Source organism: Oncorhynchus gorbuscha, linkage group LG01, assembly GCF_021184085.1.
Source record: "Oncorhynchus gorbuscha isolate QuinsamMale2020 ecotype Even-year linkage group LG01, OgorEven_v1.0, whole genome shotgun sequence".
Taxonomy (NCBI): Eukaryota; Metazoa; Chordata; class Actinopteri; order Salmoniformes; family Salmonidae; genus Oncorhynchus; species Oncorhynchus gorbuscha.
Window position 1 is genome coordinate 119,538,637 of NC_060173.1, and position 144,179 is coordinate 119,682,815.

Below are 144,179 nucleotides of genomic sequence, written 5' to 3' on the forward strand. Positions count from 1 at the left end.
GTTTCAGACAATGATGAGTGATGAGAGGTGTTTCAGACATAATGATTAGTGATGAGGTGTTTCAGACATAATGATTAGTGATGAGAGGTGTTTCAGACATAATGATTAGTGATGAGGTGTTTCAGACATGATTAGTGATGAGGTGTTTCAGACATAATGATGAGTGATGAGAGGTGTTTCAGACATAATGATGAGTGATGAGAGGTGTTTCAGACATAATGATTAGTGATGAGAGGTGTTTCAGACATAATGATTAGTGATGAGAGGTGTTTCAGACATAATGATGAGTGATGAGGTGTTTCAGACATAATGATGAGTGATGAGGTGTTTCAGACATAATGATTAGTGATGAGAGGTGTTTCAGACATAATGATTAGTGATGAGGTGTTTCAGACATAATGATTAGTGATGAGAGGTGTTTCAGACATAATGATTAGTGATGAGAGGTGTTTCAGACATAATGATGAGTGATGAGGTGTTTCAGACATAATGATTAGTGATGAGGTGTTTCAGACATAATGATTAGTGATGAGAGGTGTTTCAGTAAGAAAATATGCACTCACATAAGTCGCACTGGATAAGAGCGCCTGCTAAATTATTTGATTTGATAAGAGTGTCTGCTACATTACTAAAAAGCTAGCTAGTTGTGTTTGCTATACCAACAATGTACTGTAGTCTAACATTACAGCTAGATAGCTAGTTGTGTTTGCTATACCAACAATGTACTGTAGTCTAACGTCACAACTAGATAGCTAGTTGTGTTTGCTATACCAAAAATGTACTGTAGTCTAACATTACAGCTAGATAGCTAGTTGTGTTTGCTATACCAAAAATGTACTGTAGTCTAACGTCACAACTAGATAGCTAATTAGCTTAGCTAGACTCAGTGCCTCTCATTAGGAGCAAAACTGGAGAGATGTTTTGACGATGATGACAAAGAGTAAAGGAATGACTTTGGCTTGATGACTCAAATTACTTTGAGTAACTATACATGTGTGTTTTAGGTAGCTAGCTAACGTGTGTCTGTGAGATGACTCATATTAGTCTGGGAGTAACTATACCTGTTTAGGAGAGGTGCTGGCTAGCAGAGTGGAACACCTGTTTAGGAGAGGTGCTGGCTAGCAGAGTAGAACACCTGTTTAGGAGAGGTGCTGGCTAGCAGAGTAGAACACCTGTTTAGGAGAGGTGCTGGCTAGCAGAGTAGAACACCTGTTTCGGAGAGGTGCTGGCTAGCAGAGTAGAACACCTGTTTAGGAGATGGCTAGCAGATATACTGTATTCTAGTCATGGTTCATCCTGCTGTCCACTTCATATGTATATACTGTATTCTAGTCATGGTTCATCCTGCTGTCCACTTCATATGTATATACTGTATTCTAGTCATGGTTCATCCTGCTGTCCACTTCATATGTATATACTGTATTCTAGTTCATCCTATATAACTACTGCTGTCCACACATTTTCTATTTGTATACTGTCCCTAATGTTTATACATTCCACCATATGCACTGAGTGTATAAAACATTAAGAACACCTTCCTAATATTGAGTTGCACAAACCATTTTTAATAGAGTCCATCAACACACTGTATAGCCTATATAAATGTTGCGCAACATGAGCTCTCATGAAGTGTTTGATTAGATTTTCTAATCCATTTGTATTGACGTAAAAGGGATTAGTGAGACAATAGAGTGCTGAGTACCAGGCAGGTAGCCAGTTTGGTGGGCTACTAATGACCATCAGCAGCATCAGAGCTGGGAGAAGACGAATTACCGTGACTAAACGGCCACGTGGAATTTGACTGGGGGTGTAGCCACTGGCCACATGTTTAGCAAAAATAAATAAAAATACAAATATTTTTTGGGGGACTTGCCTGTTTTGCATGTTATTTTGGAAGTAATACGTGTCACATATCAGTTTGCAAACAATGTCAAAAATATATATATATATATATCATTAAGTTAATAAAGCCGCATACAAACATTCTTTGTTTTCTTGAGTAAAGCAGCTCCAAAATGCAGGTGATTCAGCCTGACTCAGTGGTTTCTGTGGTGGTGGGGCGAACCAGCAGAAAGTAGTAGCATTGCGCCGTGATTGGCTCAGTGTTCTGTCACTCATGAGGACAGTACGTCATCGCCAAGTTTCAGTGCTTAGTAAAGGTAAACATCCAAAATGTCAGCCCTTTGGGTCCTGCCATTGAGTTATGCTACAAGTGGCCTTCCAAGAAGGCTCAAGGTCATTGGCCACAGATAAAATGACCTCAAATCACGTTATATCTACAGTAGCTTTGATTGGACTGATCATGTCAACATCTTACATTCAAAATCTCAGCTAGCGGTCATCATCATGAATCAAGTCGACAATCTACTGGCAAATCCATTTATAAATCCATTTGATTTGATACTAAGTAGATGTAGACAGGGCTTTATAAATATACATGGGATTGATTGATGCATCCATCCACAGGATGTGTCCCAAATGGCTTCCTGTTCCCTGAGGGCTTCCTGTTCCCTGAGGGCTTCCTGTTCCCTGAGGGCTTCCTTTTCCCTAAGGGCTTCCTGTTCCCTGAGGGCTTCCTGTTCCCTGAGGGCTTCCTGTTCCCTAAGGGCTTCCTGTTCCCTGAGGGCTTCCTGTTCCCTGAGGGCTTCCTGTTCCCTGAGGGCTTCCTGTTCCCTAAGGGCTTCCTGTTCCCTGAGGGCTTCCTGTTCCCTGAGGGCTTCCTGTTCCCTGAGGGCTTCCTGTTCCCTGAGGGCTTCCTGTTCCCTGAGGGCTTCCTGTTCCCTGAGGGCTTCCTGTTCCCTAAGGGCTTCCTGTTCCTTAAGGGCTTCCTGTTCCCAGAGGGCTTCCTGTTCCCAGAGGGCTTCCTGTTCCCAGAGGGCTTCCTGTTCCCAGAGGGCTTCCTGTTCCTTAAGGGCTTCCTGTTCCTTAAGGGCTTCCTGTTCCCAGAGGGCTTCCTGTTCCCTAAGGGCTTCCTGTTCCTTAAGGGCTTCCTGTTCCCAGAGGGCTTCCTGTTCCCTCAGGGCTTCCTGTTCCCTCAGGGATTCCTGTTCCCTGAGGGCTTCCTGTTCCCTAAGAGCTTCCTGTTCCCTCAGGGCTTCCTGTCCCCTCAGGGCTTCCTGTTCCCTCAGGGCTTCCTGTCCCCTCAGGGCTTCCTGTCCCCTCAGGGACCTGGTAAATAATATAGCACTATATAAAGAATACAGTGACATGGTGAACAGACACCCAGCAGTCCATCAGCATGGTAAACAGACACCCATCAGTCCATCAGAATGGTGAACAGACACCCAGCAGTCCATCAGCATGGTGAACAGACACCCATCAGTCCATCAGCATGGTGAACAGACACCCAGCAGTCCATCAGCATGGTGAACAGACACCCATCAGTCCATCAGCATGGTGAACAGACACCCAGCAGTCCATCAGCATGGTGAACAGACACCCAGCTAACAGGCCTCTAAGCGGTTGACTGTCACACGATCTCACCACATTTAGGCCTATTGCATACTTTCACACAGCACATACCGTAACTTCCTCCGTGCTGAGGCATTGGGTTTGCATCCCAAATGTCATCCCTGTGTAGTGCACTACTTTAGACCAGGAACCATGGTAACACTACATAGGGTTCCATTTGGGACGGAGCCACCAGGAACCATTAGGACCAGTCATCCTCTTATTCTCTTCCCATGGTCTGTCCCTCATCAAGGCAACATCCTGTTTACTAAGACCACATATTCTCTCCCACACAGACAGCACAGCCCCCTCAGTCTAATCATAGCCTTTGTAGCATTGTTTTCATCGTACCATGGTAACCAGGAATGAGAGGAAACAGTCATGTACAGGAAATATAAACAACTTTAAACACGTTAAGACTGACCTTATAACCTACAGGATATCCATTCAAGTAGGTCTGAATCATGAGCCACCTGGCTGTGTTATAGGCATTGTTGTGTCTCCCAGAGCTAACTGAGGATCATGAACACAACACTGTGACTACCCTGAGGTCCTGAGAGTCGCCTGTCTGACTGGTAGTTTATAGCTCAGCCAATAAGCTGGGATCATCTCTGAGTCACTGGCCGGTGACCACTCAGTGACTGAGAAGACCACGTCCACCTAACCTGCCTTGTACTGCCCTGCCCTGTACTGCCCTGACCTGTACTGCCTTGACCTGCCCTGTACTGCCTTGACCTGCCCTGCCCTGTACTGCCCTGATCTGCCCTGTACTGCCCTGACCTGACCTGACCTGCCCTGACCTGCCCTGACCTGACCTGACCTGCCCTGACCTGCCCTGTACTGCCTTGACCTGCCCTGCCCTGTACTGCCCTGATCTGCCCTGTACTGCCCTGACCTGCCCTGCCCTGTACTGCTCTGACCTACCCTGCCCTGTACTGCCCTGTACTGCCTTGACCTGCCCTGCCCTGTACTGCCCTGACCTGTCCTGCCCTGTACTGCCCTGTACTGCCCTGACCTACCCTGCCCTGCCCTGCCCTGCCCTGCCCTGCCCTGCCCTGCCCTGCCCTGACCTGCCCTGCCCTGCCCTGCCCTGACCTGCCCTGCCCTGTACTGCCCTGCCCTGCCCTATGCTGCCCTGCCCTGCCCTGTACTGCCCTGTACTGCCCTGCCCTGCCCTGTACTGCCCTGCCCTGACCTGTACTGCCCTGACCTGTCCTGCCCTGTACTGCCCTGCCCTGTACTGCCCTGACCTGCCCTGTACTGCCCTGACCTGCCCTGACCTGCCCTGACCTGCCCTGTACTGCCCTGACCTGCCCTGTACTGCCCTGACCTGCCCTGCCCTGCCCTGCCCTGCCCTGCCCTGCCCTGTACTGCCCTGCCCTGCCCTGCCCTGCCCTGCCCTGCCCTGCCCTGCCCTGCCCTGTACTGCCCTGCCCTGCCCTGCCCTACCCTGCCCTGCCCTGCCCTGACCTGTACTGCCCTGACCTGCCCTGTACTGCCCTGACCTGACCTGTACCACCCTAACCTGTACTGTACTGCCCTAACCTGCCCTGTACTGCCCTAACCTGCCCTGTACTGCCCTAACCTGCCCTGTACTGCCCTGACCTGCCCTGTACTGCCCTAACCTGCCCTGCACTGCCCTGCCCTGACCTGCCCTGTACTGCCCTGACCTGACCTGACCTGCCCTGACCTGTACTGTACCACCCTAACCTGTACTGTACTGCCCTGACCTGCCCTGCACTGCCCTGACCTGCCCTGTACTGCCCTGCCCTGCACTGCCCTGACCTGCCCTGCACTGCCCTGACCTGCCCTGTACTGCCCTGCCCTGACCTGCCCTGTACGTCTGCTAACCATGTGACCAATAACATCTGCTAACCATGTGACCAATAACACCTGCTAACCCTAACACCAACCCTAACCATGTGACCAATAACACCTGCTAACCATGTGACCAATAACACCTGCTAACCATGTGACCAATAACACCTGCTAACCATGTGACCAATAACATCTGCTAACCATGTGACCAATAACATCTGCTAACCATGTGACCAATAACATCTGCTAACCATGTGACCAATAACATCTGCTGACCATGCGACCAATAACATCTACTAACCATGCGACCAATAACACCTGCTAACCATGTGACCAATAACACCTGCTAACCATGTGACCAATAACACCTGCTAACCATGTGACCAATAACATCTGCTGACCATGTGACCAATAACACCTGCTAACCATGTGACCAATAACATCTGCTGACCATGTGACCAATAAAATGTTATTTCATTTGACCTATATATTAGTAGGTGACATGTTAGTCATCTGAGCCGTCCTCCTCTCAGCAGCCTCCATCTTAGTCATCTGAGCCGTCCTCCTCTCAGCAGCCTCCATCTTAGTCATCTGAGCCGTCCTCCTCTCAGCAGCCTCCATCTTAGTCATCTGAGCCGTCCTCCTCTCAGCAGCCTCCATCTTAGTCATCTGAGCCGTCCTCCTCTCAGCAGCCTCCATGTTAGTCATTTAGCAGACATTCTTTTCCAGAACGACTTACAGGAACAGCTAGAGTTCACTGCCTTGCTCAAGGGCACTTCGGCAGATTGTTCACCTACTCGGATCGGGGATTCGAAACCAGCGCCCTTTCGCTGGTACAACGCTCACAACCACTAGGCTACCTGCCGCCTGAACTGCCCCAAACAGCCCTGAACTGCCCCAAACAGCCCTGAACTGCCCCAAACAGCCCTGAACTGCCCCAAACACCCTCTCTGTTTGTCCTGTCTGAGCTTTGAAGTTATTAGAGTATAGCTCTGGTTCATGTTGGAGGTCAGACAGTAATCTGGTCTCTCAGTCACTACTTGGCCAGTAAGATGGATTCAGCTCATCTGACTCACTGGCCAGTGACCATCCAGAGAAGAAAAACATGCTCTATGGTTAGCATAGCATTCCTCTGTAGTACCACTGGGTTCATGATGTTAGCATAGCATTCCTCTGTAGTACCACTGGGTTCATGATGTTAGCATAGCATTCCTCTGTAGTACCACTGGGTTCATGATGTTAGCATAGCACTCCTCTGTAGTACCACTGGGTTCACAGCCCCACAGCCACACAGCCCCACAACCCCACAACCCCACAGCCCAGGCCACACAGCCACACAGCCCAGGCCACACAGCCCAGGCCACACAGCCACACAGCCCAGGCCACACAGCCCAGGCCACACAGCCACACAGGCACACAGCCCCACAGCCCAGGCCACACAGCCCAGGCCACACAGCCCAGGCCCCACAGCCCAGGCCACACAGCCCAGGCCACACAGCCCAGGCCACACAGCCCAGGCCCCACAGCCCAGGCCACACAGCCCAGGCCACACAGCCCAGGCCACACAGCCACACAGCCCAGGCCACACAGCCACACAGCCCAGGCCACACAGCCCAGGCCACACAGCCCAGGCCACACAGCCACACAGCCCAGGCCACACAGCCCAGGCCACACAGCCCAGGCCACACAGCCCAGGCCACACAGCCCAGGCCACACAGCCACACAGCCCAGGCCACACAGCCCAGGCCACACAGCCCAGGCCACACAGCCACACAGCCCAGGCCACACACACTTTATTGACATGGGAAACATATGTTAACATTGTCAAAGCAAGTGAGGTAGATAATATACAAAAGTGAAATAAACAATAAAAATTAACAGTAAACATTACACTCACAGAAGTTCCAAAAGCATAAAGACATTACAAATATCATATTATGTACAGTGCCTTGCGAAAGTATTCGGCCCCCTTGAACTTTGCGACCTTTTGCCACATTTCAGGCTTCAAACATAAAGATATAAAACTGTAGTTTTTTGTGAAGAATCAACAACAAGTGGGACACAATCATGAAGTGGAACGACATTTATTGGATATTTCAAACTTTTTTAACAAATTAAAAACTGAAAAATTGGGCGTGCAAAATTATTCAGCCCCCTTAAGTTAATACTTTGTAGCGCCACCTTTTGCTGCGATTACAGCTGTAAGTCACTTGGGGTATGTCTCTATCAGTTTTGCACATCGAGAGACTGAATTTTTTTCCCATTCCTCCTTGCAAAACAGCTCGAGCTCAGTGAGGTTGGAAGGAGAGCATTTGTGAACAGCAGTTTTCAGTTCTTTCTACAGATTCTCGATTGGATTCAGGCTTGGACTTTGACTTGGCCATTCTAACACCTGGATATGCTTATTTTTGAACCATTCCATTGTAGATTTTGCTTTATGTTTTGGATCATAGTCTTGTTGGAAGACAAATCTCCGTCCCAGTCTCAGGTCTTTTGTACGATAATTTGGTAAAAAGTCCATTAGACATTTGCTCAGTACATTGTTTTCATTGAGAAAATGTACGAGTCTGCTGTTAATGATAATGCGGAGGATTTTCCCAAGGTTGCTGTTGACGCATATTCCATGGTAGTTATTGGGGTCAAATTTGTCTCCAATTTGGTGGATTGGGGTGATCAGTCCTTGGTTACAAATATTGGGGAAGATTCCAGAGCTGAGGATGATGTTAAAGAGTTGAAGCATAGCCAATTGGAATTTGTGGTCTGTGTATTTTATCATTTCATTTACCATAATGAAATGATACCATCAACCCCATAGGTGTTTCTGGGTTGTAGGGTTTGTATTTTGTCCTGTAGTTCATTCAATGTAATTGGAGAATCCAGTGGGTTCTGGTAGTCTTTTATAGTTGATTCTAAGGGTTGTATTTGATCATATATACAGTACTAGTCACACGTTTGGACACACCTACTCAGGGTTTGGACACACCTACTCATTCCAGGGTTTTTCTTTATTTGGACTATTTTCTACATTGTAGAATAATAGTGAAGACATCAAAGTAACTAGTATGGAATCATTTAGTAACCAAAAAAGTGTTAAACAAATCAAAATATTTTTCTTGATGACAGCGTTGCACACTCTTGGTATTCTCTCATCCAGCTTCATGAGGTAGTCACCTGGAATGCATTTCACTTAGCAGGTGTGCCTTGTGAAAAGTTAATTTGTGGAATTTCTGAACCAATCAGTTGTGTTGTGACAAGGTAGGGATGGTATAGGTTTTGAGGAACAGTCTCACAAAATGCTTGCATTCACCCGTAGTATGATGGCAGCATGAAAGTCTTTGACTGATGGCTCTCTGACTGCTTGAGAGTTCTTTATACTTCAGTGTTACATCGCCATCTAGTGATCAATAGGACAAAATACAGTTGTAATTCTTCTGGGGAAGTTCACGTCCCGTCCTGGAGGGTAGAAACACATCTGTTTTTTGTGTCCCACCTGGTCTCCAGGTTAAAGTCCCTGATTAGAAGGAGAGGATGGAAATCGAAAGTGTTTTGGCACCTCAGGACCGACATTGAACAGCCCTGTTCTGCGGTCTCCACCGGGTTGCGAAATTCTGGGAACATTCAATAAATTCCCTGGTTTTCCAGAAATCCTTATTCCAGAAAACCTCCAACCAGGATTTCAGAAAAAAAACTGGGAATTTATGGAAGGAAACCCAGAATTGTACGACCCTAAGTCTACAACACTCATGGGTTTATTATACAGATAGTAGTAGGCCTAATTGTGAAGGGAGACCTTCATGGTGTGCCTGCCATCTCCGTTCAGACAGGAGGAGTATGAGGGTTTCTGTTGATCTTTCATTATACTGGAAACTGTCATTAATCACTTCATCAATTTACAGTTATATGCTTTCATCACTACGCCCTGACCCGGTATTCTTCAGTAGTTGATTGAATGAGAGTAATTGATATCATTTTGTGGTATTATCATTTTTTTCCCTCAATCTCTGATCACAGGTGATGAGCTATACCTGTAACTGAGGGGTGGAGCTTCAGGTATTCTGGGTTTCACAGGTGATGAGCTGTACCTGTAACTGAGGGGTGGAGCTTCAGGTCTTCTGGGTTTCACAGGTGATGAGCTGTACCTGTAACTGAGGGGTGGAGCTTCAGGTCTTCTGGGTTTCACAGGTGATGAGCTGTACCTGTAACTGAGGGGTGGAGCTTCAGGTCTTCTGGGTTTCACAGGTGATGAGCTGTACCTGTAACTGAGGGGTGGAGCTTCAGGTCTCCTGGGTTTCTGGGAGGAGCTGTACCTGTAACTGAGGGGTGGAGCTTCAGGTCTCCTAGGTTTCTGGGAGGAGCTGTACCTGTAAATGCGGGGTGGAGCTTCAGGTCTCCTGGGTTTCTGGGAGGAGCTGTACCTGTAACTGAGGGGTGGAGCTTCAGGTCTCCTAGGTTTCTGGGAGGAGCTGTACCTGTAACTGAGGGGTGGAGCTTCAGGTCTCCTGGGTTTCTGGGAGGAGCTGTACCTGTAACTGAGGGGTGGAGCTTCAGGTCTCCTAGGTTTCTGGGAGGAGCTGTACCTGTAACTGAGGGGTGGAGCTTCAGGTCTCCTGGGTTTCTGGGAGGAGCTGTACCTGTAACTGAGGGGTGGAGCTTCAGGTCTCCTGGGTTTCTGGGAGGAGCTGTACCTGTAACTGAGGGGTGGAGCTTCAGGTCTCCTGGGTTTCTGGGAGGAGCTGTACCTGTAACTGAGGGGTGGAGCTTCAGGTCTCCTAGGTTTCTGGGAGGAGCTGTACCTGTAACTGAGGGGTGGAGCTTCAGGTCTCCTGGGTTTCTGGGAGGAGCTGTACCTGTAACTGAGGGGTGGAGCTTCAGGTCTCCTGGGTTTCTGGGAGGAGCTGTACCTGTAACTGAGGGGTGGAGCTTCAGGTCTCCTAGGTTTCTGGGAGGAGCTGTACCTGTAACTGAGGGGTGGAGCTTCAGGTCTCCTGGGTTTCTGGGAGGAGCCCTCCTTAATGCCACCCATTCTATGATTTCTTAGCTATTTCCAGCCTGAGGACCATGTAAGAACCTATATTAAATCTCCCTTTACTTTAGCCATGATACAATGTGGTTCTGAGATTCATGCAATACAGTCCAGGCAACGGTCTACCTGTGGCACCAAATCTATCAATTGACTTGTTATTTCATGAAAACTAGAGACCTCTATCTAAAAGCTGCAATATGTCACTTTTTGGGTCGACCCCGCCCAAATTCACATAGAAATGTGTGTTGTAGATCTGTCCTTCTCATTGAAAGCAAGTCTAAGAAGCGGTAGATATGTTCTATGTTTGCTATTTCTATTGCTCCCCGTTCTTCATTTTGGGGTCTTTTGTACACCAGCTTCAAACTGTTGAAAATACAAAATGTGTGGTTTTGGAAAAGATATTTCACAGTGGTTTAGATGGTACGATGATTCTGTACATTATACTTGCTTGTTTAGTCACAAACTGACAATTAGGTCGAACGATTACAATTTTAGCAACCAGGAAATAGTGGTTTTCAACATGGTGCATCTTTAACTAATTCACATCTTTAAAACAGATATGTAAATACAATCAGGATGAAATCTCGTATCTGCAAAAATAAAAAAGACAGGCCTTGTACATGTGTTTCCTCAAGCCTAAAGAAAGTCCTTTCATACAAGCGTCATTCCAAAAGCACACAAACCCAGAACAAAACAGCATGTTGACCTGGTGCCATAGTCTCTCCGGGCCATAATACTGTTCCTGAACAGCCTGCTTTGTTCACAGGCCATGTTAACCACAATAGTGATTGTTGCCTTTTACCCTGATTCTCATTTTACACAAGAGTCTGTCCTGTTAGCCGCGACTGCATCAGATGTGATTTCGAGTCACTGTGTTAGAGTTAGGGAGAATAGGAGCAGCTACAATCTCTCAAATGTAGTAAAGTTAGGCCTGCTATAGAGGCATGCTATAGGTATGCTATAGAGGCATGCTATAGGCCTGCTATAGAGGCATGCTATAGAGGCATGCTATAGAGGCATGCTATAGGCCTGCAATAGGTCTGCTATAGAGGCATGCTATAGGCCTGCAATAGAAGCATGCTATAGGTCTGCTATAGAGGCATGCTATAGGCCTGCAATAGAGGCATGCTATAGGTCTGCTATAGAGGCATGCTATAGGCCTGCAATAGAGGCATGCTATAGGTCTGCTATAGAGGCATGCTATAGGCCTGCTATAGAGGCATGCTATAGGCCTGCTATAGAGGCATGCTATAGGCCTGCTATAGAGGCATGCTATAGGTCTGCTATAGAGGCATGCTATAGGCCTGCTATAGAGGCATGCTATAGGCCTGCTATAGAGGCATGCTATAGGCCTGCAATAGAGGCATGCTATTAGCCTGCTATAGAGGCATGCTATAGGCCTGCTATAGAGGCATGCTATAGGCCTGCTATAGAGCCTAAAAATAGTGTAGAACAATGTAGGTTATTATTTAGGTTACTGTTAAATCAATGTATGAAAAATATCTGTGAAATGTAATTAATTATATACAATAAAAATGTAATCCTAATCCATCGGAATTTCAATGAATATTTTCATCGTCAGGTGAGTAGACATGCTGGATTTATAACGTGGTAAAGTATGCCACCGGAGAAGGAGCGGGCGGTGTTTAGGACCCAGCAGAGAGGCAAAGCAATGTGAACATCACATGATAGTGATTTTGGGAGCGGGGACGACTCACGATGCTTGTTTCTCTGGTGTAACGTTTCAAGTGATATAGAAAGTAGGCTAAACCAGGCAAATGGCAAGTTTATATTGTATTTAAATCCACACAGGAAACAATGTATACGAAGACTGTTTTCTCTCTACTCTACTTTGCCTTTTTAGCCGCGAATAGAACTGTGGTAAGTTTGATTCTGTATCTATTATTTCATATTAAATACTACTTCCTCTGTCTACCAGGTGATTATACCAGTTGACTGGATCAGCTCTATCGCCACTCATATTTGCAACTTGTCTATTTTCTTTTAGGGTATAATATAGTAAATACATACATTATATTGACATGATATTGTTATAATCAAGTATAAAGTTACATGGATAAAATCGGACCTTGGAAATGAAAATGCATAGCCCTCCATTCAGAAAATTATATTTGAACTAAACACTCGAACGCGTGAAAGAAAAAAAAAGTGACGCTCCACTAAACCCATAATAATAATAATAATAATAATAATTTAAACAAAGTGGATAACAGAGAAACTTCCTACCATTTACCATCACGTCGAGCCTTAAATATGCAGTTTTAGAAGCTGTTCTTCGTCCTGTCAGCATTACATGGCAATGCAGGGTTGTTGACAGCGCTCTGGGCCAGATGGTTGTGGGTTCACAGACCACCGTGGACAGGAGTAGGGCTGGAAAGATCTCATGTATAGTAAAAACATGGTATGAATCGATCATCTTATCTGCAGGTACGAGGAAGAAAAATAGCCTTTTATAAACATTTCATGCAATTCTACGTTATTTTACATATTCGCAGAAGTGGTGGTTCTAGCTCATAAGGCTCCCTTCAGTCCCCCCCCCCCTAAAGACAAATAGAAACAAATGTGTTGATTTGTCACTCGAGCATCAATACATTACCCATCCCCCAACACTGTCCACCAAGAGTCAAGACTACATTACCCATCCCTCAACACTGTCCACCAAGAGTCAAGACTACATTACCCATGCCCCAACACTGTCCACCAAGAGTCAAGACTACATTACCCATCCCCCAACACTGTCCACCAAGAGTCAAGACTACATTACCCATCCCCCAACACTGTCCACCAAGAGTCAAGACTACATTACCCATCCCCCAACACTGTCCACCAAGAGTCAAGACTACATTACCCATCCCCCAACACTGTCCACCAAGAGTCAAGACTACATTACCCATGCCCCAACACTGTCCACCAAGAGTCAAGACTACATTACCCATCCCCCAACACTGTCAACCAAGAGTCAAGACTACATTACCCATCCCTCAACACTGTCCACCAAGAGTCAAGACTACATTACCCATCCCCCAACACTGTCCACCAAGAGTCAAGACTACATTACCCATCCCCCAACACTGTCCACCAAGAGTCAAGACTACATTACCCATCCCCCAACACTGTCCACCAAGAGTCAAGACTACATTACCCATCCCCCAACACTGTCCACTAAGACTACATTACCCATCCCCCAACACTGTCAACCAAGAGTCAAGACTACATTACCCATCCCCCAACACTGTCAACCAAGAGTCAAGACTACATTACCCATCCCCCAACACTGTCCACCAAGAGTCAAGACTACATTACCCATCCCCCAACACTGTCCACCAAGAGTCAAGACTACATTACCCATCCCCCAACACTGTCAACCAAGAGTCAAGACTACATTACCCGTCCCCCAACACTGTCAACCAAGAGTCAAAACTACATTACCCGTCCCCCAACACTGTCCACCAAGAGTCAAGACTACATTACCCATCCCCCAACACTGTCCACCAAGAGTCAAGACTAAACCAATTCACCTTGGTGCTGTGCAGACTAGTTTTATATTATTTTTAGCCATTTCACACAAACCAGAAACTATATATTCACATTATTGTGAATTCATTTTTATAAATTTTTATTTAACCAGGTAGGCTAGTTGAGAACAAGTTCTCATTTACAACTGCGACCTGGCCAAGATAAAGCAAAGCAATTAGACACATACAACACAGAGTTACACACGGAATAAACAAACACACAGAGTTACACATGGAATAAACAAAACAGAATCAATAACACAATAGAAAAATATATATACAGTGTGTGTAAATGGCATGAGGAGGTAAGGCAATAATAGGCAGTAGTAGTGAATGAATTACAATTTAGTAAATTAACACTGGAGTGATAGATGTGCAGATGATGTGCAAGTAGAAATACTGGTGTGCAAAAGAGTAAATAAAAACAATAAGGGGATGAGGTAGTTGGATGGGCTATTTACAGATGGGCTGTGTACAGGTGCAGCGATCAGTGAGCTGCTCTGACAGCTGGTGCTTAAAGTTAGTGAGGGAGATAAGTGTCCAACTTAAGTTGATTTTTGCAATTCGTTCCAGTCATTGGCAGCAGAGAACTGGAAGGAAAGGTGGCCAAAGGGGGTGTTGGCTTTGGGGATGACCAGTGAGATACACCTGCTGGAGCGCGTGCTACGGATGGGTGTTGCCATCGTGACCAGTGAACTGAGATAAGGCGGAGCTTTACCTAGCAAAGACTTATCGATGACCTGGAGCCAGTGGGTTTGGCGATGAATATGTAGCGAGGGCCAGCCAACGAGAGCATACAGTTTGCAGTGGTGGATGGTATATGGTGCTTTGGTGACAAAATGGATGGCACTGTGATAGACTGCATCCAATTTGCTGAGTAGAGTGTTGGAGGCTATTTTGTAAATTACATCGCCGAAATCGAGGATCGGTAGGATCGTCAGTTTTACGAGGGTATGTTTGGCAGCATGAGTGAAGGATGCTATGTTGCGAGGTAGGAAGCCGATTCTAGATTTAATTTTGGATTGGAGATGCTTAATGTGAGTCTGAAAGGAGAGTTTACAGTCTAACCAGACACCCATGTATTTGTAGTTGTCCACGTATTCTAAGTCAGAACCGTCCAGAGTAGTGATGCTGGACGGTCGAGCAGGTGGGGCTGCGATTGGTTGAAGAGCAGGCATTTAGTTTTACTTGCGTTTAAGAGCAGTTGGAGGCCACGGAAGGAGTGTTGTATGGCATTGAAGCTCGTCTGGGGGAAAGGTGTTCATCATATTTCTCCAATACCAAATCCGTGTCTTCTTTGCAACTAAACTGTTCCTGTTTGCAAATGATTCAATATGAGACTTTATTTGCAATCTGATGGTACTTTCAAAAGGTAGGCCTACCTTTCAACCCCAGACAGAGTAGGCCCTACCTTTCCACCCCAGACAGAGTAGGCCCTACCTTTCCACCCCAGACAGAGTAGTCCTACCTTTCCACCCCAGACAGAGTAGGACCTACCTTTCCACCCCAGACAGAGTAGGGCCTACCTTTCCACCCCAGACAGAGTAGGACCTACCTTTCCACCCCAGACAGAGTAGGCCTACCTTTCCACCCCAGACAGAGTAGGACCTACCTTTCCACCCCAGACAGAGTAGGCCTACCTTTCCAACCCCCTACCTTTCCACCCCAGACAGAGTAGGACCTACCTTTCCACCCCAGACAGAGTAGGCCTACCTTTCCACCCCAGACAGAGTAGGCCTACCTTTCCACCCCCCTACCTTTCCACCCCAGACAGAGTAGGACCTACCTTTCCACCCCAGACAGAGTAGGACCTACCTTTCCACCCCAGACAGAGTAGGCCTACCTTTCCACCCCAGACCGAGTAGGACCTACCTTTCCACCCCAGACAGAGTAGGACCTACCTTTCCACCCCAGACAGCCCCTAGGCCTACCTTTCCACCCCAGACAGCCCCTAGGGCCTACCTTTCCACCCCAGACAGAGTAGGGCCTACCTTTCCACCCCAGACAGAGTAGGGCCTACCTTTCCACCCCAGACAGAGTAGTCCTACCTTTCCACCCCAGACAGAGTAGGGCCTACCTTTCCACCCCCCCTACCTTTCCACCCCAGACAGAGTAGTCCTACCTTTACACCCCAGACAGAGTAGGGCCTACCTTTCCACCCCAGACAGAGAAGTCCTACCTTTCCACCCCAGACAGAGAAGTCCTACCTTTCCACCCCAGACATGCCCCTGCCTACCTTTCCACCCCAGACATGCCCCTGCCTACCTTTCCACCCCAGACAGAGTAGTCCTACCTTTCCATCCCAGACAGAGTAGGGCCTACCTTTCCACCCCAGACAGAGTAGGGCCTACCTTTCCACCCCAGACACAGTAGGGCCTACCTTTCCACCCCAGACAGAGTAGGGCCTACCTTTTTACCTTTCCACCCCAGACAGAGTAGGACCTACCTTTCCACCCCAGACAGAGTAGGCCTACCTTTCCACCCCAGACAGAGTAGGCCTACCTTTCCTCCCCAGACAGAGTAGTCCTACCTTTCCACCCCAGACAGAGTAGGGTCTACCTTTCCACCCCAGACAGAGTGGGCCCTACCTTTCCACCCCAGACAGAGTAGGCCTACCTTTCCACCCCCTACCTTTCCACCCCAGACAGAGTAGGCCTACCTTTCCTCCCCAGACAGAGTAGTCCTACCTTTCCACCCCAGACAGAGTAGGGTCTACCTTTCCACCCCAGACAAAGTGGGCCCTACCTTTCCACCCCAGACAGAGTAGGCCCTACCTTTCCACCCCCTACCTTTCCACCCCAGACAGAGTAGTCCTACCTTGCCACCCCAGACAGAGTAGGGCCTACCTTTCCACCCCAGACAGAGTAGGGCCTACCTTTCCACCCCAGACAGAGTAGGGCCTACCTTTCCACCCCAGACAAAGTAGGGCCTACCTTTCCACCCCAGACAAAGTAGGGCCTCCCTTTCCACCCCAGACAAAGTAGGGCCTACCTTTCCACCCCAGACAGAGTAGGGCCTACCTTTCCATCCCAGACAGAGTAGTCCTACCTTTCCACCCCAGACAGAGTAGGGCCTACCTTTCCACCCCCCTACCTTTCCACCCCAGACAGAGTAGTCCTACCTTTACACCCCAGACAGAGTAGGGCCACCTAATTTTCCACCCCAGACAGAGTAGGGCCTACCTTTCCGGGACCCCCAGACAGAAGTATGGGCCATCCCTTTCACCCCAGACAAAGTGCTAAAGGGCATATATTATTATTATATTAATTTCACCCCAAGACAGAGTAGGGCCTATATTTCCAGGAATCCCAGACAGTATGTTCAGGTGTTTTACCAATTTCCCCCCCTAGATACCTTTCCACCCCAGACAGACTAAACCCTACCTTTCCACCCCAGACAGAGTACACAATACTCCTACCTTTCCACCCCAGACAGAGTACACAATACTTTAAACCCCCCTAGACCTTTACACCCCAGACAGACACAGGGCCTAAACCCTTTCCACCCCAGACAGATAGTCCTAAACCTTTACCCCCCAGACAGACTAGATACCTACTTTCCACCCCAGATACACATACTAAAGGGCCTAGACTAGATTCCACCCCAGACAGACTAAGGCCTCCCTTCCACCCCAGACACAGTAGTCCTACCCCTTTCCACCCCAGACAGATAGGCCTACCTACTAAACCCACCCCAGACAGATAGGACCTACCCTCCCCTAGATTCCACCCCAGACAGAGTAGGACCTAAACCTCGACTAGATACACAATACTAAACCCCAGACAGATAGGCCTACCTTCCCTAAACCCCCAGACAGAGTAGGGCCTAAACCCTCCCTAGACCCCAGACAGAAACCCTCCCCGAAGACAGATACAAAATACTAAATGTAGATAACAATACTAAACCCTTTCCTGGTTGATAAAACCCTTCGAACAAGCCATACTAAATTTCAGTTTGTGACAAGACAAGTGTAAACAACGGTGAAATATATTTTCAGGAACCCCCATAGTATGTACACAGGTGTTTTACACAATACTAAACCCTCCCCTAGATACACAATACTAAACCCTCCCCTACACTAGATACACAATACTAAACCCTCCCCTAAATACACAATACTAAACCCCCCTAGACTAGATACACAATACTAAACCCTCCCCTAGATACACAATACTAAACCCTCCCCTAGACTAGATACACAATACTAAACCCTCCCTAGATACACAATACTAAACCCCCTAGATACACTAGATACACAATACTAAACCCTCCCCTAGATACACAATACTAAACCCTCCCCTAGACTAGATACACAATACTAAACCCTCTCCTAGATACACAATACTAAACCCTCCCCTAGATACACAATACTAACCCTCGACTAGATACACAATACTAAACCCTCGCCTAGATACACAATATTAAACCCTCCCCTAGACTAGATACACAATACTAAACCCTACCCTAGATACACAATACTAAACCCTCCTCTAGATACACAATACTAAACCCTCCCCTAGATACACAATACTAAACCCTCCCCTAGATACACAATACTAAACCCTCCCCTAGACTAGATACACAATACTAAACCCTCGACTAGATACACAATACTAAACCCTCCCCTAGACTAGATACACAATACTAAACCCTCCCCTAGATACACAATACTAAACCCTCCCCTAGACTAGATACACAATACTAAACCCTCCCCTAGATACACAATACTAAACCCTCCCCTAGACTAGATACACAATACTAAACCCTCCCCTAGATACACAATACTAAACCCTCCCTAGACTAGATACACAATACTAAACCCTCCCCTAGATACACAATACTAAACCCTCTCCTAGATACACAATACTAAACCCTCTCCTAGATACACAATACTAAACCCTCCCCTAGATACACAATACTAAACCCTCCCTGGACTAGATACACAATACTAAACCCTCCCCTAGACTAGATACACAATACTAAACCCTCCCCTAGACTAGATACACAATACTAAACCCTCCCCTAGATACACAATACTAAACCCTCCCTAGATACACAATACTAAACCCTCCCCTAGATACACAATACTAAACCCTCCCCTAGATACACAATACTAAACCCTAGACTAGATACACAATACTAAACCCTCCCCTAGATACACAATACTAAACCCTAAACCCCCTAGACTAGATACACAATACTAAACCCTCCCTAGATACACAATACTAAACCCTCCCCTAGACTAGATACACAATACTAAACCCTCCCCTAGATACACAATACTAAACCCTCCCTAGATACACAATACTAAACCCTCCCCTAGATACACAATACTAAACCCTCCCTAGATTGACTGAAATTGAAAAATACTAAACCCTCCCCTAGATTTTAAACCCTCCAGGTACCATTCCATCTTTACTGATGGTTTTGTATACCTGCAGTTCTCAGTGGGCGCTAAACGTCTCCCTGGATACACAATGGCCTTGATGTCCCCCTAGCATAAAACATTCTAAAGCTGATTGACTAGAACACAATACTAAACATCCCTAGATACTAGCATTCCTAGGCATTAGCAACTCTAACATGTTGGTGGAAAATGGAGCTGAGATTGACCAATATGCCTTTCAGAAAGTCAAACCTTAGATACACAAAAAAAGAAGGAAACAATACTAAACCCTCCCCTAGATACCAAAAGGAACTACCTAGACTAGCAACCCAGGCTTTGATAGGAATATATTACTGTCATGATAAATCCATAACAACAGTACTAAACTACCTGGCAACCCAGGCTTTGATACACAATATATTACTGTCATGATAAATCCATAACAACAGTAGGAACTACCTAGGCTAAACCCAGGCTTTAGGAACACAATACTAAACCCTCCCTTTGATAGGAATATATTACTGTCATGATAAATCCATAACAATACTAAACTACCTGGCAACCCAGGCTTTAGGAACTACCTACTAAACCCAGGCTTTGATAGGAATATAAACCCTGTCATGATAAATCCAAACACCTAGTAGGAACTACTAAACCCCAGGCTTTGATAGGAATATATTACTAGTCATGATAAATCCATAACAACAGTAGGAACTCACCTGGCAACCCAGGCTTTGATCAGAATATATTACTGTCATGATAAATCCATAACTCCCAGTAGGATAACTACCTGGCAACCCAGGCTTTAGGAACTACTGGCAACCCAGGCTTTGATAGGAATATATTACTGTCATGATAAATCCATAACAACAGTAGGAACTACCTGGCAACCCAGGCTTTGATAGGAATATATTACTGTCATGATAAATCCATAACAACATTAGGAACTGATTGGCAACCCAGGCTTTAGGAACTACCTGGCAACCTAACATGCTTTGGAAAATGGAGCTGAGATTGACCAATATGCCTTTCATGATAAACCATAAAGGTTACGAGGTCCAAAAGGAACTACCTGGCAACCCAGGCTTTGATAGGAATATATTACTGTCATGATAAATCCATAACAACAGTAGGAACTACCTGGCAACCCAGGCTTTGATAGGAATATATTACTGTCATGATAAATCCATAACAACAGTAGGAACTACCTGGCAACCCAGGCTTTGATAGGAATATATTACTGTCATGATAAATCCATAACAACAGTAGGAACTACCTGGCAACCCAGGCTTTGGGAACTACCTGGCAACCCAGGCTTTAGGAACTACCTGGCAACCCACTTTGATAGGAATATATTACTGTCACAGTAGGAACTACCTGGCAACCCAGGCTTTGATAGGAATATATTACTGTCATGATAAATCCATAACAACAGTAGGAACTACCTGGCAACCCAGGCTTTGATAGGAATATATTACTGTCATGATAAATCCATAACAACAGTAGGAACTACCTGGCAACCCAGGCTTTAGGAACTACCTGGCAACTACCTGGCAACCCCAGGCTTTGATAGGAATATATTACTGTCATGATAAATCCATAACAACAGTAGGAACTACCTGGCAACCCAGGCTTTGATAGGAATATATTACTGTCATGATAAATCCATAACAACAGTAGGAACTACCTGGCAACCCCTTTAGGAACTACCTGGCAACCCAGGCTTTGATAGGAATATATTACTGTCATGATAAATCCATAACAACAGTAGGAACTACCTGGCAACCCAGGCTTTGATAGGAATATATTACTGTCATGATAAATCCATAACAACAGTAGGAACTACCTGGCAACCCAGGCTTTGATAGGTCATGATAAATCCATAACAGTAGGAACTACCTGGCAACCCAGGCTTTGATAGGAATATATTACTGTCATGATAAATCCATAACAACAGTAGGAACTACCTGGCAACCCAGGCTTTGATAGGAATATATTACTGTCATGATAAATCCATAACAACAGTAGGAACTACCTGGCAACCAGGCTTTAGGAACTTTGGGAACTTTAGGAACTACCTGGCAACCCAGGCTTTGATAGGAATATATTACTGTCATGATAAATCCATAACAACAGTAGGAACTACCTGGCAACCCAGGCTTTGATAGGAATATATTACTGTCATGATAAATCCATAACAACAGTAGGAACTACCTGGCAACCCAGGCTTTGATAGGAATATATTACTGTCATGATAAATCCATAACAACAGTAGGAACTACCTGGCAACCCAGGCTTTGAGGAATATATTACTGGCATAACAACAGTAGGAACAGGCTTTAGGAACTACCTGGCAACCCAGGCTTTGATAGGAATATATTACTGTCATGATAAATCCATAACAACAGCTTTAGGAACTACCTGGCAACCCAGGCTTTGATAGGAATATATTACTGTCATGATAAATCCATAACAACAGTAGGAACTACCTGGCAACCCAGGCTTTGATAGGAATATATTACTGTCATGATAAATCCATAACAGTAGGAACTACCTGGCAACCCAGGCTTTAGGAACTACCTGGCAACCCAGGCTTTAGGAACTACCTGGCAACCCAGGCTTTGATAGGAATATATTACTGTAGCATGCAGGCCGAACAGCTGTCTGACAGAGGTCCTGGCTTTCTCACAGCTTTCCATACATTATTACTCATATCAAATATACCTTGAAATGATCTATGCCAGAGCCAGTTCTAGACCTTGATAAGAGCATATTCTTCATACACTATAAGCTTACTGTATATCACGGTATGACTCCTGTCTTCTGTTGTCAGGTTTCCGGGGCCCCTTCCTTCTCCATAGACTACAAGAACAACTGTTTCGAGAAAGATGGGAAGCCTTTCCAGTATGTCTCCGGCAGTATCCACTACTCCCGCATCCCTCACTACTACTGGAAAGACAGACTGCTCAAGATGTACATGGCTGGACTCAACGCTGTACAGATGTAAGTTCAACAGGAGACATAATGGGGAGAGATTATTATTATATAATTAAATGTATCACCTGAAGATTCCCCAATACAACAGCAGTAGGGTTGTACCTGTATCCCATGATTCTCATGGTCTGAGAGTCCTTTAGGTGCCTTTTGGCAAACTCCAAGCGGGCTGTCATGTGCCTTTTACTGAGGAGTGGCTTCCATCTGGTCACTCTATCATAAAGACCTGATTGATGGAGTGCTGCAGAGATGATTGTCCTTCTGGAAGGTTCTCCCATCTCCACAGAGGAACTCTGGAGTTCTGTCAGAGTGACCATCAGGTTCTTAGTCACCTCCCTGACCAAGTCCCTTCTCCCCCGATTGCTCAGTTTGGCCGGGCGGCCAGCTCTAGGAAGAGTCTTGGTGGTTCCAAACCTCTTCCATTGGAGAATGATGGAGGCCACTGTGTTCTTGGGGACCTTCAATGCTGCAGAAATGTTTTGGTAGCCTTCTCCAGATCTGTACCTCGACACAATCCTGTCTCTGAGCTCAACGGACAATTCCTTCGACCTCATGACTTGGCTTTTGCTCTGATATGCACTGTCAACTGTGGGACCTTTCTATAGACAGGTGTGTGCCTTTTTGATAGAGGAATTCTAAATTCCTTTAATGTTTTAATTGCCAATACCAATTAGCACTCATTTCTAATTCATTTAATGAGTTGTAAGTTCATTAATTATGCATGAAGTAGATTGAGACCAGTCTTAAAAGCCAGGTTAAAGAGCGTTTTAATTCCAGAGAGTACTAACCACATACACAGATTTCCACAGGTTATAAACTCAAAATGACATCATCAGTTTCGATAGCCCCGTTGTTTTTTTGTTTAGGTCCGGAGATGCTTTCTACTCCCCTCATAAACCAGACATTACAACCTGTCTAAAAGATACAGATTTCTCTCAACAATGGAATAAAACCCAAACATTCTTATCTTGTCTGAAAAGCTTTTTCTCCCCCTTGACCTTCCCAAGAGGCACAGACAATCAAATTAGTTCTGCTTACATTTTCAGTAACAGCTTAACCAATAACCTTTACTTTTCATATCATAACATAATAGTATTAGAATAAATGGTTTCTAATCATTAACGAATACATAATTGATCATCTAAACTATATTTTCCTCTATCACTTTTCCAAATCATGTCCAATCAATTAAATTCACCACAGGACACACTTAAGCTCAATTTCGAGTCTCATAGCAAAGGGTCGGAATACTTATGTAAATAAGGTATTTCTGTTTATTAATTAGCTTGACGAGGAAAAAAAGCTGTAACGTAAAAAGATGTGGAGTTGTCTGAATCCTTTCAGAATCTCCTTCCTGTCAGTAGTCACCAGTACTCTTCTCCTTCCTGTCAGATGTCACCAGTACTCTTCTCCTTCCTGTCAGTAGTCACCAGTACTCTTCTCCTTCTTGTCAGTAGTCACCAGTACTCTTCTCCTTCCTGTCAGTGATGTCACCAGTACTCTTCTCCTTCCTGTCAGTGATGTCACCAGTACTCTTCTCCTTCCTGTCAGTGATGTCACCAGTACTCTTCTCCTTCCTGTCAGTGATGTCACCAGTACTCTTCTCCTTCCTGTCAGTGATGTCACCAGTACTCTTCTCTTTCCTGTCAGTGATGTCACCAGTACTCTTCTCCTTCCTGTCAGTGATGTCACCAGTACTCTCCTCCTTCCTGTCAGTGATGTCACCAGTACTCTTCTCCTTCCTGTCAGTGATGTCACCAGTACTCTTCTCCTTCCTGTCAGTGATGTCACCAGTACTCTTCTCCTTCCTGTCAGTTGTCACCAGTACTCTTCTCCTTCCTGTCAGTGATGTCACCAGTACTCTTCTCCTTCCTGTCAGTTATGTCACCAATACTCTCCTCCTTCCTGTCAGTTATGTCACCAGTACTCTTCTCCTTCTTGTCAGTGATGTCACCAGTACTCTCCTCCTTCCTGTCAGTGATGTCACCAGTACTCTCCTCCTTCCTGTCAGTAGTCACCAGTACTCTTCTCCTTCCTGTCAGTAGTCACCAGTACTCTTCTCCTTCCTGTCAGTAGTCACCAGTACTCTTCTCCTTCCTGTCAGTGATGTCACCAGTACTCTTCTCCTTCCTGTCAGTGATGTCACCAGTACTCTTCTCCTTCCTGTCAGTAGTCACCAGTACTCTTCTCCTTCCTGTCAGTGATGTCACCAGTACTCTTCTCCTTCCTGTCAGTAGTCACCAGTACTCTTCTCCTTCCTGTCAGTGATGTCACCAGTACTCTTCTCCTTCCTGTCACTCTTCTCCTTCCTATGTCACCAGTACTCTTCTCCTTCCTGTCAGTAGTCACCAGTACTCTTCTCCTTCCTGTCAGTGATGTCACTCTTCTCCTTCCTGTCAGTGATGTCACCAGTACTCTTCTCCTTCCTGTCAGTGATGTCACCAGTACTCTTCTCCTTCCTGTCAGTGATGTCACCAGTACTCTTCTCCTTCCTGTCAGTAGTCACCAGTACTCTTCTCCTTCCTGTCAGTAGTCACCAGTACTCTTCTCCTTCCTGTCAGTATGTCACCAGTACTCTTCTCCTTCCTGTCAGTGATGTCACCAGTACTCTTCTCCTTCCTGTCAGTGATGTCACCAGTACTCTTCTCCTTCCTGTCAGTGATGTCACCAGTACTCTTCTCCTTCCTGTCAGTGATGTCACCAGTACTCTTCTCCTTCCTGTCAGTGATGTCACCAGTACTCTTCTCCTTCCTGTCAGTGATGTCACCAGTACTCTCCTCCTTCCTGTCAGTGATGTCACCAGTACTCTTCTCCTTCCTGTCAGTGATGTCACCAGTACTCTTCTCCTTCCTGTCAGTGATGTCACCAGTACTCTCCTCCTTCCTGTCAGTGATGTCACCAGTACTCTTCTCCTTCCTGTCAGTGATGTCACCAGTACTCTTCTCCTTCCTGTCAGTGATGTCACCAGTACTCTTCTCCTTCTTGTCAGTGATGTCACCAGTACTCTTCTCCTTCTTGTCAGTGATGTCACCAGTACTCTTCTCCTTCTTGTCAGTAGTCACCAGTACTCTTCTCCTTCCTGTCTGTCAGTACTCTTCCTTCCTGTCAGTGATGTCACCAGTACTCTTCTCCTTCCTGTCAGTGATGTCACCAGTACTCTTCTCCTTCCTGTCAGTGATGTCACCAGTACTCTTCTCCTTCCTGTCAGTGATGTCACCAGTACTCTTCTCCTTCTTGTCAGTGATGTCACCAGTACTCTTCTCCTTCCTGTCAGTGATGTCACCAGTACTCTTCTCCTTCCTGTCAGTGATGTCACCAGTACTCTTCTCCTTCCTGTCAGTGATGTCACCAGTACTCTTCTCCTTCCTGTCAGTGATGTCACCAGTACTCTTCTCCTTCCTGTCAGTGATGTCACCAGTACTCTTCTCCTTCCTGTCAGTAGTCACCAGTACTCTTCTCCTTCCTGTCAGTAGTCACCAGTACTCTTCTCCTTCCTGTCAGTAGTCACCAGTACTCTTCTCCTTCCTGTCAGTGATGTCACCAGTACTCTTCTCCTTCCTGTCAGTAGTCACCAGTACTCTTCTCCTTCCTGTCAGTAGTCACCAGTACTCTTCTCCTTCCTGTCAGTGATGTCACCAGTACTCTTCTCCTTCCTGTCAGTGATGTCACCAGTACTCTTCTCCTTCCTGTCAGTAGTCACCAGTACTCTTCTCCTTCCTGTCAGTAGTCACCAGTACTCTTCTCCTTCCTGTCAGTGATGTCACCAGTACTCTCCTCCTTCCTGTCAGTAGTCAGTACTCTCTCCTTCCTGTCAGTAGTCACCAGTACTCTCCTCCTTCCTGTCAGTAGTCACCAGTACTCTTCTCCTTCCTGTCAGTAGTCACCAGTACTCTTCTCCTTCCTGTCAGTAGTCACCAGTACTCTTCTCCTTCCTGTCAGTAGTCACCAGTACTCTTCTCCTTCCTGTCAGTGATGTCACCAGTACTCTTCTCCTTCCTGTCAGTAGTCACCAGTACTCTTCTCCTTCCTGTCAGTGATGTCACCAGTACTCTTCTCCTTCCTGTCAGTAGTCACCAGTACTCTTCTCCTTCCTGTCAGTAGTCACCAGTACTCTTCTCCTTCCTGTCAGTAGTCACCAGTACTCTTCTCCTTCCTGTCAGTGATGTCACCAGTACTCTTCTCCTTCCTGTCAGTGATGTCACCAGTACTCTTCTCCTTCCTGTCAGTGATGTCACCAGTACTCTTCTCCTTCCTGTCAGTGATGTCACCAGTACTCTTCTCCTTCCTGTCAGTGATGTCACCAGTACTCTTCTCCTTCCTGTCAGTGATGTCACCAGTACTCTTCTCCTTCCCAGTGATGTCAGTGATGTCACCAGTACTCTTCTCCTTCCTGTCAGTGATGTCACCAGTACTCTTCTCCTTCCTGTCAGTGATGTCACCAGTACTCTTCTCCTTCCTGTCAGTGATGTCACCAGTACTCTTCTCCTTCCTGTCAGTGATGTCACCAGTACTCTTCTCCTTCCTGTCAGTGATGTCACCAGTACTCTTCTCCTTCTTGTCAGTGATGTCACCAGTACTCTTCTCCTTCTTGTCAGTGATGTCACCAGTACTCTTCTCCTCCTTCAGTACTCTTCTCCTTCCTGTCAGTGATGTCACCAGTACTCTTCTCCTTCCTGTCAGTGATGTCACCAGTACTCTTCTCCTTCCTGTCAGTGATGTCACCAGTACTCTTCTCCTTCCTGTCAGTGATGTCACCAGTACTCTTCTCCTTCTTGTCAGTGATGTCACCAGTACTCTTCTCCTTCCTGTCAGTTGTCACCAGTACTCTTCTCCTTCCTGTCAGTGATGTCACCAGTACTCTTCTCCTTCCTGTCAGTGATGTCACCAGTACTCTTCTCCTTCCTGTCAGTGATGTCACCAGTACTCTTCTCCTTCTTGTCAGTGATGTCACCAGTACTCTTCTCCTTCTTGTCAGTGATGTCACCAGTACTCTTCTCCTTCTTGTCAGTGATGTCACCAGTACTCTCCTCCTTCCTGTCAGTGATGTCACCAGTACTCTCCTCCTTCCTGTCAGTGATGTCACCAGTACTCTTCTCCTTCCTGTCAGTGATGTCACCAGTACTCTTCTCCTTCCTGTCAGTAGTCACCAGTACTCTTCTCCTTCCTGTCAGTAGTCACCAGTACTCTTCTCCTTCCTGTCAGTAGTCACCAGTACTCTTCTCCTTCCTGTCAGTGATGTCACCAGTACTCTCCTCCTTCCTGTCAGTAGTCACCAGTACTCTTCTCCTTCCTGTCAGTAGTCACCAGTACTCTTCTCCTTCCTGTCAGTTGTCACCAGTACTCTTCTCCTTCTTGTCAGTGATGTCACCAGTACTCTTCTCCTTCCTGTCAGTGATGTCACCAGTACTCTTCTCCTTCCTGTCAGTAGTCACCAGTACTCTCCTCCTTCCTGTCAGTAGTCACCAGTACTCTTCTCCTTCCTGTCAGTGATGTCACCAGTACTCTCCTCCTTCCTGTCAGTAGTCACCAGTACTCTCCTCCTTCCTGTCAGTAGTCACCAGTACTCTCCTCCTTCCTGTCAGTAGTCACCAGTACTCTTCTCCTTCCTGTCAGTAGTCACCAGTACTCTTCTCCTTCCTGTCAGTTATGTCACCAGTACTCTTCTCCTTCCTGTCAGTGATGTCACCAGTACTCTTCTCCTTCCTGTCAGTGATGTCACCAGTACTCTTCTCCTTCCTGTCAGTGATGTCACCAGTACTCTTCTCCTTCCTGTCAGTGATGTCACCAGTACTCTTCTCCTTCCTGTCAGTTATGTTCCCTGGAACTTCCATGAGGAAAAGCGGGGTGTTTACAACTTCACTGGGGATCGAGACCTGGAGAACTTCCTGGATCTGGCCAATCAGACTGGCCTCCTGGTGATCCTCCGTCCCGGACCCTACATCTGTGCAGAGTGGGAGATGGTAAGCACTACAGTACATAGAGGTATCTTCCTGTCAGGGGAGACTGATGAGTGGAAGACAGGTTCATAGTAAGGAATGGACTCAAAGTGCTGAATTCAATCCGTTCCAGTCATTACTATGAGTCTAAGGGCTGAATTCAATCCGTTCCAGTCATTACTATGAGCCTAAGGGCTGAATTCAATCCGTTCCAGTCATTACTATGAGCCTAAGGGCTGAATTCAATCCGTTCCAGTCATTACTATGAGCCTAAGGGCTGAATTCAATCCGTTCCAGTCATTACTATGAGCCTAAGGGCTGAATTCAATCCGTTCCAGTCATTACTATGAGCCTAAGGGCTGAATTCAATCCGTTCCAGTCATTACTATGAGCCTAAGGGCTGAATTCAATCCGTTCCAGTCATTACTATGAGCCTAAGGGCTGAATTCAATCCGTTCCAGTCATTACTATGAGCCTAAGGGCTGAATTCAATCCGTTCCAGTCATTACTATGAGCCTAAGGGCTGAATTCAATCCGTTCCAGTCATTACTATGAGCCTAAGGGCTGAATTCAATCCGTTCCAGTCATTACTATGAGCCTAAGGGCTGAATTCAATCCGTTCCAGTCATTACTATGAGCCTAAGGGCTGAATTCAATCCGTTCCAGTCATTACTATGAGCCTAAGGGCTGAATTCAATCCGTTCCAGTCATTACTATGAGCCTAAGGGCTGAATTTATTCCGTTCCAGTCATTACTATGAGCCTAAGGGCTGAATTCAATCCGTTCCAGGCATTACTATGAGCCCGTCCTCCGATTTTAAAGGGCCACCATTACATTTGACATTTGGTCATAAAAGGAGACGCTCCTCTCCAGAGACAGTCAGACCCCCACTGCTTCCTTCACTATTGAGATTTGTTTCCTTGACCTGCACTTTGTTATAAGACTCTGGTCAAAGTCAGGCCTTTCAGCAACACGTTGGAAACTCACTACATCACATGGTGCGAGGCTGTAGTCTACTGGAAGTCCTATTCTCACCTGGGGGACTGTAGTCTACTGGAAGTCCTATTCTCACCTGGGGGACTGTAGTCTACTGGAAGTCCTATTCTCACCTGGGGGACTGAGGGATGGAAGTCCTATTCTCACCTGGGGGACTGAAGAGAGAGAGAGGGATGGAAGTCCTATTCTCACCTGGGGGACCGAAGAGAGAGAGAGGGATGGAAGTCCTATTCTCACCTGGGGGACTGTAGAGAGAGGGAGGGATGGAAGTCCTATTCTCACCTGGGGGACTGTAGAGAGAGAGGGAGGGATGGAAGTCCTATTCTCACCTGGGGGACTGTAGAGAGGGAGGGATGGAAGTCCTATTCTCACCTGGGGGACTGTAGAGAGAGAGGGAGGGATGGAAGTCCTATTCTCACCTGGGGGACTGTAGAGAGAGAGGGAGGGATGGAAGTCCTATTCTCACCTGGGGGACTGTAGAGAGAGAGGGATGGAAGTCCTATTCTCACCTGGGGTACTGTAGAGAGAGAGGGATGGAAGTCCTATTCTCACCTGGGGGACTGTAGTCTACTGGAAGTCCTATTCTCACCTGGGGGACTGTAGAGAGAGAGGGGTGGAAGTCCTATTCTCACCTGGGGGACTGTAGAGAGAGAGGGATGGAAGTCCTATTCTCACCTGGGGGACTGTAGAGAGAGAGGGATGGAAGTCCTATTCTCACTTGGGGGACTGTAGAGAGAGAGGGATGGATGTCCTATTCTCACCTGGGGGACCGTAGAGAGAGAGAGGGATGGAAGTCCTATTCTCACCTGGGGACTGTAGAGAGAGAGGGATGGAAGTCCTATTCTCACCTGGGGGACCGTAGAGAGAGGGAGGGATGGAAGTCCTATTCTCACCTGGGGGACCGTAGAGAGAGGGAGGGATGGAAGTCCTATTCTCACCTGGGGGACCGTAGAGAGAGAGGGATGGAAGTCCTATTCTCACCTGGGGGACCGTAAAGAGAGAGGGAGGGATGGAAGTCCTATTCTCACCTGGGAGACTGTAGAGAGAGAGGGATGGATGGAAGTCCTATTCTCACCTGGGGGACTGTAGAGAGAGGGAGGGATGGAAGTCCTATTCTCACCTGGGGGACTGTAGAGAGAGAGGGATGGATGGAAGTCCTATTCTCACCTGGGGGACCGTAGAGAGAGAGAGAGGGATGGAAGTCCTATTCTCACCTGGGGGACTGTAGAAAGAGGTATGGAAGTCCTATTCTCACCTGGGGGACTGTAGAGAGAGAGGGATGGATGGAAGTCCTATTCTCACCTGGGGGACTGTAGAGAGAGGGAGGGATGGAAGTCCTATTCTCACCTGGGGGACTGTAGAGAGAGAGGGATGGAAGTCCTATTCTCACCTGGGGGACTGTAGAGAGAGAGGGATGGAAGTCCTATTCTCACTTGGGGGACTGTAGAGAGAGAGGGATGGATGTCCTATTCTCACCTGGGGGACTGTAGAGAGAGGGAGGGATGGAAGTCCTATTCTCACCTGGGGGACTGTAGAGAGAGGGATGGATGTCCTATTCTCACCTGGGGGACCGTAGAGAGAGAGGGGTGGAAGTCCTATTCTCACCTGGGGGACTGTAGAGAGAGGGATGGATGTCCTATTCTCACCTGGGGGACTGTAGAGAGAGGGATGGAAGTCCTATTCTCACCTGGGGGACTGTAGAGTGAGGGATGGATGTCCTATTCTCACCTGGGGGACCGTAGAGAGAGGGGGATGTAAGTCCTATTCTCACATGGGGGACTGTAGAGAGAGAGGGATGGAAGTCCTATTGTCACCTGGGGGACCGTAGAGAGAGAGAGGGGATGTAAGTCCTATTCTCACCTGGGGGACCGTAGAAAGGGAGGGATGGAAGTCCTCTTCTCACCTGGGGGACTGCAGAGTGAGAGAGAGGGATGGAAGTCATATTCTCACCTGGGGGACTGTAGAGAGAGGGATGGAAGTCCTATTCTCACCTGGGGGACCGTAGAGAGAGTGATGGAAGTCCTATTCTCACCTGGGGGACTGTAGAGAGAGGGATGTGTTGGTGTCATGCTGGGGGACTGTAGAGAGGGAGGGATGTGTTGGTGTCATGCTGGGGGACCATAGAGAGGGATGGATGTGTTGGTGTCATGCTGGGGGACCGTAGAGAGGGAGGGATGTGTTGGTGTCATGCTGGGGGACCGTAGAGAGGGAGGGATGTGTTGGTGTCATGCTGGGGGACCGTAGAGGGATGTGTTGGTGTCATGCTGGGGGACCGTAGAGGGATGTGTTGGTGTCATGCTGGGGGACCGTAGAGAGGGAGGGATGTGTTGGTGTCATGCTGGGGGACTGTAGAGAGGGAGGGATGTGTTGGTGTCATGCTGGGGGACCGTAGAGAGGGAGGGATGTGTTGGTGTCATGCTGGGGGACCGTAGAGAGGGAGGGATGTGTTGGTGTCATGCTGGGGGACCGTAGAGAGATGTGTTGGTGTCATGCTGGGGGACCGTAGAGGGATGTGTTGGTGTCATGCTGGGGGACCGTAGAGAGGGAGGGATGTGTTGGTGTCATGCTGGGGGACCGTAGAGAGGGAGGGATGTGTTGGTGTCATGCTGGGGGACTGTAGAGAGGAGGGATGTGTTGGTGTCATGCTGGGGGACTGTAGAGAGGGAGGGAGGTGTTGGTGTCATGCTGGGGGACCGTAGAGAGGGAGGGATGTGTTGGTGTCATGCTGGGGGACCGTAGAGAGGGAGGGATGTGTTGGTGTCATGCTGGGGGACCGTAGAGAGGGATGTGTTGGTGTCATGCTGGGGGACCGTAGAGGGATGTGTTGGTGTCATGCTGGGGGACCGTAGAGAGGGAGGGATGTGTTGGTGTCATGCTGGGGGACTGTAGAGAGGGAGGGATGTGTTGGTGTCATGCTGGGGGACCGTAGAGAGGGATGTGTTGGTGTCATGCTGGGGGACCGTAGAGGGATGTGTTGGTGTCATGCTGGGGGACCGTAGAGAGGGATGTGTTGGTGTCATGCTGGGGGACTGTAGAGAGGGAGGGATGTGTTGGTGTCATGCTGGGGGACCGTAGAGGGATGTGTTGGTGTCATGCTGGGGGACTGTAGAGAGGGAGGGATGTGTTGGTGTCATGCTGGGGGACCGTAGAGAGGGAGGGATGTGTTGGTGTCATGCTGGGGGACCGTAGAGGGATGTGTTGGTGTCATGCTGGGGGACCGTAGAGAGGAGGGATGTGTTGGTGTCATGCTGGGGGACCGTAGAGAGGGAGGGATGTGTTGGTGTCATGCTGGGGGACCGTAGAGAGATGTGTTGGTGTCATGCTGGGGGACCGTAGAGAGAGGGATGTGTTGGTGTCATGCTGGGGGACCGTAGAGAGGGAGGGATGTGTTGGTGTCATGCTGGGGGACCGTAGAGAGGGAGGGATGTGTTGGTGTCATGCTGGGGGACTGTAGAGAGGGAGGGATGTGTTGGTGTCATGCTGGGGGACTGTAGAGAGGGAGGGAGGTGTTGGTGTCATGCTGGGGGACCGTAGAGAGGGAGGGATGTGTTGGTGTCATGCTGGGGGACCGTAGAGAGGGAGGGATGTGTTGGTGTCATGCTGGGGGACCGTAGAGAGGGATGTGTTGGTGTCATGCTGGGGGACCGTAGAGGGATATGTTGGTGTCATGCTGGGGGACCGTAGAGAGGGAGGGATGTGTTGGTGTCATGCTGGGGGACTGTAGAGAGGGAGGGATGTGTTGGTGTCATGCTGGGGGACCGTAGAGAGGGATGTGTTGGTGTCATGCTGGGGGACCGTAGAGGGATGTGTTGGTGTCATGCTGGGGGACCGTAGAGAGGGGATGTGTTGGTGTCATGCTGGGGGACTGTAGAGAGGGAGGGATGTGTTGGTGTCATGCTGGGGGACCGTAGAGGGATGTGTTGGTGTCATGCTGGGGGACTGTAGAGAGGGAGGGATGTGTTGGTGTCATGCTGGGGGACCGTAGAGAGGGAGGGATGTGTTGGTGTCATGCTGGGGGACCGTAGAGGGATGTGTTGGTGTCATGCTGGGGGACCGTAGAGAGGGAGGGATGTGTTGGTGTCATGCTGGGGGACTGTAGAGAGGGAGGGAGGTGTTGGTGTCATGCTGGGGGACCGTAGAGGGATGTGTTGGTGTCATGCTGGGGGACTGTAGAGGGATGTGTTGGTGTCATGCTGGGGGACCGTAGAGAGGAGGGATGTGTTGGTGTCATGCTGGGGGACCGTAGTAGAGAGGGAGGGATGTGTTGGTGTCATGCTGGGGGACCGTAGAGGGATGTGTTGGTGTCATGCTGGGGGACCGTAGAGAGGGAGGGATGTGTTGGTGTCATGCTGGGGGACCGTAGAGAGATGTGTTGGTGTCATGCTGGGGGACCGTAGAGGGATGTGTTGGTGTCATGCTGGGGGACCGTAGAGAGGGATGGATGTGTTGGTGTCATGCTGGGGGACTGTAGAGAGGGAGGGATGTGTTGGTGTCATGCTGGGGGACCGTAGAGAGGGATGGATGTGTTGGTGTCATGCTGGGGGACCGTAGAGAGGGAGGGATGTGTTGGTGTCATGCTGGGGGACCGTAGAGAGGGAGGGATGTGTTGGTGTCATGCTGGGGGACCGTAGAGAGGGAGGGATGTGTTGGTGTCATGCTGGGGGACCGTAGAGAGGGATGGATGTGTTGGTGTCATGCTGGGGGACCGTAGAGAGGGAGGGATGTGTTGGTGTCATGCTGGGGGACCGTAGAGAGGGAGGGATGTGTTGGTGTCATGCTGGGGGACCGTAGAGAGGGAGGGATGTGTTGGTGTCATGCTGGGGGACCGTAGAGAGGGATGTGTTGGTGTCATGCTGGGGGACTGTAGAGAGGGAGGGATGTGTTGGTGTCATGCTGGGGGACCGTAGAGGGATGTGTTGGTGTCATGCTGGGGGACCGTAGAGAGGAGGGATGTGTTGGTGTCATGCTGGGGGACTGTAGAGAGGGAGGGATGTGTTGGTGTCATGCTGGGGGACCGTAGAGAGGGATGTGTTGGTGTCATGCTGGGGGACCGTAGAGGGATGTGTTGGTGTCATGCTGGGGGACCGTAGAGAGGGATGTGTTGGTGTCATGCTGGGGGACTGTAGAGAGGGAGGGATGTGTTGGTGTCATGCTGGGGGACCGTAGAGGGATGTGTTGGTGTCATGCTGGGGGACTGTAGAGGGGAGGGATGTGTTGGTGTCATGCTGGGGGACCGTAGAGAGGAGGGATGTGTTGGTGTCATGCTGGGGGACCGTAGAGGGATGTGTTGGTGTCATGCTGGGGGACCGTAGAGAGGGAGGGATGTGTTGGTGTCATGCTGGGGGACTGTAGAGAGGGAGGGAGGTGTTGGTGTCATGCTGGGGGACCGTAGAGGGATGTGTTGGTGTCATGCTGGGGGACTGTAGAGGGATGTGTTGGTGTCATGCTGGGGGACCGTAGAGAGGGAGGGATGTGTTGGTGTCATGCTGGGGGACCGTAGAGAGGGAGGGATGTGTTGGTGTCATGCTGGGGGATAGAGGGATGTGTTGGTGTCATGCTGGGGGACCGTAGAGAGGGAGGGATGTGTTGGTGTCATGCTGGGGGACCGTAGAGAGATGTGTTGGTGTCATGCTGGGGGACCGTAGAGGGATGTGTTGGTGTCATGCTGGGGGACCGTAGAGAGGGATGGATGTGTTGGTGTCATGCTGGGGGACTGTAGAGAGGGAGGGATGTGTTGGTGTCATGCTGGGGACCGTAGAGAGGGATGGATGTGTTGGTGTCATGCTGGGGGACCGTAGAGAGGGAGGGATGTGTTGGTGTCATGCTGGGGGACCGTAGAGAGGGAGGGATGTGTTGGTGTCATGCTGGGGGACCGTAGAGAGGGAGGGATGTGTTGGTGTCATGCTGGGGGACCGTAGAGAGGGATGGATGTGTTGGTGTCATGCTGGGGGACCGTAGAGAGGGAGGGATGTGTTGGTGTCATGCTGGGGGACCGTAGAGAGGGAGGGATGTGTTGGTGTCATGCTGGGGGACCGTAGAGAGGGAGGGATGTGTTGGTGTCATGCTGGGGGACCGTAGAGAGGGATGTGTTGGTGTCATGCTGGGGGACTGTAGAGAGGGAGGGATGTGTTGGTGTCATGCTGGGGGACTGTAGAGAGGGAGGGATGTGTTGGTGTCATGCTGGGGGACCGTAGAGGGATGTGTTGGTGTCATGCTGGGGGACCGTAGAGAGGGAGGGATGTGTTGGTTCACCACTGAGTAACAGATGTTGTTTTGACTCTCCTCTTCCCCTTTTTCTCACAGTGTGTCAGCTGACAGAAATATCTGAGTCAGTAGTAGTAGTCAGAAGTTCATTAAGTTTCTGTCTCTTTCAGGGTGGTTTACCAGCTTGGCTGCTCCAGAAACCAAACATTGTACTCCGCTCAGCAGATACAGGTATCATAAAACCATCCAGTACAATCCCTGGCACATATGACTAATCCAGTGTTCTGTCTCGGTTGGCTGCTTGTGTTTAATCAGCGTCTTTTGATCCAGACTACTTGGAGGCAGTGAGTTCCTGGATGGCAGTGCTGCTCCCAAAGATGAGGAGATGGTTGTATACAAACGGAGGGAACATTATCTCTGTGCAGGTACAGTTGAAGTCTCAGGTTTACATACACCTCAGCCTCTCCCAAAGATGAGGACATGGTTGTATACAAACGGAGGGAACATTATCTCTGTGCAGGTACAGTTGAAGTCTCAGGTTTACATACACCTCAGCCTCTCCCAAAGATGAGGACATGGTTGTATACAAACGGAGGGAACATTATCACTGTGCAGGTACAGTTGAAGTCTCAAGTTTACATACACCTTAGCCAAATACATTTCAAACTCAGTTTTTCACAATTTCTGACATTTAATCCTAGTACAAATGCCCTGTCTTAGGTCAGTTAGGATCACCACTTTATTTTAAGAATGTGAAATGTCAGAATAATAGTAGAGAGCATGATTTATTTCAGCTTTGATTTCTTTCATCACATTCCCAGTGGGTCAGAAGTTTACATACACTGAGTTAGTGTTTGGTAGCATTGCCTTTAAATAGTTTAACTTGGGTCAAACGTTTTGGTTAGCCTTCCACAAGCTTCCCACAACAAGTTGGGTGAATTTTGTCCCATTCCTCCTGACAGAGCTGCTGTAACTGAGTCAGGTTTGAAGGCCTCCTTGTTCGCACACGCTTTTCCCCAAACATTTTCTATGGGATTGAGGTCAGGGCTTTGTGATGCCCACTCCAATACCTTGACTTTGTTGTCCTTAAGTCATTTTGCCACAACTTTGGAAGTATGCTTGGGGTCATTGTCCATTTGGAAGACCCATTTGCGACCAAGCTTTAACTTCCTGACTGATGTCTTGAGATGTTGCTTTAATATATCCACATAATATTCCTACCTCATGATGCCGTCTATTTTGTTAAGTGCACCAGTCCCTCTTGCAGCAAAGCACCCCCACAACATGATGCTGCCACCCCCCTTTTTCCTCCAAACATAACGATGGGTCAATTATGGCCAAACAGATCTATTTTTGTTTCATCAGACCAGAGGACATTTCTCCAAAAAGTATGATCTTTGTCCCCATGTGCAGTTTCAAACCGTAGTCTGGCTTTTTTATGGCGGTTTTGGACCAGTGGCTTCTTCCTTGCTGAGTGGCCTTTCAGGTTATGTCAATATAGGACTCGTTTTACTGTGGATATAGATACTTTTGTACCCATTTCCTCCAGCATCTTCACAAGGTCCTTTGCTGTTGTTCTGGGATTGATTTGCACTTTTCGCACCAAGTACGTTCATCTCTAGGAGACAGAGCGCGTCTCCTTCCTGAGCGGTATGATGGCTGCGTGGTCCCATGGTGTTTTTACTTGTGTACTGTTGTTTGTACAGATGAATGTGGTACCTTCAGGCATTTGGAAATTGCTCCCAAGGATGAACCAGACTTGTGGAGGTCTACAATTGTTTTCTGAGGTATTGGCTGATTTCTTTTGATTTTCCCATGATGTCAAGCAAAGAGGCACTGAGTTTGAAGGCAGGCCTTGAAATACATCCACAGGTACACCTCCAATTGACTCAAATGATGTCAATTAGCCTATCAGAAGCTTCTAAATCCATGACATCATTTTCTGGAAGGTACAGTCAACTTAGTGTATGTAAACTTCTGACCCACTGGAATTGTGATACAGTGAATTATAAGTGAAATAATCTGTCTGTAAACAATTGTAGATGTCCTAACCGACTTGCCAAAACTATATTGTTAACAAGACATTTGTGGAGTGGTTGAAAAACGAGTTTTAATCTCCAACCTAAGTGTATGTCAACCTCAGACTTCAACTGTAGAGTCATTATGCTCAGTGATGAATCCTTGATCCAGATAGTTATTTTCCTTCCTCTCTGTGACTCTACCTGTGACCAGGTAGAGAATGAGTATGGGAGCTACTATACGTGTGACTACAACTACATGCGGCACCTGAGGACCCTGTTCCAGTTCTTCCTGGGGGACAAAACTGTTCTCTTCACGACCGACGGGAACACGGACCGGGAAATGACCTGCGGGACCCTGGAGGGAATGTACGCCACTATAGACTTTGGGACAGGTAGGAACAGGACAGGTAGGAACAGGACAGTGGGAACAGGACAGGTAGGAACAGGACAGGTAGGAACAGGACAGGTGGGAACAGGACAGGCAGGAACAGGACAGGCGGGAACAGGACAGGCAGGAACAGGACCGGTGGGAACAGGACCGGTAGGAACAGAGGAACAGGAACAGAGAGGTGTTGTAACAGAGTTGAGGAACAGAGAGGTGTTGTAACAGAGTTGAGGAACAGAGAGGTGTTGTAACAGAGTTGAGGAACAGAGAGGTGTTGTAACAGAGTTTAACAGAGTTGAGGAACAGAGAGGTGTTGTAACAGAGTTGAGGAACAGAGAGGTGTTGTAACAGAGTTGAGGAACAGAGAGGTGTTGTAACAGAGTTGAGGAACAGAGAGGTGTTGTAACAGAGTTGAGGAACAGAGAGGTGTTGTAACAGAGTTGAGGAACAGAGAGGTGTTGTAACAGAGTTGAGGAACAGAGAGGTGTTGTAACAGAGTTGAGGAACAGAGAGGTGTTGTAACAGAGTTGAGGAACAGAGAGGTGTTGTAACAGAGTTGAGGAGCAGGAACAGAGAGGTGTTGTAACAGAGTTGAGGAACAGAGGTGTTGTAACAGAGTTGAGGAACAGAGGTGTTGTAACAGAGTTGAGGAACAGAGGTGTTGTAACAGAGTTGAGGAACAGAGGTGTTGTAACAGAGTTGAGGAACAGAGAGGTGTTGTAACAGAGTTGAGGAACAGAGAGGTGTTGTAACAGAGTTGAGGAACAGAGAGGTGTTGTAACAGAGTTGAGGAACTGAGAGGTGTTGTGTTGTAACAGAGTTGAAGAACAGGAACAGAGAGATGTTGTAACAGAGTTGAGGAACAGAGAGGTGTTGTAACAGAGTTGAGGAACAGAGAGGTGTTGTAACAGAGTTGAGGAACAGGAACAGAGAGGTGTTGTAACAGAGTTGAGGAACAGAGAGGTGTTGTAACAGAGTTGAGGAACAGGAACAGAGAGGTGTTGTAACAGAGTTGAGGAACAGAGAGGTGTTGTAACAGAGTTGAGGAACAGAGAGGTGTTGTAACATAGTTGCCAGCACATCGTTTTTAAAAGCCCCCTTCTTTTGTTCTCCACTCAGACGTCAACATATCCCAAGCTTTTAGTCGGCAGAGGAGATTTGAACCAAGAGGCCCTCTGGTGAGAAGTCGCTTTTTACAACAACTTCATTTATTAGATGATGATGTAATACCATGACCAGACTAAACTAGTAGATGGTGATGTAGTACCATGACCAGGCTAAACTAGTAGATGGTGATGTAGTACCATGACCAGACTAAACTATTAGATGATGATGTAGTACCATGACCAGACTAAACTATTAGATGATGATGTAGTACCATGACTAGACTAAACTATTAGATGATGATGTAGTACCATGACCAGACTAAACTAGTAGATGGTGATGTAGTACCATGACCAGACTAAACTATTAGATGATGATGATGTAGTACCATGACCAGACTAATCTGGTAGATGATGATGTAGTACCATGACCAGACTAAACTATTAGATGATGATGATGTAGTACCATGACCAGACTAAACTATTAGATGATGATGATGTAGTACCATGACCAGACTAAACTATTAGATGATGGTGATGTAGTACCATGACCAGACTAAACTAGTAGATGGTGATGTAGTACCATGACCAGACTAAACTAGTAGATGATGATGTAGTACCATGACCAGACTAAACTAGTAGATGATGATGTAGTACCATGACCAGACTAAACTATTAGATGATGATGTAGTACCATGACTAGACTAAACTATTAGATGATGTAGTACCATGACCAGACTAAACTATTAGATGATGATGATGTAGTACCATGACCAGACTAAACTAGTAGATGATGATGATGTAGTACCATGACCAGACTAAACTAGTAGATGATTATGTAGTACCATGACCAGACTAAACTATTAGATGATGGTGATGTAGTACCATGACCAGACTAAACTATTAGATGATGGTGATGTAGTACCATGACCAGACTAAACTATTAGATGATGGTGACGTAGTACCATGACCAGACTAAACTATTAGATGATGATGTAGTACCATGACCAGACTAAACTATTAGATGATGACCATGACCAGACTGTAGTACCATGACCAGACTAAACTAGTAGATGATGATGTAGTACCATGACCAGACTAAACTGGTAGATGATGATGTAGTACCATGGCCAGACTAAACTAGTAGATGATGATGTAGTACCATGACCAGACTAAACTATTAGATGATGATGTAGTACCATGACCAGACTAAACTATTAGATGATGATGTAGTACCATGACCAGACTAATCTCCTGTGTGTTCCAGGTGAACTCTGAGTTCTACACAGGGTGGCTGGACCACTGGGGGGACCAGCATGCTCAGGTGGACACCCAGAAGGTCAGCAGGATGCTGGGGGAGATGCTCAGCATGGGGGCCAGTAGATGAACATGTAGGTCCTGACGAACCCTCTGTGTATGATAGAAATGCCAAAGGTTTCATAAAAAAGGCAAATGTTTTAGCCATTCACTGATAAGACACTGAAAATAATGTGATTGGTAAGGAGCCGTAGTAAGGAACAATGTGATTGGTAAGGTGCCATAGTAAGGAACAATGTGATTGGTAAGGTGCCATAGTAAGGAACAATGTGATTGGTAAGGTGCCATAGTAAGGAACAGTGTGATTGGTAAGGTGCCATAGTAAGGAACAATGTGATTGGTAAGGTGCCATAGTAAGGAACAATGTGATTGGTAAGGTGACCAGAGTAAGGAACAATGTGATTGGTAAGGTGCCATAGTAAGGAACAATGTGATTGGTAAGGTGCCATAGTAAGGAACAGTGTGATTGGTAAGGTGCCATAGTAAGGAACAATGTGATTGGTAAGGTGCCGTAGTAAGGAACAATGTGATTGGTAAGGTGCCGTAGTAAGGAACAATGTGATTGGTAATGTAGTAAGGAACAATGTGATTGGTACCATGACCAGACTAAACAGTGATGATTGGTGTAGGAGCCGTAGTAAGGAACAATGTGATTGGTAAGGAACATGTGATTGGTAAGGAACAATGTGATTGGTAAGGTGACCAGAGTAAGGAACAATGTGATTGGTAATGGAACAATGGGATTGGTATGGAACAATGTGATTGGTATGGTGATGTAGTAAGGAACAGTGTGATTGGTAAGGTGTTGTAGTAAGGAACAATGTGATTGGTAAGGTACCATGACCAGTAGGAACAATGTGATTGGTAAGGTGCCGTAGTAAGGAACAATGTGATTGGTAAGGAGCCGTAGTACCAGAACTAAATGTGATTGGTAAGGAACAATGTAGATGATGTGAAGGTGCCATAGTAAGGAACAATGTGATTGTTAGTACCATGACCAGATCTAAACTATTAGTTGATGTAGTACCATGACTCCTTAAACCAATGTGATTGGTAAGTGCCATAGTAAGGAACAATATCATTGGTAGAACAATGTGATTGGTAATGAGCCAGAGTAAGGAACAATGTGATTGGTAAGGTGACCAGTAAGGAACAATGTGATTGGTAAGGATGTAGTAAGGAACAATGTGATTAAAGGAACAATGTGATTGGTAAGGTAAACCGTAGTAAGGAACAACTAGATGAGATGTGATTGGTAAGGATGTAGTAATGGAACTAAATGTGATTGGTAAGGAACAATGTGATTGGTAAGGTGCCAGACTAAGGAACAATGTGATTGGTAAGGTACCATGTACCAGGAACAATATCATTGGTAAGGAACAATGTGATTGGTAAGGAGATGTAGTACCATGAACAATGTGATTGGTAGAGGAACAATGTGATTGGTAATGACCAGACTAAACAATGTGATTGGTAACCATGACCAGAGTAAGGAACAATGTGATTGGTAAGGAACAATGTGATTGGTAGAGGTGATGTAGTAAGGAACAATGTGATTGGTAAGGAACAATGTGATTGGTAAGGTGACCAGAGTAAGGAACAATGTGATTGGTAAGGTGACCAACAATGATGATTGGTAAGGTGACCATAGTAGGAACAATGTGATTGGTAAGGTGCCATAGTAAGGAACAATGTGATTGGTAAGGTGACCAGAGTAAGGAACAATGTGATTGGTAATGACCAGTAGATAAGGAACAATGTGATTGGTAAGGAACAATGTGATCGGTAAGGTGCCATAGTAATGGAACAATGTGATTGGTAAGGTGCCAGTAAGGAACAATATCATTGGTAAGGAACAATGTGATTGGTAAGGAGCCGTAGTAAGGAACAATGTGATTGGTAAGGTGCCATAGGAAGGAACAATGTGATTGGTAGGTGCCATTAGTAAGGAACAATGTGATTGGTAAGGTGCCATAGTAAGGAACAATGTGATTGGTAAGGAACAATGTGATTGGTAAGGTGCCGTAGTAAGGAACAATGTGATTGGTAAGGAACAATGTGATTGGTAAGGTGCCGTAGTAAGGAACAATGTGATTGGTAAGGTGCCATAGTAAGGAACAATGTGATTGGTAAGGTGCCATAGTAAGGAACAATGTGATTGGTAAGGTGCCGTAGTAAGGAACAATGTGATTGGTAAGGAACAATGTGATTGGTAAGGTGCCGTAGTAAGGAACAATGTGATTGGTAAGGAGCCGTAGTAAGGAACAATGTGATTGGTGGTAGTAAGGAACAATGTGATTGGTAAGGTGCCGTAGTAAGGAACAATGTGATTGGTAAGGTGCCATAATAAGGAACAATGTGATTGGTAAGGAACAATGTGATTGGTAAGGTGCCGTAGTAAGGAACAATGTGATTGGTAAGGAACAATGTGATTGGTAAGGTGTGATTAGTAAGGAACAATGTGATTGGTAAGGTGCCGTAGTAAGGAACAATGTGATTGGTAAGGTGAGTAAGGAACATGTAGTAAGGAACAATGTGATTGGTAAGGTGCCGTAGTAAGGAACAATGTGATTGGTAAGGAACAATGTGATTTGTAAGGAACAATGTGATTGGTAAGGTGCCGTAGTAAGGAACAATGTGATTGGTAAGGTGCCATAGTAAGGAACAATGTGATTGGTAAGGTGTTGTAGTAAGGAACAATGTGATTGGTAAGGTGCCATAGTAAGGAACAATGTGATTGGTAAGGTGCCGTAGTAAGGAACAATGTGATTGGTAAGGTGCCGTAGTAAGGAACAATGTGATTGGTAAGGAGCCGTAGTAAGGAACAATGTGATTGGTAAGGAACAATGTGATTGGTAAGGTGCCGTAGTAAGGAACAATGTGATTGGTAAGGAGCCGTAGTAAGGAACAATGTGATTGGTAAGGTGCCGTAGTAAGGAACAATGTGATTGGTAAGGAGCCGTAGTAAGGAACAATGTGATTGGTAAGGTGCCGTAGTAAGGAACAATGTGATTTGTAAGGTGCCATAGTAAGGAACAATGTGATTGGTAAGGAACAATGTGATTGGTAAGGTGCCGTAGTAAGGAACAATGTGATTGGTAAGGAACAATGTGATTGGTAAGGTGCCGTAGTAAGGAACAATGTGATTGGTAAGGTGCCATAGTAAGGAACAATGTGATTGGTAAGGTGCCGTAGTAAGGAACAATGTGATTGGTAAGGTGCCGTAGTAAGGAACAATGTGATGGGTAAGGTGCCGTAGTAAGGAACAATGTGATTGGTAAGGAACAATGTGATTTGTAAGGAACAATGTGATTGGTAAGGTGCCGTAGTAAGGAACAATGTGATTGGTAAGGTGCCATAGTAAGGAACAATGTGATTGGTAAGGTGTTGTAGTAAGGAACAATGTGATTGGTATGGAACAATGTGATTGGTAAGGTACCGTAGTAAGGAACAGTGTGATTGGTAAGGTGTTGTAGTAAGGAACAATGTGATTGGTAAGGTGCCGTAGTAAGGAACAATGTGATTGGTAAGGTGCCGTAGTAAGGAACAATGTGATTGGTAAGGTGCCGTAGTAAGGAACAATGTGATTGGTAAGGAGCCGTAGTAAGGAACAATGTGATTGGTAAGGTGCCGTAGTAAGGAACAATGTGATTTGTAAGGTGCCATAGTAAGGAACAATGTGATTGGTAAGGAACAATGTGATTGGTAAGGTGCCGTAGTAAGGAACAATGTGATTGGTAAGGAACAATGTGATTGGTAAGGTGCCGTAGTAAGGAACAATGTGATTGGTAAGGTGCCATAGTAAGGAACAATGTGATTGGTAAGGTGCCGTAGTAAGGAACAATGTGATTGGTAAGGTGCCGTAGTAAGGAACAATGTGATGGGTAAGGTGCCGTAGTATTGGAACAATGTGATTGGTAAGGAACAATGTGATTTGTAAGGAACAATGTGATTGGTAAGGTGCCGTAGTAAGGAACAATGTGATTGGTAAGGTGCCATAGTAAGGAACAATGTGATTGGTAAGGTGTTGTAGTAAGGAACAATGTGATTGGTATGGAACAATGTGATTGGTAAGGTACAATGTGAGTAAGGAACAGTGTGATTGGTAAGGTGTTGTAGTAAGGAACAATGTGATTGGTAAGGTGCCGTAGTAAGGAACAATGTGATTGGTAAGGTGCCGTAGTAAGGAACAATGTGATTGGTAAGGAGCCGTAGTAAGGAACAATGTGATTGGTAAGGAACAATGTGATCGGTAAGGTGCCATAGTAAGGAACAATGTGATTGGTAAGGAGCCGTAGTAAGGAACAATGTGATTGGTAAGGTGCCATAGTAAGGAACAATATCATTGGTAAGGAACAATGTGATTGGTAAGGAGCCGTAGTAAGGAACAATGTGATTGGTAAGGTGCCGTAGTAAGGAACAATGTGATTGGTAAGGAGCCGTAGTAAGGAACAATGTGATTGGTAAGGAACAATGTGATTGGTAAGGTGCCGTAGTAAGGAACAATGTGATTGGTAAGGTGCCATAGTAAGGAACAATGTGATTGGTAAGGTGCCATAGTAAGGAACAATGTGATTGGTAAGGTGCCGTAGTAAGGAACAATGTGATTGGTAAGGAACAATGTGATTGGTAAGGAACAATGTGATTGGTAAGGTGCCATAGTAAGGAACAATATCATTGGTAAGGAACAATGTGATTGGTAAGGAGCCGTAGTAAGGAACAATGTGATTGGTAAGGAACAATGTGATGGGTAAGGTGCCGTAGTAAGGAACAATGTGATTGGTAAGGAGCCGTAGTAAGGAACAATGTGATTGGTAAGGAACAATGTGATTGGTAAGGTGCCGTAGTAAGGAACAATGTGATTGGTAAGGAACAATGTGATTGGTAAGGTGCCATAGTAAGGAACAATGTGATTGGTAAGGTGCCGTAGTAAGGAACAATGTGATTGGTAAGGTGCCGTAGTAAGGAACAATGTGATTGGTAAGGAACAATGTGATCGGTAAGGTGCCATAGTAAGGAACAATGTGATTGGTAAGGTGCCATTGTAAGGAACAATATCATTGGTAAGGAACAATGTGATTGGTAAGGAGCCGTAGTAAGGAACAATGTGATTGGTAAGGTGCCATAGTAAGGAACAATGTGATTGTTAAGGTGCCATAGTAAGGAACAATGTGATTGGTAAGGTGCCATAGTAAGGAACAATGTGATTGGTAAGGAACAATGTGATTGGTAAGGAACAATGTGATTGGTAAGGTGCCGTAGTAAGGAACAATGTGATTGGTAAGGAACAATGTGATTGGTAAGGTGCCGTAGTAAGGAACAATGTGATTGGTAAGGTGCCATAGTAAGGAACAATGTGATTGGTAAGGTGCCATAGTAAGGAACAATGTGATTGGTAAGGTGCCGTAGTAAGGAACAATGTGATTGGTAAGGAACAATGTGATTGGTAAGGTGCCGTAGTAAGGAACAATGTGATTGGTAAGGAGCCGTAGTAAGGAACAATGTGATTGGTAAGGTGCCATAATAAGGAACAATGTGATTGGTAAGGAACAATGTGATTGGTAAGGTGCCGTAGTAAGGAACAATGTGATTGGTAAGGAACAATGTGATTGGTAAGGTGCCATAGTAAGGAACAATGTGATTGGTAAGGTGCCGTAGTAAGGAACAATGTGATTGGTAAGGTGCCATAGTAAGGAACAATGTGATTGGTAAGGTGCCGTAGTAAGGAACAATGTGATTGGTAAGGAACAATGTGATTTGTAAGGAACAATGTGATTGGTAAGGTGCCGTAGTAAGGAACAATGTGATTGGTAAGGTGCCATAGTAAGGAACAATGTGATTGGTAAGGTGTTGAACAATATAGTAAGGAACAATGTGATTGGTAAGGTGCCATAGTAAGGAACAATGTGATTGGTAAGGTGCCGTAGTAAGGAACAATGTGATTGGTAAGGTGCCGTGAGTAAGGAACAATGTGATTGGTAAGGAGCCGTAGTAAGGAACAATGTGATTGGTAAGGTGTTGTAGTAAGGAACAATGTGATTGGTAAGGTGCCATAGTAAGGAACAATGTGATTGGTAAGGTGCCGTAGTAAGGAACAATGTGATTGGTAAGGTGCCGTAGTAAGGAACAATGTGATTGGTAAGGAGCCGTAGTAAGGAACAATGTGATTGGTAAGGAACAATGTGATTGGTAAGGTGCCGTAGTAAGGAACAATGTGATTGGTAAGGAGCCGTAGTAAGGAACAATGTGATTGGTAAGGTGCCGTAGTAAGGAACAATGTGATTGGTAAGGAGCCGTAGTAAGGAACAATGTGATTGGTAAGGAACAATGTGATTGGTAAGGTGCCGTAGTAAGGAACAATGTGATTGGTAAGGAACAATGTGATTGGTAAGGTGCCGTAGTAAGGAACAATGTGATTGGTAAGGTGCCATAGTAAGGAACAATGTGATTGGTAAGGTGCCGTAGTAAGGAACAATGTGATGGGTAAGGTGCCGTAGTAAGGAACAATGTGATTTGTAAGGAACAATGTGATTGGTAAGGTGCCGTAGTAAGGAACAATGTGATTGGTAAGGTGCCATAGTAAGGAACAATGTGATTGGTAAGGTGTTGTAGTAAGGAACAATGTGATTGGTAAGGTGCCATAGTAAGGAACAATGTGATTGGTAAGGTGCCGTAGTAAGGAACAATGTGATTGGTAAGGTGCCGTAGTAAGGAACAATGTGATTGGTAAGGAGCCGTAGTAAGGAACAATGTGATTGGTAAGGTGCCGTAGTAAGGAACAATGTGATTGGTAAGGAGCCGTAGTAAGGAACAATGTGATTGGTAAGGTGCCGTAGTAAGGAACAATGTGATTGGTAAGGTGCCGTAGTAAGGAACAATGTGATTGGTAAGGAACAATGTGATTTGTAAGGAACAATGTGATTGGTAAGGTGCCGTAGTAAGGAACAATGTGATTGGTAAGGTGCCATAGTAAGGAACAATGATTGGAGGTGTTGTAGTAAGGAACAATGTGATTGGTAAGGTGCCATAGTAAGGAACAATGTGATTGGTAAGGTGCCGTAGTAAGGAACAATGTGATTGGTAAGGTGCCGTAGTAAGGAACAATGTGATTGGTAAGGTGCCATAGTAAGGAACAATGTGATTGGTAAGGTGCCGTAGTAAGGAACAATGTGATTGGTAAGGTGCCGTAGTAAGGAACAATGTGATTGGTAAGGTGCCATTAGTAAGGAACAATGTGATTGGTAAGGTGCCGTAGTAAGGAACAATGTGATTGGTAAGGTGCCATAGTAAGGAACAATGTGATTGGTAAGGTGCCGTAGTAAGGAACAATGTGATTGGTAAGGTGCCATAGTAAGGAACAATGTGATTGGTAAGGTGCCGTAGTAAGGAACAATGTGATTGGTAAGGTGACGTAGTAAGGAACAATGTGATGGGTAAGGTGCCGTAGTAAGGAACAATGTGATTGGTAAGGTGCCATAGTAAGGAACAATGTGATTGGTAAGGTGCCATAGTAAGGAACAATGTGATTGGTAAGGAACAATGTGATTGGTAAGGTGCCGTAGTAAGGAACAATGTGATTGGTAAGGAACAATGTGATTGGTAAGGTGCCGTAGTAAGGAACAATGTGATTGGTAAGGTGCCATAGTAAGGAACAATGTGATTGGTAAGGTGCCATAGTAAGGAACAATGTGATTGGTAAGGTGCCGTAGTAAGGAACAATGTGATTGGTAAGGAACAATGTGATTGGTAAGGTGCCGTAGTAAGGAACAATGTGATTGGTAAGGTGCTATAGTAAGGAACAATGTGATTGGTAAGGTGCCGTAGTAAGGAACAATGTGATTGGTAAGGTGCCATAATAAGGAACAATGTGATTGGTAAGGAACAATGTGATTGGTAAGGTGCCGTAGTAAGGAACAATGTGATTGGTAAGGAACAATGTGATTGGTAAGGTGCAATAGTAAGGAACAATGTGATTGGTAAGGTGCCGTAGTAAGGAACAATGTGATTGGTAAGGTGCCATAGTAAGGAACAATGTGATTGGTAAGGTGCCGTAGTAAGGAACAATGTGATTGGTAAGGAACAATGTGATTTGTAAGGAACAATGTGATTCTCGTAGTAAGGAACAATGTGATTGGTAAGGTGCCATAGTAAGGAACAATGTGATTGGTAAGGTGTTGTAGTAAGGAACAATGTGATTGGTAAGGTGCCATAGTAAGGAACAATGTGATTGGTAAGGTTCTATTAGTAAGGAACAATGTGATTGGTAAGGTGCTATAGTAAGGAACAATGTGATTGGTAAATCACATTGTAAGGAACAATTGATTGGTAGGTGTTGTAGTAAGGAACAATGTGATTGGTAAGGTGCCATAGTAAGGAACAATGTGATTGGTACCAGGTTCTATTCGTAGTACCAACAATGTGATTGGTAAGGTGCCGTAGTAAGGAACAATGTGATTGGTAATTGTTCTATTCGTAGTAAGGAACAATGTGATTGGTAAGGAACAATGTGATTGGTAGGTGCCGTAGTAAGGAACAATGTGATTGGTACCATTGGATTCTTTAGTAAGGAACAATGTGATTGGTAATTGTTCCGTAGTAAGGAACAATGTGATTGGTAAGGATTGCCTAGTAAGGAACAATGTGATTGGTAAGGTGCCTTAGTAAGGAACAATGTGATTGGTAAGGAACAATGTGATTGGTAAGGTGCCGTAGTAAGGAACAATGTGATTGGTAAGGAACAATGTGATTGGTAAGGTGCCGTAGTAAGGAACAATGTGATTGGTAAGGTGCCATAGTAAGGAACAATGTGATTGGTAAGGTGCCGTAGTAAGGAACAATGTGATGGGTAAGGTGCCGTAGTAAGGAACAATGTGATTGGTAAGGAACAATGTGATTTGTAAGGAACAATGTGATTGGTAAGGTGCCGTAGTAAGGAACAATGTGATTGGTAAGGTGCCATAGTAAGGAACAATGTGATTGGTAAGGTGTTGTAGTAAGGAACAATGTGATTGGTAAGGTGCCATAGTAAGGAACAATGTGATTGGTAAGGTGCCGTAGTAAGGAACAATGTGATTGGTAAGGTGCCGTAGTAAGGAACAATGTGATTGGTAAGGAGCCGTAGTAAGGAACAATGTGATTGGTAAGGTGCCGTAGTAAGGAACAATGTGATTGGTAAAGCCGTAGTAAGGAACAATGTGATTGGTAAGTTGCCGTAGTAAGGAACAATGTGATTGGTAAGGTGCCCTAGTAAGGAACAATGTGATTGGTAAGGAACAATGTGATTTGTAAGGAACAATGTGATTGGTAAGGTGCCGTAGTAAGGAACAATGTGATTGGTAAGGTGCCATAGTAAGGAACAATGTGATTGGTAAGGTGTTGTAGTAAGGAACAATGTGATTGGTAAGGTGCCATAGTAAGGAACAATGTGATTGGTAAGGTGCCATAGTAAGGAACAATGTGATTGGTAAGGTGCCGTAGTAAGGAACAATGTGATTGGTAAGGTGCCCTGTAAGGAACAATGTGATTGGTAAGGTGCCGTAGTAAGGAACAATGTGATTGGTAAGGTAACCGTAGTAAGGAACAATGTGATTGGTAAGGTGCCATAGTAAGGAACAATGTGATTGGTAAGGTGCCGTAGTAAGGAACAATGTGATTGGTAAGGAACAATGTGATTGGTAAGGTGTTAACCGTAGTAAGGAACAATGTGATTGGTAAGGTGCCATAGTAAGGAACAATGTGATTGGTAACCGTAGTAAGGAACAATGTGATTGGTAAGGTGGCGTAGTAAGGAACAATGTGATGGGTAAGGTGCCGTAGTAAGGAACAATGTGATTGGTAAGGAACAATGTGATTTGAGGAACAATGTGATTGGTAACCCTGTAGGAACAATGTGATTGGTAAGGTGCCATAGTAAGGAACAATGTGATTGGTAAGGTGCCATAGTAAGGAACAATGTGATTGGTTAACCCTAGTAAGGAACAATGTGATTGGTAAGGTGTTGTAGTAAGGAACAATGTGATTGGTAAGGTGCCATAGTAAGGAACAATGTGATTGGTAAGGTGTTGTAGTAAGGAACAATGTGATTGGTTAAGCCTGTAGTAAGGAACAATGTGATTGGTAAGGTGTTGTAGTAAGGAACAATGTGATTGGTAAGGTGTTGTAGTAAGGAACAATGTGATTGGTAAGGTGTTAACCATAATAAGGAACAATGTGATTGGTAAGGAACAATGTGATTGGTAAGGTGTTGTAGTAAGGAACAAGCTAAATGAATCAGCTTTTTTTTAATCATCCCACACAACATAACAACAGCAGTTGTTCTATTCTCTTTACCAATCACATTGTTCCTTACCATTGTTCTATTATCTTTACCAATCACATTGTTCCTTACCATTGTTCTATTATCTTTACCAATCACATTGTTCCTTACCATTGTTCTATTCTCTATACCAATCACATTGTTCCTTACCATTGTTCTATTCTCTTTACCAATCACATTGTTCCTTACCATTGTTCTACTCTTTACCAATCACATTGTTCCTTACCATTGTTCTATTCTCTTTACCAATCACATTGTTCCTTACCATTGTTCTATTCTCTTTACCAATCACATTGTTCCTTACCATTGTTCTACTCTCTTTACCAATCACATTGTTCCTTACCATTGTTCTATTCTCTTTACCAATCACATTGTTCCTTACCATTGTTCTATTCTCTATACCAATCACATTGTTCCTTACCATTGTTCTATTCTCTTTACCAATCACATTGTTCCTTACCATTGTTCTATTCTCTTTACCAATCACATTGTTCCTTACCATTGTTCTATTCTCTTTACCAATCACATTGTTCCTTACCATTGTTCTATTCTCTTTACCAATCACATTGTTCCTTACCATTGTTCTATTCTCTTTACCAATCACATTGTTCCTTACCATTGTTCTATTCTCTTTACCAATCACATTGTTCCTTACCATTGTTCTATTCTCTTTACCAATCACATTGTTCCTTACCATTGTTAATTCTCTTTACCAATCACATTGTTCCTTACCATTGTTCTATTCTCTTTACCAATCACATTGTTCCTTACCATTGTTCTATTCTCTTTACCAATCACATTGTTCCTTACCATTGTTCTACTCTCTTTACCAATCACATTGTTCCTTACCATTGTTCTATTCTCTTTACCAATCACATTGTTCCTTACCATTGTTCTATTCTCTCACTACAGGTATATGTTTGAAGGAGGGACCAACTTTGGCTACTGGAATGGTTGGTTTAATAGCCTGTATCAATATTTCCTTCATTAAGTCTCGTATACCAATCATTTAATACTGTCAAAGTATTGTTCCCTCATGTTAACCCTGTACGAGCAGCTGTTGTCGTGTTAACCCTGTTGTCGTGTTAACCCTGTAGGATCAGATGTATAACTGTTGTCTTGTTAACCCTGTAGGATCAGATGTAGTTGTGTTAACCCTGTAGGATCAGATGTAGTTGTGTTAACCCTGTAGGATCAGATGTATAACTGTTGTCGTGTTAACCCTGTAGGATCAGATGTAGTTGTGTTAACCCTGTAGGATCAGATATAGTTGTGTTAACCCTGTAGGATCAGATGTAGTTGTGTTAACCCTGTAGGATCAGATGTAGTTGTGTTAACCCTGTAGGATCAGATGTATAACTGTAGTTGTGTTAACCCTGTAGGATCAGATGTAGTTGTGTTAACCCTGTAGGATCAGATGTAGTTGTGTTAACCCTGTAGGATCAGATGTATAACTGTTGTCTTGTTAACCCTGTAGGATCAGATGTAGTCGTGTTAACCCTGTAGGATCAGATGTAATAGTTGTGTTAACCCTGTAGGATCAGATATAGTTGTGTTAACCCTGTAGGATCAGATGTAGTTGTGTTAACCCTGTAGGATCAGATGTAGTTGTGTTAACCCTGTAGGATCAGATGTAGTTGTGTTAACCCTGTAGGATCAGATGTATAACTGTTGTCTTGTTAACCCTGTAGGATCAGATGTAGTTGTGTTAACCCTGTAGGATCAGATGTAGTTGTGTTAACCCTGTAGGATCAGATGTAGTTGTGTTAACCCTGTAGGATCAGATGTAGTTGTGTTAACCCTGTAGGATCAGATGTATAACTGTAGTTGTGTTAACCCTGTAGGATCAGATGTATAACTGTTGTCTTGTTAACCCTGTAGGAGCGGACCATGGTAACAGGTTTAGGTCGGTAGTGACCAGTTATGACTACAACGCCCCTCTGTCTGAGGCAGGAGACCCTACAGAGAAACTACTAGCCATACGGGACACCATTAGCAAGGTAACACCCCTTAACCTGTCCTAACCCAGTAGAGAATATAATGGCCCTACGGAACACCATCACCATGGTAACAAGCCTAACCATTAACCTGTCCTAACCCAGTAGAGAATATAATGGCCATACGGGACACCATCAGCAAGGTAACACTCCTTAACCTGTCCTAACCCAGTAGAGAATATACTGGCCCTACGGAACACCATCACCATGGTAACAAGCCTAACCATTAACCTGTCCTAACCCAGTAGAGAATATACTGGCCATACGGGACACCATCACCATGGTAACAACCCTCAACCTGTCCTAACCCAGTAGAGAATATACTGGCCATACGGAACACCATCACCATGGTAACAAGCCTAACCATTAACCTGTCCTAACCCAGTAGAGAATATACTGGCCATACGGGACACCATCACCATGGTAACAACCCTCAACCTGTCCTAACCCAGTAGAGAATATACTGGCCATACGGAACACCATCACCATGGTAACAACCCTTAACCTGTCCTAACCCAGTAGAGAATATACTGGCCATATGGAACACCATCACCATGGTAACAACCCTTAACCTGTCCTAACCCAGTAGAGAATATACTGGCCATACGGAACACCATCACCATGGTAACAAGCCTAACCCTTAACCTGTCCTAACCCAGAAGAGAATATACTGGCCATACGGGACACCATCACCATGGTAACAACCCATAACCTGTCCTAACCCAGTAGAGAATATACTGGCCATACGGGACACCATCACCATGGTAACAAGACTGGGACAAACCCACAGGACTCAGTTCATCTTAGGTTATGTCCCAAATGGCACTCTATGCCCTATATAGTGCACTACTTGACCAAGACCCATAGTGCTCTAGTGTATTATATAGGGCATACTAGGATGCACGGGCTCTGTTCAAAAGTATCACACTATATAGAGAGGCATTTGATGACATATATGGTATTGAAGACATGTATGTTGTATGTTAATACTGGCTATATTTTCCCCTTTCTAGTTCAGAGACATCCCTGTGGGTCCCATGCCCCCAGCCTCTCCCAAGATGGCCTATGGCTTTGTGACTCTGACAATGGTATGGGCTTATTACAGCATACTTTACTACCAGGACCCAGCCTTATTACAGCATACTTTACTACCAGGACCCAGCCTTATTACAGCATACTTTAGTACCAGGACCCAGCTTTATTACAGCATACTTTACTACCAGGACCCAGCCTTATTACAGCATACTTTACAACCAGGACCCAGCCTTATTACAGCATACTTTACTACCATGACCCATCCTTATTACAGCATACTTTACTACCAGGACCCAGCCTTATGACAGCATACTTTACTTCCAGGACCCAGCCTTATTACAGCATACTTTACTACCAGGACCCAGCCTTATTACAGCATACTTTACTACCAGGACCCAGCCTTATTACAGCATACTTTACTACCAGGACCCAGCCTTATTACAGCATACTTTACTACCAGGACCCATCCTTATTATAGCATACTTTACAACCAGGACCCAGCCTTATTACAGCATACTTTAGTACCAGGACCCAGCCTTATTACAGCATACTTTACAACTAGGACCCAGCCTTATTATAGCATACTTTACAACCAGGACCCAGCCTTATTACAGCATACTTTACTACCAGGACCCAGCCTTATTACAGCATACTTTACTACCATGACCCATCCTTATTACAGCATACTTTACTACCATGACCCATCCTTATTACATCATACTTTACTTCCAGGACCCATCCTTATTACATCATACTTTACTTCCAGGACCCAGCCTTATTACAGCATACTTTACTACCAGGTCCCAGCCTTATTACAGCATACTTTACTACCATGACCCATCCTTATTACAGCATACTTTACTACCATGACCCATCCTTATTACATCATACTTTACTTCCAGGACCCAGCCTTATTACAGCATACTTTACTACCAGGACCCAGCCTTATTACAGCATACTTTACTACCAGGACCCAGCCTTATTACAGCATACTTTACTACCAGGACCCATCCTTATTACAGCATACTTTACTACCAGGACCCAGCCTTATGACAGCATACTTTACTACCAGGACCCAGCCTTATTACAGCATACTTTACTACAAGGACCCAGCCTTATTACAGCATACTTTACTACCAGGACCCAGCCTTATTACAGCATACTTTACAACCAGGACCCAGCCTTATTACAGCATACTTTACTACCAGGACCCAGCCTTATTACAGCATACTTTACTACCAGGACCCAGCCTTATTACAGCATACTTTACTACCAGGACCCAGCCTTATTACAGCATACTTTACTACCAGGACCCAGCCTTATTACAGCATACTTTACAACCAGGACCCAGCCTTATTACAGCATACTTTACAACCAGGACCCAGCCTTATTACAGCATACTTTACTACCAGGACCCAGCCTTATTACAGCATACTTTACTACCAGGACCCAGCCTTATTACAGCATACTTTACAACCAGGACCCAGCCTTATTACAGCATACTTTACTACCAGGACCCAGTCTTATTACAGCATACTTTACCATCAACCACCACAGTGCCTTATTACAGCACTAGAGAGAGGTGTGTGGCCACTTGGAGACACTACTAAGTCCTCTCACTAACCCCCAGTCTGGAGAGGTGTGTGGCCACTTGGAGACAGCAGTAAGTCCTCTCACTAACCCCCAGTCTGGAGAGGTGTGTGGCCACTTGGAGACATCAGTAAGTCCTCTCACTAACTCCCAGTCTGGAGAGGTGTGTGGCCACTTGGAGACAGCAGTAAGTCCTCTCACTAACCCCCAGTCTGGAGAGGTGTGTGGCCACTTGGAGACAGCAGTAAGTCCTCTCACTAACCCCCAGTCTGGAGAGCTGTGTGGCCACTTGGAGACAGCAGTAAGTCCTCTCACTAACTCCCAGTCTGGAGAGGTGTGTGGCCACTTGGAGACAGCAGTAAGTCCTCTCACTAACCCCCAGTCTGGAGAGGTGTGTGGCCACTTGGAGACAGCAGTAAGTCCTCTCACTAACCCCCAGTCTGGAGAGGTGTGTGGCCACTTGGAGACAGCAGTAAGTCCTCTCACTAACCCCCAGTCTGGAGAGGTGTGTGGCCACTTAGAGACACTAGTAAGTCCTCTCACTAACCCCCAGTCTGGAGAGGTGTGTGGCCACTTGGAGACAGCAGTAAGTCCTCTCACTAACCCCCAGTCTGGAGAGGTGTGTGGCCACTTGGAGACAGCAGTAAGTCCTCTCACTAACCCCCAGTCTGGAGAGGTGTGTGGCCACTTGGAGACAGCAGTAAGTCCTCTCACTAACCCCCAGTCTGGAGAGGTGTGTGGCCACTTGGAGACAGCAGTAAGTCCTCTCACTAACCCCCAGTCTGGAGAGGTGTGTGGCCACTTAGAGACACTAGTAAGTCCTCTCACTAACCCCCAGTCTGGAGAGGTGTGTGGCCACTTGGAGACACTAGTAAGTCCTCTCACTAACCCCTAGTCTGGAGAGGTGTGTGGCCACTTAGAGACACTAGTAAGTCCTCTCACTAACCCCCAGTCTGGAGAGGTGTGGCCACTTGGAGACAGCAGTAAGTCCTCTCACTAACCCCCAGTCTGGAGAGGTGTGGCCACTTGGAGACAGCAGTAAGTCCTCTCACTAACCCCCAGTCTGGAGAGGTGTGTGGCCACTTGGAGACAGCAGTAAGTCCTCTCACTAACCCCCAGTCTGGAGAGGTGTGTGGCCACTTGGAGACAGCAGTAAGTCCTCTCACTAACCCCCAGTCTGGAGAGGTGTGTGGCCACTTGGAGACAGCAGTAAGTCCTCTCACTAACCCCCAGTCTGGAGAGGTGTGTGGCCACTTAGAGACACTAGTAAGTCCTCTCACTAACCCCCAGTCTGGAGAGGTGTGTGGCCACTTGGAGACACTAGTAAGTCCTCTCACTAACCCCTAGTCTGGAGAGGTGTGTGGCCACTTGGAGACAGCAGTAAGTCCTCTCACTAACCCCCAGTCTGGAGAGGTGTGGCCACTTGGAGACAGCAGTAAGTCCTCTCACTAACCCCCAGTCTGGAGAGGTGTGTGGCCACTTGGAGACAGCAGTAAGTCCTCTCACTAACCCCCAGTCTGGAGAGGTGTGTGGCCACTTGGAGACAGCAGTAAGTCCTCTCACTAACCCCCAGTCTGGAGAGGTGTGTGGCCACTTGGAGACAGCAGTAAGTCCTCTCACTAACCCCCAGTCTGGAGAGGTGTGTGGCCACTTGGAGACAGCAGTAAGTCCTCTCACTAACCCCCAGTCTGGAGAGGTGTGTGGCCACTTGGAGACAGCAGTAAGTCCTCTCACTAACCCCCAGTCTGGAGAGGTGTGTGGCCACTTGGAGACAGCAGTAAGTCCTCTCACTAACCCCCAGTCTGGAGAGGTGTGTGGCCACTTAGAGACACTAGTAAGTCCTCTCACTAACCCCCAGTCTGGAGAGGTGTGTGGCCACTTGGAGACAGCAGTAAGTCCTCTCACTAACCCCCAGTCTGGAGAGGTGTGTGGCCACTTGGAGACAGCAGTAAGTCCTCTCACTAACCCCCAGTCTGGAGAGGTGTGTGGCCACTTGGAGACAGCAGTAAGTCCTCTCACTAACCCCCAGTCTGGAGAGGTGTGTGGCCACTTAGAGACACTAGTAAGTCCTCTCACTAACCCCCAGTCTGGAGAGTGTGTGGCCACTTGGAGACAGCAGTAAGTTCTCTCACTAACCCCCAGTCTGGAGAGGTGTGTGGCCACTTGGAGACAGCAGTAAGTCCTCTCACTAACCCCCAGTCTGGAGAGGTGTGTGGCCACTTAGAGACACTAGTAAGTCCTCTCACTAACCCCCAGTCTGGAGAGGTGTGTGGCCACTTGGAGACACTAGTAAGTCCTCTCATTCAACCCCTTGTCATAGTGTTTTCTTATGTTGTACCTACCCCACATATTCTGGTCATGTTACTGAATGTATCCAGAGTATTTTCAGATTCCGTTATCAACAAATGTGTCGAAAAGTCCAGTATATGTAAAACGCACATAAAATCAACAGTGTGATGTGTGGAAGCAAGTCTTGTTTGTATTCCTCCCCTTATAGTGGAATCAGTGTATTCTGCCAAAAGCGAACGAGAAACTGCTCACCCTGAGGCGGGGCTCCCAGGAGCCGGGGACTTTAATGCAGGGAAACTTAAATCTGTTTTTCCACATTTCTTTCAACAAGTTAAATGTGCAAACAGAGGGGGAGAAAACTCTGGACCACCTTTACTCTAGACACAGAGAGACGCGTACAAAGCTCTCCCTCACCCTCCATTTGGCAAATCTGACCATTGATGAAGCCAGTGACTGATGTATTGTACTTCTCAATGCCATCAGAGGAATCCCAGAACATCTTGGATTCAGAGTGAATGTTACATTTAGAGTGAATGTTACATTTAGAGTGAATGTTACATTTAGAGGGTGAATGTTACATTTAGAGAGTGAATGTTACATTTAGAGAATGTTACATTTAGAGTGAATGTTACATTTAGAGGGTGAATGTTACATTTAGAGAGTGAATGTTACATTTAGAGAGTGAATGTTACATTTAGAGAGTGAATGTTACATTTAGAGAGTGAATGTTACATTTAGAGGGTGAATGTTACATTTAGAGGGTGAATGTTACATTTAGAGAGTGAATGTTACATTTAGAGAGTGAATGTTAATTTTAGAGAGTGAATGTTAATTTTAGAGTGAATGTTACATTTAGAGAGTGAATGTTACATTTAGAGAGTGAATGTTACATTTAGAGAGTGAATGTTACATTTAGAGGGTGAATGTTACATTTAGAGGGTGAATGTTACATTTAGAGAGTGAATGTTACATTTAGAGAGTGAATGTTAATTTTAGAGTGTGAATGTTAATTTTAGAGAGTGAATGTTACATTTAGAGAGTGAATGTTACATTTAGAGAGTGAATGTTACATTTAGAGGGTGAATGTTACATTTAGAGGGTGAATGTTACATTTAGAGAGTGAATGTTACATTTAGAGAGTGAATGTTAATTTTAGAGTGTGAATGTTAAAGTGAATGTTACATTTAGAGAGTGAATGTTACATTTAGAGAGTGAATGTTACATTTAGAGAGTGAATGTTACATTTAGAGTGAATGTTACATTTAGAGAGTGAATGTTACATTTAGAGAGTGAATGTTAATTTTAGAGAGTGAATGTTAATTTTAGAGAGTGAATGTTAATTTTAGAGAGTGAATGTTACATTTAGAGAGTGAATGTTACATTTAGAGAGTGAATGTTACATTTAGAGAGTGAATGTTACATTTTGAATGAGAGTGTGAATGTTAATTTTAGAGAGTGAATGTTACATTTAGAGAGTGAATGTTACATTTAGAGAGTGAATGTTACATTTAGAGAGTGAATGTTACATTTAGAGGGTGAATGTTACATTTAGAGAGTGAATGTTACATTTAGAGTGTGAATGTTAATTTTAGAGTGTGAATGTTAATTTTAGAGAGTGAATGTTAATTTTAGAGAGTGAATGTTACATTTAGAGAGTGAATGTTACATTTAGAGAGTGAATGTTACATTTAGAGAGTGAATGTTACATTTAGAGAGTGAATGTTACATTTAGAGTGAATGTTACATTTAGAGAGTGAATGTTACATTTAGAGAGTGAATGTTAATTTTAGAGAGTGAATGTTAATTTTAGAGAGTGAATGTTACATTTAGAGAGTGAATGTTACATTTAGAGAGTGAATGTTACATTTAGAGAGTGAATGTTAATTTTAGAGAGTGAATGTTAATTTTAGAGAGTGAATGTTACATTTAGAGTGAATGTTAATTTTAGAGAGTGAATGTTAATTTTAGAGAGTGAATGTTACATTTAGAGAGTGAATGTTACATTTAGAGTGAATGTTACATTTAGAGAGTGAATGTTACATTTAGAGTGAATGTTACATTTAGAGAGTGAATGTTACATTTAGAGAGTGAATGTTACATTTAGAGAGTGAATGTTACATTTAGAGGGTGAATGTTACATTTAGAGAGTGAATGTTACAGATGAAAGGCCTATTGTCATTGTTAAAAATGTGAATTGTGAAACATAAAATGTAAAATTTCTTATAATACCATTAATATTTCCAAATTTTAATTCTTGGAATAAACTATATATATATATATTGAGATAAACTTTTGTTATTGACCAAATACGTATTTTCCACCATAATTTGCAAATAAATTCATTAAAAATCCTACAATGTGATTTTCTGGATTTTTTTCCTTCTCATTTTGTCTGTCATAGTTGAAGTGGACCTATGATGAAAATTACAGGCCTCTCTCATCTTTTTAAGTGGGAGAACTTGCACAATTGGTGGCTGACTAAATACTTTTTTGCCCCACTGTATATATATATATGTATGCTTTATCTACCAAAGAAATGTGTGGACGACCTGCAGGTTGTAAACCAATGCCCTAAGAGAAATAAATCACAGTACAACATGATGTATGACTTCAATGTCTGCTCTATTTGGTAGGTAGGGAACCTCAGCAGCCTGTTGGACACGCTGTCACCTCAGGGTCCTGTCCGCTCACTGTACCCTCTGTCTTTTGAAGAGATGAAACAGGTAGGTCTCTATCCTGGGACACCACCAGGTATAGTTATGGAAGGTAGGTCTCTATCCTGGGACACCACCTGGTATAGTTATGGAAGGTAGGTCTCTATCCTGGGACACCACCTGGTATAGTTATGGAAGGTAGGTCTCTATCCTGGGACACCACCTGGTATAGTTATGGAAGGTAGGTCTCTATCCTGGGACACCACCTGGTATAGTTATGGAAGGTAGGTCTCTATCCTGGGACACCACCTGGTATAGTTATGGAAGGTAGGTCTCTATCCTGGGACACCACCTGGTGTAGTTATGGAAGGTAGGTCTCTATCCTGGGACACCATCTGGTATAGTTATGGAAGGTAGGTCTCTATCCTGGGACACCACCTGGTATAGTTATGAAAGGTAGGTCTCTATCCTGGGACACCACCTGGTATAGTTATGGAAGGTAGGTCTCTATCCTGGGACACCACCTGGTATAGTTATGGAAGGTAGGTCTCTATCCTGGGACACCACCAGGTATAGTTATGGAAGGTAGGTCTCTATCCTGGGACACCACCTGGTATAGTTATGGAAGGTAGATCTCTATCCTGGGACACCATCTGGTATAGTTATGGAAGGTAGGTCTCTATCCTGGGACACCATCTGGTATAGTTATGGAAGGTAGGTCTCTATCCTGGGACACCACCTGGTATAGTTATGGAAGGTAGATCTCTATCCTGGGACACCACCTGGTATAGTTATGGAAGGTAGGTCTCTATCCTGGGACACCACCTGGTATAGTTATGGAAGGTAGATCTCTATCCTGGGACACCACCTGATGTAGTTTTGGTAGGTAGGTCTCTATCCTGGGACACCATCTGGTATAGTTATGGAAGGTAGGTCTCTATCCTGGGACACCACCTGGTATAGTTATGGAAGGTAGGTCTCTATCCTGGGACACCACCTGGTGGAAGGTAGATCTAAGAAACCATTCACATTGTTTTAACTTGACTTCATGTGTTTAATGTTGTACCTGTTCTGTTGGCTAGTACTATGGCTTCATGCTGTACCGGACCAAGCTGCCCAGGGACCTGCCAGAAGACACACCCCTAATCTCTCCTCTGAATGGGGTTCATGACCGGGCATATGTCTCGGTCTGTGGGGTAGGTGTCTCGGTCTGTGGGGTAGGTGTCTCTCTGTCTGTGGGGTAGGTGTCTCTCTGTCTGTGGGGTAGGTGTCTCTCTGTCTGTGGGGTAGGTGTCTCTCTGTCTGTCTTAATGGGGGTAGGTGTCTCTCTGTCTGTCTTAATGGGGGTAGGTGTCTCTCTGTCTGTGGGGTAGGTGTCTCTCTGTCTGTCTTAATGGGGGTAGGTGTCTGTCTTAATGGGGGTAGGTGTCTCTCTGTCTGTGGGGTAGGTGTCTCTGTCTGTGGGGTAGGTGTCTCTCTGTCTGTGGGGTAGGTGTCTCTCTGTCTGTGGGGTAGGTGTCTCTCTGTCTGTGGGGTAGGTGTCTCTCTGTCTGTGGGGTAGGTGTCTCTCTGTCTGTGGGGTAGGTGTCTCTCTGTCTGTGGGGTAGGTGTCTCTCTGTCTGTGGGGTAGGTGTCTCTCTGTCTGTGGGGTAGGTGTCTCTCTGTCTGTCTTAATGGGGGTAGGTGTCTCTGTCTGTCTTAATGGGGGTAGGTGTCTCTGTCTGTCTTAATGGGGGTAGGTGTCTCTGTCTGTCTTAATGGGGTAGGTGTCTGTCACACCACTAGTGCTGTCCTCGTCTGGTCATTCAGACGGTGCCTCTACTGGTGGTAGAAAACGCTGCTGACTATACCGAGCACATGCGTGTTGATTTTGTCCATCCACACCAGATGGGATTATGACACGCAGGCTGAAATATCAAAACGACCTCTGAAAAAACTATATTAATTTGGGGACAGGATCTTTGTAGAATTTTGAGTCACACAAAATCATGTGATCTCTACTGTGACATTTAAATCTAATCCACAGATAACAAGGGGAAGCCTAGTAAATTCCTAAAACTTCTCTTCTTCAGTAGTCGTCGTCTTCTGCGGATTTTATCTGGCGGTTGGCAACCAACTTTAAAGGTGCATTACCACTACCAACTGGACTGGAGTGTGGACTTCAGTTCATCTTTCAAACACCCACGTGGGTATATGCTCCTAACAACCAATGAGATTGGAGAGGCGGGACTTGCGGCGCGTCTAAGAGAACCATGTTCTATTTCCTGGCTGTGCAGACGCTCAGTTTGGATTAAATTATTAACATGTCTGTGTACATTTAATTTTGCAACGTGAGCGCCTGGTCAGAATGTCAGGCGCCGTTCCTGAATCTTCGAGTATTCGATGTTGTACAGAGGTTGTGTGATGGTTTTGTCCTGTTAACATGTTGTAGAGGTTGTGTGATGGTCAGCATGTTGTAGAGGTTGTGTGATGGTCAGCATGTTGTAGAGAGGTTGTGTGATGGTTTTGTCCTGTCAACATGTTGTAGAGGTTGTGTGATGGTCAGCATGTTGTAGAGGTTGTGTGATGGTCAGCATGTTGTAGAGAGGTTGTGTGATGGTTTTGTCCTGTCAACATGTTGTACAGAGGTTGTGTTATGGTCAGCATGTTGTACAGAGGTTGTGTGATGGTCAACATGTTACAGAGGTTGTGTGATGGTTTTGTCCTGTCAACACGTTGTAGAGGTTGTGTGATGGTCAGCATGTTGTACAGAGGTTGTGTGATGGTCAGCATGTTGTAGAGGTTGTGTGATGGTTTTGTCCTGTCAACACGTTGTAGAGGTTGTGTGATGGTCAGCATGTTGTACAGAGGTTGTGTGATGGTTTTGTCCTGTCAGCATGTTGTACAGAGGTTGTGTGATGGTTTTGTCCTGTCAACATGTTGTACAGAGGTTGTGTGATGGTTTTGTCCCGTCAACAACAGATGTTGTACAGAGGTTGTGATGGTCAACATGTTGTCAGAGGTTGTGTGAAGCATGTTGTAGAGGTTGTGTGATGGTCAACATGTTGTTTTGTGATGGTCTGCATGTTGTACAGAGGTTGTGTGATGGTCTGCATGTTGTACAGAGGTTGTGTGATGGTCAACATGTTTAGAGATTGTGTGATGGTCAACATGTTGTGTGATGGTCAACATGTTGTAGAGGTTGTGTGATGGTCAACATGTTGTAGAGGTTGTGTGATGTCAACATGTTGTAGAGGTTGTGTGATGGTCAACATGTTGTAGAGGTTGTGTGATGGTCAACATGTTGTAGAGGTTGTGTGATGGTCAACATGTTGTAGAGGTTGTGTGATGGTCAACATGTTGTAGAGGTTGTGTGATGGTCAACATGTTGTACAGAGGTTGTGTGATGGTCTGCATGTTGTACAGAGGTTGTGTGATGGTCTGCATGTTGTACAGAGGTTATTGATGTCTGATGTTGTACAGAGGTTGTGTGATGGTCTGCATGTTGTACAGAGGTTGTGATGGTCAGCATGTTGTAGAGAGGTTGTGTGATGGTCAACATGTTGTAGAGGTTGTGTGATGGTTGTGTCCTGTCAACATGTTGTAGATGTGATGGTCAACAGAGGTTGTGTGATGGTTTTGTCCTGTCAACATGTTGTAGAGGTTGTGTGATGGTCAACATGTTGTAGAGGTTGTGTGATGGTCAACATGTTGTAGAGGTTGTGTGATGGTCATGTTGTAGAGGTTGTGTGATGGTCAACATGTTGTAGATGTGATGGTCAACATGTTGTAGAGGTTGTGTGATGGTCAACATGTTGTACAGAGGTTGTGTGATGTCTGCATGTTGTACAGAGGTTGTGTGATGGTCTGCATGTTGTACAGAGGTTTGTGATGGTCTGCATGTTGTACAGAGGTTGTGTGATGGTCTGCATGTTGTACAGAGGTTATGTGATGGTCTGCATGTTGTACAGAGGTTGTGTGATGGTCTGCATGTTGTACAGAGGTTGCGTGATGGTCAGCATGTTGTAGAGGTTGTGTGATGGTCAACATGTTGTAGAGTGTCCTGTCAACATGTTGTAGAGGTTGTGTGATGGTCAACATGTTGTAGAGGTTGTGTGATGGTCAACATGTTGTAGAGGTTGTGTGATGGAGGTTGTGTGATGGTCAACATGTTGTAGAGGTTGTGTGATGGTCTGCATGTTGTACAGAGGTTGTGTGATGGTCTGCATGTTGTACATGGTCTGCATGTTGTACAGAGGTTGTGTGATGGTCTGCATGTTGTACAGAGGTTGTGTGATGGTCTGCATGTTGTACAGAGGTTGTGTGATGGTCAGCATGTTGTAGAGAGGTTGTGTGATGGTTTTGTCCTGTCAACATGTTGTAGAGGTTGTGTGATGGTCAACATGTTGTAGAGGTTGTGTGATGGTCAACATGTTGTACAGAGGTTGTGTGATGGTTTTGTCCTGTCAACATGTTGTAGAGGTTGTGTGATGGTCAACATGTTGGAGGTTGTGTGATGGTCAACATGTTGTACAGAGGTTGTGTGATGGTTTTGTCCTGTCAGCATGTTGTAGAGAGGTTGTGTGATGGTCTGCATGTTGTACAGAGGTTGTGTGATGGTCAGCATGTTGTAGAGAGGTTGTGTGATGGTTTTGTCCTGTCAACATGTTGTAGAGGTTGTGTGATGGTCAACATGTTGTAGCAGTTGTGTGATGGTCAACATGTTGTAGAGGTTGTGTGATGGTCAACATGTTGTAGAGAGGTTGTGTGATGGTTTTGTCCAGTCAGCATGTTGTAGAGGTTGTGTGATGGTCTGCATGTTGTACAGAGGTCGTGTGATGGTCTGCATGTTGTACAGAGGTTGTGTGATGGTCTGCATGTTGTACAGAGGTTGTGTGATGGTTTTGTCCTGTCTGCATGTTGTAGAGGTTGTGTGATGGTCTGCATGTTGTACAGAGGTTGTGTGATGGTCAGCATGTTGTACAGAGGTTGTGTGATGGTCAGCATGTTGTAGAGGTTGTGTGATGGTTTTGTCCTGTCTGCATGTTGTACAGAGGTTGTGTGATGGTTTTGTCCTGTCAACATGTTGTAGAGGTTGTGTGATGGTCAACATGTTGTAGAGGTTGTGTGATGGTCAACATGTTGTGGTTGTGTGATGGTTTTGTCCTGTCAGCATGTTGTAGAGGTTGTGTGATGGTCAGCATGTTGTACAGAGGTTGTGTGATGGTCAACATGTTGTAGAGGTTGTGTGATGGTTGTGTCCTGTCAACATGTTGTACAGAGGTTGTGTGATGGTCAACATGTTGTAGAGGTTGTGTGATGGTCAGCATGTTGTAGAGGTTGTGTGATGGTCAACATGTTGTAGAGAGGTTGTGTGATGGTCTGCATGTTGTACAGAGGTTGTGTGATGGTCTGCATGTTGTACAGAGGTTGTGTGATGGTATGCATGTTGTACAGAGGTTGTGTGATGATACAGAGGTTGTGTGATGGTCTGCATGTTGTACAGAGGTTGTGTGATGGTCTGCATGTTGTACAGAGGTTGTGTGATGGTCTGCATGTTGTACAGAGGTTGTGTGATGGTCTGCATGTTGTACAGAGGTTGTGTGATGGTCTGCATGTTGTACAGAGGTTGTGTGATGGTGCATGTTGTACAGAGGTTGTGTGATGGTCTGCATGTTGTACAGAGGTTGTGTGATGGTCTGCATGTTGTACAGAGGTTGTGTGATGGTCTGCATGTTGTACAGAGGTTGTGTGATGGTCTGCATGTTGTACAGAGGTTGTGTGATGGTCTGCATGTTGTACAGAGATTGTGTGATGGTCTGCATGTTGTACAGAGGTTGTGTGATGGTCTGCATGTTGTACAGAGGTTGTGTGATGGTCTGCATGTTGTCAGAGGTTGTGTGATGGTCTGCATGTTGTACAGAGGTTGTGTGATGGTCTGCATGTTGTACAGAGATTGTGTGATGGTCTGCATGTTGTACAGAGGTTGTGTGATGGTCTGCATGTTGTACAGAGGTTGTGTGATGGTCTGCATGTTGTACAGAGGTTGTGTGATGGTTTTGTTCTGTTCTGTCAGCATGTTGTAGAGGTTGTGTGATGGTTTTGTCCTGTCAACATGTTGTAGAGGTTGTGTGATGGTCAACATGTTGTAGAGGTTGTGTGATGGTCAACATGTTGTAGAGGTTGTGTGATGGTCAACATGTTGTAGAGGTTGTGTGATGGTCAACATGTTGTAGAGGTTGTGTGATGGTCAACATGTTGTAGAGGTTGTGTGATGGTCAACATGTTGTACAGAGGTTGTGTGATGGTCTGCATGTTGTACAGAGGTTGTGTGATGGTCTGCATGTTGTACAGAGGTTGTGTGATGGTCTGCATGTTGTACAGAGGTTGTGTGATGGTCTGCATGTTGTACAGAGGTTATGTGATGTCTGCATGTTGTACAGAGGTTGTGTGATGGTCTGCATGTTGTACAGAGGTTGCGTTGTCAGCATGTTGTAGAGAGGTTGTGTGATGGTCAACATGTTGTAGAGGTTGTGTCCTGTCAACATGTTGTAGAGGTTGTGTGATGGTCAACATGTTGTAGAGGTTGTGTGATGGTCAACATGTTGTAGAGGTTGTGTGATGGTCAACATGTTGTAGAGGTTGTGTGATGGTCAACATGTTGTAGGGGTTGTGTGATGGTCAACATGTTGTAGAGGTTGTGTGATGGTCTGCATGTTGTACAGAGGTTGTGTGATGGTCTGCATGTTGTACAGAGGTTGTGTGATGGTCTGCATGTTGTACAGAGGTTGTGTGATGGTCTGCATGTTGTACAGAGGTTGTGTGATGGTCTGCATGTTGTACAGAGGTTGTGTGATGGTCAGCATGTTGTAGAGAGGTTGTGTGATGGTTTTGTCCTGTCAACATGTTGTAGAGGTTGTGTGATGGTCAACATGTTGTAGAGGTTGTGTGATGGTCAACATGTTGTACAGAGGTTGTGTGATGGTTTTGTCCTGTCAACATGTTGTAGAGGTTGTGTGATGGTCAACATGTTGTAGAGAGGTTGTGTGATGGTCAACATGTTGTACAGAGGTTGTGTGATGGTTTTGTCCTGTCAGCATGTTGTAGAGAGGTTGTGTGATGGTCTGCATGTTGTACAGAGGTTGTGTGATGGTCAGCATGTTGTAGAGAGGTTGTGTGATGGTTTTGTCCTGTCAACATGTTGTCAACATGTTGAGCAGTTGTGTGATGGTCAACATGTTGTAGAGAGGTTGTGTGATGGTCAACATGTTGTAGAGAGGTTGTGTGATGGTTTTGTCCAGTCAGCATGTTGTAGAGAGGTTGTGTGATGGTCTGCATGTTGTACAGAGGTCGTGTGATGGTCTGCATGTTGTACAGAGGTTGTGTGATGGTCTGCATGTTGTACAGAGGTTGTGTGATGGTTTTGTCCTGTCTGCATGTTGTAGAGGTTGTGTGATGGTCTGCATGTTGTACAGAGGTTGTGTGATGGTCAGCATGTTGTACAGAGGTTGTGTGATGGTCAGCATGTTGTAGAGAGGTTGTGTGATGGTTTTGTCCTGTCTGCATGTTGTACAGAGGTTGTGTGATGGTTTTGTCCTGTCAGCATGTTGTAGAGGTTGTGTGATGGTCAGCATGTTGTACAGAGGTTGTGTGATGGTCAACATGTTGTAGAGGTTGTGTGATGGTTGTGTCCTGTCAACATGTTGTACAGAGGTTGTGTGATGGTCAACATGTTGTAGAGGTTGTGTGATGGTCAGCATGTTGTAGAGGTTGTGTGATGGTCAACATGTTGTAGAGAGGTTGTGTGATGGTCTGCATGTTGTACAGAGGTTGTGTGATGGTCTGCATGTTGTACAGAGGTTGTGTGATGGTATGCATGTTGTACAGAGGTTGTGTGATGGTCTGCATGTTGTACAGAGGTTGTGTGATGGTCTGCATGTTGTACAGAGGTTGTGTGATGGTCTGCATGTTGTACAGAGGTTGTGTGATGGTCTGCATGTTGTACAGAGGTTGTGTGATGGTCTGCATGTTGTACAGAGGTTGTGTGATGGTCTGCATGTTGTACAGAGGTTGTGTGATGGTCTGCATGTTGTACAGAGGTTGTGTGATGGTCTGCATGTTGTACAGAGGTTGTGTGATGGTCTGCATGTTGTACAGAGGTTGTGTGATGGTCTGCATGTTGTACAGAGGTTGTGTGATGGTCTGCATGTTGTACAGAGGTTGTGTGATGGTCTGCATGTTGTACAGAGATTGTGTGATGGTCTGCATGTTGTACAGAGGTTGTGTGATGGTCTGCATGTTGTACAGAGGTTGTGTGATGGTCTGCATGTTGTACAGAGGTTGTGTGATGGTCTGCATGTTGTACAGAGGTTGTGTGATGGTCTGCATGTTGTACAGAGATTGTGTGATGGTCTGCATGTTGTACAGAGGTTGTGTGATGGTCTGCATGTTGTACAGAGGTTGTGTGATGGTCTGCATGTTGTACAGAGGTTGTGTGATGGTTTTGTTCTGTTCTGTCAGCATGTTGTAGAGGTTGTGTGATGGTTTTGTCCTGTCAGCATGTTGTAGAGGTTGTGTGATGGTTTTGTCCTGTCAGCATGTTGTAGAGGTTGTGTGATGGTTTTGTCCTGTCAGTGATGGTTTTGTCCTGTCAGCAGAGAGGTTGTGTGATGGTTTTGTCCTGTCAGCATGTTGTAGATAGGTTGTGTGATGGTCAGCATGTTGTACAGAGGTTGTGTGATGGTCTGCATGTTGTACAGAGGTTGTGTGATGGTCTGCATGTTGTACAGAGGTTGTGTTTTGGTCAGCATGTTGTAGAGGTTGTGTGATGGTTTTGATGGTTTTGTCAGCATGTTGTAGAGAGGTTGTGAGATGGTCAGCATGTTGTACAGAGGTTGTGTGATGGTCTGCATGTTGTACAGAGGTTGTGTCCTGCTCCTATACAGGTGTTCCAGGGGCTGCTGGAGAGAGACACGACTCTGGTGATGAACGTAACAGGGAAACAGGGGGACCAGGTTGATGTTCTAGTAGAGAACATGGGACGAGTCAACTTTGGCAGCAAGATCAACGACTTCAAGGCAAGTCTTCTCCAACTTCAGTAGACAGACACGTGTTTTATATCTTGATCTGAATAAAATAGAGGTTTTAGCAGTTCAAGATTTATGCATGTGAGGTGCGTTGGTCCCATAAAAGATCCACACTCCAATATCAAAAGAGAAACAATTCAGTTATGAGTTTACAACAGGAATATTCACGGAAGTATTCGTCAAATGGATAGCCAAATCCCAGATCGGTTTGTGTTCTTGCCAAGCCAAACTTCTCGTGATAATGAGTAAAAAGGAGTTGGCATGATAGCACAAATAGTCTGGCACTCAGGCTAAGGAATGGACACACAGTCAAGCATCTGTAGACGAGCCCAGGGTCTTGAAATGACTGGGAGCCACAACTGGGAGCCAGTGGAGAGTTCAGAGGAGCAAGGTGATAATCCTTAATGACAATGAGTTGGCAAAAGCACTAACAGTCTGGCACTCAGGCTAAGGAATGGACTTACAGTTGATTTGTCGGTCATGTCTGTGTTTTGCAGGGCCTGTTGAGTAACCTGATCCTTGGTAACGATGTGCTGACAGATTGGCAGATCTACCGTCTGGACATTGATGGAGCCATCGCCTCCGGATGGCCCCAGTCAGGCCAGCGACGCTCCCCGCCCAACCCAGTCAGAGGGCCCTCAGATGGGCCAGTCTTCTACCAGGGCACCCTGCCTCCCAACGGTCTGGCCTGGGACACCTTTCTCCGGCTCAATGAATGGACCAAGGTGAGGACATAATCAATACTGAGTCTTTTTACCATCTGGCTCACTAAGTACAGAAATAATAGTGTAGTACTTATCCAACATGGAGATCGATGAACACAATGGCTGAACAGGAGTCAAACAGACGTGTGTTCACCATGAGTTCCTTCTTGGGGTCAAATCCTCCACTGAGACCGTCTCCCCTCTGCCTCTCCACTGCACCCAGGGACAGGTGTGGATCAACGGGGTGAACCTGGGCAGGTACTGGCCTAAGAGAGGTCCCCAGCAGACCCTGTACGTCCCGGGGCCCCTGCTCAGCCCCACCCAGCCAAACAACATCACAGTCCTGGAGCTGGAGAGGGCCCCTTCTCACACCAGGGTCCTCTTCATGGACCGGCCCCAGCTCAACAGCACTGCTGGCAAGACATCACAGCTACAGACAACAGACAGACATGACACCACAGCCAGACAGACAGACAGACATCACAGCTACAGACATCACAGCTACAGACCACAGACATGACAGACATGACACCACAGCCAGACAGACAGACAGACATCACAGCTACAGACAACAGACAGACAGACATGACACCACAGCCAGACAGACACAGACATTACAGACCAGAGACAGACATGACAGCTACATTACATTACATTTAAGTCATTTAGCAGACGCTCTTATTCAGAGCGACTTACAAATTGGTGCATTCACAGACCACAGAGACATGACATCACAGCTACAGACCACAGACATGACATCACAGCTACAGGCCACAGACAGACAGACATGACATCACAGCTACAGGCCACAGACAGACAGACAGACATGACATCACAGCTACAGGCCACAGACAGACAGACAAGACAGACAGACATGACATCACAGCTACAGGCCACAGACAGACAGACATGACATCACAGCTACAGACCACAGACAGACATGACATCACAGCTAGACCACAGACAGACATGACATCACAGCTACAGACCACAGACAGACAGACAGACATCACAGCTACAGACAGAAGACATTACCTCAGAGAATCAGTTTCTTCATCGTTGACACACAGAGACGACAGACAGCCAATCAATCCCTCCGAATAAGTCTCTGTCCAACCACTTATCAGCAGCATGAGCTAATACACTCCAATCGTCTATCAATCAATGTATGAGTGTAGCATATCCTGCATCAATTCACTGCAGCACTCGTTTCTACGGACTTCAGTCTAACAAATGAAACAACCTCTGAGCTTTCAGTTTCTGTTCTTCTGTCTCTGCTACATCTGCACATAGAATGATCTGTTTAAAGGCAACTTAAGGTTTGGTTTTCTGTGTTGAGCTCACACAGGTATGAATAAATAGATGACAGTATTATGGTAATCATTGTTTTGACATGATTTAATAACATGAGTTGCTGTGCTTCTGTCAGATACTATGTTTTGGCACGTTACTATATACCTATTTTATAAAAACACTGTGTACATGAATAAAGAGTTTCATCAATCACACGTACAGCTGAATTAATATGGTTTATTATTCCATTCCACACCAACAGTGATTTCATTTGACACCAGTTCACCCGGTTCAGACCTGGTTCAGACCTGGTTCAGACCCCAGCTCTGCCTCCTTTCCTGAAACGATCAGCTCCATTTAAAAGGCTTTCACAGTAAACGCTGCACATGTTCAAGGCTCAAATCGGAAAATGACCTTTCACATTTCCAACGGTGCTACAAGGCAGATCTTCTGAGTTAAACGGAATCGTAACAAAGCTGCTCGTCACCAGGTCCAGTTTTCATCGAAAGTTATCCATCTGGATTTTGGCCTATTTGATGGGATTAAACGCATAGAAATATAATGAATAGAACAGGAGTCCCCATTCATATGTTATATTAATTCTATTTCTGTGCATTTTAATCCTATCAGATGGGCAACATCAAGATCAGATTGACTGAGGTCTGGGGCTTGGTCCAGTTAGGTCTCTGGGTCTGCGTGCTCTGTCCCCACCAACCAATAGATTAGTAGGCCTGAGGCTTCTATAGTGAAGTGGCAACAGTATGGTAGGGTTGTGACGGTAGCAACATGCTAGTCAGTTTCCTGCCCTGCTCCTGTTAGCCACATTAGCCTTGCGGTGCTCCTGGACACAGCGAGGGGTGCAGAAGCTGAAGTCTAGGTATTGAAACGGGACCTTTCCCACCAGGGACTCCCCACACTGCCAACACCGCCTGGTAGAGAGGAGAGAACATGGAGTTAGCTAGAAACACACTAGACACCTAGATGATACTGCATATGACAGGACAAGACACTAGACCCTTAAATACCGTGCTTCTACACCTGCATTGCTTGCTGTTTGGGGTTTTAGGCTGGGTTTCTGTACTGCACTTTGAGATATCAGCTGATATAAGAAGGGCTTTATAAATACATTTGATTTAGATACTGTATACCACAGGACACTAGACTCCTAGATGATACTGTATACCACAGGACACTAGACTCCTAGATGATACTGTATACCACAGGACACTAGACTCCTAGATGATACTGTATACCACAGGACACTAGACTCCTAGATGATACTGTATACCACAGGACACTAGACTCCTAGATGATACTGTATATGACAGGACACTAGACTCCTAGATGATACTGTATACCACAGGACAGGACACTAGACTAGATGATACTGTATACCACAGGACATAGACTCCTAGATGATACTGTATACCACAGGACACTAGACTCTAGATGATACTGTATACCACAGGACAGGACACTAGACTCCTAGATGATACTGTATACCACAGGACAGGACACTAGACTCCTAGATGATACTGTATGACACTAGACTCCTAGATGATACTGTATACCACAGGACACTAGACTCCTAGATGATACTGTATATCACAGGACACTAGACTCTAGATGATACTGTATATCACAGGACACTAGACTCCTAGATGATACTGTATACCACAGGACACTAGACTCCTAGATGATACTGTATACCACAGGACAGGACACTAGACTCCTAGATGATACTGTATACCACAGGACAGGACACTAGACTCCTAGATGATACTGTATACCACAGGACACTAGACTCCAAGATGATACTGTATACCACAGGACACTAGACTCCAGATGATAGTATGACTCCTAGATGATACTGTATATCACAGGACACTTACTCCTAGATGATACTGTATATCACAGGACACTAGACTCCTAGATGATACTGTATACCACAGGACACACTCCTAGATGATACTGTATACCACAGGACACTAGACTCCTAGATGATACTGTATACCACAGGACACTAGACTCCTAGATGAACACAGGACAGACACTAGACTCCTAGATGATACTGTATACCACAGGACAGGACACTAGACTCCTAGATGATACTGTATACCACAGGACAGGACACTAGACTCCTAGATGATACTGTATATCACAGGACACTAGACTCCTAGATGATACTGTATATCACAGGACACTAGACTCCTAGATGATACTGTTACCACAGGACACTAGACCTAGATGATACTGTATACCACAGGACACTAGACTCCTAGATGATACTGTATACCACAGGACACTAGACTCCTCGATGATACATCACAGGACACTAGACTCCTAGATGATACTGTATACCACAGGACACTAGACTCCTAGATGATACTGTATACCACAGGACAGGACACTAGACTCCTAGATGATACTGTATACCACAGGACAGGACACTAGACTCATAGATGATACTGTATACCACAGGACACTAGACTCCTAGATGATACTGTATACCACAGGACAGGACACTAGACTCCTAGATGATACTGTATACCACAGGACACTAGACTCCTAGAGGATACTGTATACCACAGGACACTAGACTCCTAGATGATACTGTATACCACAGGACAGGACACTAGACTCCTAGATGATACTGTATACCACAGGACAGGACACTAGACTCCTAGATGATACTGTATACCACAGGACACTAGACTCCTAGAGGATACTGTATACCACAGGACACTAGACTCCTAGATGATACTGTATACCACAGGACAGGACACTAGACTCCTAGATGATACTGTATACCACAGGACACTAGACTCCTAGATGATACTGTATATCACAGGACACTAGACTCCTAGATGATACTGTATATCACAGGACACTAGACTCCTAGATGATACTGTATACCACAGGACACTAGACTCCTAGATGATACTGTATACCACAGGACACTAGACTCCTAGATGATACTGTATACCACAGGACAGGACACTAGACTCTAGATGATACTGTATACCACAGGACACTAGACTCCTAGATACTGTATACCACAGGACACTAGACTCCTAGATGATACTGTATACCACAGGACACTAGACTCCTAGATGATACTGTATACCACAGGACACTAGACTCCTAGATGATACTGTATATCACAGGACACTAGACTCCTAGATGATACTGTATATTTACATTTACATTTAAGTCATTTAGCAGACGCTCTTATCCAGAGCGACTTACAAATTGGTGCATTCACCTAGACTCCTAGATGATACTGTATACCACAGGACACTAGACTCCTAGATGATACTGTATATGACAGGACACTAGACTCCTAGATGATACTGTATATCACAGGACACTAGACTCCTAGATGATACTGTATACCACAGGACAGGACACTAGACTCCTAGATGATACTGTATACCACAGGACACTAGACTCCTAGATGATACTGTATACCACAGGACAGGACACTAGACTCCTAGATGATACTGTATACCACAGGACAGGACACTAGACTCATAGATGATACTGTATACCACAGGACACTAGACTCCTAGATGATACTGTATACCACAGGACAGGACACTAGACTCCTAGATGATACTGTATACCACAGGACACTAGACTCCTAGATGATACTGTATATCACAGGACACTAGACTCCTAGATGATACTGTATATCACAGGACACTAGACTCCTAGATGATACTGTATACCACAGGACACTAGACTCCTAGATGATACTGTATACCACAGGACACTAGACTCCTAGATGATACTGTATACCACAGGACAGGACACTAGACTCCTAGATGATACTGTATACCACAGGACACTAGACTCCTAGATGATACTGTATATCACAGGACACTAGACTCCTAGATGATACTGTATATCACAGGACACTAGACTCCTAGATGATACTGTATACCACAGGACACTAGACTCCTAGATGATACTGTATACCACAGGACACTAGACTCCTAGATGATACTGTATACCACAGGACACTAGACTCCTAGATGATACTGTATACCACAGGACAGGACACTAGACTCCTAGATGATACTGTATACCACAGGACAGGACACTAGACTCCTAGATGATACTGTATACCACAGGACAGGACACTAGACTCCTAGATGATACTGTATACCACAGGACACTAGACTCCTAGATGATACTGTATATCACAGGACACTAGACTCCTAGATGATACTGTATACCACAGGACAGGACACTAGACTCCTAGATGATACTGTATACCACAGGACACTAGACTCCTAGAGGATACTGTATACCACAGGACACTAGACTCCTAGATGATACTGTATACCACAGGACACTAGACTCCTAGATGATACTGTATACCACAGGACACTAGACTCCTCGATGATACTGTATATCACAGGACACTAGACTCCTAGATGATACTGTATACCACAGGACACTAGACTCCTAGATGATACTGTATACCACAGGACAGGACACTAGACTCCTAGATGATACTGTATACCACAGGACAGGACACTAGACTCATAGATGATACTGTATACCACAGGACACTAGACTCCTAGATGATACTGTATACCACAGGACAGGACACTAGACTCCTAGATGATACTGTATACCACAGGACACTAGACTCCTAGAGGATACTGTATACCACAGGACACTAGACTCCTAGATGATACTGTATACCACAGGACAGGACACTAGACTCCTAGATGATACTGTATACCACAGGACAGGACACTAGACTCCTAGATGATACTGTATACCACAGGACACTAGACTCTAGAGGATACTGTATACCACAGGACACTAGACTCCTAGATGATACTGTATACCACAGGACAGGACACTAGACTCCTAGATGATACTGTATACCACAGGACACTAGACTCCTAGATGATACTGTATATCACAGGACACTAGACTCCTAGATGATACTGTATATCACAGGACACTAGACTCCTAGATGATACTGTATACCACAGGACACTAGACTCCTAGATGATACTGTATACCACAGGACACTAGACTCCTAGATGATACTGTATACCACAGGACAGGACACTAGACTCCTAGATGATACTGTATACCACAGGACACTAGACTCCTAGAGGATACTGTATACCACAGGACACTAGACTCCTAGATGATACTGTATACCACAGGACACTAGACTCCTAGATGATACTGTATACCACAGGACACTAGACTCCTAGATGATACTGTATATCACAGGACACTAGACTCCTAGATGATACTGTATATTTACATTTACATTTAAGTCATTTAGCAGACGCTCTTATCCAGAGCGACTTACAAATTGGTGCATTCACCTTATCACAGGACACTAGACTCCTAGATGATACTGTATACCACAGGACACTAGACTCCTAGATGATACTGTATATGACAGGACACTAGACTCCTAGATGATACTGTATATCACAGGACACTAGACTCCTAGATGATACTGTATACCACAGGACAGGACACTAGACTCCTAGATGATACTGTATACCACAGGACACTAGACTCCTAGATGATACTGTATACCACAGGACAGGACACTAGACTCCTAGATGATACTGTATACCACAGGACAGGACACTAGACTCATAGATGATACTGTATACCACAGGACACTAGACTCCTAGATGATACTGTATACCACAGGACAGGACACTAGACTCCTAGATGATACTGTATACCACAGGACACTAGACTCCTAGAGGATACTGTATACCACAGGACACTAGACTCCTAGATGATACTGTATACCACAGGACAGGACACTAGACTCCTAGATGATACTGTATACCACAGGACAGGACACTAGACTCCTAGATGATACTGTATACCACAGGACAGGACACTAGACTCCTAGATGATACTGTATACCACAGGACACTAGACTCCTAGAGGATACTGTATACCACAGGACACTAGACTCCTAGATGATACTGTATACCACAGGACAGGACACTAGACTCCTAGATGATACTGTATACCACAGGACAGGACACTAGACTCCTAGAGGATACTGTATACCACAGGACACTAGACTCCTAGATGATACTGTATACCACAGGACAGGACACTAGACTCCTAGATGATACTGTATACCACAGGACACTAGACTCCTAGATGATACTGTATATGACAGGACACTAGACTCCTAGATGATACTGTATACCACAGGACAGGACACTAGACTCCTAGAGGATACTGTATACCACAGGACACTAGACTCCTAGATGATACTGTATATCACAGGACACTAGACTCCTAGATGATACTGTATATCACAGGACACTAGACTCCTAGATGATACTGTATACCACAGGACACTAGACTCCTAGATGATACTGTATACCACAGGACAGGACACTAGACTCCTAGATGATACTGTATACCACAGGACAGGACACTAGACTCCTAGATGATACTGTATACCACAGGACACTAGACTCCTAGAGGATACTGTATACCACAGGACACTAGACTCCTAGATGATACTGTATACCACAGGACACTAGACTCCTAGATGATACTGTATACCACAGGACACTAGACTCCTAGATGATACTGTATACACACTCCTAGATGGACAGGACACTAGACTCCTAGATGATACTGTATACCACAGGACACTAGACTCTAGATGATACTGTATACCACAGGACAGGACACTAGACTCCTAGATGATACTGTATAGACTCCTAGAGGATACTGTATACCACAGGACACTAGACTCTAGATGACAGGACAGGACACTAGAGATACTGTATACCACAGGACAGGACACTAGACTCCTAGATGATACTGTATACCACAGGACACTAGACTCCTAGATGATACTGTATACCACAGGACACTAGACTCCTATACCACTGGACATGACACTATACCACAGGACAGGACACTAGACTCCTAGATGATACTGTATACCACAGGACAGGACACTAGACTCCTAGATGATACTGTATACCACAGGACAGGACACTAGACTCATAGATGATACTGTATACCACAGGACACTAGACTCCTAGATGATACTGTATACCACAGGACAGGACACTAGACTCCTAGATGATACTGTATACCACAGGACACTAGACTCCTAGATGATACTGTATACCACAGGACAGGACACTAGACTCCTAGATGATACTGTATACCACAGGACACTAGACTCCTAGATGATACTGTATACGACAGGAGAGGACACTAGACTCCTAGATGATACTGTATATGACAGGAGAGGACACTAGACTCCTAGATGATACTGTATATGACAGGAGAGGACACTAGACTGAGTAAATGTGTTTCCTCAATACAGAACACCATTTGCCTACAGTACAGGAACAGACTGTTCTGCTATTTATTGAGTACCGTGTCATATTCATTTGTCTAACATTGTGTTCAGTGAGTCAAAAGGAGAGGTGGTTTGACTAATGACTGAGGCCTTCGTACTGTTACCTGGTGTTTGAAAGGTCTCCCCCTGTTGAGGCCTGATGCTCTGCCAACCTCTTCTCCGCAGCCTGTGCTCTCTGCGGGTGGAGATTTGACAGTCAAGTCCCTCGTTTTGAAAGAAATTGAACAATTCATCTACTGCATAAGAAAATAAAAAAAATCTGTTTCCTTACCTTCTCTCGATCGCTTAAGGAGGCAAATCTTTTCTTCTCCTCAGCCTCCATCTCTAGTCTCTTCCTCTGTTCTTTCTGCTCTTTCTCCCTCGTTTTCTTGGCCACTTTCTGAGCCCTTTTCTTCTCAGTCTTCTTGGACTCCAACTCGGCCGTCAGCGGACCAGGAACCTTGATGGGGATAGAGAGCGCTAAGACTTCCCTGCTGCATCGCAAAGGGCTCAAAAAATGTCTACGTACATCTTTGGAAAAAATGAAACGCTCATCGTTATATTAACGTTTTTTTCGCGTGCTTGAAATGTGTCCTTGCTCATCATGTGAAATGGCCCACGTTACTTCTCTGTCTAGCTAACTCCTAGACAACAGAATCACCATTGACTTATTCCATTTGATTGACAGAAAGTGCACTCTGTCTGTTTAGGCCCAAACATACAAGTGGACAAGGTTACACTTCACAGTTTTATCACAAAGTCCTCTCTCCTTAAAATGTCTAAGTATGTCTGTGGACAATTGACTGGTCGTTTGTTGTTGTTCCACAGAGGCTTGACAGAAAGTGCTACTCAGTTTGAATACGACAGCCTACGGTACATAACCAGACAAACAGCTCACCAGAGCCTAAGGTACATACCTAGACAAACAGCCTACGGTACATAGCTAGACAAACAGCCTACCAGAGCCTATGGTACATACCTAGACAAACAGCCTAAGGTACATACCTAGACAAACAGCCTACCAGAGCCTACGGTACATAGCTAGACAAACAGCCTACCAGAGCCTATGGTACATACCTAGACAAACAGCTCACCAGAGCCTACGGTACATAGCTAGACAAACAGCCTACCAGAGCCTACGGTACATAGCTAGACAAACAGCCTACCAGAGCCTATGGTACATAACTAGACAAACAGCCCACCAGAGCCTAAGGTACATACCTAGACAAACAGACTATGGTACATACCTAGACAAACAGCCCACCAGAGCCTAAGGTACATAACTAGACAAACAGCTCACCAGAGCCTAAGGTACATACCTAGACAAACAGCCCACCAGAGCCTGTGGTACATAACTAGACAAACAGCTCACCAGAGCCTAAGGTACATACCTAGACAAACAGCCCACCAGAGCCTGTGGTACATAACTAGACAAACAGACTATGGTACATACCTAGACAAACAGCCTACCAGAGCCTAAGGTACATAACCAGACAAACAGCTCACCAGAGCCTATGGTACATACCTAGACAAACAGCCTACCAGAGCCTATGGTACATAACTAGCCTACCGGAGCCTATGGTACATAACTAGACAAACAGCCTACCAGAGCCTATGGTACATACCTAGACAAACAGCCTACCAGAGCCTATGGTACATACCTAGACAAACAGCCTACCAGAGCCTATGGTACATACCTAGACAAACAGCCTACCAGAGCCTATGGTACATACCTAGACAAACAGCTCACCAGAGCCTATGGTACATACCTAGACAAACAGCTCACCAGAGCCTATGGTACATACCCAGACAAACAGCTCACCAGAGCCTATGGTACATACCTAGACAAACAGCCTACCAGAGCCTATGGTACATACCTAGACAAACAGCCTACCAGAGCCTATGGTACATAACTAGACAAACAGCCTAAGGTACATAGCCAGACAAACAGCCTACCAGAGCCTTGCTGTAGTTGTATTTGTCAGGGTGATCAGCCATGTACTTCCTAAACACGTTCCTGGTGTCCTTGTCAGGAGCAACGATGTAGGGAGTCTGACCGGTCAGATCTCTGTGGGCACAAAGCAACAACGCCACATTTCCTCTCTGTCATAACATAGAAACGTTATAATAACATCAAATGTATGTGCTATTCATTTAAAGACAATCACCTTTTTAAAACAAACTAATGTTTTACAACACACACAGTCCCAGTCAAAAGTTTGGACACACCTACTCATTCCAGGGTTTTTCTTTATTTTTACTATTTTCTACATTGTAGAATAATAGCGAAGACATCAAAACTATGAAATAATGTAGTAACCAAAAAACTGTTAAACAAATCAAAATATATTTTTTATTTGAGATTCTTCAAAGTAGCCACCCTTTGCCTTGAAGACAGCTTTGCACACTCTTGGCATTCTCTCAACCAGCTTCATGTGGTTGTCACCTGGAATGCATTTCAATTAACAGGTGTGCCTTGTTAAAAGTTAATGCGTTTGAGCCAATCAGTTGTGTTGTGTCAAGGTAGGGGTGGTATACAGAAGATAGCCCTATTTGGTAAAAGACCAAATCCATATTATGGCAAGAACAGCTCAAATAAGCGAAGAGAAACGACAGTCCATCATTACTTTAAGACATGAAGGTCAGTCAATACTATACTAGTTTCTTCAAGTGCAGTTGCAAAAATCATCCAGCGCTATGATGAAACTGGCTCTCATGAGGACCACCACAGGAAAGGAAGACCCAGAGTTACCTCTGCTGCAGAGGATAAGTTCATTAGAGTTACCAGCCTCAGATTGCAGCCCAAATAAATGCTTCACAGAGTTCAAGTAACAGACACATCTCAACAACTATTCAGATGAGACTGTGTGAATCAGAACTTCATGGTCAATCAAATTGCTGAAAAGAAACCACTACTAAAGCACACCAATAAGAAGAGACTTGCTTGGGCCAACAAACACGAGCAATGGACATTTGACTGGTGGAAATCTGTCCATTGGTCTGATGAGTCCACATTTGAGATTTTTGGTTCCAACCGCCGTGTCTTTGTGAGACGCAGAGTAGGTGAACGGGTGATCTCTGCATATGTGGTTCCCACCGTGAAGCATGGAGGTGGTGGTGCTTTGCTGGTGACATTCATTTAGAATTCAAGGCACACTGAACCAGCATCAACTACCACAGGATTCTGTGGCGATACGCCATCCCATCTGATTTGCGCTTAGTGAGACTATCATCTCATCCAATTGAGATGGTTTGGGATGAGTTGGACCGCAGAGTGAAGGAAAAGCTGCCAACAAGTGCTCAGCATATGTGGGAACTCCTTCAAGACTGTTGGAAAATAATTCCAGGTGAAGCTGGTTGAGAGAATGCCAAGAGTGTGCAAAGCTGTCATCAAGGAAAAGGGTGGCTACTTTCAAGAATCTAAAATATATTGATTTGTTAAACACTTGTTTGGTTACTAAATGATTCCATGTGTGTTATTTCATAGTTTTGATGTCTTCACTCATATTCTACAATGTAGAAAATAGTAAAAATAAACCTAGAATGAGCAGGTGTTCTAAAACTTTTGACTGGTACTGTGTGATATATATATATATATATACACATACATACACATGGGGCAGTGCATTATCATGCTGAAACATGAGGTGATGGCGGTGGATGAATGGCACATTAATGGGCCTCAGGATCTCATCACAGTATCTCTGTATTCAAATTGCCATCGATAAAATGCAATTGTGTTTGTTGTCTGTAGCTTATGCCTGCCCATACTATAACCCCACCTCCACCATGGGGCACTCTGTTCACAACGTTGACATCAGTAAACCGCTCACCCACACCTGGTCTGCGGTTGTGAGGCCGGTTGGTTGTACTGCCAAATGATCCAAAACGACTTTGGAGGCGGCTTATGGTAGAGAAATGAACATTAAATTATCTGGCAACAGCTCTGGTGGACATTCCTGCAGTCAGCATGCCAATTTCACAGTCCCTTAAAACTTGAGACATCTGTGGCATTGTGTTGTGTGACAAAACTGCACATTTTAAAGTGGCCTTTTATTGTCTCCAACACAAGGTGCACCTGTGTAATGATCATGCTGTTTAATCAGCTTCTTGATATGATAAACCTGTCAGGTGGATGGATTATCTTGGTAAAGGAGAAATGCTCACTAACAGGGATGTAAACAACATTTTATAGAAATAAGATTTTTGTGCTTATTACATTTTTTAACTATCTTTTATTTCAACTCATGAGTGTGTTGCACTTCTGTTATCATCTGCTGATAATTAAGCTATTTTCTGCCGATTGTGGTGCAGTAGTGATTTATTTCTGTGAAGGAAAATTACTGCACATCCCTGAACACCGTATTGAAAAAAAAAAACATGTTTGACTTTCATTATAAAAATGTGACCCCCTGTCAATACACCGCTTTCTCCCATCGTGCTATTTACAAACAAACACGTGACTGGCTCTGTTCTGGTTCTGTTCTGGTTCTGTACTGGTTCTGTACTGACTCTGTTCTGGCTCTGTTCTGGCTCTGTACTGGCTCTGTACTGGCTCTGTACTGGCTCTGTACTGGCTCTGTTCTGGCTCTGTACTGGCTCTGTTCTGGCTCTGTACTGGCTCTGTACTGGCTCTGTACTGGCTCTGTTCTGGCTCTGTTCTGTACTGGCTCTGTTCTGTACTGGCTCTGTTCTGTACTGGCTCTGTTCTGTACTGGCTCTGTACTGGCTCTGTACTGGCTCTGTTCTGGCTCTGTTCTGTACTGGCTCTGTACTGGCTCGGTTCTGTACTGGCTCTGTTCTGGCTCTGTTCTGGCTCTGTTCTGTACTGGCTCTGTTCTGTACTGGCTCTGTACTGGCTCTGTTCTGTACTGGCTCTGTACTGGTTCTGTTCTGGCTCTGTACTGGCTCTGTACTGGTTCTGTTCTGGCTCTGTACTGGCTCTGTTCTGGCTCTGTTCTGTACTGGCTCTGTTCTGGCTCTGTTCTGTACTGGCTCTGTTCTGTACTGGCTCTGTTCTGTACTGGCTCTGTTCTGGCTGGCTCTGTTCTGTACTGGCTCTGTACTGGTTCTGTTCTGGCTCTGTGCTGGCTCTGTGCTGGCTCTGTGCTGGCTCTGTTCTGTACTGGCTCTGTTCTGGCTCTGTACTGGCTCTGTACTGGCTCTGTACTGGCTCTGTACTGGCTCTGTTCTGGCTCTGTTCTGTACTGGCTCTGTTCTGGCTCTGTTCTGGCTCTGTACTGGCTCTGTTCTGGCTCTGTACTGGCTCTGTACTGGCTCTGTTCTGTACTGGCTCTGTACTGGCTCTGTACTGGCTCTGTACTGGCTCTGTTCTGGCTCTGTTCTGTACTGGTTCTGTTCTGGCTCTGTACTGGCTCTGTTCTGTACTGGCTCTGTACTGGCTCTGTTCTGTACTGGCTCTGTACTGGCTCTGTACTGGCTCTGTTCTGGCTCTGTACTGGCTCTGTACTGGCTCTGTTCTGTTCTGGCTCTGTTCTGGCTCTGTTCTGTACTGGCTCTGTTCTGTTCTGGCTCTGTTCTGGCTCTGTTCTGTACTGGTTCTGTTCTGGCTCTGTTCTGTACTGGCTCTGTACTGGCTCTGTTCTGGCTCTGTTCTGTACTGGCTCTGTACTGGCTCTGTACTGGCTCTGTACTGGCTCTGTTCTGTACTGGCTCTGTACTGGCTCTGTACTGGCTCTGTACTGGCTCTGTTCTGGCTCTGTACTGGCGTTGTTCTGGCTCTGTTCTGGCTCTGTACTGGCCCTGTTCTGGCTCTGTTCTGTTCTGGCTCTGTTCTGTTCTGGCTCTGTTCTGTTCTGGCTCTGTACTGGCTCTGTTCTGGCTCTGTTCTGGCTCTGTTCTGTTCTGGCTCTGTACTGGCTCTGTTCTGGCTCTGTACTGGCTCTGTTCTGGCTCTGTTCTGGCTCTGTTCTGGCTCTGTTCTGGCTCTGTTCTGGCTCTGTACTGGCTCTGTTCTGGCTCTGTACTGGCTCTGTACTGGCTCTGTACTGGCTCTGTACTGGCTCTGTTCTGGCTCTGTTCTGGCTCTGTACTGGCTCTGTACTGGCTCTGTACTGGCTCTGTTCTGGCTCTGTACTGGCTCTGTACTGGCTCTGTACTGGCTCTGTACTGGCTCTGTACTGGCTCTGTACTGGCTCTGTTCTGTACTGGCTCTGTACTGGCTCTGTTCTGGCTCTGTTCTGGCTCTGTACTGGCTCTGTACTGGCTCTGTTCTGGCTCTGTTCTGGCTCTGTTCTGGCTCTGTTCTGGCTCTGTTCTGGCTCTGTACTGGCTCTGTTCTGTACTGACTCTGTACTGGCTCTGTTCTGGCTCTGTACTGGCTCTGTACTGGTTCTGTACTGGTTCTGTTCTGGCTCTGTACTGGCTCTGTACTGGCTCTGTTCTGGCTCTGTTCTGGCTCTGTACTGGTTCTGTTCTGGCTCTGTTCTGTTCTGGCTCTGTACTGGCTCTGTTCTGTTCTGGCTCTGTACTGGCTCTGTACTGGCTCTGTACTGGTTCTGTTCTGGCTCTGTACTGGCTCTGTACTGGCTCTGTACTGGTTCTGTTCTGGCTCTGTACTGGCTCTGTACTGGCTCTGTTCTGTTCTGGCTCTGTACTGGCTCTGTCTCTGTACTGGCTCTGTACTGGCTCTGTACTGGCTCTGTACTGGCTCTGTACTGGCTCTGTACTGGCTCTGTACTGGCTCTGTACTGACTCTGTACTGACTCTGTTCTGTACTGGCTCTGTACTGGCTCTGTACTGGCTCTGTACTGGCTCTGTTCTGGCTCTGTTCTGGCTCTGTTCTGGCTCTGTTCTGGCTCTGTACTGACTCTGTACTGGCTCTGTACTGGCTCTGTACTGGCTCTGTACTGGCTCTGTACTGGCGAACTACGGTAAAACTTCATAATGTGAAAGGTGACATGAAGAACGCGCTCTGCTTTATCTCCTAATGTATTGAAAAACCATCCCATGGCTATTTCCTGATACCCTGTATACGACATATTACGGTACCCAAGCCTAATATCATATGTTTGGTTCTACTTGCATGCGGGGTCGCTGCCTGCATCCATCAGCAGCTGGACCACTCTGTTCTGTCCTGCTTCGGAGGCCACTGAAGCTGGCTCTGAGGAGTCTATGGGCTGGTTGAGTTGGACTAGTGGACTCTGGGCTCAGGGTCTATGGGCTGGTTGGGTTGGACTAGTGGACTCTGGGCTGCAGGGTCTATGGGCTGGTTGGGTTGGACTAGTGGACTCTGGGCTGCAGGGTCTATGGGCTGGTAATGTGGATTGAACTAGTGGACTCTGGGCCAGGGTCTATGGGCTGGTTTTGGACTAGTGGACCCTGGGCTGCAGGGTCTATGGGCTGGTTGGGTTGGACTAGTGGACTCTGGGCTGCAGGGTCTATGGGCTGGTTGTTGGACTAGTGGACTCTGGGCTGCAGGGTCCATGGGCTGGCAGCTGGACTAGTGGACTCTGGGCTGCAGGGTCTATGGGCTGGTTGGGTTGGACTAGTGGACTCTGGGCTGCAGGGTCTATGGGCTGGTTGGGTTGGACTAGTGGACTCTGGGCTGCAGGGTCTATGGGCTGGTTGGGTTGGACTAGTGGACTCTGGGCTGCAGGGTCTATGGGCTGGTTGGGTTGGACTAGTGGACTCTGGGCTGCAGGGTCTATGGGCTGGTTGGGTTGGACTAGTGGACTCTGGGCTGCAGGGTCTATGGGCTGGTTGGGTTGGACTAGTGGACTCTGGGCTGCAGGGTCTATGGGCTGGTTGGGTTGGACTAGTGGACTCTGGGCTGCAGGGTCTATGGGCTGGTTGGACTAGTGGTTGGACTAGTGGACTCTGGGCTGCAGGGTCTATGGGCTGGTTGGGTTGGACTAGTGGACTCTGGGCTGCAGGGTCTATGGGCTGGTTGGGTTGGACTAGTGGACTCTGGGCTGCAGGGTCTATGGGCTGGTTGAGTTGGACTAGTGGACTCTGGGCTGCAGGGTCTATGGGCTGGTTGGGTTGGACTAGTGGACTCTGGGCTGCAGGGTCTATGGGCTGGTTGGGTTGGACTAGTGGACTCTGGGCTGCAGGGTCTATGGGCTGGTTGGGTTGGACTAGTGGACTCTGGGCTGCAGGGGCCTGGGAAGAGCAGCTCTCCTCCACCTCTCCCTGATTCTTCCCTCCCTCTTGCTTTGCACCCTGGTCCTCTCTCTGTCCATCCTGGTCCTCTCTCTGTCCACCCTGGTCCTCTCTCTGTCCACCCTGGTCCTCTCTCTGTCCACCCTGGTCCTCTCTCTGTCCACCCTGGTCCTCTCTCTGTCCACCCTGGTCCTCTCTCTGTCCACCCTGCTCTCCCCTCCTCACTGGTAACAGTCTGATGAGGGTGTCCAGGTCTCCAGTCTTACAGGCGGTGTAGAGAGCATCCCTCAGGCCATAGTCCCAGGACTCATCAGGCTCCTCTGAGGAGAGATGCAGAGAAGATGCTGTTGTATACAACAAACACAGACAGGCAGGCAGACCGGCCTACAGGCAGGCAGGCAGGCAGGCAGACCGGCCTCCAGGCAGGCAGGCAGACAGACCGGCCTACAGGCAGGCAGGCAGACCGGCCTACAGGCAGGCAGGCAGGCAGGCAGACAGACCGGCCTACAGGCAGGCAGGCAGACAGACCGGCCTACAGGCAGGCAGGCAGGCAGGTAGACAGACCGGCCTACAGGCAGGCAGGCAGGTAGGTAGACAGACCGGCCTACAGGCAGGCAGGCAGGCAGACAGACCGGCCTACAGGCAGGCAGGCAGACAGACCGGCCTACAGGCAGGCAGGCAGGCAGACAGACCGGCCTACAGGCAGGCAGGCAGGCAGACCGGCCTCCAGGCAGGCAGGCAGACAGACCGGCCTACAGGCAGGCTGGCAGACAGACCGGCCTACAGGCAGGCTGGCAGACAGACCGGCCTACAGGCAGGCTGGCAGACAGACCGGCCTACAGGCAGGCTGGCAGACAGACCGGCCTACAGGCAGGCTGGCAGACAGACCGGCCTACAGGCAGGCAGGCAGACAGACCGGCCGACAGGCAGGCAGGCAGGCAGGCAGACAGGCAGACAGACCGGCCTACAGGCAGGCAGGCAGGCAGGCAGGTAGACAGACCGGCCTACAGGCAGGCAGGCAGACAGACCGTCCTACAGGCAGGCAGGCAGGCAGACCGGCCTACAGGCAGGCAGGCAGGCAGACCGGCCTACAGGCAGGCAGACAGACCGGCCTAGGCAGGCAGGCAGGCAGGCAGGCAGGCAGGCAGGCAGACCGGCCTACAGGCAGGCAGGCAGACAGACCGCCTACAGGCAGGCAGGCAGGCAGACAGACCGGCCTACAGGCAGGCAGGCAGACAGACCGGCCTACAGGCAGGCAGGCAGACCGGCCTACAGGCAGGCAGGCAGGCAGGGACAGACCGGCCTACAGGCAGGCAGGCAGACAGACCGGCCTACAGGCAGGCAGGCAGACAGACCGGCCTACAGGCAGGCAGGCAGACAGACCGGCCTACAGGCCTAGGCAGACAGACAGGCAGGCAGGCAGACAGACCGGCCTACAGGCAGGCAGGCAGGCAGGCAGACCGGCCTACAGGCAGGCAGGCAGGCAGGCTACAGGCAGGCAGGCAGGCAGACCGGCCTACAGGCAGGCAGGCAGGCAGACCGGCCTACAGGCAGGCAGGCAGAGCCTACAGGCAGGCAGGCAGACCGGCCTACAGGCAGGCAGGCAGGCAGACAGACCGGCCTACAGGCAGGCAGGCAGGCAGGCAGGCAGGCAGGCAGGCAGACCGGCCTACAGGCAGGCAGGCAGACAGACCGGCCTACAGGCAGGCAGGCAGGCAGACAGACCGGCCTACAGGCAGGCAGGCAGGCAGGACCGGCCTGCAGGCAGGCAGACCGGCCTACAGGCAGGCAGGCAGGCAGGAGGCAGACCGGCCTACAGGCAGGCAGGCAGACAGACCGGCCTACAGGCAGGCAGGCAGGCAGCAGACCGGCCTACAGGCAGGCAGGCAGGCAGACCGGCCTACAGGCAGGCAGGCAGGCAGGCAGGCAGACCGGCCTACAGGCAGGCAGGCAGGCAGGCAGACCGGCCTACAGGCAGGCAGGCAGGCAGACAGACCGGCCTACAGGCAGGCAGGCAGGCAGACAGACCGGCCTACAGGCAGGCAGGCAGGCAGACAGACCGGCCTACAGGCAGGCAGGCAGGCAGACAGACCGGCCTACAGGCAGGCAGGCAGGCAGACAGACCGGCCTACAGGCAGGCAGACCGGCCTACAGGCAGGCAGGCAGGCAGGCAGACCGACAGGCAGGCAGACCGGCTTACAGGCAGGCAGGCAGACCGACAGGCAGGCAGACCGGCCTACAGGCAGGCAGGCAGACCGGCAGGCAGACAGACCGACAGGCAGAGTTAGGTTATGACCTCACCCTCTTCATGTTGTATCGTCGTCTTCCCCTTGGGTTTCCTCCTCCCCTGGTTTTTCTCTCCTCCTCTCTCCTGGTTACTGTCTTCAACAGCAGCAGGAGACCCCACAGCTTCCCTGTTACTTAGACCTGAACACAGAAAAAAATGGTTTTGTAGCTTTTGAAAGATTATCAAGTGATAGAAGGTCCTGTTGTAGAAATTATATGAATTAAACAGATATCCTAAACATCACCCTATTCCCTATAGGCCCTGGTCAGAATTAAACAGATATCCTAAACATCACCCTATTCCCTATAGGCCCTGGTCAGAAGTAGGGCACAATACAACACACAGGGCATAACTAACTCTACAGACCCGTCTCCCTCACCTCTGTCCTCTGTCCTGTCGTCTCCTCTTCTTCCTCCTGGCAGGGTAGATCTCATGCTCCCGGAGGTCCAGAGTTCCCAGAGTCACCTCCACCGTCTCCAGCTCCTCTCCTGAACTCTCCTCCTCCTCCACTAGAGGGTGCTGTTGTCTCCTAGGGGTGCTGTTGTCTCCTAAGGAAGGTTCTGGCTGAGCCACAGGTGTACGTGCCTTCTTCCACACTTTGTTAGAGGGACTCAGGATGTCGGAGATGTCAGTGTCTTTACCTGCGGTTTGGGATAGATTAGTAAATTAACACTTTGTCAGCCTCTCAGAATGGAAGCTCAGGAATGTCCATAAGTGCATTCAGACAGTATTCAGACCCATTCACTTTCCCCACATTTCCTTACAGCCTTATTCTAAAATGGATGAAATAGTTTTTTTCCTCATCAATCTACATACAAAACCCCATAATGATAAAGCAAAAACAGGTTTTTAGAATTTGTTGCAAATGTATTAAAAATAAAAACTGAAATATCACATTTACAGGGATAAAGTTCAGACCCTTTACTCAGTACTTTGTTGAAGCACCTTTGTCAGCGATTACATCCTTGAGTCTTCTTGGGTATGACGCTACAAGCTGGGCACACCTGTATTTGGGGAGTTTCTCCCATTCTTCTCTGCAGATCCTCTCAAGCTCTGTCAGGTTGAATGGGGAGCGTTGCTGTACAGCTATTTTCAGGTCTCTACAGAGATGTTCAATCGGGTTCAAGTCCAAGTTCTGGCTGGGCCACTCAATGACATTCAGAGACTCCAAACGTGACGCTTGGCATTCAGGCCAAAGAGGTCTCATGGTCTGAAAGAGGTCTCAGTTGCCTTTTGGCAAACTCCAAGCGGGCTGTCATGTGCCTCTAACTGAGAAGCAGCTTCCGTCTGGCCACTCTACCATAAAAACCTCATTGGTGGCGCGCTGAAGAGATGGGAGAACCTTCCAGAAGGACAACCATCCCCACAGAGGAACTGTGGAGCCCTTTATATAGACAGGTGTGTACCTTTCCAAATCATGTCCAATCAACTGAATCCAGTTGTAGAAACATCTCAAGGATGATCAATGGAAACAGGATGTGTCAGGATTGAAAACTTATGTAAAAACCTGTTGTTTTCACTTTGTCATTATGGGTTTTTGGGTGTAGATTGAGGAACAAAAATAGGTTTTAGCGTAAGGTTGTAATGTAACAAAATGTGGTCAAAAGGGGTCTGAATACTTCCAGAAAGCAACGTACATGTAGGGCAGATTAAGCCTTGCCCAAGACTGAAAACTGCTTTTCAACGGAGAATCTAGATTTTAATACTAGGCTTAAAGTGATGGTAGGAAAGTGTCCCGTAGATTAAACTCGTACCATATATATTTAGAGTGGAGAGGACATTGTGTAGAATAAACTCGTACCATATATATTTATATATTTAGCGTGGAGAGGACATTGTGTAGAATAAACTCGTACCATATATATTTATATATTTAGAGTGGAGAGGACATCGTGTAGATTAAACTCGTACATATATATTTATATATTTATATTTAGCGTGGAGAGGACATTGTGTAGATTAAACTACCATATATATTTAGAGTGGAGAGGACATTGTGTAGAATAAACTCGTACCATATACCATATATATTTAGAGTGGAGAGGACATTGTGTAGATTAAACTCGTACCATATATATTTATATATTTAGCGTGGAGAGGACATTGTGTAAAGATTAAAGTGTGGAGAGGACATTGTGTAGATTAAACTCGTACCATATATATTTATATATTTAGAGTGGAGAGGACATTGTGTAGATTAAACTCGTACCATATATATTTATATATTTAGAGTGGAGAGGACATTGTGTAGATTAAAACCATATATATTTAGTGTGGAGAGGACATTGTGTAGATTAAACTCGTACCATATATATTTATATATTTAGAGTGGAGAGGAGAGGACATTGTGTAGATTAAACTCGTACCATATATATTTATATATTTTAGCGTGTGGAGAGGACATTGTGTAGATTAAACTCGTACCATATATATTTATATATTTAGTGGAGAGGACATTAGATTAAAGTACCATATATATTTAGTGTGGAGAGGACATTGTGTAGATTAAACTCGTACCATATATATTTATATATTTAGAGTGGAGAGGACATTGTGTAGATTAAACTCGTACCATATATATTTATATATTTAGCGTGGAGAGGACATTGTGTAGATTAAACTCGTACCATATATATTTATATATTTAGAGTGGAGAGGACATTGTGTAGATTAAACTCGTACCATATATATTTATATATTTAGCGTGGAGAGGACATTGTGTAGATTAAACTCGTACCATATATATTTATATATTTAGCGTGGAGAGGACATCGTGTAGATTAAACTCGTACCATATATATTTATATATTTAGCGTGGAGAGGACATCGTGTAGATTAAACTCGTACCATATATATTTATATATTTAGAGTGGAGAGGACATCGTGTAGATTAAACTCGTACCATATATATTTAGAGTGGAGAGGACATCGTGTAGATTAAACTCGTACCATATATATTTATATATTTAGCGTGGAGAGGACATCGTGTAGATTAAACTCGTACCATATATATTTAGTGTGGAGAGGACATCGTGTAGATTAAACTCGTACCATATATATTTATATATTTAGAGTGGAGAGGACATCGTGTAGATTAAACTCGTACCATATATATTTATATATTTAGAGTGGAGAGGACATCGTGTAGATTAAACTCGTACCATATATATTTATATATTTACAGTGGAGAGGACATCGTGTAGATTAAACTCGTACCATATATATTTATATATTTAGCGTGGAGAGGACATCGTGTAGATTAAACTCGTACCATATATATTTATATATTTAGCGTGGAGAGGACATCGTGTAGATTAAACTCGTACCATATATATTTATATATTTAGCGTGGAGAGGACATCGTGTAGATTAAACTCGTACCATATATATTTAGAGTGGAGAGGACATCGTGTAGATTAAACTCGTACCATATATATTTAGAGTGGAGAGGACATTGTGTAGATTAAACTCGTACCATATATATTTATATATTTAGAGTGGAGAGGACATCGTGTAGATTAAACTCGTACCATATATATTTATATATTTAGAGTGGAGAGGACATCGTGTAGATTAAACTCGTACCATATATATTTATATATTTAGAGTGGAGAGGACATCGTGTAGATTAAACTCGTACCATATATATTTATATATTTAGCGTGGAGAGGACATTGTGTAGATTAAACTCGTACCATATATATTTATATATTTACAGTGGAGAGGACATTGTGTAGATTAAACTCGTACCATATATATTTATATATTTACAGTGGAGAGGACATCGTGTAGATTAAACTCGTACCATATATATTTAGAGTGGAGAGGACATCGTGTAGATTAAACTCGTACCATATATATTTAGAGTGGAGAGGACATTGTGTAGAATAAACTCGTACCATATATATTTAGAGTGGAGAGGACATTGTGTTGATTAAACTCGTACCATATATATTTAGAGTGGAGAGGACATTGTGTAGATTAAACTCGTACCATATATATTTATATATTTAGCGTGGAGAGGACATCGTGTAGATTAAACTCGTACCATATATATTTAGAGTGGAGAGGACATCGTGTAGATTAAACTCGTACCATATATATTTAGAGTAGAGAGGACATTGTGTAGATTAAACTCGTACCATATATATTTATATATTTAGAGTGGAGAGGACATTGTGTAGATTAAACTCGTACCATATATATTTATATATTTAGAGTAGAGAGGACATTGTGTAGATTAAACTCGTACCATATATATTTATATATTTAGAGTGGAGAGGACATTGTGTAGATTAAACTCGTACCATATATATTTATATATTTAGAGTGGAGAGGACATTGTGTAGATTAAACTCGTACCATATATATTTATATATTTAGAGTAGAGAGGACATTGTGTAGATTAAACTCGTACCATATATATTTATATATTTAGAGTAGAGAGGACATTGTGTAGATTAAACTCGTACCATATATATTTATATATTTAGAGTAGAGAGGACATTGTGTAGATTAAACTCGTACCATATATATTTATATATTTAGAGTGGAGAGGACATTGTGTAGAATAAACTCGTACCATATATATTTATATATTTAGAGTAGAGAGGACATTGTGTAGATTAAACTCGTACCATATATATTTATATATTTAGAGTAGAGAGGACATTGTGTAGATTAAACTCGTACCATATATATTTATATATTTAGCGTGGAGAGGACATTGTGTAGAATAAACTCGTACCATATATATTTATATATTTAGAGTGGAGAGGACATTGTGTAGATTAAACTCGTACCATATATATTTAGAGTAGAGAGGACATTGTGTAGATTAAACTCGTACCATATATATTTATATATTTAGAGTGGAGAGGACATTGTGTAGAATAAACTCGTACCATATATATTTATATATTTAGAGTAGAGAGGACATTGTGTAGATTAAACCATATATATTTAGAGTAGAGAGGACATTGTGTAGATTAAACTCGTACCATATATATTTATATATTTAGAGTAGAGAGGACATTGTGTAGATTAAACTCGTACCATATATATTTATATATTTAGCGTGGAGAGGACATTGTGTAGAATAAACTCGTACCATATATATTTATATATTTAGAGTGGAGAGGACATTGTGTAGATTAAACTCGTACCATATATATTTAGAGTAGAGAGGACATTGTGTAGATTAAACTCGTACCATATATATTTATATATTTAGAGTGGAGAGGACATTGTGTAGATTAAACTCGTACCATATATATTTATATATTTAGAGTGGAGAGGACATTGTGTAGATTAAACTCGTACCATATATATTTATATATTTAGAGTAGAGGACATTGTGTAGATTAAACTCGTACCATATATATTTATATATTTAGAGTAGAGAGGACATTGTGTAGATTAAACTCGTACCATATATATTTATATATTTAGAGTGGAGAGGACATTGTGTAGATTAAACTCGTACCATATATATTTATATATTTAGAGTGGAGAGGACATTGTGTAGATTAAACTCGTACCATATATATTTATATATTTAGAGTAGAGAGGACATTGTGTAGATTAAACTCGTACCATATATATTTATATATTTAGAGTAGAGAGGACATTGTGTAGATTAAGGACTGTAGATTAAACGTACCATATATATTTATATATTTAGAGTAGAGAGGACATTGTGTAGATTAAACTCGTACCATATATATTTATATATTTAGAGTGGAGAGGACATTGTGTAGATTAAACTCGTACCATATATATTTATATATTTAGAGTAGAGAGGACATTGTGTAGATTAAACTCGTACCATATATATTTATATATTTAGCGTGGAGAGGACATTGTGTAGAATAAACTCGTACCATATATATTTAGCGTGGAGAGGACATCGTGTAGATTAAACTCGTACCATATATATTTATATATTTAGAGTAGAGAGGACATTGTGTAGATTAAACTCGTACCATATATATTTATATATTTAGAGTGGAGAGGACATTGTGTAGATTAAACTCGTACCATATATATTTATATATTTAGAGTAGAGAGGACATTGTGTAGATTAAACTCGTACCATATATATTTATATATTTAGAGTAGAGAGGACATTGTGTAGATTAAACTCGTACCATATATATTTATATATTTAGAGTAGAGAGGACATTGTGTAGATTAAACTCGTACCATATATATTTATATATTTAGAGTGGAGAGGACATTGTGTAGATTAAACTCGTACCATATATATTTAGCGTGGAGAGGACATTGTGTAGATTAAACTCGTACCATATATATTTATATATTTAGAGTGGAGAGGACATTGTGTAGAATAAACTCGTACCATATATATTTAGCGTGGAGAGGACATTGTGTAGATTAAACTCGTACCATATATATTTATATATTTAGTAGAATAAACTCGTACCATATATATTTAGAGAGGACATCGTGTAGATTAAACTCGTACCATATATATTTATATATTTAGAGTGGAGAGGACATTGTGTAGATTAAACTCGTACCATATATATTTATATATTTAGCGTGGAGAGGACATCGTGTAGATTAAACTCGTACCATATATATTTATATATTTAGCGTGGAGAGGACATTGTGTTGATTAAACTCGTACCATATATATTTATATATTTAGCGTGGAGAGGACATTGTGTTGATTAAACTCGTACCATATATATTTATATATTTAGAGTGGAGAGGACATCGTGTAGATTAAACTCGTACCATATATATTTAGAGTGGAGAGGACATCGTGTAGATTAAACTCGTACCATATATATTTAGAGTGGAGAGGACATCGTGTAGATTAAACTCGTACCATATATATTTAGAGTGGAGAGGACATTGTGTAGATTAAACTCGTACCATATATATTTATATATTTAGAGTGGAGAGGACATTGTGTAGATTAAACTCGTACCATATATATTTATATATTTAGAGTGGAGAGGACATCGTGTAGATTAAACTCGTACCATATATATTTAGAGTGGAGAGGACATCGTGTAGATTAAACTCGTACCATATATATTTAGCGTGGAGAGGACATCGTGTAGATTAAACTCGTACCATATATATTTAGCGTGGAGAGGACATTGTGTAGATTAAACTCGTACCATATATATTTATATATTTAGCGTGGAGAGGACATTGTGTAGATTAAACTCGTACCATATATATTTATATATTTAGAGTGGAGAGGACATCGTGTAGATTAAACTCGTACCATATATATTTAGAGTGGAGAGGACATCGTGTAGATTAAACTCGTACCATATATATTTAGCGTGGAGAGGACATCGTGTACTCTCTTTATCTCTCTGAAGGTGGCTCTGCGTGTGGGGAAGGGCAGTGTTCTGATCCGAGGGTCCTTCTTGACCAGCGGAGCCGCTTTACCCCCCAAGAACAGGGTTTTATTATGGCTGGGCGCCCGCAGGAAGATGGCACTGGCGTCAGTCAGGTGGTCAGACCAGCTCTCCAGTAAGTCCTGGATCTCCTGTAAGCAGAGGAACTACTGATTAGATCAATTACAACCAGCAACAATGAAGCTGCGAGCAGCCATTAAACACACACCACATCTTCGAGCTGAAAGACGATGGCGAGAGCTTACCCACCATGTTGCACAATGATTTAAATCAATAAGTCAATAAATCAATAAGTCAATAAGTCAATAAGTCATCGCTTTAAAATCTGTCTGGGAAGTGGCAAATCCAAACGGCCTACTTCATGCAAATCATTTTGAATGCGTTTCCTAAGTTATGTACAAATCATTTTTCAGTGTTTCAGGGTTTTATTTGACTGTTTCCAACATACTTGGCCTGGTATTGTATGGTGACAACTAGAAGTAGAACCCCCCCCCCTTAGACTATAAAAAGGATTTTAAAACAGTCAGATAAACATCTTTAATACAGACTAGCTCAATAATTGACAAATGATCCAATGGACAAGTTTGCACCTCCTGTTTAGCTCTGTGGCCCAGGTGGACTGTGTCACGCCCTGGTCTTAGTATTCAGGTGGACTGTGTCACGCCCTGGTCTTAGTATTCAGGTGGACTGTGTCACGCCCTGGTCTTAGTATTCAGGTGGACTGTGTCACGCCCTGGTCTTAGTATTCAGGTGGACTGTGTCACGCCCTGGTCTTAGTATTCAGGTGGACTGTGTCACGCCCTGGTCTTAGTATTTAGGTGGACTGTGTCACGCCCTGGTCTTAGTATTCAGGTGGACTGTGTCACGCCATGGTCTTAGTATTCAAGTGGACTGTGTCACGCCCTGGTCTTAGTATTTAGGTGGACTGTGTCACGCCCTGGTCTTAGTATTCAGGTGGACTGTGTCACGCCCTGGTCTTAGTATTCAAGTGGACTGTGTCACGCCCTGGTCTTAGTATTCAGGTGGACTGTGTCACGCCCTGGTCTTAGTATTCAGGTGGACTGTGTCACGCCCTGGTCTTAGTATTTAGGTGGACTGTGTCACGCCCTGGTCTTAGTATTCAGGTGGACTGTGTCACGCCCTGGTCTTAGTATTCAGGTGGACTGTGTCACGCCCTGGTCTTAGTATTCAGGTGGACTGTGTCACGCCCTGGTCTTAGTATTTAGGTGGACTGTGTCACGCCCTGGTCTTAGTATTCAGGTGGACTGTGTCACGCCCTGGTCTTAGTATTCAGGTGGACTGTGTCACGCCCTGGTCTTAGTATTCAGGTGGACTGTGTCAAGCCCTGGTCTTAGTATTCAGGTGGACTGTGTCACGCCCTGGTCTTAGTATTCAAGTGGACTGTGTCACGCCCTGGTCTTAGTATTCAGGTGGACTGTGTCACGCCCTGGTCTTAGTATTCAGGTGGACTGTGTCACGCCCTGGTCTTAGTATTCAGGTGGACTGTGTCACGCCCTGGTCTTAGTATTCAGGTGGACTGTGTCACGCCCTGGTCTTAGTATTTAGGTGGACTGTGTCACGCCCTGGTCTTAGTATTTAGGTGGACTGTGTCACGCCCTGGTCTTAGTATTTAGGTGGACTGTGTCACGCCCTGGTCTTAGTATTTAGGTGGACTGTGTCACGCCCTGGTCTTAGTATTTAGGTGGACTGTGTCACGCCCTGGTCTTAGTATTCAGGTGGACTGTGTCATGCCCTGGTCTTAGTATTCAGGTGGACTGTGTCACGCCCTGGTCTTAGTATTCAGGTGGACTGTGTCACGCCCTGGTCTTAGTATTTAGGTGGACTGTGTCACGCCCTGGTCTTAGTATTCAGGTGGACTGTGTCACGCCCTGGTCTTAGTATTCTGTGTTTTCTTTATTATTGTGGTTAGGCCAGGGTGTGACATGGGTTTATTTTGTGGTGTGTTTTTGTATTGGTAGCTGACCGTTTGTTGTTTTGTTCATTTTTCACTATCATTAAATCAAAAATACCACGCTGCATTTTGGTCCGACTCTCCTTCGACGGAAGAAAACCGTAAGAGACTGTTTGGGCTTCTCGGTCATGAAGAGGAATACATGTGCAGAGGTTTCTTATTAACAAACATGTTTCACTAACGATACCAGGCCAAGTATCACCATGCCAACGATACGATACCAGGCCAAGTATCACCATGCCAACTATACGATACCAGGCCAAGTATCACCATGCCAACTATACGATACCAGGCCAAGTATCACCATGCCAACGATACGATACCAGGCCAAGTATCACCATGCCAACGATACGATACCAGGCCAAGTATCACCATGCCAACGATACGATACCAGGCCAAGTATCACCATGCCAACGATACGATACCAGGCCAAGTATCACCATTCCAACATTTAACTAACGATACCAGGCCAAGTATCACCATTCCAACATTTAACTAACGATACCAGGCCAAGTATCACCATGCCAACATTTAACTAACGATGCCAGGCCAAGTATCACCATGCCAACCATACGATACCAGGCCAAGTATCACCATGCCAACCATACAATACCAGGCCAAGTATCACCATGCCAACGATACGATACCAGGCCAAGTATCACCATGCCAACGATACGATACCAGGCCAAGTATCACCATGCCAACGATACGATACCAGGCCAAGTATCACCATGCCAACGATACGATACCAGGCCAAGTATCACCATGCCAACGATACGATACCAGGCCAAGTATCACCATGCCAACGATACCAGGCCAAGTATCACCATGCCAACGATACGATACCAGGCCAAGTATCACCATGCCAACGATACGATACCAGGCCAAGTATCACCATGCCAACGATACGATACCAGGCCAAGTATCACCATGCCAACATTTAACTAACGATAAGATACCAGGCCAAGTATTTCACTATAATACTACACCTGTTGTATTTGGCACGTGACAAAAATGTATTTGATTTGAAAATGAAATGGACCTGTGCATACAAGAGACTAGTTGCTGTTGCTTAAATGTAATTCATAAACAAAGCTGACTTGATAAACATTTTATAACACCAGGTTCTTTAGGCTATCTGAACGGTTGGTATCATAACGTTCTTTGTACTGCGATATATATTTTAAAAAATAACTTTTATTTAACTAGGCAAGTCAGTTAAGAACAAATTCTTATTTTCAATGACGGCCTAGGAACAGTGGGTTAACTGGTCTAGGAACAGTGGGTGAACTGGTCTAGGAACAGTGGGTTAACTGGTCTAGGAACAGTGGGTTAACTGGTCTAGGAACAGTGGGTTAACTGGTCTAGGAACAGTGGGTTAACTGGTCTAGGAACAGTGGGTTAACTGGTCTAGGAACAGTGGGTTAACTGGTCTAGGAACAGTGGGTTAACTGGTCTAGGAACAGTGGGTTAACTGGTCTAGGAACAGTGGGTTAACTGGTCTAGGAACAGTGGGTTAACTGGTCTAGGAACAGTGAGTTAACTGGTCTGTGAACAGTGAGTTAACTGTCTAGGAACAGTGGGTTAACTGGTCTAGGAACAGTGGGTCAGGGGCAGTTAACTGGACAGATGTGTTCCTTGTCAGGAACAGTGGGTTCAATCTAGCAACCTTTAGGAACAGTGGGTTACTGGTCCAACGCTCTAACCAGTGGGTTAACTGGTCTAGGAACAGTGGGTTAACTGGTCTAGGAACAGTGGGTTAACTGGTCTAGGAACAGTGGGTTAACGGTCTAACCACTGGGCTACCTAGGCTGGTTACTAGTCCAACACTCTAACCACTGGGCTACCTGCTGGTTACTGGTCCAACACTCTAACCACTGGGTTACCTGCTGGTTAACTGGTCCAGTGGGTTAACTGGTCTAACCACTAGGCTAACCTGCTGGTTACTGGTCCAACAGTGGGTTAACCACTGGGTTACCTGCTGGAACTAGTCCAACGCTCTAACCACTGGGCTACCTGCTGGTTAACTGGTCCAACAGTGGGTTAACCTAGGAACTGGGCTACTGGTCTAGGAACAGTGGGTTAACTGCCTGTTCAGGAGCAGAACGACACAGATTTTCAACCACTAGGCTACCTGCTGGTTACTAGTCCAACACTCTAACCACTAGGCTACCCTGCCGCACCAGATATTACCATGGAAACCTTCGTCATTGTTCGGAGGTAGAACCTAAACGTCCTCTGTTGGACAATACGTGGAAATAGTGGCTGCAACTTCCTCTGGTCCTTTAAAGGGGAGCAATGTGCCACCATCAGGTCAGATTATCATCACATGAAGGGTGTGGCCTGTGAAATAGCGCCACTGTGTGGTCAAACAGAACATTGCGTTCATTCATGTGTGTGCAAGAGAAGATCCTACTTTAACTTATAGTAGTTCTGGCTAATCAGAGGAAAACGAAAATGTGTTAGTTAGTTAGTCCAGACACATCAAAATAAGAGTAGTTGTGTTGCCTTGACGAGCGCAGATTCGTTGTATCGCCTCAGGGCAGCTCCGGCTGATTTAGGAGCATGACTGCTGTTCTTAGCATCTCTCAGACCCTGGGCTGTCCCCCGTTTGGCCCTTACAGTGTACCGATGGAACGTCTTGTGCTGCAACACCTCTCTCCTGGAACAGCAGAGATGGGGGAGATTAATCATCTTTTAGTACTGAGAGGAAGACCTACATTCAGAAAGACCCCTTGACCTTTTCCCACATTTTGTTACAACTTTATTCTAAATTTGATTAAATGTTTTTTTCCTCTCCTGACCAATCTACACACAATATGCTGCAGAAGTGTTTTGGTCCCCTTCTCCAGATCTGTGCCTCGACACAATCCTGTCTCTGAGCTCTACGGACAATTCCTTCGACATCATGGTTTGGTGTTTGCTCTGACATGCACTGTCAACTGTGGGACCTTATATAGACAGGTGTGTGTCTTTCCAAATCACGTCCAATCAATTGAATTTACCACAGTTGGACTCCAGTCAAGTTGTAGAAACATCTCAAGGATGATCAATGGAAACAGGATGCACCTGAGCTCAATTTCGAGTCCTATTGATCATCCTTGAGATGTTTCTCCAACTTGACTGGAGTCCACCTGTAGTAAATTCATTTGGGGGTCTGAATACTTATGTAAATGTGATTTGTGTAAACATTTATCACATAAATGTGATAAATGTTTTTTTAAAATAAAATTTGCAATGTAGTGCCCTACCTACCCAGGGCACTACCCCCTACAAAAGGACAAGGACACCTACCCAGGCACTATTCCCTACCCCTACAAAAGGACAAGGACACTACTTTATACCCTGAACCCAGGACACTATTCCCTACACAGGACACTACTTTATACCTGAACCCAGGACACTATTCCCTACTTTATACCTGAACCCAGGACACTATTCCCGACACAGGACACTACTTTATACCTGAACCCAGGACACTATTCCCTACACAGGACACTACTTTATACCTGAACCCAGGACACTATTCCCTACTTTATACCTGAACCCAGGACACTATTCCCGACACAGGACACTACTTTATACCTGAACCCAGGACACTATTCCCTACACAGGATTCCCTACTTTATACCTGAACCCAGGACACTACTTTATACCCTGAACCCAGGACACTATTCCCTACTTTATACCTGAACCCAGGACACTATTCCCTACACAGGACACTATTCCCTACTTTATACCTGAACCCAGGACACTATTCCCTACACAGGACACTACTTTATACCTGAACCCAGGACACTATTCCCTACTTTATACCTGAACCCAGGACACTATTCCCGACACAGGGCACTACTTTATACCTGAACCCAGGACACTATTCCCTACACAGGACACTACTTTATACCTGAACCCAGGACACTATTCCCTACATAGGACACTACTTTATACCTGAACCCAGGACACTATTCCCTACACAGGACACTACTTTATACCTGAACCCAGGACACTATTCCCTACTTTATACCTGAACCCAGGACACTATTCCCGACACAGGGCACTACTTTATACCTGAACCCAGGACACTATTCCCTACACAGGACACTACTTTATACCTGAACCCAGGACACTATTCCCTACTTTATACCTGAACCCAGGACACTATTCCCTACACAGGACACTACTTTATACCTGAACCCAGGACACTATTCCCTACACAGGACACTACTTTATACCTGAACCCAGGACACTATTCCCTACACAGGACACTTTAGAACTGAGCCCAGGGACCCACTGCACCATTTAGAGAATATAGTACCATTTGAGCCCACTATAGCAATAGAGAATATGAAGCCAGGCTTCTCATCACTGACCCTTGAAACACGGCTCCAGCGAAGTGTCCACCACCTGCCATCAGAATGACCCACGTAGTCTTGTTACTGAGACTTTGTAGAGAGGCCACCAGGTCTTCCTCTATGGCAGACTGAAATGCACATAGTCTTGTTAACGAGACTGTAGAGAGGTTACATACACCATGCTTGTGTTCCCAGGTCTTCCAAAGTTGTTCTATGGCAGACTGAAATGCATATAGTCTTGTTAACGAGACTGTATGAGAGGCCACACCATGTCAAATCAAGCAATCATATTGGTTACATATACACATATTTAGCAGATAGCAAGCTGTTATAGTGAAATGCTTGTGTTCCAAGCATGTAGTAGTATCTTAACAAAGAAATAACACAAAAATACGTAATCATGTCTGCAAAGTTGTTTAGGAGCTACAAGCAGAGCTGTCATGTCTTAGGAGCTACAAGCAGAGCTGTCATGTCTTAGGAGCTACAAGCAGAGCTGTCATGTCTTAGGAGCTACAAGCAGAGCTGTCATGTCTTAGGAGCTACAAGCAGAGCTGTCATGTCTTAGGAGCTACAAGCAGAGCTGTCATGTCTTAGGAGCTACAAGCAGAGCTGTCATGTCTGTCATGTCTTAGGAGCTACAAGCAGAGCTGTCATGTCTTAGGAGCTACAAGCAGAGCTGTCATGTCTTAGGAGCTACAAGCAGAGCTGTCATGTCTTAGGAGCTACAAGCAGAGCTGTCATGTCTTAGGAGCTACAAGCAGAGCTGTCATGTCTTAGGAGCTACAAGCAGAGCTGTCATGTCTTAGGAGCTACAAGCAGAGCTGTCATGTCTTAGGAGCTACAAGCAGAGCTGTCATGTCTGTCGGTGCCATCTTACGGTCTTCCTCTATGACTGAAATGCAGAGTGGATTAAATCAGGTGTCAAAAAGTTCCTTTTGACTCATCATCCATAACGCCAAGAGTCTTGATGAACATCCAGGTGCTTTTTGGAAGACATGGGTCCCATTATGTCTGGAGAAAAGCAAGCACTGCATTCCACAGTGAGCTGAAGAGCAGCAGGGTCATTCAGCAAGACAATGACCCCAAACCCAAAATCAAGTCTACATGAAAATGGTTAAAAAGCAACACGTGAAGTTTTGGAAAAGTCCAGATCTAATCCCAATAGAGATGTTGTGGCAGGACCTGAAACGAGCAGTTCATCCTTGAAAACCCACACATGGAATTGGGCCAGACTTCCTCCACAGCGACGTGAGAGACTGATCAACAACTCCACAGGAAGTGGTTGGTTGGAGTCGTTGCAGCTACAGTAAATTCCTCCACAGCGACGTGAGAGACTGATCAACAACTCCACAGGAAGTGGTTGGTTGGAGTCATGTCTTAAGCAGAGCTGTTGCAGCTAAAGGTGGACTGATCAACAACTACAGGAAGTGGTTGAAGTCTATGACTGAAATGCAGAGCTAAAGGTGGACTGATCAACAGCTCCACAGGAAGTGGTTGGAGTCATTGCAGCTAAAGGTGGACTGATCAACAGCTCCACAGGAAGTGGTTGGTTGTAGTCATTGCAGCTACAGTAAATTCCTCCACAGCGACGTGAGAGACTGATCAACAACTCCACAGGAAGTGGTTGGTTGGAGTCGTTGCAGCTAAAGGTGGACTGATCAACAACTACAGGAAGTGGTTGAAGTCGTTGCAGCTAAAGGTGGACTGATCAACAGCTCCACAGGAAGTGGTTGGAGTCGTTGCAGCTAAAGGTGGCACAACCAGTTAATGAGTGAAAGGGGGCCATTACTTTTCACACAAGGGCATTGGGTGTTGCGTACCTTTGTTTATGAAATAAGTACATGATTGTTGTGTTATTTGTCCACTAAGGTTCACTTGATCTATTATTAGGTTTTAGATGAAGGTTTGATAATTCAGTATCAAAAATATGGAAAAGTAGATCAAATTACAAATACTTTTTCGCAGCACTGTAACTCAATCATATGACATACAACCCATTCTTCATTCATTTCTCAAGGGAGGCTGATTATTTTGTGTTAAAAAAAAAAGAGTCCACAAGTCCGTCCGAGTCTCACCTTGCTCTGCAGAACACAGCGGTAGACAGCCAGGTACTGCCCCTGAGAGTTCTGGAACACGACCCGGTTGGAGAGGCGACGGAAGGATTCCGCTTCTAGAACACCGTGGTCCTTCTGTAGAGGAGCAGCCTCTGTGTTCTCCACAGCCCAGTCACTGTCTGGTTCCTCGTCCTCCGAGTCAGAACCTGAGATGCTAGACATGTCTCCTGTGGACAGAACAAATTCATTTGTACAAATAGAGTAGAATGAAGAAGAGACAAGGGTTGCACCCTATATAGTGCACTGCTTTTGACCAGCACTTATGGTTGAAAGTAGTGCACTAAAGAGGGAATAGGGTACCATTAGACACAACCCAAGTCTTTTCCATTGTTGATACTGATTTGCTCTGTCCACAGGAGACATGTTAGGCAAAAACTAAGTTAAGATTTTTTTATTTGAAATTCAATTTAGTTTCAGTAATAATGCATAAGGTGATGGGTCAGGTCACGTTAGGTTTAAAGGTAGACTCAGCGAGATTACATAGACGCACCAAGTCGTAGTGGGTCAATTCCCGTAGCTAGCACCAGTGTTGAAGGGAGTCCGGTCTCCAGACCACATATCGACTGTCTCGGTGTTGCCTTGTCTCTGTCTCGGACTCTGTCTCGGACAGTGAGGACTCGTAATTTCTTCCTCAGACCAGTGGAGTAAAACCTCCATTCAGTAGGTGTATAAACTCACATCGCCTGGCCAAATATATACACTCCTTTCATGAAGCATTAGTACCGGTGGCCAACCTATCTATCGGGGGCCCTACGGTGGCCAACCTATCTATCGGGGGCCCTACGGTGGCCAACCTATCGGGGGCCCTACGGTGGCCAACCTATCGGGGCCCTACGGTGGCCAACCTATCGGGGCCCTACGGTGGCCAACCTATCGGGGGCCTACGGTGGCCAACCTATCGGGGGCCCTACGGTGGCCAACCTATCGGGGGCCTACGGTGGCCAACCTATCGGGGCCCTACGGTGGCCAACCTATCGGGGCCCTACGGTGGCCAACCTATCGGGGGCCTACGGTGGCCAACCTATCGGGGGCCCTACGGTGGCCAACCTATCGGGGCCCTACGGTGGCCAACCTATCGGGGCCCTACGGTGGCCAACCTATTAATAGTAATAATAATTATAAAAAGAATAATCGTGAAGACATCAAAACTAATGAAATAACACATATGGAATCATGTAGTTAAACAAATCAACATGTATTTTATATTCTTCAAAGTAGCCACTCTTTGCCTTGATGAGGTAGTTACGTCAGGCCGTCTCCCATGACAACCTTAACATTAACATAGAGTTGCTGATTTGGTTCTGAGTGCCCAGATTAGATGCGTGGTGACTCACCTCCACCGGTCTTCCTCTCAAACTCCTCCACTGTGGCTGGGGTTTTACCAGATGGTCTCTGCCTCAGGTTGAAACGGTGCCAGTCAAGCTTGTAGTGCTCCATCTGAAAGTAAAAATTACACTCCACATCTAAATCACTGACTAGTACCACACCGACTGACTAGTACCACACCGACTGACTAGTACCACACCGACTGACTAGTACCACACCGACTGACTAGTACCACACCGACTGACTAGTACCACACCGACTGACTAGTACCACACCGACTGACTAGTACCACACCGACTGACTAGTACCACACCGACTGACTAGTACCACACCGACTGACTAGTCCCACACCGACTGACTAGTCCCACACCGACTGACTAGTCCCACACCGACTGACTAGTCCCACACTGACTAGTACCACACCGACTGACTAGTACCACACTGACTAGTCCCACACTGACTGACTAGTCCCACACCACTGACTAGTACCACACCGACTGACTAGTACCACACTGACTAGTCCCACACTGACTAGTCCCACACCGACTGACTAGTACCACACCGACTGACTAGTACCACACCGACTGACTAGGACCACACCGACTGACTAGGACCACACCGACTGACTAGTACCACACCGACTGACTAGTACCCACCACTGACTAGTCCCACACCGACTGACTAGTACCACACCGACTGACTAGTACCACACCGACTGACTAGTACCACACTGACTAGTCCCACACCGACTGACTAGTACCACACCGACTGACTAGTACCACACCGACTGACTAGTACCACACTGACTAGTACCACACTGACTAGTACCACACCGACTGACTAGTACCACACCGACTGACTAGTACCACACCGACTGACTAGTCCCACACCGACTGACTAGTCCCACACCGACTGACTAGTACCACACCGACTGACTAGTACCACACCGACTGACTAGTACCACACCGACTGACTAGTACCACACTGACAAGTACCACACCGACTGACTAGTACCACACCGACTGACTAGTACCACACTGACTAGTCCCACACCGACTGACTAGTACCACACCGACTGACTAGTACCACACCGACTGACTAGTACCACACCGACTGACTAGTACCACACCGACTGACTAGTCCCACACCGACTGACTAGTCCCACACCGACTGACTAGTCCCACACCGACTGACTAGTCCCACACTGACTGACTAGTCCCACACTGACTAGTACCACACCGACTGACTAGTCCCACACTGACTAGTCCCACCGACTGACTAGTCCCACACTGACTAGTCCCACACTGACTAGTCCCACACCGACTGACTAGTACCACACCGACTGACTAGTACCACACCGACTGACTAGTACCACACCGACTGACTAGTACCACACCGACTGACTAGTACCACACCGACTGACTAGTACCACACCGACTGACTAGTACCACACCGACTGACTAGTACCACACCGACTGACTAGTACCACACTGACTAGTACCACACCGACTGACTAGTACCACACCGACTGACTAGTCCCACACTGACTAGTACCACACCGACTGACTAGTACCACACTGATTGACTAGTACCACACTGACTGACTAGTACCACACTGACTGACTAGTCCCACACTGACTGACTAGTCCCACACTGACAGACTAGTCCCACACTGACTGACTAGTCCCACACTGACTGACTAGTACCACACTGACTGACTAGTACCACACTGACTGACTAGTACCACACTGACTGACTAGTACCACACTGATTGACTAGTCCCACACTGACTGACTAGTCCCACACTGACTGACTAGTACCACACTGACTGACTAGTACCACACTGACTAGTACCACACCGTCTGACTCTGGGCCAGTAGATAAAGGAGACCGTCTGACTCTGGGCCAGTAGATAAAGGAGACCGTCTGACTCTGGGCCAGTAGATAAAGGAGACCGTCTGACTCTGGGCCAGTAGATAAAGGAGACCGTCTGACTCTGGGCCAGTAGATAAAGGAGACCGTCTGACTCTGGGTCAGTAGATAAAGGAGACCGTCTGACTCTGGGTCAGTAGATAAAGGAGACCGTCTGACTCTGGGTCAGTGGATAAAGGGCCTCATCTGACTCTGGGTAAGTGGATAAAGGGCCTCATCTGACTCTGGGTCAGTAGATAAAGGACCTCATCTGACTCTGGGTCAGTAGATAAAGGGCCTCATCTGACTCTGGGTCAGTAGATAAAGGACCTCATCTAACTCTGGGTCAGTAGATAAAGGACCTCATCTGGTATCGTTAGTAAAATGTTGGAATGGTGATACTTGGCCTGGTATCGTATCGTTGGCATGGTGATACTTGGCCTGGTATCGTATCGTTGGCATGGTGATACTTGGCCTGGTATCGTATTGTTGGCATGGTGATACTTGGCCTGGTATCGTTAGTAAAATGTTGGAATGATGATACTTGGCCTGGTATCGTATCGTTGGCATGGTGATACTTGGCCTGGTATCGTTAGTAAAATGTTGGAATGGTGATACTTGGCCTGGTATCGTATCGTTGGCATGGTGATACTTGGCCTGGTATCGTTAGTAAAATGTTGGAATGGTGATACTTGGCCTGGTATCGTATCGTTGGCATGGTGATACTTGGCCTGGTATCGTTAGTAAAATGTTGGAATGGTGATACTTGGCCTGGTATCGTATTGTTGGCATGGTGATACTTGGCCTGGTATCGTATTGTTGGCATGGTGATACTTGGCCTGGTATCGTATCGTTGGCATGGTGATACTTGACCTGGTATCGTATCGTTGGCATGGTGATACTTGGCCTGGTATCGTATCGTAGGCATGGTGATACTTGGCCTGGTATCGTATCGTTGGCATGGTGATACTTGGCCTGGTATCGTATCGTTGGCATGGTGATACTTGGCCTGGTATCGTATCGTTGGCATGGTGATACTTGGCCTGGTATCGTTAGTTAAATGTTGGTATCGTAACACTAACCGGGAATCTATAGAACATGGCTCAAAGATGCCGAAAAAACAATATAATATTAAAAATGGGTGAATCTCTCCTTTATGGTCTCTGGTCAGTCCATCCCAACCCTCAGTCAGTTATTCACCTGCTCCTCCCGGGTGTCGAAGGGGCACTGGCAGGCCGAGCACACCATCCTGTCAGACACATCTCTACCCAGGCTGCTCTCTGGCTGTTTATCATCCTGGAGATCCTCCTTGGGGCACACAGTCACTCCTGTTAGGATGACATACATACAGGACTTGAGTAAATGGGAGATAAACTATACCGAACTGAAAATATGCAACCATTTCAACGAATTTACAGACTTAATGTTCATATAAGGAAATCAGTCAATTGAAATAAATCTATGGATTTCATATGACTGGGCAGGGGCGCAGCCAAATTTGTGCACAAAATTTGAGAGAAATAAGCTTTTTGTGAGTATGGAACATTTCTGAGATCTTTTATTTCAGCTCTTGAAACATGGGACCAACACTTTACATGTTGAGTTTATATTAATGACTATTTACATGACAAACAAACAACCGGGGCACAAATAACTGCTTTCAGGATGTACAACAGCCATAGACATGGCTTACAACTAGCTACCCACCATGACTGTGTTCAGGAGGCTCATGAACACTGGTAACTTCTCTGACCTCCTGTAGAGCAGAGTCTTGAAGACAGTACTCAAACACGGAGCGGTGTTCTGGACCTGCGGTCATTGTGGACTCCGGAGCATCTGAAGAGCATCAATATGAGAGTGAGAATCTGGAACTACTACAGTAGCTAGATCAACGTTTGTAACTACTACAGTAGCTAGATCAACGTGTAACTACTACAGTAGCTAGATCAACGTGTAACTACTACAGTAGCTAGATCAACGTTTGTAACTACTACAGTAGCTAGATCAACGTGTAACTACTACAGTAGCTAGATCAACGTGTAACTACTACAGTAGCTAGATCAACGTGTAACTACTACAGTAGCTAGATCAACGTTTGTTACTTCTACAGTAGCTAGATCAACGTTTGTCACTACTACAGTAGCTAGATCAACGTTTGTTACTTCTACAGTAGCTAGATCAACGTTTGTTACTTCTACAGTAGCTAGATCAACGTGTAGCTACTACAGTAGCTAGATCATAGCGGACTAAACTCCATGGTGAATGAAGTGTCTGGTGACTCCACCAGAGTGGAGCAGAGACCAGGCGTAGTGGAATCTAGCTCCGAATACAGGGTCAACACGTACATGCTTTAATTGATGAAACACATACCGTGTACCTATGTTTGTTGAAATCCATACTTTGTCAGTAGACGTTAATACATTCTCCCAACAGTTTGTTCATAGCTGTAGCTCTTAAGATGGCAACTCGGCACAAATGCGCATGTGCCAATTGAATCTCAACAAGGAAACAGTAGTTGTTTCTGACTAACTTTAATTTGAAACAAAAAAGTATGGATTTCAGTAGAAAAAGAAAGGCACTTAACTACAAAAGAAAAACATGGGTACTAATAATAATAATATATGCCATTTAGCAGACGCTTTTATCCAAAGCGACTTACAGTCATGTGTGCATACATTCTACGTATGGGTGGTCCCGGGAATCGAACCCACTACCCTGGCGTTACAAGCGCCATGCTCTACCAACTGAGCTACAGCTACGCTCTAACCACTAGGCTACCTGTTGGTTACTAGTCCAACGCTCTAACCACTAGGCTACCTGCTGGTTACTAGTCCAACGCTCTAACCACTAGGCTACCTGCTGGTTACTAGTCCAACGCTCTAACCACTAGGCTACCTGCTGGTTACTAGTCCAACGCTCTAACCACTAGGCTACCTGCTGGTTACTAGTCCAACGCTCTAACCACTAGGCTACCCTGCTGGTTACTAGTCCAACGCTCTAACCACTAGTCTACCTGCTGGTTACTAGTCCAACGCTCTAACCACTAGGCTACCTGCTGGTTACTAGTCCAACGCTCTAACCACTAGGCTACCTGCTGGTTACTAGTCCAACGCTCTAACCACTAGGCTACCTGCTGGTTACTAGTCCAACGCTCTAACCACTAGGCTACCTGCTGGTTACTGGCCCAACGCTCTAACCACTAGGCTACCTGCTGGTTCCTAGTCCAACGCTCTAACCACTAGGCTACCTGCTGGTTACTAGTCCAACGCTCTAACCACTAGGCTATCTGCTGGTTACTAGTCCAACGCTCTAACCACTAGGCTACCTGCTGGTTACTGGTCCAAAGCTCTAACCACTAGGCTACCTGCTGGTTACTAGTCCAACGCTCTAACCACTAGGCTACCTGCTGGTTACTAGTCCAACGCTCTAACCACTAGGCTATCTGCTGGTTACTAGTCCAACGCTCTAACCACTAGGCTACCTGCTGGTTACTAGTCCAACGCTCTAACCACTAGGCTACCTGCTGGTTACTAGTCCAATGCTCTAACCACTAGGCTACCTGCTGTAACGTAACAATGAGGAAGAATTTAAGGGGCCTGAATACTTTCCGAATGCACTGACGCACGACTCGTTCCTCAAACAGCACATCCTGATTGTACTCAAATCTGACACGAGCACCTTTTACAGTCTCGGAAAGGTTTTTTTTTAGCATTGTTGGTGTAGGATATTTCATGGAATGGCGTATGTTCCCCACAGACTGTAAAAAAGGTATGATTTTGACCATATAGTTAATGGGCAGAGTTTCGAAAATGCAACTAGCCAAGATTGTACACGAGCACAGAGTTTGAGAACAATTGGCATTTATCAACGGTTATCTCCTACCAGTGTGTGTACGACGCTCGTAGGATTGTTTGATAAATCCCACTTTCTCTGCGTATGAACATTATACATTCCGTTCGTTAAGTAGTATTTTAGTTTCTATGCAACATGAATAAATTAGGCAATAGTGTGCAACTGCAGCCCGCAATTCAGGGCGTTTCCGCATGTGGGCATTCCCATTGGTTCCTGCATGAACACCTTCACCCCCCTCAAGCTCCCCAGTGGTTCCTTCAGGAACACCTTCACCCCCCTCAAGCTCCCCATTGGTTCCTTCATGAACACCTTCACCCCCCTCAAGCTCCCCATTGGTTCCTTCATGAACACCTTCACCCCCTCAAGCTCCCCATTGGTTCCTTCATGAACACCTTCACCCCCTCAAGCTCCCCATTGGTTCCTTCATGAACACCTTCACCCCCTCAAGCTCCCCATTGGTTCCTTCATGAACACCTTCACCCCCTCAAGCTCACCATTGGTTCCTTCATGAACACATTCACCCCCCTCAAGCTCCCCATTGGTTCCTTCACCTTCCCCCCCTTCAAGCTCCCCATTGGTTCCTTCATGAACACCTTCACCCCCCCCTCAAGCTCCCCATTGGTTCCTTCACCCTCACCCCCCCCTCAAGCTCCCCATTGGTTCCTTCATGAACACCTTCCCCATTGGTTCCTTCATGAACACCCCCTCAAGCTCCCCATTGGTTCCTTCATGAACACCTTCACCCCCTCAAGCTCCCCATTGGTTCCTTCATGAACACCTTCACCCCCTCAAGCTCCCCATTGGTTCCTTCATGAACACCTTCACCCCCTCAAGCTCCCCATTGGTTCCTTCATGAACACCTTCACCCCCTCAAGCTCCCCATTGGTTCCTTCATGAACACCTTCACCCCCTCAAGCTCCCCATTGGTTCCTTCATGAACACCTTCACCCCCCTCAATCTCCCCATTGGTTCCTTCACCCCCCACCTCAAGCTCCCCATTGGTTCCTTCATGAACACCTTCACCCCCTCAAGCTCCCCAGTGGTTCCTTCATGAACACTTTCACTCCCCTCAAGCTCCCCATTGGTTCCTTCATGAACACCTTCACCCCCTCAAGCTCACCATTGGTTCCTTCATGAACACATTCACCCCCTCAAGCTCCCCATTGGTTCCTTCACCCCCCTTCAAGCTCCCCATTGGTTCCTTCATGAACACCTTCACCCCCTCAAGCTCCCCATTGGTTCCTTCACCCTCCCCCCCCTCAAGCTCCCCATTGGTTCCTTCATGAACACCTTCACCCCCTCAAGCTCCCCAGTGGTTCCTTCAGGAACACCTTCACCCCCCTCAAGCTCCCCATTGGTTCCTTCAGGAACACCTTCACCCCCTCAAGCTCCCCAGTGGTTCCTTCAGGAACACCTTCACCCCCTCAAGCTCCCCAGTGGTTCCTTCACGAACACTTTCACTCCCCTCAAGCTCCCCATTGGTTCCTTCATGAACACCTTCACCCCCTCAAGCTCACCATTGGTTCCTTCATGAACACATTCACCCCCTCAAGCTCCCCATTGGTTCCTTCACCCCCCTTCAAGCTCCCCATTGGTTCCTTCATGAACACCTTCACCCCCTCAAGCTCCCCATTGGTTCCTTCACCCTCCCCCTCAAGCTCCCCATTGGTTCCTTCATGAACACCTTCACCCCCTCAAGCTCCCTCAAGCTCCCCATTGGTTCCTTCATGAACACCTTCACCCCCTCAAGCTCCCCATTGGTTCCTTCATGAACACCTTCACCCCCTCAAGCTCCCCATTGGTTCCTTCATGAACACCTTCACCCCCTCAAGCTCCCCATTGGTTCCTTCACACCCCCCCTCAAGCTCCCCATTGGTTCCTTCATGAACACCTTCACCCCCTCAAGCTCCCCAGTGGTTCCTTCATGAACACCTTCACCCCCTCAAGCTCCCCATTGGTTCCTTCATGAACACCTTCATTGGTTCCTTCATGAACCCCCCCTCAAGCTCCCCATTGGTTCCTTCATGAACACCTTCACCCCCCTCAAGCTCCCCATTGGTTCCTTCATGAACACCTTCACCCCCTCAAGCTCCCCATTGGTTCCTTCACCCTCCCCCTCAAGCTCCCCATTGGTTCCTTCATGAACACCTTCACCCCCTCAATCTCCCCATTGGTTCCTTCATGAACACCTTCCCCCTCAAGCTCCCCATTGGTTCCTTCATGAACACCTTCACCCCCTCAAGCTCCCCAGTGGTTCCTTCAGGAACACCTTCACCCCCTCAAGCTCCCCAGTGGTTCCTTCAGGAACACCTTCTCCCCCCTCAAGCTCCCCAGTGGTTCCTTCAGGAACACCTTCACCCCCCCAAGCCCCCATTGGTTCCTGCATCAACAATATTTTTGGTGATGTAAAATATATTTCACAGCGGTTTAGATGGTATAATGATTCTCCACTAGAATCCTATTTTGACACAAACTGACATGTATTGCTGTTGTTTGTCCCCAATTATGTTTGTACCCTGTGTTGTGCTGCTACCATGCTATGTTATTGTCTTAGGTCTCTTTTGATTTATTTATTTTTACAGGTTAAACCACAACTGAGAGAGCCAAACACCACATCTTGGTTGTACTCAACCAAGTAAGTTAAGAACAAATTCTTATTTAGAATGACGGCCTACACCCGTAGTGTTGTCTCTCTCGTTGTGATGTGTGTTTTGTCCTATATTTGTACTCCCCGTTCCCGCAGGAGGCCGTTTGGTAGGCCGTCATTGTAAATATGAATTTGTTCTAAACTGACTCGTTAAATTACGGTGAAATTCAAACAGGCTTACTATTAGGGTTTCAGCAACCAGGAAATGGAGGAGCGATTTCTGCAGTACAACTCTATAAAAATGGACCAATAGAAGTCTAAAGAGGGGTTCCTGCAGCTGCAGAGGTGCCCACATTAAGGAGGGGTTCCTGCAGAAGCAGAGGTGCCCACATTAAAGAGGGGTTCCTGCAGATGCAGGGGTGCCCACATTAAGGAGGGGTTCCTGCAGAAGCAGGGGTGCCCACATTAAAGAGGGGTTCCTGTAGATGCAGGAGTGTCCACATTAAGGAGGGGTTCCTACAGAAGCAGGGGTGCCCACATTAAAGAGGGGTTCCTGTAGATGCAGGAGTGTCCACATTAAGGAGGGGTTCCTACAGAAGCAGGGGTGCCCACATTAAGGAGGGGTTCCTACAGAAGCAGGGGTGCCCACATTAAGGAGGGGTTCCTACAGAAGCAGGGGTGCCCACATTAAGGAGGGGTTCCTGTAGAAGCAGGGGTGCCCACATAAAGGAGGGGTGCCCACATTAAGGAGGGGTTCCTGCAGATGCAGGGGTGCCCACATTAAGGAGGGGTTCCTGCAGAAGCAGGGGTGCCCACATTAAGGAGGGGTTCCTGCAGAAGCAGGAGGGTTCACATTAAGGAACACACAGAATTGCACCTTTCTCAAATGATGTCCCTGTTTCTGCTACACTCTGTTCGGGCACTTCCTCCACCATGGAGTGGAGTTTAGTCCGTTTTCTACTTCAGAGATTGGTTATAATCATCTAGCAAACTATGTCATATTTACATTTGATGTTGAAACACCCACTTTATTTAATTTTGTCTAACGTTACGTGAATAAACGTACCACGTGTAAAAGAGTGAACTATCTGAGCTAGCTATGGTGGTTGCTACTAGTTAGCTAGCTAACATTAGCCATATCAATCAATGGCAACGTGTGACCATAGTAGCTAGCTAATTTCCAGATGTGTTGTTGTTTTAAAAACGTACCAAATTGATTCCACGTCTTGTCGATGTTGAATAAAGACAAATTCTATAGTTACCAGTTTGATAGCGCTCTACCTACACTATTTGGCTGACAGATTGAGCAACTTCTTCTATGATATAATGGCGGTCCGAAAACAAACGTTAAAAGTGCATTGCGCCACCTACCGTGCTGGAGTGTGTGGTCAATCACGGTAAACAACATGTCATAATCCTCCTACCAAACTCAGTACTTCTGAGAAAATAAAAAACCCTAATAAATTATAATAGGCCCTCCCCCATCCCCAAAATCCCTTCCAACCATGTCCAACATCAACCGGTGGCACTGGTTGGCAAGCATGTGATTGGTTTGGTCTGGTCAATGAAACAGTGGAGAATGTGTTATATTGTTGTAGGTACGTTGAAGAGAGGGAAAGATTGAAGTGTAGGGTCATTTTTTAAAAACCTTTATTTAACTATGCAAGTCAGTTAAGAACAAATTCTTATTTTTAATGACGACTCCATCTTCTCCTTGTGCATTCCCCGACTCCATCTTCTCCTTGTGCATTCCCCGACTCCATCTTCTCCTTGTGCATTCCCCGACTCCATCTTCTCCTTGTGCATTCCCCGACTCCATCTTCTCCCTGTGCATTCCGACTCCATCTTCTCCCTGTGCATTCCGACTCCATCTTCTCCTTGTGCATTCCCCGACTCCATCTTCTCCTTGTGCATTCCCCGACTCCATCTTCTCCTTGTGCATTCCCCGACTCCATCTTCTCCCTGTGCATTCCGACTCCATCTTCTCCCTGTGCATTCCGACTCCATCTTCTCCTTGTGCATTCCCCGACTCCATCTTCTCCTAGTGCATTTCCCGACTCCATCTTCTCCCTGTGCATTCCCCGACTCCATCTTCTCCCTGTGCATTCCCCAACTCCATCTTCTCCTTGTGCATTCCCCAACTCCATCTTCTCCTTGTGCATTCCCCGACTCGAACTTCTCCCTGTGCATTCCCCGACTCCATCTTCTCCCTGTGCATTCCGACTCCATCTTCTCCCTGTGCATTCCGACTCCATCTTCTCCTTGTGCATTCCCCGACTCAAACTTCTCCCTGCGCATTCCCCAACTCCATCTTCTCCCTGCGCATTCCCCAACTCCATATTCTCCCTGCGCATTCCCCGACTCAATCTTCTTCTCTGCCATTTTACCTTGTGTCTCAGCTCCAGTCCCTCCGTTGACTACCATTGACTCCTTGAAGGAGATTTGTCTTGAGTCTACCCAGAATGCACCGCGTGGCCCATTGGCAACGTAAACAGTGGGTGTTATTATGAATCTAATGTTAATACGTATCTCAGGCAACACTGTCCCAACAAATGGCACGACGGAAGCCGAGAAGATGAGTCATAACAGAAAACTTTTCCCTAGATAAATGTTCCCCTAGATAAATGTTCCCCTAGATAAATGTTCCCCTAGATAAATGTTCCCCTAGATAAATGGGAAAACCATTTCATGGCAGTTTTAAAGTCCATACATTAAAAGTCAACATACATTGATTCATTACTTTAATTTATTGAACAATAATAATATTAACATGGCTTCTCAATTTATATTACCAACCCATCAAAACTACTAATACAAATCTTTCTAAATGTCTGCCACAAAAATGTCTAGATTTCACCAATAATAACGTAATCAGTTCTACCTACTAACAGTATCTAAACAGCTTGTCACTTCTGTCTTCTGTGTCTTGTTGGCTTGTTGTCTGCTGTTTGGCCTTGTGGTTGTAGACCCCTCCTTGGGCCTGGCTTGGTAGATTCCTCCAGCTTTTCCAACTTCACCCAACCAGAGGCTTGACTCACTTGTAGCGATCGATTTTCTGCTGAAGGAAACAGACATTGTCAGTCTCTCGCTCACAGCCACGGATTCCCCCCCGCCTGCGACTGACACAGATTCCCCCCGCCTGCTACTGACACAGATTCCCCCCCGCCTGCTACTGACACAGATTCCCCCCGCCTGCTACTGACACAGATTCCCCCCGCCTGCTACTGACACAGATTCCCCCCCGCCTGCTACTGACACAGATTCCCCCTCCCCGCCTGCTACTGACACAGATTCCCCCCGCCCCCGCCTGCTACTGACACAGATTCCCCCCCGCCTGCTACTGACACAGATTCCCCCTGCCCCCGCCTGCTACTGACACAGATTCCCCCGCCCCCGACTGCTACTGACACAGATCCCCCCCGCCCCCCGCCTGCTACTGACACAGATTCCCCCGCCTGCTACTGACACAGATTCCCCCCCGCCCCCGCCTGCTTCTGACACAGATCCCCCCCGCCTGCTACTGACACAGATTCCCCCGCCCCTGCCTGCTTCTGACACAGATCCCCCCGCCTGCTACTGACACAGATCCCCCCCCCCGCCTGCTACTGACACAGATCCCCCCCGCCTGCTACTGACACAGATTCCCCCCCGCCTGCTACTGACACAGATTCCCCCGCCTGCTACTGACACAGATTCCCCCCCGCCTGCTACTGACACAGATTCCCCCCCGCCCCCTGCCTGACACAGATCCCCCCCTACTGACACAGATTCCCCCCCGCCCCCGACTGCTACTGACACAGATTCCCCCCCGCCTGCTACTGACACAGATTCCCCCCCGCCTGCTACTGACACAGATTCCCCCCCCCCCCCCGCCTGCTACTGACACAGATCCCCCCCGCCTGCTACTGACACAGATTCCCCCCCCCCGCCTGCTACTGACACAGATTCCCCCCGCCTGCTACTGACACAGATCCCCCCCGCCTGCTACTGACACAGATCCCCCCCCCGCCTGCTACTGACACAGATCCCCCCCGCCTGCTACTGACACAGATTCCCCCTCGCCTGCTACTGACACAGATTCCCCCCCGCCTGCTACTGACACAGATTCCCCCCCCGCCTGCTACTGACACAGATTCCCCCCCCCGCCTGCTACTGACACAGATTCCCCCCGCCTGCTACTGACACAGATTCCCCCCCGCCTGCTACTGACACAGATTCCCCCGCCTGCTACTGACACAGATTCCCCCGCCTGCTACTGACACAGATTCCCCCCCGCCTGCTACTGACACAGATTCCCCCCGCCTGCTACTGACACAGATTCCCCCCGCCTGCTACTGACACAGATTCCCCCCCGCCTGCTACTGACACAGATTCCCCCCCGCCTGCTACTGACACAGATTCCCCCGCCCCCGCCTGCTACTGACACAGATTCCCCCCCCGCCCCCTGCTACTGACACAGATTCCCCCCCGCCTGCTACTGACACAGATTCCCCCCGCCTGCTACTGACACAGTTTCCCCCGCCTGCTACTGACACAGATTCCCCCCCGCCTGCTACTGACACAGATTCCCCCGCCTGCTACTGACACAGATTCCCCCCCCCCCGCCTGCTACTGACACAGATTCCCCCCCGCCTGCTACTGACACAGATTCCCCCGCCTGCTACTGACACAGATTCCCCCCCCCGCCTGCTACTGACACAGATCCCCCCGCCTGCTACTGACACAGATTCCCCCCCCCGCCTGCTACTGACACAGATCCCCCCGCCTGCTACTGACACAGATTCCCCCCCCTGCCTGCTACTGACACAGATCCCCCCGCCTGCTACTGACACAGATTCCCCCCGCCCCCGCCTGCTACTGACACAGACCCCCCGCCTGCTACTGACACAGATCCCCCGACAGTGCCAGAGACAGATATCATACTGCTACTGACCCAAACCCCCAGTGACCTCTGACCAGGCCCCTAGTTGACACAGGTCAGGTGGTTGCACATCCCCCCCGCCTGACATCTGACAGTCATTTTTGCCTGCTCTGACACAGATTCCCCCGCCTGGAAGATCTCAATTGCATACACAGTGTCCCCCTCCTCATCTCCAGATTCCCAAAACCCACTGCTACTGAAAGCCAGATCCCCCCCCTGCTACTCCAGATTCCTCCCGCCTGCTACTGACACAGATTCCCCCCGCCCCCGCCTGCTACTGACACAGATTGAAACCTTACTGACACAGATTCCCCCCCGCCTGCTACTGACACAGAGCCTGCTATCAAATTCCCCCCGCCTTTACTTACAGATTCCCCCGCCTGCTACTGACACAGATTCCCCCGCCTTACTGACAGTTTGAACTAAATGACAGTGTTCCTAGCTCTACACACAGATTCCCCCGCCTGCTATCTAACTAAATGCTTGTGTTCCTAGCTACCAACAGTGCAGTGCTACTAACAATTGCTTGTGTGACAGAGCTCCCCCAGTGCAGTACTGACACAACTAAATGCTTGTGTGACACAGATTCCCCAGTGCCTGCTATCTAACAAATGCTTGTGTTGACACAGATTCCCCCCGCCTGCTACTACACAACTAAATGCTTGTGTTTCACAGTTTCCCAGTAGTATCTAACCTGCTACTGACACAGTTTCCCCCGCCTGCTACTGACACAGATTCCCCAGTAGCTATCTAACAAATGCTTGTGTTTCACAGCCCCACCAGTACTGTACAGATTCTAACTAAATGCTACTGACACAGTTCCTGGCTCCAACAGTCCCCAGCCTAATATCTAACAATTGCTTGTGCCTGCTACCAACAGATTCCCCCAGTAGCTACTGACACAGATTCGCCAAAAATACACAATTCCCCCTGAAAACTGAAAGTTTCCCCTGCCTGCTACTGACACAGTTTACCTTTTAGGACTGACACAGTTTCCCCTGGCACTGACTGACATTACTTTCAGCTCAACCATCCACTGACAGTGCCAGAGACTAGGATATCATACTTACCCAAAAGTGACCTCTGACCTTCCACTGTTGCTAGGGTCAGGTGGTTCTAATGTGCAGGGTTGAGAGTGACAGTCTAGTTTTGCCTTAGGACAGAGGGAAGATCTGATTCCTTGTGTATAGGGCCTCAGCCTCTAAAACCCATTGAATGAGAAAGCCAGAGGTGGTCCCCTCTGACCTCCTCCAATGACTTTTGAGAAGGACACAAGGCCATGCAAATGAAACCTTTTCAGAGCCTCCTCAGTCCCTCTTTGAGGACATCAAATCATCAACTTTAATTATAGATTGGTGAACAGATGTTATTGAGAGTGAAGCGAAATGTGTGTGTTCCTAGCTCAACAGTGCAGTAGTATCTAACTAAATGCTTGTGAGCTCCACAGGGTAGTGAGGTCTAACTAAATGCTTGTGTTCCCAGCTCCAACAGTGCAGTAATCCTAACTAAATGCTTGTGTTTCTAGCTCCAACAGTGCAGTAGTATCTAACTAAATGCTTGTGTTCCCAGCTCCAACAGTGCACTACCTAACTAAATGCTTGTGTTTCTAGCTCCAACAGTTGCAGTACATGCTTGTAGGCGGCTCCAACAGTACAGTAATATCTAACTAAATGATGCTGGCTCCAACAGTGCAGTAATATCTAACTAAATGCTTGTGTTCTAGCTCCAACAGACAGTAATATCTTTAAATGCTGTGGTTGAACAGGCACTCCTGCACCTTCTTCACCACACTGTCAGTAATATCTAACTAAATTTTGTGTCTCAGTTTGTAGTAATATCTAACTTTGCTCCAACAGTTCATCTTTCCTCGCTCCAACATCCTGAATATCTAACTAAAAACATTCCCACAACAGTAATTCGGTCACTAAACCATGTTTCATCAAGGGATGGTGCCAGAATTAAGAAATATTTAAATTTTAGATGTGGGCAATGTGGCATTCAGGCCAACAGTATATATATACACATATGAAACAGTAAAGTAGTATGTAAACATTATTAAAGTGACCAGTGTTCCATGATTAAAGTGACCAGTGATTCCATGTATATAGGGCAGCAGCCTCTAATGTGCAGGGTTCCAGTGACTAGTGTTCCTGATTAAAGTGGAGTGATTCCAGAGATGGAGGAACTAATGTGCAGGGTTCAGAGTGACTCAGGTTCTTATTAAAGTGACCAGTGATTCCATGTTTAGGGCCAGCTCAATGGAGGGTTGAGGTCTTGGTGGTTCCGGCTAGTGATGACTATTTAACAGTCTAATGATGAGATAGAAGCTGTTTTTCAGTCTCTGTTCTTTGATGCACCTGTTGAATGCTTCAGAATGATAGGGGTGAACAGGCAGTGGTTCTTGAGGACCTTCAATGCATTCCTGAGTCCAGAGGGATGGAGGCCACTGTGTTCTTGGGGTGCTTCAATGTCCTGCAGGGCAGGTAGTTTGCCCCGGTGATGCGTTGGCAGACCTCACTACCTCTGGAGAGCCTTACAGTTGTGCAGAATGATGGAGGCCACTGTGTTCACGGGACCTTCAATGCATCTGCAGAATGATGGGAGGCCACTGTGTTCTTGGGGACACTTCAATGCTGCAGAATGATGGAGGCCACTGTGTTCTTGTACTTTGGGACCTCGATCCTGAATGCTGCTAAAGAATGATGGTCACCACCATGTGTTCTTGGGGACCAGGTTCAATGCCAGATGTGACACTTGGCATTGGGGACCTTCAATGCTGCAGAAGACCAGAGAATCTTGTTTCTTGGGGACCTTCAATGCTGCAGAATGATGGAGGCCACTGTGTGATTGGTGGAGTGCTGCAGAATGATGGAGGCCAGAGATGGAGGAACTATGGAGCTCTGTCAGAGTGACTCAGAATGATCCCCGATTGCTCAGTTTGGCCAGCTGAAGTTCTTGGTGGTTCCAACCTTACATGCTTAAGAATGATGGAGGCCACTGTGTTCTTGGGGACCTTCAATGCTGCAGAATGATGGAGGCCACTGTGTTCTTGGGGACCTTCAATGCTGCAGAATGATGGAGGCCACTGTGTTCTTGGGGACCTTCAATGCTGCAGAGTGTTTGTTGGTACCCTTCTCCAGATCTGTGCATAGACACAATCCGGTCTTGTATCTCTGGACAATTTCTTTGACCTCATGGCTTGGTTTTTGCTCTGATGCACTGTCAACTGTGGGACCTTATATAGACAGGTGTGTTCCTTTCCAAATCATGTCCAATCAAATTAATTTACCACAGGTGGACTCCAATCAAGATGCAGAAACATCTCAAGGATGATCAATGGAAACAGGATGCACCGGAGCTCAATTTCGAGTCTCATAGCAAAGGGTCTGAAAACTTATGTAAATAAGGTATGTTTTTTTATTTTAAAAAGCTGTTTTTGCTTTGTCATTATGGGGTATTGTGATGTCATTATGGGGTATTGTGATGTCATTATGGGGGTATTGTCTGTAGATTGCTGAGGAAAAATAGTAATTCAATCAATTTTATAACAAGGCTGTAATGTAACAGAATGTGGAAAAAGTCAAGGGGTCTGAATACTTTCCGAATGCACTGTATTCCTCTTGCCCAGATGGGATAGGGTAGTGCAGTGCGATGGCGATCTGCACCATCCGTGTATCTATTGGGGCAGTAAGCAAATTGAAGTGGGTCTAGGGTGTCAGGTAAGGTAGAGGTGATATGATCCTTAACTAGCTTGTCAACACAATTCATGATGACACAAGTGAGTGCTACGAGGCTGTAGCCATTTAGTTCAGTTACCTTTGCTTTCTTGGTGGACATCTTGAAGCAAGAGGGGACAGCAGACTGGGATAGGGAGAGATTGAACATGTCCGTAAACACTTCAGCCAGCTGGTCTGCACATGCTCTGAGGATGCGGTTAAGGATGATGTCTGGGCCGGCAGCCTTGCAAGGGTTAACACGCTTAAACGTCCTACTCACGACGGCCACATAGAATGAGAGCCCACAGTCCTTGGGCAGCGTCGGAGGCACTGTGTTATCCTCAAAGCGGGCGAAGAAGGTGTTTAGCTTGTCCGGGAGCAAGACGTCGGTGTGGCTGGTTTTTCCTTTGTAGTCCGTGATTGTCTGTAGACCCTGCTACATACGTGTGTCTGAGCCGTTGAATTGCGACTCCACTTTGTCTCTATACCGACGTTTTGCCTGTTTGATTGCCTTACAGAGGGAATAACTACACTGTTGGTATTCGGCCATATTCCCAGTCACCTTGCCATGGTTAAATGCGGTGGTTCCCGCTTTTAGTTTTACACGAATGTTGCCATCTATCCACGGTTTTTGGTTTGGATAGGTTTTAATAGTCACCGTGGGAACAACACCCCATACACACTTCCTGATAAAAATCAGTCACCGTGGGAACAACACCCCATACACACTTCCTGATGAAAATCAGTCACCGTGGGAACAACACCCCATACACACTTCCTGATGAAAATCAGTCACAGTGGGAACAACACCCCATCCACACTTCCTGATGAAAATCAGTCACAGTGGGAACAACACCCCATACACACTTCCTGATGAAAATCAGTCACCGTGGGAACAACACCCCATACACACTTCCTGATGAAAATCAGTCACCGTGGGAACACCCCATACATACTTCCTGATGAAAATCAGTCACCGTGGGAACAACACCCCATACACACTTCCTGATGAAAATCAGTCACCGTGGGAACAACACCCCATACACACTTCCTGATGAAAATCAGTCACCGTGGGAACAACACCCCATACACACTTCCTGATGAAAATCAGTCACCGTGGGAACAACACCCCATACACACATCCTGATGAAAATCAGTCACCGTGGGAACAACACCCCATACACACTTCCTGATGAAAATCAGTCACCGTGGGAACAACACCCAATACACACTTCCTGATGAAAATCAGTCACCGTGGGAACAACACCCCATACACACTTCCTGATGAAAATCAGTCACCGTGGGAACAACACCCCATACACACTTCCTGATGAAAATCAGTCACCGTGGGAACAACACCCCATACACACTTCCTGATGAAAATCAGTCACCGTGGGAACAACACCCCATACACACTTCCTGATGAAAATCAGTCACCGTGTCCGGGAATATGTCGATGTTATTCTCAGAGACAACCCGGAGCATAGCAAAACAATCTTGAAGAATTGATTCCAATTGGTCAGACCAGCGTTTAATAGACCTTAAAACAGGAAGTGCCCGTACTGAGTTTCTGCCTTATAGGAAGGGAGGCGCAAAATGGAGTTGTGATTTGATTTGCCGAATGGAGGGCGGGGGAGGGCCTTGTAAGAAGCAGTGGTCTAGAGTTTTTCCTAAGCGAGTACTAAAGTCAGTGTGTTGATAGAACTTCAGTAGCGTTTTACACAAATTTCCTTTGTTAAAATCCCCAGCTACAATAAATGCATCCTCAGGATGGATATACGGTTTCCAGTTTGCACAAAGCCCAGTGTAGTTCCTTGAGGCCGTCGTGGTATCAGCTTGAGGGGGAATATACGCGGCTGTGAATATAACCGAAGAGAATTCTCTTGTGAGGTAATAAGGTCGGCATTTGATTGTGAGGTATTCTAGGTCGGGTGAACAAAAGGACTTGAGTTTCTGTACATTAACACAATCACACCATGAGTAGTTAATCACGCAACATACACCTCCACTTTTCTTTTTCCCCCAGAGAGTTCTTTATCCCTGTCTACGCAATGAACTGAGAATCCAGCTGGTTGTATGGACCCGGGACAGTATATCCAGAGAGAGCCATGAATCCGTGAAACAGAGTATGTTACAGTCCCTGACGTCTCTCTGAAAGGAGCTCCTCGCCCTGACGTCTCTCTGGAAGGAGCTCCTCGCCCTGACGTCTCTCTGGAAGGAGCTCTTCGCCCTGGAAGGACGCCCTCTCTCTGGAAGGAGCTCCTCGCCTCGCCCTGGAAGGAGCTCCTCGCCCTCTCTCTGGAAGGAGCTCCTCGGACGCTCTGGAAGGAGCTCCTCGCCCTGACGTCTCTCTGGAAGGAGCTCGCCCTGACGTCCCTGGAAGGACGCCCTGACGTCTCTCTGAAGGAGCTCCTCGCCCTGACGTCCCTGGAAGGAGCTCCTCGCCCTCTCTCTGGAAGGAGCTCCTCGCCCTGACGTCTCTCTGGAAGGAGCTCCTCGCCCTGACGTCTCTCTGGAAGGAGCTCCTCGCCCTGACGAAATAACACACAAAAACTCTCTGGAAGGAGCTCTTAGGAGCTACAAGCAGAGCTGTCCCTGAGCTGTCGTAGGAGCTACAAGCAGAGCTCTGGACTAATAATGTTAGAAATAACACACACAAAAACCACAACACTGCAAAGTTGTTTAGGAGCTACAAGCAGAGCTGTCATGTCTTAGGAGCTACAAGCAGAGCTGTCATGTCTTAGGAGCTACAAGCAGAGCTGTCATGTCTTAGGAGCTACAAGCAGAGCTGTCATGTCTTCATGTCTTAGGAGCTACAAGCAGAGCTGTCAGATGTCTTGTCATGTCTTAGGAGCTACAAGCAGAGCTGTCATGTCTTAGGAGCTACAAGCAGAGCTGTCATGTCTTAGGAGCTACAAGCAGAGCTGTCATGTCTTAGGAGCTACAAGCAGAGCTTCAGGAGCTTACAAGCAGAGCTGTCATGTCTTAGGAGCTACAAGCAGAGCTGTCATGTCTTAGGAGCTACAAGCAGAGCTGTCATGTCTTAGGAGCTACAAGCAGAGCTGTCATGTCTTAGAGTCATGTCTTAGGAGCTACAAGCAGAGCTGTCATGTCTTAGGAGCTACAAGCAGAGCTGTCATGTCTTAGGAGCTACAAGCAGAGCTGTCATGTCTTAGGAGCTACAAGCAGAGCTGTCATGTCTTAGGAGCTACAAGCAGAGCTGTCATGTCTTAGGAGCTACAAGCAGAGCTGTCATGTCTCTCAGCACCATCTTACAACATCACTCTCTACATGTGTGTTGGGGTGTGTGGACAACTTCATAGAGCCTCCACAGAGTGTGTGTTTACTCTTCATGGTTTCAATCTGTCTATTAGTTGATCATAGTAGTTTTTCCATGTGTTATAGTCACCATATCCTTTTACAGTCCATATTATTGTTATTGTGATAACATATTTAAATGACCCATTCATTGTCATGCTGTTTATTATATTCATTCATATCTCTTTGTACAGAACCACATCCATCTCATATGTCCTCGATGTCAATGAAGGCAGCTGCCCGCACCTCTCTGATTCAGAGGGGAGGGGTTAAATGGGGAAGACACACCTCTCTGATTCAGAGGGGAGGGGTTAAATGGGGAAGACACACCTCTCTGATTCAGAGGGGAGGGGTTAAATGGGGAAGACACACCTCTCTGATTCAGAGGGGAGGGGTTAAATGGGGAAGACACGCCTCTCTGATTCAGAGGGGAGGGGTTAAATGTGGAAGACACACCTCTCTGATTCAGAGTGGAGGGGTTAAATGGGGAAGACACATTTCAGTTGAAGGAATTCACTGACTAGGTATCCCCCTTTCCCTTTCCAACTGACTAGGTATCCCCCTTTCCCTTTCCAACTGACTAGGTATCCCCCCCTTTCCCTGTACAACTGACTAGGTATCCCCCCTTTCCCTGTACAACTGACTAGGTATCCCCCCCTTTCCCTGTACAACTGACTAGGTATCCCCCCTTTCCCTGTACAACTGACTAGGTATCTCCCCTTTCCAACTGACTAGGTATCCCCCTTTCCCTGTACAACTGACTAGGTATCCCCCTTTCCCTGTACAACTGACTAGGTATCTCCCCTTTCCAACTGACTAGGTATCCCCCTTTCCCTGTACAACTGACTAGGTATCCCGCCCTTTCCAACTGACTAGGTATCTCCCCCTTTCCAACTGACTAGGTATCTCCCCCTTTCCAACTGACTAGGTATCTCCCCTTTCCAACTGACTAGGTATCTCCCCTTTCCAACTGACTAGGTATCTCCCCTTTCCAACTGACTAGGTATCTCCCCCTTTCCAACTGACTAGGTATCTCCCCCTTTCCAACTGACTAGGTATCTCCCCCTTTCCCTGTACAACTGACTAGCTCTCCCGCTTGGCCAGCTCTCCCGCTATCTCTCTCTGAATGACCTTCTTGATCCAAATCAGTCAGGTTTCAAGACTAGTCATTCAACTGAGACTGCTCTCCTCTGTATCACGGAGGCGCTCCGCACTGCTAAAGTTAACTCTCTCTCCTCTGCTCTCATCCTTCTAGATCTATCGGCTGCCTTCGATACTGTGAACCATCAGATCCTCCTCTCCACCCTCTCCGAGTTGGGCATCTCCGGCGCGGCCCACGCTTGGATTGCGTCCTACCTGACAGGCCGCTCCTACCAGGTGGCGTGGCGAGAATCTGTCTCCTCACCACGCGCTCTCACCACTGGTGTCCCCCAGGGCTCTGTTCTTGGCCCTCTCCTATTCTCGCTATACACCAAGTCACTTGGCTCTGTCATAACCTCACATGGTCTCTCCTATCATTGCTATGCAGACGACACACAATTAATCTTCTCCTTTCCCCCTTCTGACGACCAGGTGGCGAATCGCATCTCTGCATGTCTGGCAGACATATCAGTGTGGATGACGGATCACCACCTCAAGCTGAACCTCGGCAAGACGGAGCTGCTCTTCCTCCTGGGGAAGGACTGCCCGTTCCATGATCTCGCCATCACGGTTGACAACTCCATTGTGTCCTCCTCCCAGAGCGCCAAGAATCTTGGCGTGATCCTGGACAACACCCTGTCGTTCTCAATCAACATCAAGGCGGTGGCCCGTTCCTGTAGGTTCATGCTCTACAACATCCGCAGAGTACGACCCTGCCTCACACAGGAAGCGGCGCAGGTCCTAATCCAGGCACTTGTCATCTCCCGTCTGGATTACTGCAACTCGCTGTTGGCTGGGCTCCATGCCTGTGCCATTAAACCCCTTCAACTCATCCAGAACGCCGCAGCCCGTCTGGTGTTCAACCTTCCAAAGTTCTCTCACGTCACCCCGCTCCTCCGTTCTCTCCACTGGCTTCCAGTTGAAGCTCGCATCCGCTACAAGACCATGGTGCTTGCCTACGGAGCTGTGAGGGGAACGGCACCTCAGTACCTCCAGGCTCTGATCAGGCCCTACACCCAAACAAGGGCACTGCGTTCATCCACCTCTGGCCTGCTCGCCTCCCTACCACTGAGGAAGTACAGCTCCCGCTCAGCCCAGTCAAAACTGTTCGCTGCCCTGGCCCCCCAATGGTGGAACAAACTCCCTCACGACGCCAGGACAGCGGAGTCAATCACCACCTTCCGGAGACACCTGAAACCCCACCTCTTTAAGGTATACCTAGGATAGGATAAGTAATCCCTCTCACCCCCCCCCCTTAAGTTTTAGATGCACTATTGTAAAGTGACTGTTCCACTGGATGTCATAAGGTGAATGCACCAATTTGTAAGTCGCTCTGGATAAGAGCGTCTGCTAAATGACTTAAATGTAAATGTAAATGACTAGGTATCCCCCCCTTTCCAACTGACTAGGTATCCCCCTTTCCCTGTACAACTGACTAGGTATCTCCCCTTTCCAACTGACTAGGTATCCCCCTTTCCCTTTCCAACTGACTAGGTATATCCCCCTTTCCAACTGACTAGGTATCCCCCCTTTCCCTGTACAACTGACTAGGTATCTCCCCCTTTCCCTGTACAATCCCCCCTTTCCCTGACTGAGGTATCCCCCTTTCCCTGTACAACTGACTAGGTATCCCCCCTTTCCCTGTACAACTGACTAGGTATCCCCCCTTTCCCTGTACAACTGACTAGGTATCCCCCCTTTCCAACCTTTCCCACTGTACAACTGGGTATCCCCCCTTTCCCACTGACTTATCCCCCCTTTCCCTTTACAACTGACTAGGTATCCCCCCTTTCCAACTGACTAGGTATCTCCCCCTTTCCAACTGACTAGGTATCCCCTTTCCCTGTACAACTGACTAGGTATCCCCCTTTCCCTGTACAACTGACTAGGTATCTCCCCCTTTCCAACTGACTAGGTATCCCCCTTTCCCTGTACAACTGACTAGGTATCCCCCTTTCCCTGAACAACTGACTAGGTATCCCCCCTTTCCCTGTACAAATGACTAGGTATCCCCCCTTTCCCTGTACAACTGACTAGGTATCCCCCCTTTCCCTGTACAACTGACTAGGTATCCCCCTTTCCCTGTACAACTGACTAGGTATCCCCCTTTCCAACTGACTAGGTATCCCCCCTTTCCCTGTACAACTGACTAGGTATCCCCCTTTCCCTGTACAACTGACTAGGTATCCCCCCTTTCCCTGTACAACTGACTAGGTATCCCCCCCCTTTCCCTGTACAACTGACTAGGTATCCCCCCTTTCCCACTGACTGGGTATCCCCCCTTTCCCTTTACAACTGACTAGGTATCCCCCCTTTCCCTTTACAACTGACTAGGTATCCCCCTTTCCCTGTCCAACTGACTAGGTATCCCCCTTTCCAACTGACTAGGTATCTCCCCCTTTCCAACTGACTAGGTATCCCCTTTCCCTGTACAACTGACTAGGTATCCCCCTTTCCCTGAACAACTGACTAGGTATCCCCCTTTCCCTGTACAAATGACTAGGTATCCCCCCTTTCCCTGTACAAATGACTAGGTATCCCCCTTTCCCTGTACAACTGACTAGGTATCCCCCTTTCCCTGTACAACTGACTAGGTATCCCCCTTTCCCTGTACAACTGACTAGGTATCCCCCTTTCCCTGTACAACTGACTAGGTATCCCCCTTTCCCTGTACAACTGACTAGGTATCTCCCCTTTCCAACTGACTAGGTATCCCCCCTTTCCAACTGACTAGGTATCCCCCTTTCCAACTGACTAGGTATCCCCCCTTTCCCTGTACAACTGACTAGGTATCCCCCTTTCCCTGAACAACTGACTAGGTATCCCCCCTTTCCCTGAACAACTGACTAGGTATCCCCCCTTTCCCTGTACAAATGACTAGGTATCCCCCTTTCCCTGTACAAATGACTAGGTATCCCCCCTTTCCCTGTACAAATGACTAGGTATCCCCCTTTCCCTGTACAAATGACTAGGTATCCCCCCTTTCCCTGTACAACTGACTAGGTATCCCCCTTTCCCTGTACAACTGACTAGGTATCCCCCTTTCCAACTGACTAGGTATCTCCCCCTTTCCCTGTACAACTGACTAGGTATCCCCCCCTTTCCCTGTACAACTGACTAGGTATCCCCCTTTCCCTTCCCTCTGGAAATAGACTTCTCTATTGTGTAAAACTCTTGAGGTTGCTGTGTCAGTGAGTCACAGATCATCTCTTGCTCACTAACTCATTACATTTCCATCATACAGTATCGTTGTGAATCAAGCCACTGTTACTGTACCTTCCAGGCAGCGAGACTGGATCTCTGCTAGAGACTTCCTTATCGCCAGACACCGGAGGTTCAAACTCTTCTCCTTCTCTGCTAGAGACTCCGCCACCTTATCCATTTTCTCTAAATCCTTCAGTTTCTTCTTTGATCCTTTCCCCTGTGACCTGAGGACAAAATAGTTTTTTTTTTACTTGTTAAAGAAACTAACCCTCCATTTTCCCTGCCAGTCACACACCTTCATCAGACAGTGAACACTCTGTAAAAACAAACCTCAATCACAGAGTACAAAAAAAGGAGGTGTCTTACCTCAAGGGTCTTTCTTGGTAAAATAATAAATAAATCTATTTCGCTTATATCCATCCTTTATAATGTCAATAAACATAGATGACCTATTAATCCCCTCCAGTTGCTGGACCAGCTCAGCCCTCCTCAGCCTCAGTTGTTCCAGCTCCAACAGGGCCTCACCCAGTCCTCCTGTCTGCGTCGCCATCACCATCCTCCGGTTCAGGTCTTCAGTGCTACACATTGGGAACCACAATAGGGATGGTCATGGGCGTGAGTAATTGAGTACTCTTAACAGATAAAAAAAAAAAAAAAACGTAAAACTATGACGTAATGTGCTTTGTGTCTGCCTAATTTTGTCCAGATTATTATATATATATTTTTTAATTGTCTTATTTTTTTTAATTCTTCAAGCTCTTTCAAGCTGGTTGTTGATAGACAGCCATTTTCAACTGTTGTCATACATTTTCAAGCTGATTTAAATCAAGACATTTGTTGTCTTGGTAAAAGTGTATTCTTCTGCTTTGACTCTAGTTTTCCCATTTGCACTATTGACTAAGTTGCATTCGGACTCCTCCCTACAAACACATGTGCTAAGAGACACAACCTCCCGTTTGCCTACAGAAATACATTCAGATAAAAACGTATCCAACTGATTAGGGATTAACATGCGGGATCCTGGGAACACTTCCAGAAACAGAGGTAAAGACAGATTCAGGTTGGATAGTCGACGGATATTCACCTGTTGTTTTCCTCACGTCCACCAACAGCAGTTGGGGACCGTCAACATACTGTAGTGACCATTCAAAGCCCTTTAACCATTACTCCTAAAGGCGGAGACTAAACCCATTGGCCCCGAAGTGATAGGGCATTGCATGGATCTGGCTCCTGCCCTACTGGGGCGGCAGGGTAGCCCAGTGGACTAGTAACTTTAAGGTTGCGAGTTCAAATCTTGCCTGGTTAAATAAAGGTACAAAATTAAATTTAAAAAATGTAAAAGTGGGGAGAGGTATCTTCAGCTTGTCTGGGGAGGGAGGGCGACATCTGATGTTGGTAGTACCATCCACACCCATTCCGGGACCACCCATACGTAGAATGTATGCACACATGACTAAGTCGCTTTGGATAAAAGCGTCTGCTAAATGGCATATATTATTATATTATATTATTTGCTGTGGAACCAGAAAACAGAGGGAAGAAGTCACGGATCACTGAATGTCAACTTTTTTTTTTTTTTTTACCTTTATTTAACCAGGCAAGTCAGTCAAGAACATATTCTTATTTTCAATGACGGCCTGGGAACAGTGGGTTAACTGGTCTAGGAACAGTGGGTTAACTGGTCTAGGAACAGTGGGTTAACTGGCCTAGGAACAGTGGGTGAACTGGTCTAGGAACAGTGGGTGAACTGGTCTAGGAACAGTGGGTTTAACTGGTCTAGGAACAGTGGGTTAACTGGTCTAGGAACAGTGGGTTAACTGGTCTAGGAACAGTGGGTTAACTGGTCTAGGAACAGTGGGTTAACTGGTCTAGGAACAGTGGGTTAACTGGTCTAGGAACAGTGGGTTAACTGGTCTAGGAACAGTGGGTTAACTGGTCTAGGAACAGTGGGTTAACTGGTCTAGGAACAGTGGGTTAACTGGTCTAGGAACAGTGGGTGAACTGGTCTAGGAACAGTGGGGTGAACTGGTCTAGGAACAGTGGGTTAACTGGTCTAGGAACAGTGGGGTTAACTGGTCTAGGAACAGTGGGGTTAACTGGTCTAGGAACAGTGGGTTAACTGGTCTAGGAACAGTGGGGTTAACTGGTCTAGGAACAGTGGGTTAACTGGTCTAGGAACAGTGGGTTAACTGGTCTAGGAACAGTGGGTTGGGTTAACTGGTCTAGGAACAGTGGGTTAACTGGTCTAGGAACAGTGGGTTAACTGGTCTAGGAACAGTGGGTTAACTGGTCTAGGAACAGTGGGTTAACTGGTCTAGGAACAGTGGGTTGACTGGTCTAGGAACAGTGGGTTGACTGGTCTAGGAACAGTGGGTTAACTGGTCTAGGAACAGTGGGTTAACTGGTCTAAGAACAGTGGGTTGAATGGTCTAGGAACAGTGGGTGAACTGGTCTAGGAACAGTGGGTGAACTGGTCTAGGAACAGTGGGTTAACTGGTCTAGGAACAGTGGGTTAACTGGTCTAGGAACAGTGGGTTAACTGGTCTAGGAACAGTGGGTTAACTGGTCTAGGAACAGTGGGTTAACTGGTCTAGGAACAATGGGTTAACTGGTCTAGGAACAGTGGGTTAACTGGTCTAGGAACAGTGGGTTAACTGGTCTAGGAACAGTGGGTTAACTGGTCTAGGAACAGTGGGTTAACTGCCTTGTTCAGGGGCAGAACGACAGTCAGCTCGGGGATTTGAACTTGCAACCTTCCGGTTACTAACCCAACGTTCTAACCACTAGGCTACGCTGCCGCCCCAATGATGATCGCATGCAATGATGAAGCAAAAAAATGACTAGGTATCCCCCCCTTACCCCCATCACTGTCCATTTCTTGTTTTTAAAGGGTGAGAGAAGTGCTACACCTGGTGGAGAGAGATTGTAAAGACAGAAATAGTTGCTTTATGCTGTACGTTACGACACGCCACGATGTAACGGAGGGTCCGTTTTTTCAACTTTTCTCCAATACTATAGAGCCATGTGGATCAATGTTTGAATAGAAACCTAGTTCACACCCCCGATTTGGAAGTCAACACAGTCACTACAGTCCCATTAGTTTTCTTTGCAGCCTCGTTTGAATGTCGCGGTTGCGTTGCGCACAGTAGTGGTAGTGACTGGTTATAGTTATAGTAGTGGTAGTGACTGGTTATAGTAGTGATAGTGACTGGTTATAGTAGTGGTAGTGACTGGTTATAGTTATAGTAGTGGTAGTGACTGGTTATAGTAGTGATAGTGACTGGTTATAGTAGTGGTAGTGACTGGTTATAGTAGTGGTAGTGACTGGTTATAGTTATAGTAGTGATAGTGACTGGTTATAGTAGTGGTAGTGACTGGTTATAGTTATAGTAGTGATAGTGACTGGTTATAGTAGTGGTAGTGACTGGTTATAGTAATGGTAGTGACTGGTTATAGTAGTGGAAGTGACTGGTTATAGTTATAGTAGTGATAGTGACTGGTTATAGTAGTGGTAGTGACTGGTTATAGTAATGGTAGTGACTGGTTATAGTAGTGGTAGTGACTGGTTATAGTAGTGGTAGTGACTGGTTATAGTAGTGGTAGTGACTGGTTATAGTTAGTAGTGGTAGTGACTGGTTATAGTTAGTAGTGGTAGTGTCTGGTTATAGTTAGTAGTGGTAGTGTCTGGTTATAGTTAGTAGTGGTAGTGTCTGGTTATAGTTATAGTAGTGGTAGTGACTGGTTATAGTTATAGTAGTGGTAGTGACTGGTTATAGTTATAGTAGTGGTAGTGACTGGTTATAGTTATAGTAGTGGTAGTGACTGCTTATAGTTATAGTAGTGGTAGCGACTGGTTATAGTAATGGTAGTGACTGGTTATAGTAGTGGTAGTGACTGGTTATAGTTATAGTAGTGGTAGTGACTGGTTATAGTTATAGTAGTGGTAGTGACTGGTTATAGTTATAGTAGTGGTAGTGACTGGTTATAGTAATGGTAGTGACTGGTTATAGTAATGGTAGTGACTGGTTATAGTAGTGGTAGTGACTGGTTATAGTAGTGGTAGTGACTGGTTGTAGTAGTGGTAGTGACTGGTTATAGTAGTGGTAGTGACTGGTTATAGTAATAGTAGTGGTAGTGACTGGTTATAGTTATAGTAGTGGTAGCGACTGGTTATAGTTATAGTAGTAGTAGTGACTGGTTATAGTAGTGGTAGTGACTGGTTATAGTAGTGGTAGTGACTGGTTGTAGTAGTGGTAGTGACTGGTTGTAGTAGTGGTAGTGACTGGTTATAGTTATAGTAGTGGTAGTGACTGGTTATAGTTATAGTAGTGGTAGCGACTGGTTATAGTTATAGTAGTAGTAGTGACTGGTTATAGTAGTGGTAGTGACTGGTTATAGTAGTGGTAGTGACTGGTTATAGTAGTGGTAGTGACTGGTTATAGTAGTGGTAGTGACTGGTTATAGTTATAGTAGTGGTAGTGACTGGTTATAGTTATAGTAGTGGTAGCGACTGGTTGTAGTAGTGGTAGTGACTGGTTATAGTTATAGTAGTGATAGTGACTGGTTATAGTAGTGGTAGTGACTGGTTATAGTAATGGTAGTGACTGGTTATAGTAGTGGTAGTGACTGGTTATAGTAGTGGTAGTGACTGGTTATAGTAGTGGTAGTGACTGGTTATAGTAGTGGTAGTGACTGGTTATAGTAGTGGTAGTGACTGGTTATAGTAGTGGTAGTGACTGGTTATAGTTAGTAGTGGTAGTGTCTGGTTATAGTTAGTAGTGGTAGTGTCTGGTTATAGTTATAGTAGTGGTAGTGACTGGTTATAGTTATAGTAGTGGTAGTGACTGGTTATAGTTATAGTAGTGGTAGTGACTGGTTATAGTTATAGTAGTGGTAGTGACTGGTTATAGTTATAGTAGTGGTAGCGACTGCTTATAGTTATAGTAGTGGTAGCGACTGGTTATAGTTATAGTAGTGGTAGCGACTGGTTATAGTTATAGTAGTGGTAGTGACTGGTTATAGTAGTGGTAGTGACTGGTTATAGTTATAGTAGTGGTAGTGACTGGTTATAGTTATAGTAGTGGTAGTGACTGGTTATAGTTATAGTAGTGGTAGTGACTGGTTATAGTTATAGTAGTGGTAGTGACTGGTTATAGTAATGGTAGTGACTGGTTATAGTAATGGTAGTGACTGGTTATAGTAGTGGTAGTGACTGGTTATAGTAGTGGTAGTGACTGGTTGTAGTAGTGGTAGTGACTGGTTATAGTAGTGGTAGTGACTGGTTATAGTAATAGTAGTGGTAGTGACTGGTTATAGTTATAGTAGTGGTAGCGACTGGTTATAGTTATAGTAGTAGTAGTGACTGGTTATAGTAGTGGTAGTGACTGGTTATAGTAGTGGTAGTGACTGGTTATAGTAGTGGTAGTGACTGGTTGTAGTAGTGGTAGTGACTGGTTATAGTAGTGGTAGTGACTGGTTATAGTTATAGTAGTGGTAGTGACTGGTTATAGTTATAGTAGTGGTAGTGACTGGTTATAGTTATAGTAGTGGTAGCGACTGGTTATAGTTATAGTAGTAGTAGTGACTGGTTATAGTAGTGGTAGTGACTGGTTATAGTAGTGGTAGTGACTGGTTATAGTAGTGGTAGTGACTGGTTATAGTTATAGTAGTGGTAGTGACTGGTTATAGTTATAGTAGTGGTAGTGACTGGTTATAGTTATAGTAGTGGTAGTGACTGGTTATAGTAATGGTAGTGACTGGTTATAGTAATGGTAGTGACTGGTTATAGTAGTGGTAGTGACTGGTTATAGTAGTGGTAGTGACTGGTTGTAGTAGTGGTAGTGACTGGTTATAGTAGTGGTAGTGACTGGTTATAGTTATAGTAGTGGTAGCGACTGGTTATAGTTATAGTAGTAGTAGTGACTGGTTATAGTAGTGGTAGTGACTGGTTATAGTAGTGGTAGTGACTGGTTGTAGTAGTGGTAGTGACTGGTTGTCGTAGTGGTAGTGACTGGTTATAGTTATAGTAGTGGTAGTGACTGGTTATAGTTATAGTAGTGGTAGTGACTGGTTATAGTTATAGTAGTGGTAGTGACTGGTTATAGTAGTGGTAGTGACTGGTTATAGTAGTGGTAGTGACTGGTTATAGTAGTGGTAGTGACTGGTTATAGTAGTGGTAGTGACTGGTTATAGTAGTGGTAGTGACTGGTTATAGTTATAGTAGTGGTAGTGACTGGTTATAGTTATAGTAGTGGTAGCGACTGGTTGTAGTAGTGGTAGTGACTGGTTATAGTTATAGTAGTGATAGTGACTGGTTATAGTAGTGGTAGTGACTGGTTATAGTAATGGTAGTGACTGGTTATAGTAGTGGTAGTGACTGGTTATAGTAGTGGTAGTGACTGGTTATAGTAGTGGTAGTGACTGGTTATAGTAGTGGTAGTGACTGGTTATAGTAGTGGTAGTGACTGGTTATAGTTAGTAGTGGTAGTGTCTGGTTATAGTTAGTAGTGGTAGTGTCTGGTTATAGTTATAGTAGTGGTAGTGACTGGTTATAGTTATAGTAGTGGTAGTGACTGGTTATAGTTATAGTAGTGGTAGTGACTGGTTATAGTTATAGTAGTGGTAGTGACTGGTTATAGTTATAGTAGTGGTAGTGACTGCTTATAGTTATAGTAGTGGTAGCGACTGCTTATAGTTATAGTAGTGGTAGTGACTGGTTATAGTTATAGTAGTGGTAGTGACTGGTTATAGTAGTGGTAGTGACTGGTTATAGTTATAGTAGTGGTAGTGACTGGTTATAGTTATAGTAGTGGTAGTGACTGGTTATAGTTATAGTAGTGGTAGTGACTGGTTATAGTTATAGTAGTGGTAGTGACTGGTTATAGTAATGGTAGTGACTGGTTATAGTAATGGTAGTGACTGGTTATAGTAGTGGTAGTGATTGGTTATAGTAGTGGTAGTGACTGGTTGTAGTAGTGGTAGTGACTGGTTATAGTAGTGGTAGTGACTGGTTATAGTAATAGTAGTGGTAGTGACTGGTTATAGTTATAGTAGTGGTAGCGACTGGTTATAGTTATAGTAGTAGTAGTGACTGGTTATAGTAGTGGTAGTGACTGGTTATAGTAGTGGTAGTGACTGGTTATAGTAGTGGTAGTGACTGGTTGTAGTAGTGGTAGTGACTGGTTGTCGTAGTGGTAGTGACTGGTTATAGTTATAGTAGTGGTAGTGACTGGTTATAGTTATAGTAGTGGTAGTGACTGGTTATAGTTATAGTAGTGGTAGCGACTGGTTATAGTTATAGTAGTAGTAGTGACTGGTTATAGTAGTGGTAGTGACTGGTTATAGTAGTGGTAGTGACTGGTTATAGTAGTGGTAGTGACTGGTTATAGTTATAGTAGTGGTAGTGACTGGTTATAGTTATAGTAGTGGTAGTGACTGGTTATAGTTATAGTAGTGGTAGTGACTGGTTATAGTAGTGGTAGTGACTGGTTATAGTAGTGGTAGTGACTGGTTATAGTAATGGTAGTGACTGGTTATAGTAATGGTAGTGACTGGTTATAGTAGTGGTAGTGACTGGTTGTAGTAGTGGTAGTGACTGGTTATAGTAGTGGTAGTGACTGGTTATAGTAGTGGTAGTGACTGGTTATAGTTATAGTAGTGGTAGCGACTGGTTATAGTTATAGTAGTAGTAGTGACTGGTTATAGTAGTGGTAGTGACTGGTTATAGTAGTGGTAGTGACTGGTTATAGTAGTGGTAGTGACTGGTTGTAGTAGTGGTAGTGACTGGTTGTCGTAGTGGTAGTGACTGGTTATAGTTATAGTAGTGGTAGTGACTGGTTATAGTTATAGTAGTGGTAGTGACTGGTTATAGTTATAGTAGTGGTAGCGACTGGTTATAGTTATAGTAGTAGTAGTGACTGGTTATAGTAGTGGTAGTGACTGGTTATAGTAGTGGTAGTGACTGGTTATAGTAGTGGTAGTGACTGGTTATAGTTATAGTAGTGGTAGTGACTGGTTATAGTTATAGTAGTGGTAGTGACTGGTTATAGTTATAGTAGTGGTAGTGACTGGTTATAGTAATGGTAGTGACTGGTTATAGTAATGGTAGTGACTGGTTATAGTAGTGGTAGTGACTGGTTATAGTAGTGGTAGTGACTGGTTGTAGTAGTGGTAGTGACTGGTTATAGTAGTGGTAGTGACTGGTTATAGTAATAGTAGTGGTAGTGACTGGTTATAGTTATAGTAGTGGTAGCGACTGGTTATAGTTATAGTAGTAGTAGTGACTGGTTATAGTAGTGGTAGTGACTGGTTATAGTAGTGGTAGTGACTGGTTATAGTAGTGGTAGTGACTGGTTGTAGTAGTGGTAGTGACTGGTTGTCGTAGTGGTAGTGACTGGTTATAGTTATAGTAGTGGTAGTGACTGGTTATAGTTATAGTAGTGGTAGTGACTGGTTATAGTTATAGTAGTGGTAGTGACTGGTTATAGTTATAGTAGTAGTAGTGACTGGTTATAGTAGTGGTAGTGACTGGTTATAGTAGTGGTAGTGACTGGTTATAGTAGTGGTAGTGACTGGTTATAGTAGTGGTAGTGACTGGTTATAGTAGTGGTAGTGACTGGTTATAGTTATAGTAGTGGTAGTGACTGGTTATAGTTATAGTAGTGGTAGCGACTGGTTGTAGTAGTGGTAGTGACTGGTTATAGTTATAGTAGTGGTAGTGACTGGTTATAGTTATAGTAGTGGTAGTGACTGGTTATAGTTATAGTAGTGGTAGTGACTGGTTATAGTTATAGTAGTGGTAGCGACTGGTTATAGTTATAGTAGTAGTAGTAGTGACTGGTTATAGTAGTGGTAGTGACTGGTTATAGTAGTGGTAGTGACTGGTTATAGTAGTGGTAGTGACTGGTTATAGTTAGTAGTGGTAGTGTCTGGTTATAGTTAGTAGTGGTAGTGTCTGGTTATAGTTATAGTAGTGGTAGTGACTGGTTATAGTTATAGTAGTGGTAGTGACTGGTTATAGTTATAGTAGTGGTAGTGACTGGTTATAGTTATAGTAGTGGTAGTGACTGGTTATAGTTATAGTAGTGGTAGTGACTGCTTATAGTTATAGTAGTGGTAGCGACTGGTTATAGTAATGGTAGTGACTGGTTATAGTAGTGGTAGTGACTGGTTATAGTAGTGGTAGTGACTGGTTATAGTTATAGTAGTGGTAGTGACTGGTTATAGTTATAGTAGTGGTAGTGACTGGTTATAGTTATAGTAGTGGTAGCGACTGGTTATAGTTATAGTAGTAGTAGTGACTGGTTATAGTAGTGGTAGTGACTGGTTGTAGTAGTGGTAGTGACTGGTTATAGTAGTGGTAGTGACTGGTTATAGTAGTGGTAGTGACTGGTTATAGTTATAGTAGTGGTAGTGACTGGTTATAGTTATAGTAGTAGTAGTGACTGGTTATAGTAGTGGTAGTGACTGGTTATAGTAGTGGTAGTGACTGGTTATAGTAGTGGTAGTGACTGGTTGTAGTAGTGGTAGTGACTGGTTGTCGTAGTGGTAGTGACTGGTTATAGTTATAGTAGTGGTAGTGACTGGTTATAGTTATAGTAGTGGTAGTGACTGGTTATAGTTATAGTAGTGGTAGCGACTGGTTATAGTTATAGTAGTAGTAGTGACTGGTTATAGTAGTGGTAGTGACTGGTTATAGTAGTGGTAGTGACTGGTTATAGTAGTGGTAGTGACTGGTTATAGTTATAGTAGTGGTAGTGACTGGTTATAGTTATAGTAGTGGTAGTGACTGGTTATAGTTATAGTAGTGGTAGTGACTGGTTATAGTAATGGTAGTGACTGGTTATAGTAATGGTAGTGACTGGTTATAGTAGTGGTAGTGACTGGTTATAGTAGTGGTAGTGACTGGTTGTAGTAGTGGTAGTGACTGGTTATAGTAGTGGTAGTGACTGGTTATAGTAATAGTAGTGGTAGTGACTGGTTATAGTTATAGTAGTGGTAGCGACTGGTTATAGTTATAGTAGTAGTAGTGACTGGTTATAGTAGTGGTAGTGACTGGTTATAGTAGTGGTAGTGACTGGTTATAGTAGTGGTAGTGACTGGTTGTAGTAGTGGTAGTGACTGGTTGTCGTAGTGGTAGTGACTGGTTATAGTTATAGTAGTGGTAGTGACTGGTTATAGTTATAGTAGTGGTAGTGACTGGTTATAGTTATAGTAGTGGTAGCGACTGGTTATAGTTATAGTAGTAGTAGTGACTGGTTATAGTAGTGGTAGTGACTGGTTATAGTAGTGGTAGTGACTGGTTATAGTAGTGGTAGTGACTGGTTATAGTAGTGGTAGTGACTGGTTATAGTAGTGGTAGTGACTGGTTATAGTTATAGTAGTGGTAGTGACTGGTTATAGTTATAGTAGTGGTAGCGACTGGTTGTAGTAGTGGTAGTGACTGGTTATAGTTATAGTAGTGGTAGTGACTGGTTATAGTTATAGTAGTGGTAGTGACTGGTTATAGTTATAGTAGTGGTAGTGACTGGTTATAGTTATAGTAGTGGTAGCGACTGGTTATAGTTATAGTAGTAGTAGTAGTGACTGGTTATAGTAGTGGTAGTGACTGGTTATAGTAGTGGTAGTGACTGGTTATAGTAGTGGTAGTGACTGGTTATAGTTAGTAGTGGTAGTGTCTGGTTATAGTTAGTAGTGGTAGTGTCTGGTTATAGTTATAGTAGTGGTAGTGACTGGTTATAGTTATAGTAGTGGTAGTGACTGGTTATAGTTATAGTAGTGGTAGTGACTGGTTATAGTTATAGTAGTGGTAGTGACTGGTTATAGTTATAGTAGTGACTGCTTATAGTTATAGTAGTGGTAGCGACTGGTTATAGTAATGGTAGTGACTGGTTATAGTAGTGGTAGTGACTGGTTATAGTTATAGTAGTGGTAGTGACTGGTTATAGTTATAGTAGTGGTAGTGACTGGTTATAGTTATAGTAGTGGTAGTGACTGGTTATAGTAATGGTAGTGACTGGTTATAGTAATGGTAGTGACTGGTTATAGTAGTGGTAGTGACTGGTTATAGTAGTGGTAGTGACTGGTTGTAGTAGTGGTAGTGACTGGTTATAGTAGTGGTAGTGACTGGTTATAGTAATAGTAGTGGTAGTGACTGGTTATAGTTATAGTAGTGGTAGCGACTGGTTATAGTTATAGTAGTAGTAGTGACTGGTTATAGTAGTGGTAGTGACTGGTTATAGTAGTGGTAGTGACTGGTTATAGTAGTGGTAGTGACTGGTTGTAGTAGTGGTAGTGACTGGTTGTCGTAGTGGTAGTGACTGGTTATAGTTATAGTAGTGGTAGTGACTGGTTATAGTTATAGTAGTGGTAGTGACTGGTTATAGTTATAGTAGTGGTAGCGACTGGTTATAGTTATAGTAGTAGTAGTGACTGGTTATAGTAGTGGTAGTGACTGGTTATAGTAGTGGTAGTGACTGGTTATAGTAGTGGTAGTGACTGGTTATAGTAGTGGTAGTGACTGGTTATAGTTATAGTAGTGGTAGTGACTGGTTATAGTTATAGTAGTGGTAGTGACTGGTTATAGTTATAGTAGTGGTAGTGACTGCTTATAGTTATAGTAGTGGTAGCGACTGCTTATAGTTATAGTAGTGGTAGCGACTGGTTATAGTTATAGTAGTGGTAGTGACTGGTTATAGTAGTGGTAGTGACTGGTTATAGTTATAGTAGTGGTAGTGACTGGTTATAGTTATAGTAGTGGTAGTGACTGGTTATAGTTATAGTAGTGGTAGTGACTGGTTATAGTTATAGTAGTGGTAGTGACTGGTTATAGTAATGGTAGTGACTGGTTATAGTAATGGTAGTGACTGGTTATAGTAGTGGTAGTGACTGGTTATAGTAGTGGTAGTGACTGGTTGTAGTAGTGGTAGTGACTGGTTATAGTAGTGGTAGTGACTGGTTATAGTAATAGTAGTGGTAGTGACTGGTTATAGTTATAGTAGTGGTAGCGACTGGTTATAGTTATAGTAGTAGTAGTGACTGGTTATAGTAGTGGTAGTGACTGGTTATAGTAGTGGTAGTGACTGGTTATAGTAGTGGTAGTGACTGGTTGTAGTAGTGGTAGTGACTGGTTGTCGTAGTGGTAGTGACTGGTTATAGTTATAGTAGTGGTAGTGACTGGTTATAGTTATAGTAGTGGTAGTGACTGGTTATAGTTATAGTAGTGGTAGCGACTGGTTATAGTTATAGTAGTAGTAGTGACTGGTTATAGTAGTGGTAGTGACTGGTTATAGTAGTGGTAGTGACTGGTTATAGTAGTGGTAGTGACTGGTTATAGTTATAGTAGTGGTAGTGACTGGTTATAGTTATAGTAGTGGTAGTGACTGGTTATAGTTATAGTAGTGGTAGTGACTGGTTATAGTAATGGTAGTGACTGGTTATAGTAATGGTAGTGACTGGTTATAGTAGTGGTAGTGACTGGTTATAGTAGTGGTAGTGACTGGTTGTAGTAGTGGTAGTGACTGGTTATAGTAGTGGTAGTGACTGGTTATAGTAGTGGTAGTGACTGGTTATAGTTATAGTAGTGGTAGCGACTGGTTATAGTTATAGTAGTAGTAGTGACTGGTTATAGTAGTGGTAGTGACTGGTTATAGTAGTGGTAGTGACTGGTTGTAGTAGTGGTAGTGACTGGTTGTCGTAGTGGTAGTGACTGGTTATAGTTATAGTAGTGGTAGTGACTGGTTATAGTTATAGTAGTGGTAGCGACTGGTTATAGTTATAGTAGTAGTAGTGACTGGTTATAGTAGTGGTAGTGACTGGTTATAGTAGTGGTAGTGACTGGTTATAGTTATAGTAGTGGTAGTGACTGGTTATAGTTATAGTAGTGGTAGTGACTGGTTATAGTTATAGTAGTGGTAGTGACTGGTTATAGTTATAGTAGTGGTAGTGACTGGTTATAGTTATAGTAGTGGTAGCGACTGCTTATAGTTATAGTAGTGGTAGCGACTGCTTATAGTTATAGTAGTGGTAGCGACTGGTTATAGTTATAGTAGTGGTAGTGACTGGTTATAGTAGTGGTAGTGACTGGTTATAGTTATAGTAGTGGTAGTGACTGGTTATAGTTATAGTAGTGGTAGTGACTGGTTATAGTTATAGTAGTGGTAGTGACTGGTTATAGTTATAGTAGTGGTAGTGACTGGTTATAGTAATGGTAGTGACTGGTTATAGTAATGGTAGTGACTGGTTATAGTAGTGGTAGTGATTGGTTATAGTAGTGGTAGTGACTGGTTGTAGTAGTGGTAGTGACTGGTTATAGTAGTGGTAGTGACTGGTTATAGTAATAGTAGTGGTAGTGACTGGTTATAGTTATAGTAGTGGTAGCGACTGGTTATAGTTATAGTAGTAGTAGTGACTGGTTATAGTAGTGGTAGTGACTGGTTATAGTAGTGGTAGTGACTGGT

General features: G+C 45.6%; 4 protein-coding genes across 4 annotated transcripts; 1 reads left to right on the plus strand and 3 right to left on the minus strand.

Annotated features, from left to right (window-relative positions):
• Positions 1-9,262: 9,262 nt before the first annotated feature.
• On the minus strand, positions 9,263-10,291 carry LOC123993282 (extensin-like). The gene has a single exon (XM_046295275.1). It carries the CDS (start codon positions 10,289-10,291, stop codon positions 9,263-9,265), a length of 1,029 nt encoding a protein of 342 aa, XP_046151231.1.
• Positions 10,292-11,995: 1,704 nt separating this feature from the next.
• On the plus strand, positions 11,996-70,366 carry glb1l (galactosidase, beta 1-like). The gene is made up of 16 exons (XM_046295403.1): positions 11,996-12,172; positions 22,047-22,216; positions 28,017-28,167; positions 35,514-35,574; positions 35,674-35,768; positions 37,576-37,756; positions 38,869-38,927; positions 40,120-40,231; positions 51,387-51,437; positions 52,366-52,484; positions 53,495-53,569; positions 60,029-60,118; positions 61,132-61,245; positions 68,974-69,105; positions 69,612-69,839; positions 70,042-70,366. Exons 1-16 carry the CDS (start codon positions 12,110-12,112, stop codon positions 70,336-70,338), a joined length of 1,998 nt encoding a protein of 665 aa, XP_046151359.1. The 5' UTR covers positions 11,996-12,109; the 3' UTR covers positions 70,339-70,366.
• An 835-nt stretch (positions 70,367-71,201) lies between these two features.
• On the minus strand, positions 71,202-80,771 carry LOC124035876 (ankyrin repeat and zinc finger domain-containing protein 1-like). The gene is made up of 4 exons (XM_046349732.1): positions 80,452-80,771; positions 78,788-78,955; positions 78,621-78,691; positions 71,202-72,040 (listed from the first exon to the last, which is right to left on the minus strand). Exons 1-4 carry the CDS (start codon positions 80,491-80,493, stop codon positions 71,905-71,907), a joined length of 417 nt encoding a protein of 138 aa, XP_046205688.1. The 5' UTR covers positions 80,494-80,771; the 3' UTR covers positions 71,202-71,904.
• Positions 80,772-89,281: 8,510 nt separating this feature from the next.
• On the minus strand, positions 89,282-115,762 carry LOC124035804 (ankyrin repeat and zinc finger domain-containing protein 1-like). The gene is made up of 9 exons (XM_046349605.1): positions 115,633-115,762; positions 109,692-109,820; positions 109,185-109,312; positions 106,082-106,184; positions 104,709-104,914; positions 102,652-102,761; positions 100,790-100,943; positions 96,218-96,440; positions 89,282-89,547 (listed from the first exon to the last, which is right to left on the minus strand). The coding sequence occupies exons 2-9, from the start codon at positions 109,801-109,803 to the stop codon at positions 89,282-89,284; spliced, it is 1,302 nt and encodes a 433-aa protein (XP_046205561.1). The 5' UTR covers positions 109,804-109,820; positions 115,633-115,762.
• Positions 115,763-144,179: the final 28,417 nt, after the last annotated feature.

Excerpts from the sequence above, each read along its gene's own strand:
- LOC123993282 (XM_046295275.1), bottom strand. The coding sequence starts at position 10,291 with ATGGGTGGCATTAAGGAGGGCTCCTCCCAGAAACCCAGGAGACCTGAA.
- glb1l (XM_046295403.1), top strand. The coding sequence starts at position 12,110 with ATGTATACGAAGACTGTTTTCTCTCTACTCTACTTTGCCTTTTTAGCC. Across the intron at positions 28,168-35,513 it reads TCTGTGCAGAGTGGGAGATG|GGTGGTTTACCAGCTTGGCT; the intron begins GTAAGCACTACA and ends TGTCTCTTTCAG. Across the intron at positions 69,840-70,041 it reads GGCTCAATGAATGGACCAAG|GGACAGGTGTGGATCAACGG; the intron begins GTGAGGACATAA and ends CACTGCACCCAG.
- LOC124035876 (XM_046349732.1), bottom strand. The coding sequence starts at position 80,493 with ATGGCTGATCACCCTGACAAATACAACTACAGCAAGGCTCTG. Across the intron at positions 78,956-80,451 it reads ACAACTACAGCAAGGCTCTG|GTTCCTGGTCCGCTGACGGC; the intron begins GTAGGCTGTTTG and ends ATCCCCATCAAG. Across the intron at positions 72,041-78,620 it reads GGAGACCTTTCAAACACCAG|GCGGTGTTGGCAGTGTGGGG; the intron begins GTAACAGTACGA and ends CCTCTCTACCAG.
- LOC124035804 (XM_046349605.1), bottom strand. The coding sequence starts at position 109,803 with ATGACCGCAGGTCCAGAACACCGCTCCGTGTTTGAGTACTGTCTTCAA. Across the intron at positions 106,185-109,184 it reads TCGACACCCGGGAGGAGCAG|ATGGAGCACTACAAGCTTGA; the intron begins GTGAATAACTGA and ends TTTTACTTTCAG. Across the intron at positions 102,762-104,708 it reads GCTGTGTTCTGCAGAGCAAG|TCTGCCATAGAGGAAGACCT; the intron begins GTGAGACTCGGA and ends TGTGCATTTCAG.